The sequence below is a fragment of the Scardinius erythrophthalmus genome (assembly GCF_964197995.2).
Source record: "Scardinius erythrophthalmus genome assembly, chromosome: 7".
Classification (NCBI taxonomy): Eukaryota; Metazoa; Chordata; class Actinopteri; order Cypriniformes; family Leuciscidae; genus Scardinius; species Scardinius erythrophthalmus.
Genome location: NC_138227.1, coordinates 42,281,321 through 42,425,499, shown reverse-complemented (window position 1 = coordinate 42,425,499; position 144,179 = coordinate 42,281,321). Strand labels below are relative to the sequence as shown.

Here is a 144,179-nt window from a genome sequence, read left to right as displayed (position 1 = left end):
CTTGTCAGACTGTATGAACATGATCATCGCTGTAAGCCATGTTACACTGTAAGATCTCAGTTGTCATTGATGTCAGACTGTAAAACAGTCAAGACACGTTAAAAATTGACAAAATTTTTCCGGAGTTTTACATCATCAATTGATGACACCTTCGGTAATGTGAGCTGCATTACACGCGGGATTGAAATGGTGGCTACAAAGAAATCTCTAACATTCATTTTGGTCATGGCTTGTCTTGAAAAACGAAGATAATTTGACGGTCGTCGTAGGAGAAGTCACACTTACTCTCATTAGAGTGTTAGTAGAGTATTAGTAGACTGGTAGAGTTAGAATAAGTTGACATGTAGTTGCAAATGTGACAGGATTAGTTAAGTGATTGACAGTTGTGGTGTCCTATCAGGGGGGAGTATGGTCTATTTAATGCGGGTTGGCTGTATCCTGAGATGCGTCACGTCTTTGCTCCGCCCCCTCGTGCGTCATCCACTAGCGCCTCAGGTATGTGCTGGTAGTGAGTTTTAAATTGTGTGTTTAGAACGCTACTGATGTGTTATCTTTTCAAATTGTAACGTTTCATTTAAGCACATTTCCGACGGTGCATTTCATCAGCTCAGAATAGGTGTCCGCGCACCCTTCAGGTATGTAAACTGTCCCTGTATTGAGTGGTGGTTATGATGGCATGCAGTATACTGAGTCGCTATATCACTGTTAATGCGTTGCTTCCTGTACCCCAGTTAATCGGTGGTTATGATGATCGCGGTAAACAGTAGCCTGTGGGGATTATATGTGGGGTGATGTCGTCTTTTGGTAAGTGTCATGTAAGATGTCTGTAAGATTGTAGTGAAAAGAGAGGCACTAACATCTCGCTGCTTCTCTTTAAGGCGTTCGTGAGGCGCGGGTCCTCCCTTTCGTCCTCGGGACCATTTTGCTGGTTCCCTGCACAATCTCCTACTCGTTCTTCCGTGTTTCTATGAACTTGAGCTCACCCGGATAACCACGGTGCTTGCGCTGCCCTCCGTGTCGCGCTGATCGCGCCGGCGGGAATTCATAAGGGCACAGGATTTGTATCGTCTACTTCCTTTCCCTCTTTTTAGTGTGATAGAAAAGTTGAGATCAATAATAATTGACTGTTATTTGTACGAGAACCTGTGTGTGCATGCGCGAGTGCGTGTATGTGTGTGTGCTGCACCAGCTCTATCTGCTGTTATTCTTTTCCGTTTCCTTAGTTTAGCTGTGTGTATTTTGTTTAGATTTTGTCTGTTATTTACTTGTGTCGTTGCTGACTTTGATTGTTATATTTTCTTTTGGCTATCTATTTTTGGGGTTTTACTAAACTCAATTACTTATTTGTCTATTCATTTTGCTTATTTTGTTTCTTCCAGGAACTGAGGTGGCCAGGCGGAAGGACCTTCTCTTGCAGTGTTGTAGTGGTGGTGTTGCAGTGGGTGACACTTTTGAAGTGCCTGCATGTGTGATCCAAGTGCACGGTGACGTGTGTGAGTAGGATTGCGCTTTTGGAAAAGCAATTAAGTGGTCCTTCCGCTGGTCGACTCAGCCTGGTTGTTTGATATATATATTTTTTTGTTTGAATCTTTTCTTGAGACTCCTCCTACCCTTGTGGGTAGAGGACTATGTTGGTGTGTGCCATTCATATTGCCCCCTGTGAGCACCTGTTTTTGTGCTTTGATATTTGTGCATTGAGCGCTGAGCGCCCTTGTTTTAAGAAAATATACTGCTTTTAATTATTTTTGTATGTCAATAAAAGACCTCTTTGTAATTTTAGTTGTACTCTTGTCTCTAACCTCCCTGACACACACACGAACCTGTGGGACCTAATGCTAATTGCTGGGTTACTTAGATATTCCCTGATTTATTCAGGGTGGCGTAGTCGACAATTATCACCGTAAGCTAGATTATTTATTGAGAGCTCCTACCGCTTCATGCCACATTTGGCGTAGTCGGCAGGGTTGTGTGTCAGTTGTGTAAGGCAGAGACGTGAGTGCTTAAAAAAAAAAAATTATTGGGGGGGATTTTGTGTGTTTTGTGTTTTTCTTTTTCCTTTTTTTGTGCTTGTGCCAGGAAGTAGACGGTGGCGATCCTGTTGCAAAGGGTAGGTGTAACCCTCCGAGATAAGTTTCTTCCGTGGTGGTAAGTGATCGCGTGGTTCGCAGCTATGGAAGATGAATTGTGTGAATTGAGAGAATTGGTAGCACGGTATCGGTCCGAGGACGAGAGGGGGGACCCAAATGAAATTAAGGTGTTACGTCACCTGTATGGGGTACAGGGGCAACAGTATACAGGGGCTAATAGTGTTCTAGCGACATTCAAACTGAACGAATTGCGAGACATGTTGAGAAGTCAACAACAATTGAATCAACTTACTCAATGCATGGTCCAAATTCAAAATTCCCAGTCACGTACTCGATCGCCGCAGGTTAATCAAATTATTTGCAGACGTTGTCCCCGGCCTGGCCATTTTGCTAGGGATTGCGAAGGGGAACGTAGACCTTCTCGGGTTCCGTCGGCTTGTGCAGGTTTAGCTCCATTAAGGGGTGGGCAGTCTCAGTTTGAGCAACCGTCGGAAAAAGTGCTGCCTGCTAAGCTGTAGGGCCGCAGCTGGTTGGGGAACCTATTTGGTAGAGAACTTGTGTATCACTCGTTTCTCGTTGTATAGCCGTCATGGCCGAGAACTTGAAAGTATCTCATTCGTGTTTGTCGTGTGGCCGTCAAGGCAGAGAACTTGTGTATCACTTGTTTCTCGTCGTATAGCCGTCATGGCAGAGAACTTGTAGTAAGTGTCTCATTCGTGTTTGTCGTGTAGCCGTCAAGGCAGAGAACTTGTGTATCACTCGTTTCTCATCGTATGGCCGAGAACTTGAAAGTATCTCATTTGTGTTTGTCGTGTAGCCGTCAAGGCAGAGAACTTGTGTATCACTTGTTTCTCGTCGTATAGCCGTCATGGCCGAGAACTTGTTGTAAGTGTCTCATTCGTGTTTGTCGTGTAGCCGTCAAGGCAGAGAACTTGTGTATCAATTGTTTCTCGTCGTATAGCCGTCATGGCCGAGAACTTGTAGTAAGTGTCTCATTCGTGTTTGTCGTGTAGCCGTCAAGGCAGAGAACTTGTGTATCACTCGTTTCTCGTCGTATAGCCGTCATGGCCGAGAACTTGAAAGTATCTCATTCGTGTTTGTCGTGTAGCCGTCAAGGCAGAGAACTTGTGTATCACTCGTTTCTCGTCGTATAGCCGTCATGGCAGAGAACTTGTAGGAAGTGTCTCATTCGTGTTTGTCGTGTAGCCGTCAAGGCAGAGAACTTGTATATCACTCGTTTCTCATCGTATGGCCGAGAACTTGAAAGTATCTCATTCGTGTTTGTCGTGTAGCCGTCAAGGCAGAGAACTTGTGTATCACTTGTTTCTCGTCGTATAGCCGTCATGGCCGAGAACTTGTTGTAAGTGTCTCATTCGTGTTTGTCGTGTAGCCGTCAAGGCAGAGAACTTGTGTATCAATTGTTTCTCGTCGTATAGCCGTCATGGCCGAGAACTTGTAGTAAGTGTCTCATTCGTGTTTGTCGTGTAGCCGTCAAGGCAGAGAACTTGTGTATCACTCGTTTCTCGTCGTATAGCCGTCATGGCCGAGAACTTGTTGTAAGTGTCTCATTCGTGTTTGTAGTGTAGCTGTCAAGGCAGAGAACTGATGTATCACTCGTTTCTCGTTGTATAGCCGTCATGGCCGAGAACTTGTAGTAAGTGTCTCATTCGTGTTTGTGTAGCCGTCAAGGCAGAGAACTTGTCGTAAGTGTCTCATTCGTGTTTGTGTAGCCGTCAAGGCAGAGAACTTCTGTATCACTCGTTTCTCGTGGTGTAGCCGTCATGGGCTAGTGGTCTATCGTCGGGGCGACGATACAAAAGGCGGGGATGGATTGTGACAGGATTAGTTAAAGCTATGGTCTACGATTTCAAAGATTGTTCATTATTAATAACCTCGTTTAGATGCTGGTTATGGTTCTACAGTACAATCCTAACAATATGAAGAAAAAAAAGAATGAAAAAAATCCATTCACTCTATTGGGTGTACAGCTGCAGAGAAGTTGACCAATGTAAGCTGTCCAGCCGGACAGCTTACATTGGTCAACTGCTCTCATCCAATCCCCCGCTCCACTTGACGCTCGCGTCTCCACCCCAACGCACACCACCCCGTCCCCCTCCTGCGACATGAAATTTCGCGGGCAAGCAGCTGACAGTCTGGTAGCTAGCAAAGTAGCATCAGCTCAGCAATGGAGAAAAAACAAACCGAAAAAAACCGACGCTGACACGGCTGACTTTTTGTTGAGCAGGTAAGCATTTATTTATACTTTTATGGTGTGAGGTGTTACATAAATAGCTTTTTATCAGTCTGACAACATGCTTATGCTGCCGGTCGGCATTGGAATGTTAGCCGTTTAGCATCGCCTATCACGGGTCAATGTAATTATATTTCTTGAAGTGCTTGAATATATTACAACTGTAAATATATTACATTCTGTTCGAGCCGATCGGAATTTGAACAAGATGCGCCGGTGTTTACTACCGGTGATCACAGCTTGACTGAGTGACGTTGTTCAGGTCGTTTCCCGGTGGGAGGGATCAGGTAGCACAGAGGGGAGGGGGGTGTGTGTGGAGGGGCGGGATGAGTTTTTTAAAACGTCTCAGGCTTTCTCGACCGATTTTCAACATCGTAGACTACAGCTTTAAGTGATTGACAGTTGTGGTGTCCTATCAGGGGGGAGTATGGTCTATTTAATGCGGGTTGGCTGTATGCGTCACGTCTTTGCTCCGCCCCCTCGTGCGTCATCCACTAGTGCCTCAGGTATGTGCTGGTAGTGAGTTTTAAATTGTGTGTTTAGAACGCTACTGATGTGTTATCTCTTCAAATTGTAGCGTTTCATTTAAGCACATTTCCGACGGTGCATTTCATCAGCTCAGAATAGGTGTCCGCGCACCCTTCAGGTATGTAAACTGTCCCTGTATTGAGTGGTGGTTATGATGGCGTGCAGTATACTGAGTCGCTATATCACTGTTAATGCGTTGCTTCCTGTACCCCAGTTAATCGGTGGTTATGATGATCGCGGTAAACAGTAGCCTGTGGGGATTATATGTGGGGTGATGTCGTCTTTTGGTACGTGTCATGTAAGATGTCTGTAAGATTGTAGTGGAAAGAGAGGCACTAACATCTCGCTGCTTCTCTTTAAGGCGTTCGTGAGGCGCGGGTCCTCCCTTTCGTCCTCAGGACCATTTTGCTGGTTCCCTGCACAATCTCCTACTCGTTCTTCCTTGTTTCTATGAACTTGAGCTCACCCGGATAACCACGGTGCTTGCGCTGCCCTCCGTGTTGCGCTGATCGCGCCGGCGGGTATTCATAAGGGCACAGGATTTGTATCGTCTACTTCCTTTCCCTCTTTTTAGTGTGATAGAAAAGTTGTGATCAATAATAATTGACTGTTATTTGTACGAGAACCTGTGTGTGCACGCGCGAGTGCGTGTATGTGTGTGTGCTGCACCAGCTCTATCTGCTGTTATTCTTTTCCGTTTCCTTAGTTTAGCTGTGTGTATTTTGTTTAGATTTTGTCTGTTATTTACTTGTGTCGTTGCTGACCTTGATTGTTATATTTTCTTTTGGCTATCTATTTTTGGGGTTTTACTAAACTCAATTACTTATTTGTCTATTCATTTTGCTTATTTTGTTTCTTCCAGGAACTGAGGTGGCCAGGCGGAAGGACCTTCTCTTGCAGTGTTGTAGTGGTGGTGTTGCAGTGGGTGACACTTTTGAAGTGCCTGCATGTGTGATCCAAGTGCACGGTGACGTGTGTGAGTAGGATTGCGCTTTTGGAAAAGCAATTAAGTGGTCCTTCCGCTGGTCGACTCAGCCTGGTTGTTTGATTTTTTTTTTTTTTTTTTGAATCTTTTCTTGAGACTCCTCCTACCCTTGTGGGTAGAGGACTATGTTGGTGTGTGCCATTCATATTGCCCCCTGTGAGCACCTGTTTTTGTGCTTTGATATTTGTGCATTGAGCGCTGAGCGCCCTTGTTTTAAGAAAATATACTGCTTTTAATTATTTTTGTATGTCAATAAAAGACCTCTTTGTAATTTTAGTTGTACTCTTGTCTCTAACCTCCCTGACACACACACGAACCTGTGGGACCTAATGCTAATTGCTGGGTTACTTATGGATATTCCCTGATTTATTCAGGGTGGCGTAGTCGACAATTATCACCGTAAGCTAGATTATTTATTGAGAGCTCCTACCGCTTCATGCCACACAAAGTTACTTATAGTCAGTATAATGTCTGTTGGGGAGCGTCACTATAAAGAGTTAGCAGATATTAAGACAGTCTACTAATACTCTAATGACTGCTAGTTGACATGTAGTTGCAAAGTTACTTATAGCCAGCAGAATGTTCAAAAGGGACCATCAAAATAAAGTGTTACCCATATTTATTAAATGAAAACAATAAAGGGAACATAATTAAAATGTAATCGTAAAAATCTTCTAATATAATTTTACGAACTTCTGGTTAAAGCCCCACCAACTTCTAGTTTTATCTGAATAAAGTTACAGGTACAAATAATTTTGAGATTGTAGCACACTAGGGATGTGCAAGACTAGGCCACTAGTCGACTAAACGGTACAGCTGCTACTAGTCGACACTGAAATCAATAGTCGATTACATACACAAGATTTTAATGTTACTGTGGAGAGCAGGGCCTGAGCCGTGGAAACCGAGTGAGGCCAGTGGCGTGAGAGTTAATGAACGTCACTCTGCGCTGTACCAGTCAGAGTCCCAGGAGCTCCGAATGATAAGAGGAGGAGTGACGACAGTGGAAGACGAGAGGAGACCAGGGGCCTCATTTATAAAACTTTGCGTAGGATTTGCGTCAGAGGTGGCATACGGATGAAACATAGGACGTGCGTACGCACAGAAATATTCAGATTTATAAAACCGTGCGCACGCACATCCTACGCAGTTTTCCCTTAATAAATCACAATCAATTCTAAATGTAGCGCAGCTTTTGCAGCTTCATGTCACGCCCATAGTTGCCCATAAATAGTCCGTGAAACGCCCACAAGTTAATATTCATCAATTGCGAAATCATGGCAAACACAGAGAGGAAAACCAAGAAACATAACTTCACTCAATGTGAAGTAGAAATTATCGTTGGCGAGGTGGAAAAGAGGAGTAAAATGTTGTTCGGAAGATACAGTGTGGGCATTACTAATGCCAAAAAGGCACTTGAGTGGCAAAAGTTTGCAGACACTGTTAATGCTGCAGCCTCACAACCTCAGACCGTGGCCGAAATAAAAAAGAAATGGTCGGACATTTTATTACCATCCATTTGATTGCATCTGACAAGCTACATATGTGTTATGAGGATGAATTGCATAACATGCAATATTATTGCAGAACATATTTCACTTTTCTTTTTGCAAATATGTGTTAATTTGCATTTCTGTTGTAATCTTCGTTTGATTTTGTTTGCACTGCAGATCGATCAAACGGGTGTTCGTGTAGGCTGTTAATTGTAAGACTTGCTTTGTGAAGTCTTCATGTTATTTATGAGAGGCAGTAATGCCATTTCTTTTACACAACGGTCTACAGTTTCACACACTTTCACGTGTTTCTTCCATCTGCCGATGGTGTCGCCATTTCTCATTTCACCCGTTTTTGTGCGTACGTCTGGGTCAGAGTTTGCGTGAAGGACCGCACATTTTCCCATCAAGTTTGCTTTTTATAATACCAATTATTGCGTAGAGAGCGGCGTACGTCTTCTTTTGTGCGTATGCAACGTTTATAAATGAGGCCCCAGGCCTGGGACATTAATTTACATGTTGTCTATGTATGGGCAGCAGTTGGCTGTGAAGCACCTGCCATTTACTTTCGTTTTATTTTATTTAAAACTTATGTTTAACGTTCACCGGTTGCCCCTTCTTCTCTGCGCCTTGAACTTTGTTACATTTATATTTGAAAGCATCTTAAATAGCACATTAAAATAATACCTTAAAGGTGGGGCTTAGTCTTTTTATTTTACCTCAGATGTGTTTTCTTCGTGTCAGTCACGGAGAGCACAGAAATGACTGCTCAAAAGACAAACGAGGTGTGGGAATATTTTGAATTAGAAATAAAACTGAAACGTTTTATGGAAGCTGTGCCATTTCAAACTGCCATAATTCCACTAGAGCCATGTGTAACCATATTCAGGACATGCACGTAGGTGTGATAGCCGACGCAAGCAAATGCCCATTGCATATTCACTTCAACTCTGGAAAAAACACTGAGCTTCAGAATCAGAATGAGCTTTATTCGCCAAGTGTGCGGCGTTCAGCAGAATTAATTATGGGATTTTGACTGTTTGATTAATAGATTATGTGCTCAAATGCATGGATCATATATTCACATAAGTCTTTAAAGGGTTTCTGACTTTTAGACTGGTCGATTACAAAACTTCAGTTTAAACGACTGTCAAATTAATCGATGTGCACATCCCTAACAGATACAGATGTTGGCTCCACTGCGCACCCCTAACTCACAATCTCCTGAATGTCTGAACTCGCACCACCTTAATGACTGGTTCAGACTACACAGTTACACAGTCATGGTAGTCCCTTGAGGAAAAATCATATAAGCAGGAGGATTATTGTTGCCATATCTCCACAAACCTTTCCTCCATTGCATAATTCCACCTAGCAGAACTAATACCAACTACTCTCTCTCTCTTTTTGCCATGTTTGAAAGCTTTGTACCGAAGGCCGTCTGTGCACCTATTGGTCAACGTCACAGATGTGACATTCCGACCCTTACAACAAAATGAACCAACACTGAACTTATTTAAGCTGGACTGTGACGCTATTTTCTTCTAGACCTGCTTTGAAACAATCTGTATTGTAAAAAACGCTATGTAAATAAAGGTGACTTGACTTGACTTGACTTGACTATGTGTGAGCCATGAGAAAATGAAGCTAAGTTAAGATTATGAATAATGGTAATATTCATTTATGGGTATGCAAATAGCACAAGCCTTTTTTGCTCTGAGAAGAGGAAGGGAACATGCATAAGGGATTTATATTTAGTTTACTGAAGAAAGTTAGTGCTGTAAATGTAGATTTCATTTGTTTGTAATAAACAAGTGCAGCTGCATCTGCACCAGTTGTTGTGCAGTATTTTTTTATGTGGTTGGCGGGGTTGGGACCGGCACTGTATCCTGCTGTCAACATTTCACTAAAATGAAATAGCTTATTAATGACATGATTTTTATCACATCGTTTCTTTCATGTTGTAAGAGTTTAATTGGTGTCAGCATACTGCCATGACTTGGCAGAGGAATGCTTTTCCACAGACTGTAGATGCAAGTAGGCCAAGTATGTTTGTTCAGAAATCACAGTACTCCCATTTTTTGCTTTCCATCTGTCCACAGGCTGTCAGTGGCCACAAATTGTTTCCAGAGATACGGTATTTAAAAGCTCAAAGTGTTGTTCCCTGAATTGGGTTAATCCATTGCTTGACCATTCACATGTTTTAGTTTGAACCGTTCCCACCAGTTATAAACCATGTTAATGCAGGTCATAATCATTGTGATTATGATTACGATCTTCCAATTGTTATTAAATAAAACTAAAATGGACTTCAGATCCTTTATTATAAGAGACTGGAGCTTTGCCTGGAGCTTTTGCAAATGCCAAGACCCTTCTAGCAAAAATATATATTTATAAACAAACTGTAAATATGTTATAACCAACATGGTTGACAGAAATATTTTTTCCAAATTGGAAACATATATTGTTTAAATTTTAACATGTTAAAAAAAACAATATTTACATTATAAAAATGCATTTTTGATAACACTACAATAAGGTTTAATTTGTTAATATTAGTTAATGCATTGTGAATTAACATAAACAAACAATGAACGGTTGTATTTTTATGAACTAATGTTAACAAAGATTCATAAATACTGTAACAAATGATTTGCTCATTGTTAGTTAATGTTAGTTAATGCATTAACTAATGTTAACAAATGAGACCTTCTTGTAAAGTGCAATGTTTTAATATAGGGGAGGACCAGGGATGGTTGTAACATGAAAACTTGTTTTAAAATGCATGGAATGAAATGTGGTGGAGTTGGGGGACTTTGGCAGCTATTTTCTATTCTTTGATGAAAATATACTAAAAACACATCGATATAAATATATTGTAATGTAGCATGTGATGTAGCATAGGCTACATGTATATTTTTGGCCGTTCTTTGTCTATTATAAAACACTGTTGCCAGTCTGTATGTTCACTCAGTCTGCATTTTTTTAGTCTTCTTCAGTAACTCCAAAACTTCACGAAAGCAATCTTATGGCCAGACTTCTTAATAAAATGTACGAGTAATTACTGTTTCACCATAACATCTCTCCTGGTTTTTGTAATTGCGAGCATGTAATTTGTGTTTTGAAAACAAAGTCAACACACGATTAGCTTTTCCGACAACCCAGAGTTAAATACAGGATTTAACGCGAGTAAACATTTAATATGTTGTTTATAGATCATTCATATTCATATTAACTTTTCTTCTTTTCCTCTAATCAGCTGTTACTGAAATCCACAGAAAACTTCAACAAACTCTGCAAGAAATTGTGCAAGCATGAACATCATAGATCTCTTTTAAATGTCATGCATAATACACACATATAATTCACACACAACTACGTTAATGACCATAACATTAATCTTAATAAAATCACGAAGCCCCCAAAGTATTTCTAACACACCTAGTTCTCCATCATATAAACTAATGGCTTCTGCTGATATGTTTTGAAGTTAACGTGACGTAGGGAAATGCTAAAATAAATAAATAAATAAATAAAAAGACCCCATACTCAGTTGACGAAGCAGTAAACGGATGTCTGCCGGTATCGTGCATTCGGTCTCGCTGCGGTCCCTATCTGATGAGACCTGCGAAGGTCTCTCCGAGCTCATGAATTTGGAGTATTTTCCCACATTGCTGACACTGTTGCTTTAAGAGCTGATAACAGTCCGCATTAGCCAGTCCTAGCCAAACAAAGCAGAAGGGAAATAGAATATGCAGACTGACAGCCAAATGACTTTTGAGGGGTGTGGGATGTGTCGAAGATCCACCCAAAATGCTTGAGGAGGTAAAAGACGCCTTTTTAAAAATGACCCTCGGCTCACGCTCCTTAATGGATGGCCTTCCTGCTTTTTCCTGGGCTCTTCAGAAGACTTATTAGAGCAGATGTTTGCACAGCTGCTGCTGTCAGAGGTAGAGTCTGGAACACTGCCTCACTTCTACATCGCATGAGGAATGAGACTCACACATCACCCTCAGGTTCTTGTGAAAGGCTCTCGCCTCATTTCTAATGGTTCATGGACTCTTTTTGATGTTGGCCAACATAACAGAATTTCTACTGATAATCTTGTTGACAAAATTTGGGACTCCAATAAGGCAAAACGGAAGATCTTAGTGGATAAAAAATGACAAATGTGCTGCAATTATTTGAATCGCTACATTTCAATTTCCCATATTTGTTTCTAGCAACTTATCAAGTCAAAGAAAATTTACAATGTTTTTTTTTTTAGATGTTTACAATGTTTAGCTTTGAAGGTGTGTGAGAGAAGCATCATAACCAATCCTTCTAATTACAGGTTATACAATACAGTAGTCCACCCTTAGTTTAACTGTACTGATCTAATATCTAGTGGCAATCACAACTACTATTGCTCATACTTATGGGTGTCACGGGTAGTATGTATGAAGGATGTCCACGACAGGAATAATCAAAAGAAACAGTCTTAAAAAAATACAGAAATACACTCAGAAAAATGGACTCCAACAACACCTTAACATTGACGATACAGGACGATGAACTGAACATAACTCAGGGTTTAAATAACAGGGCGAAAATTGGAAGAACAGAAACAGGTGTGGGATTAATGAACTAATTGTTAGGAACACAGGAAAATGGGAACAGTGAGAAAACTAAACCTGAACACGTTGCAGTAGTTCCCCCTCCCAGAAGGTGCGTCCTTGTGCCGTAACTCATAATCCAGCTGTGGAGGGAGGGGGCTTTGGAGGTGGGTATGGAGCTGGTGATGTACAGGGAGCAGGAGAAGTTGGAGGAGACAGACACCATGGTAGAGCCAACGGTGTGAGGAGCCAGGATGGCAGGGACTCGGCTGACCAGGGCGACAATAGAGCAAGCGAGGATGAAGAAAAAACTGGAAGAAGGGTGGAGCCGAAGGGGTGGAGGATCAAGGTTGATCCAGAGGAGTCCCAGGTCAGACAGGCCACGGTGGAGGCGAGGGAACGCAGAGCCCGGGGCGAAGCCGATGGACTGACAGGCCGAGGTGGAGACATGGACCTGGAGGCCTGAGGTGCAGTCCTCTTGCTGAGTTGGTGGACACACGAAGCTGACCGATCCAGGGAACTGGGACCTGGTAGTCAGGCAGAAACACCGGAAGACTTTGGATCGGCATCCAAATATCCAAACAGGACCGGGGACTTGGGTGGGAACTGGATCTGTGGACCACAGAACTATCAGGTTCAAGTCAAGTCAAGTCAAGTCACCTTCATTTATATAGCGCTTTTAACAATATGAATTGTTTCAAAGCAGCTTTACAGTGATAATAGGAAATTACAGTAACAGAGATTGTTTAGGCTTTACAGCAGCTCTAGGAAAAGCTATTGTTCAGCTAAAGTTTTGATTGATTGATTCACTTCCGTTGCGAAGATCATTAGTTATTAACTTAGGGGCCGCTAACACAACACCGTTCTAACAGAAAACCCTCAACGTGATCCGGCCGCCCATCCACACAAAACAGTCCCTGGTGACTCGAGAACGCACTCCCGGAAATAGGTTCCAAGGTGCAAACGATTATTAGTTATCTCTGCGCAAACCTATGCAACCTCTGCGCAAACCTCTGTGCAAACACCGACGTCGCACACATGCGCATCACATGTTCAGTCCATAGGTATGCACGTTTGAATATACAGTATATGTGCGTGGGCGTGTAGTCCTTCTTTATACTACTTGTCTGGCCTTAAAAATGTATAAAACAGAATTATTTATTGCATCCGCATAGCCACGTGGTGACTCTGTACAGATAAAACGACAACATTTATCTGTACAGAGGTAAAGGGAAGGGAAGTAGGCCTTCACAGGGGAGAGCCTAGTTGACACTTCAGGACTGCATTGTTGTTGTGTCCAGGGGCAAGTTCTTCATCAGATCTGGATACAGCCTGGATCCGGCGGATCACGGTAAACCTTGGGATAAACAGAGAGACTAATATTAGCATAGACGCCATCCTTCTTATGATGTAACAAGTACATCAGGATTTATGGGAAGTGTTCCCGGTTCCGGCTGACCTAATCTATGCAGCCTAACATTGAATTATAGAAGTCTATAATGTATTATGTGTATGCTAGGCCAACAAGATGTGTTTTTAGTCAACTAAGTCAAGTCATCTTCATTTATATAGCGCTTTTAACAATGTAGATTGTTTCAAAGCAGCTTTACAGAGATAAACGTATAATTTAAGGTAACAGAGATTGTTTTGGCTTTATAGCGGTTCTTTAATAGTTATTTTCCAGCTAAAGTTAGTTTTGATTGATTCCCTTCCGTCGCAACGATCATTAGTTATTAAATTAGGGGCCGCTAAGGCAACACCGTTCTCTCTACAGACTTTAAACACGGACCTGTGAGAAACGCTGATGGCGGTCACATGCGCATTAAGAACTGGTTCTATAGTTGTGTGTGTTCGAATATATGTGTGCAGGTTTGTAATTCCCTACAAACCAAGCCTAAACAAAGTACTGGTCTTTCCTTATAAATTTTGATACAGAATTTTATTTTATTTTGTTTTATTTTGTCACTTCGGGGTAGGTACGCGAAACGAATTTTCCCGACAATGCTTTATCTGTAGAGTGGTAAAGGGATCCTCCATAGGGAGAGACTAGTTGGCACTTCAGCACTGCGTTGTTATCGGGTCCAGGCGAAGGTCCTTCGTCAGATCTGAATACGGCCTGGATCCGGCAGGCTGCAGGAAAACCTCGGGATAAACAAAGACACTAAAATTAGCGTAGATGTCATTCTTCTTATTATGTAACGAGTACATCAGGATTTATGGGAAGTGTCAGCCCGGTTCCGGCTGACCTAATCTATGCAGCCTAACATTGAATTATAGAAGTCTATAATGTATTATGTGAATGCTAGGTCAAAGAGATGTGTCTTTAATCTAGCTTTGAAATGACAGAGTGTGTCTGCTTCCCGGACAATGTTAGGAAGACTGTTCCAAAGTTTTGGTGCTAAATAGGAAAAGGATCTACCGCCAGCAGTCGATTTTGATATTCTAGGTATTATCAACTGGCCGGAATTTTGAGATCGCAATAGACGTGAAGGACTATAATGCGTTAAGAGCTCGCTCAAGTACTACGGAGCTAAACCATTTAGTGCTTTGTAAGTAATCAGCAATATTTTAAAATTTATGCAATGTTTTATAGGCAGCCAATGCAGTGTTGACAGAACCGGGCTAATATGGTCATACTTCCTGGTTCTGGTAAGAACTCGAGCTGCTGCATTTTGAACTAGTTGTAGTTTGTTTATTAAGCGTGCAGGGCAACCAACCAGTAGAGCATTACAATAATCTAGCCTTGAGGTCATGAACGCTAATTGTAACTAATTGATCTCTGTTTTTTCAGAATTTAGAAGTAGGAAATTACTAGTCATCCAGTTTTTTATATCAGCTATGCATTTCATTAATTTTGTGAAGTTTCGTTAGGTTTTGAAGAAATATACAGCTGAGTATCGTCGGCATAACAGTGAAAGCTAATTCCATGTTTCCTAATATCTCCTAATGGTAGCATGTACAGAGTGAACAGCAGCGGTCCTAGTACTGAGCCTTGTGGTACGCCATACTGAACTTTTAATCGATAAGACATCTCTTCATTTACTGCTACAAACTGATAATGGTCAGATAAGTATGATTTAAACCATGCTAATTTAAAAGAATGTTGTGGTCAATAGTGTCAAATGCAGCATTAAGATCGAGTAACACTAATAGAGAGACACAACCACGATCGGATGATAAGAGCAAATCATTTGTGATTCTAATGAGAGCTGTCTCAGTACTATAGTAGGGTGACTGAAAATACTCGAAGATATAATTTCTTTTTAAAAAGGATCATAGTTGTGAGGATACCGCCTTTTCTAGTATCTTTGACAGAAAAGGTAGATTCGAGATCGGCCTGTAATTGACTAATTCTGTAGGATCAATTTGCGTTTTTTTTAACAAGACGTTTAATCATAGCCAGCTTAAAAGTTTTTGGTACGTATCCTAGAGACAAAGATGAATTAATGATGTTAAGAGGATCTATGACCTCTGGAAGCATCTCTTTCAATAGCTTAGTCGGTATAGGGTCTAACATACATGTTGTCGATTTAGATGATTTAACGAGTTTAGTAAATTCTTCCTTTCCTATAGCAATGAATGAATACAATTTTTCCTCATGGAGACTACAATGCACTGCCTGATGCAATACTGTAGTAGACTTAGTCATAGTTTGGAGGTTACATAGTTATAAATTCCTCCCTGATATTATCAATCTTGTAAGTAAAGAAGATCATAAAGTCATTACTGCTGTGCAGCTTGGAAACGTCTGGGCTTGAAGCTTTATTTTTCGTTAGTTTAGCCACTGTTTCAGATAAATACCTAGGGTCTTGTTTATTTTCTTATAATAGGCAAAAATAAGCAGATCTAGCAGCTTTTAAGGCCAGCGCAAGTGCAGCGATGATCGTGAGCTTTGAGCTCTCAACTGCTGTTTTAACAGCATCAAATTTCTGTGTTTGTTGACGGCTGGTTAGAGGGCGGAAAAGTGAGTGCTTCACTGCTTCAGTTCACTGTTCAGTGTTGCCGCGGTCATTCCCGTGTGCTCCGGCACTGGTGATGGTCCCATTTCCTGAAAGAGCAACATGGGTGCGTTTGTGTCTTTTTCAAGATGCCATTCCACCCGTGCGTTTCTGGATGCGATCGTTCCCTGTCCCCCCAAACAGATGGTCACAATAGTTGTATCACGTGTTTGTAAAAAAAAAAAAAAAAAAAATAAGAATAATATATATATATATATACTGCTGTGTATATATATATATATATATATATATTTTTTTTTTTTAAATGCAGCTTTTGTGGAATGTTCATGTTCTTATTGGGAGAATATGATTATCGCAGTGTTGAGATCAAGACTCGCCTTCATGCGTGAAGTTGGAGTCCCCATTACCACGCCCCATTGGGTGATCAGAGGAACATTGTAACATTGCTCGAGCCAGATCTAGAAACATCAGCTATGCTGAAACAGGCCGCCAAGGCTGTCGGGCTCGAGTGGAATCCTCCACCGTGTCCCGAACTGTCTCGGCTGGATGATTGGTATCTCGGGACGGGCCGCGCTGGTTCTCAGCTCGCCGCCCCAGTGCCTTTCTTTCCCGAAGTGCATGGAGAGCTTATCAGGCAGTGGATAGCACCTTTCTCTGCCAGAAACTGCCCGAATAGCTTTTCCACCTCACTACCATTGACAGAGGAGCGGTGAAGGGTTGCGAGGCTATCCCTCCAATGGAGCAGTCTGTCTCGACACAGGTGCACCTGTGTCCGGCGGCCTCTGCCTTTTGGACCGGGGCCCCTCGTCTGTTCTGATGGGTAGAGCTTACAAAGCCTTTGGGCAAGCCGCCACCTCTTGCATGCCATGGCGCTGCTAGAGGTCTATCAGGCCAGGGCACTCATGGACATGCACGAGGGTAGCCCAGACCGTGCGCTCATAGGCGAGTTCTGCACCGCATCCGACCTCGCCCTCTGGGGCACTAGTGTCGTGGCGTGCGCGATCGGTCTGGCAATGTCTACATTAGTGGTCCAGGAGCGCCATCGTTGGCTCAGCCTGGTTGATATGGAGGATGCGGACAAGGTTCGGTTTCACCCTGCCACCGGTGGCAGTTCCTCCGCCTCCTCGTCGCCAAGGGCGTTCCCCTGCCACCGCTCCCGCTGGGCCTGCGCAGCAGCCTCCAGCCAGGCCTCAGCTTAGAGCAGGCCGCAGTAGGGGTGCCCAGTCCTGAAGGACCTGAAGGACGCGTACTTCAGATATCTACCCTTCCACAACGCAGGCCATGCTTGTGCCCTTGCGTTTAGGGGTCGAAGTCTCAGGACAAGTCCCTCCCTTCGAGTGCTACATAGCCAGTTGGGTCTTCAGGTCAACTGGAGAAGAGTAAACTCGTCCACGGACTGAGGATCTCTTTTCCGTTTGGAGGTGGACTTGGTCTACACGTTCCTCACGACAGCCTGTAGCTGAGAAAGGTGGAGACTCCATCCCCAGGCGGTCCAGCTGTTTTGGGATCACTTCGGGGCCGCACAGTTACATCTGTTGCCTCTCCGAACTCGTCCCCTTGCCAGTAGTTTACTCCCTAAAACACGGAGACACTGGCATACAGCTGACCCCGGGACCTACGCAAAATGCGTTTCCCCAGTGAGCCTTCTTGCACAACATTGTGCTAAGTCAGGAAAGAGAAGGAGCAGGTCTCTTTTGCCCCGTAATGGCCCAACTGGACCTTGTTCCCCCGAACTTATGCTCCTCTTGACAGCCCTTCCTGACCCATTCCTCTGAGACATCTCAGGGATGGGACACCATTGGCATCCGCACCAGACTACGTCAAACATGAGCGACTGATAGGGAACGTCTTGGTTATGTATGTAAACTTCGTTCCCTGAAGGAGGGAATGGACGCATGGCAATGTGCATTGGCTCACTTTAACAATACTCAAAGATGACAGGCTCCCTAAGCGCGATCCCAGTCAATCGACACGTCGACTACGTCTCCATTCCCTCCTTCAGGGAACGAGGGTTACATAAGTAACCGAGACATTATATTTAGTAATATAAACAACAAGGAATGATAGTAAATAAAGATTCAAAACAGAAAGCTACACGGAGCATACGAGCATACAGACGCAAACCACTCAGCAGCAAGGCAGACAGGAGCAATCAGTCTGTGATGGTATCCAGCTCTGGTTCCGGGATGACTTCGGTGGCTGCCTCGGCATCGCAGACTGTAAGAGGGAGGCCGCAAATACCCCAGCAAATTATGGTGTTCAGGGAGGAGGAGAAGGTACAGCACTGTTAAGTCCATTCTGATTTTTTCTTTTTAGGTTCTGTATTCTGTCACGGGTAGTTGTATGAATAAAACGTACAACAGGAATAATCAAAGGAAAAAGTCTTTAAAAAATACACAGGAACACTCAGGGAAACGGACTTCAACAACACCTTAACATTAACGATACAGGACAATGAACTGAACAAAACTCAGGGTTTAAATAACAGGGAGATAATTGGAAGAACATAAACAGGTGTTAATTGTTAACTAACTAATTATCAGGAACACAGGCAAATGGAGTGAACAGAGAGAAAGCTAAACCTAAACAGAAGATACATGTTACAATGGGTTAGTGTTGCACAAACTACTAGTCTTAAATATTGAACCTGGATGTGTGAACCATTTTTGTTACATAAATGATTCCAAATATATTACAGTTTCAAGAGGAAAGTTGTGCTGTTACTTTTCTAAATGATCGGACTAATAACGTTAAGAAACACAAGTCAGATAACAGTGTTATCTGCGTTTGCTCTGCCGCTGACCGAGAGAGAAGTTGTCATGTATAAGTATGAAACAGCTTCATAAACAGTCTTTTCAACGACACAGTATCATTATTTCTATTACAATAATTCTAATTAATACAAAATTACTGGGATAAAATTTTAAGTTCAAAATTTGAATATGAACAGTGATGTCTACTTTTAATCAAATGGATTTGTCATTGAATTATTCATTCAGGAGATTTGTTAAAAAAAATGCTGATTCATCCAGTAATGAACCATTAGTCCTTATGAGGGAAACTGAATCACTGTCAATTTTTCACTCACTCAATTTTAAATAAGTAATTAAAAGTAATAAAATATTTGTTAAAACATAGTGCAGAAATGAATGTTTTGTCAGAACCGCTAGTAAATTACATGTTATTTTGTTTAGTTGTCTATTCAGAATCATGGGAGAGTTGTGATCTCCATTTTTAAACAAAGAAATTGTGATTCTCAGTTTATCCAGAATCATGCAGCTCTAAAACTTTTATATTTTTCCCATCACATTAATTAATCAGAATAAAACACAGTCCTTTCTTTGTCTCTTTCATTTAAGTCATGCATTAAAGAGCAAAATTACATGAATCAGAAGTATCTAGTTAAATAAGTCAACTGTATTAGACAGGGTTGTAACACAGGGTTGTAACACCTGCATGCAAAATCTTGTTAGTAAAAATGCCCTCAGAAAGACCTTACAAAAACCCTCTCAGAAAACACCCATCAATCCCTATATGCAACGATAAGCTGTTCCTTGAGAGGTTGCAAGAATCTTCAACACATTCTCATGGAAATTTGTAACTATTTAGTATTTTGCAGAATTGGTGCGCTAATTGGTATGAATTCTTAGATTTTTCTATAAAATCATACGTTTTTGTAGAATCTCATTGTGCGAACTGATACGAAATCGCCACCTTGTAAACATTTTCTCGTAAGATTGGGTTGTAATCTTTTCATTTTCTGGTGTCTTCTCATGGGTCAAATGATGATTAAATGATCTATGGCCACTGAGAACAGATTCACAAGCTAGGATCTTATTTCCTCAGGACACTTTATAGAAGGTGAAAGCCAATTGCTGCGTCTAAAATAGAATGCTTTAGTGATGTGTTGTCCGCTCTAAGAGCCGATTCTTTGTGGCGAACGAGAAGAGCCGACTCCCGTCAGGGAAAGCTGAATCTTTATTTGGGGCAGGACTTTATATGGATGGGCACACCATGCGGCCAATCACATGGGAGGACAGATTAGGATCATACCATTATGTGAAAGGATGGGGGACACACGCGAGTGATGATAGCCAGTGTATAGTGGTACAGGCCAGGTACACAGAGCTACAAAGAGAGAGGCGGGGGGGCCGGATTTAAATGCTAATGTTAAGACGTTTGTTTATTTATTTGGTTTGTTTGCTGTGGTTCTGTGTTCAATTGTTCAATTCAAGTTTTATTAAAATCTTAAATAATAGTAACTGTGCATTTTTTTGTAATGAAAAAATGCATAGAAAATAAGGATTTTATGAAAACACTGAATAAAAAATTGCTTACCAACACACAAATCATTCACAATTGCTAAATTGAGCTAAAATAGAAAGCTCCGAGTGATACTATAGGAAGAGCCATAGTACAGAGCCATTGGAAGAGAGACTTCCCATCACTAGAATGCTTCCTTACTACATAGTATGTGAAAAACAGAACCCCAAAGATTAGTATGACCCAATTCATAGTATTTAAAAAACAGTGGGTAAAAAAGTATCCAGATGACCTACATGTAACATTTATGTTCTGTTCTGTTTTGGCTCTGTTTCATTTTGTTTTGGTTCTGTTTTCCCTGTTCTAGTTTGCCTGGTTGTTGATTAGTTCTACGCACCTGTTTCTGTTCAGCTGATTGCTCTCCCTTGTATTTAAGCCCTCAGTTTCCTTTGTTTCATTATCGTTTATGTTAAGCCTGGTTGTTTCCTGAGCTTTTTCCCTGTGATTCTCCTACGTGTTCCTAGTGGAGTTTACAGAATTAAAGCGGTGCTATGTAGTCGCTATCGCTTTTTGCTCGCAGGTTTCTCTATAGAGCTCCCCCTACAGCTTCGGAATTGATATTTGACAACACTGTCATAAAAACTCGTTGACGACTCTCCCCCCTCCCATCTTCTCCCTCTGGTCATGTGCATTTGTTTTCAAAGAAGCCGGCGAACGCACAGAGCCATGGCCAATGAGGTATGTATGATACACAGAAGGCTAGCATATAAATGTATGTGTGCAGTGCCGTAAAGCAATTCGTTACATGGCAAGGCCTGATATCACGCGATACTTCCTGACGCTGAGCCCAAAGTTTCAAGGGTGGTTTTTCCGCTCACAGGCGCTAGGGGGAAGCGAGACGGCCACCATTCAACCCGAAAAAAGTCATATAACCATTCCGATGACTCCGAAGCTGTTCAGTTGAGGTTAATTAAGCTAAAAAAAACCCTGCATAGTTCCCCTTTAAAGACTCCGATGGATCCGATGGATACTTTACTATCTCATGAGACCACAGGAGAGGATTTGTGAATGGCAGTGAATTGACGCAACTGACACTGGTAGGTTGTGACAGTAACAACATACATATAAAACATACTTTTTTAATGGTCACGACGTAAGCTAAAATTTAAATGTATTTCGGACGCACTGAAAGTAATGTTTAGATTGAATGTTTGTGTAAAGTTTGTTAAAACTACTGATTCTGTCAATCTAAAGACATACTTTTTGATTATTACATTGCCACACCTCTCCATATAAAACTAACACTGTCTAAATACTGCTTTACATTGAAAGAGGTAATCTTGGATGGACTCTTTGAACCACATAGAACACCTTAAGCCTAGTTCACACTACAGGATTTTAAGCCCGATTTGCAAGTTAACGAGCTCGCCGACAGATTGGGCAGTAATCGCGTGCAAATCTACGGGTGATCCACGCTCGCCAATCTTTATGTGTGAAATACTAAACGACGCATCAAAAACACAAGCTGACACCTCGCCGACGCAGATGTTGTGGCAACCAGCCACAACACCCTAGCAACCATCTAAACAACCACTCAGAACACCTTACCAAATGCTTAGCGATGTCCTAGTACCACCACCGACACTCGAGCAACTGCTAACATTATCCACCGAAACATCTTTGCAGCCCTCAGTCCAGCATAGTAATGGTCAGCTCTCCATGGGGAAAACAACATTTACATTATAAGACTCTTGTTAAATCAGTGTCCAGACATTTCATTTCTATAAAGATTCATGTTTAGAGCATATACCATGTATCTAGAGAAAGTCTTTATTTCTCTAACAGAAGAATCGTTTGAACTGGAGTTTGGGTTACAGTGGACTTTGCAGCATGTTTCACAACAACATCTGTTTTTTTTTTTTAAAGTGAAAGTCTGGCATGGCCAAAACATGACATTATTCTCTCTGTCCCCTCTATTTACAGATGAGCAATTATAAAATTAAGACTTGTGCTAACCAACGATCCCATAACATTATTCCAACCCATGTAAACAGGTAACAGGCAGACAGACAGATGCATAATCTCAATTACAGAATCATTAAACAGGAAAGAGACAAATCATTTCAGCCTGACGGAATTATTTTCAGGTGGAAGTCAGAGTTGTGTTGCTGGACAGAAACACAGTATGGGTTTACAAACATTTCTATCATCCTGGTCTGACACAACAAGATGACGATATGTCTGCAAGAGCAACAGAGAGCCCTTACATGGTGTTCAGGCTGTGTGTGTGTGTGTGTGTGTGTGTGTGTGTGTTAATAGCAAAAGAGGCAGCTTTTGCTTTTGCACGAATATCTTGAGCTCAGAAACTTTGGTCTGTGGAGATCATGCTGCTGGCATAAGCGTAGTCCAGACATTCGGAATTCCATATTTCACTTTTGAGGAATGGTATCAGATGGGATTAGATTCGGTCCAGCTCAACTTTCCCAAGAGAATCGGACTAAGCAAGCTCAACTCAGGCCTGAAGTATCCATGCAATCCAGTATGAGATGCCTCTCCTCTGTGATCCCCCCGGACTCCAGAGCTAATGAGTGATTCAGAGAGAAGCCAATACTCCGAGGAAAAATGCGAGTATGGAAAAAAAAAATGTCTGCAAGAGTTTTGTGCTGCACTTTCCCTCATGATTTAGTATGCCTTATGAGATGCCCATCCAAGTTTGAACAGATTTAATCAATCAATATGATATTCACACCTTAGAGTATGTAATTGTGCAGTGCTTTTCCTCATATGGGCCAAAGTTTCAGGGTGAAACTCCTTTTCTCTCGATAACCGTTACATGCCACTAAAGCTCACAGAACCTGCTAAAACTGTATTTTGGTTATTATGATTTACAACTGTTAGATGTGGGCAGTGAAATGTAGGCATTTATTGCTCAGCTAAAACACACAGTGCACTAAAAAAATTAATAATTCACATACTGTTTGATAGTTCACCTAAAACTGAATATTCATCATTTACTCACTTTCATGTCTTTCCAATCCATGTGATGTTTTAACACAAAAGAAGCAGAATGTCCAGGCCACTCTTCTTCATTCATTAAAAATTCACTGAAAAACAATGAGAGTCAAAAAACAGTCCAAACAACTTAAGCGAAACATTACAAGTAGTATGATACCAAATAATAGATTTGTGTGAGGAACAGACAGTGGTGTAAAGTATTTGAGTAAATGTAATTAGTTACGGTACTTGAGTACCTTTTTGGCTACTCTGTTGTGGTTTACTGAGTATCAAATATATTAGCAACTATCTACTTGACTACAATTTTGAATATGTACACTTTACTCCAATACATTTGTGATACGTAATGCAATTACTCATTACAGCCTGCATGGCACCTAACTTTATCTGCAGCAGTTTTATCTGCCACAAAATGAGTGATATCGCCATCTACAGGGCACTGAAGGCACTATATTCTGTGTGTTTGTCAAAAAGGCTACTTTACGCGGATGAGAGTGCTTTACCAGGTAGTTGCGGAGTCGCGGGTGTTACATATATGAGATGAGGACATGACTGCAGCCGGTGATGAAACCAGTACGTACAGTGCAAGTAGGCTGTGATGGTCTAATTGTACTGAACATTGTTTTATTTATCTGTTATATTGAAGTGACCTAGGATATTGGTTTACTTATGCCCTTTTTGTGCACTTAACTAAGACTTGAGTGTTTGCATATGTTTAAAAGGCTGTTGTGTCGACCTTGATTTATTGCAATATTGAGGTGTTCAGTTTTATTTTGATTTTAGAAAATAAACGTGATTTCTTTCCTCACAAATCAACTGTTTCTTGTTTTTTACTGGCATGTCTCTTGGTTGTTGAGGACTAGTGCATCTTTGAGCCTGTATTCAGTATGAGTAAAATACTGAGGTACTGTTAAAATCAGATACTCTAAGACTTTGCTCAAGTCGTATTTGGAATTGGTTACTTATTTTTGCTGTAAGGTATCTGTTTTTACTCAAGTATGGTTGAGGTACTCTTTACACCTCTGGGAACAGAAGGAAATTTAAGCCATTATTCACTAAAAAACCTCAAGTTTTAATTTGCACATTGACCCCTCACGGTTGGCCACAAGAGTTTGGCATCATAGACAGTAAAACTGTTGCTGGGTTTAAAAGTGCAAATTAAATTTGAGAGCGATGGTGGAGGATTCTCAGTGAATAACGACTTTTGTTTGTTTATCACACAAAGGTATCATTTGACCTCAGAAGACTTGGATGATTAATGCTTTTATGTCGCTTTTCTGTCGTTTTATTCTAGCTTCACTGCCCCTGTCCCTTTTGTTATATGGAAAAGAACAATATGAACATTCTGCTAAACTTGAAAATATGAATTTGAAACAATAACAGAATTATTTCTGGACGATGCATTCCTTTGAGTCGGTTTCTTACGAATGCTAGAAATGTGGCTAAAGCTCTCCTGTGGGTTTTAATATTTCCATATTCTGAAGCATAAAAGAATCTTTTGGCCAAGAATCTCTCTTTGATGTGATTTATATCTCAGGATTAAAGTAAATCCCTCTAAAGGATCTTTTTGAATTCCAGGGGTGGCGAGCATTCTTGTCAAGTCAAAAATACAAGCTCTCCTGCACATGATGAACTCATCTCTAGATCTGGTTCCTGATATAGACCCAGTGTCATGCTAGGCACTCCGGTGACGGCGTCTGTAAAATTAGGAATACCATCAACATCTGGGATTATGAAAAGGACACTTTCAGCAGCTCTGGTCAATTTTCTGACATTTGATCCGTTCACAAATCTTAGCAAAGACAGAGCCGTTAAAAGCGTTGAGATGAAGTGCATTGGCCATTAAGTCATGATGTTGGCTCATCTCTTGTCCAGACTGAAAAAGGCAAATGACAAGTGAATGTGAAGTCTCTTTTATTTTTTAAGTGAAGTTTTAATTTTACAATACATATCAGATTTGCCCCATGTCATACAATTCACATTATATTGGTCTCTAGTGGTCTCTATAATTCACATTATATTGGTCTCTAGTGGTCTCTATAATTCACATTATAGTGGTCTCTCAGTATTTACAGCCCACACTAGCCTCAGAGCCGATACCATTCTGTGGTCTAAAGGTACCAAGCAGGAGGTACTTATTGAGCTTACAGTACCCTGGGAAGAGAGGATGGAGGAGGCACATGAGTCCAAGCTATAGAAATGTCAGGCTCTTATCTTTGAGAGCCAACTTAATGGATGGAAGTTTTGGAATCTGTCGAGTTTTGCAGGATTGAAGTTATATGAGTGTGTGTGTTGTACAGTAGGCTTGGTGCAGTCAACAGTGTTACCAGTGTTACACGGTGTTCGACCATACACCGATTACATTACTTGCCCACCACCCGCACTGTCGGTTTGCTTTTTTTTTTATAAAATCTATTTAGTTGAGTTGGACAACGGATGCTACAGTTGTAAAGAGCCGCAGGAGTCACGTGTGGAGAGTGAGGCGCGATGACTGACAAGCGCAAGATCACTTTTGTTATTAAGAGCATTTCTTTGTTTACTATAAGTGAGTTTGTTTTTGTTTTATAGTTGTTGTGTTTTCATTATAAAATGATAAAGAACCACAAACTTAGCATTCATTTTAAAGTAAGGCGAAAATCCAAAGATCATGTATTTATCCGTCTTATTGATTTTGTCCTAAAAGTTTGATGTTAAATATAAGTGAATTTAAGATTGTGCTATTTAACTGTTGTTGAGTTTTCATTAATAGTAATAATGAACTACAAACTTAAGCAAGGGGAAGAGGGGAAAAGTAAGAGGAAAATCAATATTTTCCAAATATGCGCAGACTAGGGATGCGCGGTATACCGGTACTGCAAAAATACCGGTATATATTATATTTCAAACGGTACAATATCATAATTTTGCTCAATTCGGTATTTAATGCGCTGCTGTTTCGAAGTTCACCGCTAGGCGGCAGTGCGCTACCCAAACTGACGCGGGTCCCGCACAACCGGCAAACGGTGACAACGGAGGAACACGATGGATCAAACAGATGAAGCTCATTCTACACGCCCGAAATTAATAAATAAAGAGAGCAGTAGGAGTGAAATATAGCATTACTTTGCCTACAAAAGTAATGAGAAAGGTGAAGCAACAGACCTCAATGCACCACTCTACAAACACTGCTTTAAATTTGCGACGGGAGGCAACACATCAAATCTGGCTAACGTTGAGCACTTGTTACTTGATCATCCTGACTTGTTCAAAGAGTTCAAAGATCGACAAGTGAGTCCATCATTCAACTGTTTTAATTTAGACTTTTATTCATAGCGCACATACATAAAAGCTTATCAATTAAATATGACACGGTAAACACGAAAGCTCAAATGTGCTTGCATGACACGCTAGAACCAATGAAGTTTAGGTCTCATAATTTTTGCACTTTCAAACAATCATATATTAATTGAATTTGAATGAATAAAGAGATTAGTGATATTAATTTTAGTATTAGTGATAGTAAAATGAATGGCATATCACTGCTGCTGTGGCGAATGCGACCCCTAGAGGAATCTAAGGAATCTAGAGTAATAGTAGTAATATGGATATTACTAATATGAATGTTAGAGTAACACTTTACATTTAAGCTATTTTGTCAACATTCATTAGGTAACCTGACCTAACCGTATTATAGCATTTATTAATCTAGATCAATCAGTAATTATTATTTAAATATACTAATACATGTTTAGCATGTTAACATTACGTTATATGCAATGCATTAAACTAATATGAACCCAAACACAAACCAAACAGTAATCAAACCAAGATGAATAAATGATATAAATGTTGATAATTCTCTGTTAATGCATGACAGCTAAAAATGAGTCATTTCATTATTCTATTATTATTCTATATTAATCAATTATTATAGATATTAACCTATTTTAATTGTATCATTTCAGGTTTCTTTCTTTCTTTTTTTTCAAAATCAAAATTTAATCTACTGTAAGTTCCCTGACTGTTTTTTATTTATTTATTTATTTTAACATTTTGATACTTTTTGTTTGCACATTCAGTACTGCAGAGTTTCAAGCAGTGTTTTTTAATAAAATTGTTTCAATTCACTTAAATTTTGAGGCTGGTTATTTGTCACCTGTGGTATCGATTTAGTATCGATACCGAGGTATTAGGTTCTGGTACCGTACCGAAACCAAAATTATGGTATCGAGCCATCCCTAGCGCAGACTAAGAGCCCTAGCTGACCCTTTTGGGTTTTTAATTTAAATAATGAACAACAAAAGCATTTGTTTTAAAGTAAGGGGAAAATCCAAAGACCTTTAATTTATGTGTGTTACAACGCTGGAGCACTGAAGATAGCAATGTGCCGAAACGTTTGCTTGCTGGTGTCTATTTCTTGCACTTTTTGCACGATGCAATTTATAAAATGTTTTTGTAGACTTTTCCAGTCTTGAGTGGATCAGTGTTTGGTCAGCCACCCTTTTTGTTCATTCTTTTTTAGTACAACGCAGGTATACCATGCCATTAGTCTTATTCGTTTATCTAATAAAAGTTTGATGTTTTTCATTGCACTATTTTATTGTTGTTGTGTTTTTACATTAATTGTAACAGTGAATAAATATTAAGCATTCGTTTTGTTCCAAGAAAAGGAAAGATCTATAGTTAAAGATAATGTTAAAATAAATTATACAGATCCTGAGCGTCATTGACAAATTTCCTCACTTGCTCTTTGTTGTCATTGTCATTGAGGGCCACTGTCCTGCAGAGTTTAGCTCCATCCCTAATCAAAGACTAATCATCCCTGAGCAAGCTAATCAAGGCCTTCAGAGTTACAAGAAAATGACAGGTAAGTGAGTTTGATCATGGTTTGAGCTCAATTCTGCAGGGCATTGACCCACCAGTGCCAGATTTGAGGATCCCTGCACTAGGGCTTAAACACAAGGGCAACTTACTAACGCTAAAGTAATTTAGGACATTGGAAATTAAAACACATGAACATTGATGATCTTTTTTGGTGCACAGACTCTTGTGATAACTTAGTTTGTAAGTACTAGTCTGTTAAATGGCACTAGAAGGTAGAAGGATTACCAGTATCGCAGATGAATGGTCCGGTAGTAAAAGGGGTCCGAGTGGAAACCACAATTTATTTATTTGATAAAGTAATTGGTTTCTCCAAAGCTCTAACGTAGGAGGGGGTGAGCAGAAATGTTTTGTCCAGTAATGTTATATGTTGGGTTGTTTAACTAGTGTTCATTTGGGTTGATTTATATGTTGTTGATGGTTGCATTATTGGCTAATATTTTTTTTTATGTTTATTAGAGTGTTTGATTTTTGTATGGTCATGTAGTTCATTATTTTATTTTCTCTTTTATGTGTAGTCTGTGCTGGGAGACTGGTATAGTTTGGTCAAGGTGGATACCAGTTAACCCAGAGCTAGTGTGGTGTCTAGTGTCACGGATACACCAGACTCAGCCTCATCTCCAGATTTCTTCTCATCATTGCCTGATTCTCATCTGCACACTCATCACCACAGTATACCTCAGTCACACTCAGTGTCTGGCCTACGACGTGGATACAAGACTCAACTCTCAGTGTATGACTAACCTGAGCTTACTTCCAGCATCTTCTACTCCTTCGTGCTTCGTGATCATCTCCATTCTCCATTCCTGCTCTCCACTTCAGCGCTTCATCTCTTCAGTCCTGTCATGATTTCCCTCACCTGGATCTCACTATTCACTGGCCACGGAGGTGTGTGTACTCCATCTCCCCAGGCAATCTCTTGTCACAATCTCCTGGAATCCACTTGAAAGACATAAAGACTCAGTTACCGGTTATATCTTATTCCACTGTGTTTGTATCTGCATCTGATACTCACCTGTTGTCCCCTGCATATTGCAGTCAATCAACGGTTAACTTACTGTCTGCTTCTCTCTCTTGAGTCTGGTTACGTTAAACCTAGTAATATAATCGGTAACACTTTAGAATACTGTTTCTTACTTACTGCATAACTAATAAGGTCAATTTACTAAGGTAATTTTGAAAATGAATAGGCCTAATTATAATTTTACTGGAGTAATATTTTACTGGGGTATCTACTTTTACTCAAGTACTTGATTTGTGTTCTTCATCCACCACTCCACTGCTAAACCGGGTAATTGTAGTGACTACTGTGTATGACTGTTCATTAGTAGTTACTTCATAGTTATTAGTAGATAATTAATAGTGGTTCTTCAGGAGGTATGACAGAATTCATCAGTTATTGATTAACTAACTGATACTTAACACAATCATAAAATTCTATTACATACTGATTAGTTAACACATCTTCCTTAGAAGAATTACCAATGAGTTCTTCAATAATTCCTTATTAATTATGCAGTAAGAAATAGTATTCTAAAGTTTTACCATATAATCCTCTGACTTTTAGAGACAAAGTAGGTATTTTTGAACTTACCATATTTGTTTTTGTCTTATCTTTTTTTTATATAGATTTTATAAGTGGAGTTTACTATAGATAGATAGATGGATAGATATACATATTGCTTATTAATAGCAAGTCTTATTTTTCAAACTTATTTTTGACATTGTTTTATCAAGTCTCCTTAAATTCTACAGTGCTTTATACAATGCAGATTGTTTCAAAGCAGCGTCACAGTAATAAACGGGTAAATAACAGAATCAATGATGCAAACTCCATCAGCTACGATGCATGATGAATACTGCATCAAATTCTGCAGTAAAGCATCTCTAAAAATCAGTGCCATACAAATAGTGTGTTGTAGCCATAACCTATACATATAGAGAGAGAGAGAGAGAGAGAGAGAGAGAGAGAGGAACATTCTTACCTTTTTTGTGACACAAGGTAACAAGGAACACCTGGGGAGACAATCAAGGGGAACCAATCAATAATGAAAGTACAAAGGGACTACAAATCTGGCACAGGAAACCAGAAACAAAAAAATCTGACAGAATTTAAAACGTAATGCATTTGAAGTTTTATTTTAAAGGGGTCCTTGATTATTATTTCACTTTAGTTAAGCCCCTTTCACACAGAGATTCCGGAAAATACACGGATAAAGTGACCCGGGATTTGACCCTGGTTCGTTTGATTTTGGTTCATTCACACTGCCAGTGATTTTCCGGAATCAGAGAGTGCGTTCACACACAACCCGTAAAAATCCCGTGAAGACACGTGACATCGATGTGACTTGTAATGTCTCGGCAGCGTCTTAAGTTTGCTTATGAGCTGCGATTCCTCTCTCTCTCGAGAAACCACGCTTGTGCATTTTTTTTCTCTGATTCGATCATAAACTTGTGCATTACGTACCGTTTCACAGCTGGCGAACGATCCCGCACTTCAGCGTCATCACTACGACACGGCATTATTACGGCTTTTGTTCACACAGCGTGCGTTCCGGGACTGAATACAGCAATGTTACTAGGTCCCCAACCCGGCATCAATCCCGGGTCGTGTTTGCGTTCTCACAGAAAGTGTTCTGGCAATTTGCCAGGATCATCGCGCTGTGTGAAAGGGGCTTTAGTGTGTAATGTTTGAGCATAAACAACATCTGCAAAGTTACGACGCTCAAAGTTCAAAGCAAAGGGAGATATTTTCTTTTACAGAAATCGATTTTAAGGACTACAACAAACGGCTGGTAGGGACTACAACGAGCTTCTTCCCTGGTTGGTGACATCACTTACCCTAAAGTTCAGTAGCCCCGCCCACTGATTCGAGCACGACAAGTAGTAGTAGGAAAACAACCGATGTGACGCTAACACTGGATCGAGCAAGTAAGCGATATATATGCCTTTGAAGAGTGCAAAATGTTGTGCAGTGCCAGGTTGTGGAAAAACACAGTAGCTGCATTGGATTGGCAGAGAGCCTGAAATTAAACAACGATGCTGTGCCTTCGATATTGGATCCATCAGGAACAGCGCAACACACTTATGTAAGTAAAAAAGTTTTTACTGTGTCACAAGTGCGGTGACCACAGGGATTTCTGACATGTAATGAATTATGTAGGCCCACAGTCAGATGTTTTTGTCTTAAAATCGTTTATTGTCAGTAAATCAAACCAGTGACTAAACGGTCAACTTCACATTGTTTCTCTTAGAAGGATGAAAATAATCGGTTATTTCAACTTGTGATTAAATTATACCGTAGAAATCAATCAAAGAACACTCCCTTTACAATCGCTGGAGCTGTCAATCAAACAGCGTGAGTTCATCAGTAAATGAAATTCTGGACTTTCGCCAAAACTCCCGTTATAATCAACGAATCTCTTATTTACATTGTGTTTGCACTGTTAGTTATGATGAAAGCATTCGTTAGTGTGCAGAAATCGAGTTACAATGACGAGATCACTGCATTCACGAGCTGAACATGTCTGTGATCAAATACAATGCTCATCTTTCATGCCACAATCTAAATATAATGCTATAGATCTAAATATAATGCTATAATCAACACTTTTCATGATTAGTTAATCTTGAGAACGTCTCGGGTTACGTATGTAACCCTCGTTCCCTGAGTAGGGAACGAGACGCTGCATCGATACTCGATACTTTGAGGAATGCCTTCGGCATGAAGCGTCTGAAGTCTACTATACAACTATTCCAATCTTGATTGGTGCAACGTCATTACGTCACGCGTGACGTCGCATGTGACGGTGATCCGGAAGCTATAAAACGGTCACAGGAACCAGGAAGTGTTAGCTTCTAATTGGTCAAAGCAAGTCGTTCTCAGGGCGCGAAAAGTATGGCCGAGTGATGCAGCGTCTCGTTCCCTAATCAGGGACAGGGGTTACATACGTAACCCGAGACGTTCCCTTTCGTAAAGGGAACTCCCGCTGCATTGATACTCGATACTTTGGGGAACGAATACCCACGCCGCCATACTGAGAGAAAACGCCCTGGTACAAAGCATCTGGTACATCTCACGGACGATAGAATAAGTAGAGTACAGATCCAAACTAGCTTGTCATAAGATTTGGTTGTAAAAAAGAGGAGGTCAGGAACTAGAGGCTCGACTGACCTCCTGGATGAGAGCCCCATACAAATAGAAAGCATTGGATAAGAGGTGAAGGCAAAAGCGCACCTTATACTTCAGATAAGCCTATTGGTTTATAGAAAGCCAGCTGCTCTCTTAGTAATGAAGGGAAATAGCTCCTAACCCTGACCTAGCTAGATGGACTGACTCCTTTCAGCCTGAGGCCTATATAGAACCCTCCAGGGCTATGACCTTGACCATCCAACACATGCGATGGAGGATAGAATACCTTGAAGAATCATAATTATTACCCACCGGCACCTCAGTACCGGAGCAAAAACGATTCAGAGTGGCTCCTCCAGTAGTAAGTGAGAGGGGCAGCATCACCACTCTTCCAGGGAGTAAGATAAACAGGAAACCGACTCATTAGATTCTTCTATATATATTTATACATACTCATACATATAATATATATCATCCACAGGACATGATGGGTGCCAGGGATACCCCCTCAGCCTGATGCCAATAAGCTGGACGAAAGGATTTATCCTCCAATCTACTGGAACATGGAGTTTGAGTGGGAATGTCCCTACATATACACCCTTAGAGGCTTGCGGAGGGCACTAAGGCCGCTACAGAGGCCCTAAGCATGAACGGGAGGTCCCGTTAGAGAGTAGGATGGAACACCAGAACTGAAGCCAGTGGGCAGTAATAACACTGGGTTCGATGCCCTCCCTAACTTAATTGTTTAGTTCCTAGTAGAATGAGGTTCTAGAATGGCTGTCCTAACCACCTCAGTGGAAAGGCAACCTGATTATGGATGGGACCCCCTCAGGGGCCAGACCCATAGTCTCCATAACTCTGGTCTGGGATGAAATATTGTACCCTCAGCCTGGGACAGAAGATCTCTCCTAACAGGAATTTTCCATGGAGGACTCTCCAGGAGACTATTAAGGTCCGAAAACCAAATTCGGGCCGGCCAGTACGGAGCTACAAGGAGTAGTCTCACTCCGTACCTCCTGACCCTTTCTAGAACCCCAGGGAGCAGAGCGATCGGGGGAAAAGCATACAGAAGTGACCTCGGCCACCTCTGTACCATGGCAGTTCTCATAAGAAGCGAACAGGTCAACCTCCGCCCGGCCAAACTCTCTCCATATAAGCTCAACCACTTCAGGGTGGAGCTGCCATTCCCCGGGCCTCAGCCCCTGCCTCGACAGGATGTCTGCTCCCATATTTTCAACCCCAGGAATATAAATGGATCTCACAGAGAGAAATTTGCCCTGGGACCAAAGAAGGATTTGATGCGCAAGTCTACAAAGAGGGCGAGATCTCAAACCTCCTTGGCGGTTGAAATACGAGACCACCGACAAATTGTCTGTCCTAACAAGAACATGATGGCCTCTGAGGTATACAAGGAAGTGCCTCAAGGCAAAGAATACAGCCAACATCTCCAAACAATTAATATGTAATGAGAGATGATGGTCCTTCCAAGCACTTCGGGTGTAACGGCCCTCCATAACCGCACCCCAGCCTGTGAGGGAAGCATCCGTGGTAAGAGTGCTCCCAAAACCGGACCTTGAGACAGGAACCATGGTTTCTTCCACATGACCAGAGAACGAAGACATCTGTGCGTAACTCTGATCGTGCGAAAAGGGTTTCCCAAAGGAGAAAATCCCTTGTTCCTGAGCCACCACTGCAGGGCTCTCATATGAAGCAGACCAAAGGGAATTACAGTGGAAGCTGCAGCCATAAGCCCTAAAATTCTCTGAAAATGTTTTACAGTGATAGCCTGGCCTAACCTGATACTCTTCATTGTGTTTAAAATGGTTTCAATACGAGCGGGAGACAACTGTGCCCGCATCGTGACTGAGTCCCACTCTACTCCCAGGAACGTAGTCCTCTGAAGAGGAGTCAATGAACTCTTCTTTACATTGAGTCTCAGCCCCAAGCACCTCAAATGGTTCAAAACAACATCTCGATGTTGAATTGCCAGTTCTTCCGACTGAGCTAAAATCAGCCAGTCATCTATATAATTCAGGATACGAATCCCCTGAAGTCTCAAAGGAGCAAGGGAAGCATCCATACATTTAGTGAAGGTGCGAGGGGATAAGGCTAGGCCGAACGGAAGAACTCTGTATTGATAAGCTTTTCCCCCAAAAGCAAATCTAAGAAACTTCCTATGATGTGGGATGATGGAAATATGAAAATACGCATCCTTAAGATCTATCGTAACAAACCAGTCCTCAGATCTGATTTGTTGAACGATCATAGGTATAGTTAACATTTTGAATTTAAATCTCCTCAAAGATTTATTCAATACCCTAAGATCTATAATGGGACACAACCCCCCATCCTTTTTTGGAACTATGAAGTACCGGCTGTAGAACCCGGAATCCCTCTGCTCTAAGGGCACATATTCTATGGCCTCCTTAGCTAGAAGAGTCTGAACTTCATCTTCCATCACCTGAGCCTGATCAGGAGCTACCAGTGTATGAATAACGCCACTAAACTTAGGTGGTCTAAACTGGAACTGGATTCTATATCCCTTCTCAACTGTATTCAGGACCCACTGAGATATATTTTGAAGACCTTTCCAGGTATCTAAATAATCTACTAAGGGAATCAGTCTCTCAGGACTGACCTCAGGTGCTACATTCAAATCTGTATTCCTTTCCTTATTTTTGAATTTATTTTTATTATTATGGGTGACCTGAAGCAGTTTTCTGGCAGGAGCTAACCGAATCATTTTTTCTACAGGCCTCGTGAGAGGTAGCGAACGTTTTAACCCACTAGATGTTATAGAAATATTCTGTGTGATACGTTCGCTGGAACTCGATGCGTCCCGAGGCGCACTCGGCGGCGGGAAGCAACATCGATTTCCTGAGGGCTCCGCGGAGCGAAGTTTTAAAAAGCTCACGCGGAGGGGGATGCCCTCAGAGGCCTGGGTGTCCCGTCATGGCCTCTTAGCCGAAGCCTTCTTCGCCTGAATAACAGTCCTCAGATCTGTTTTCGGCTTAGAAGACTTCGACTGAGGGTGTTGCTTCTGCCTCCAGGCCCCTTGGGGGGGAGCACGAGAAGCAACACTCTCCTTCTGCCTCAGCAGGTGTGAGGAGCTGGCGGCGGCCTCCTGGGACTGCCCCCTGGCAGCAGACCCACAAGACCTGGAACGACGGCGGGGGATAAGTTCCTTAAATGCGGCTGACTGTCGCTTCGCCTCCTGAAACCTATCGACGACTTGGTTGACTCCGTCGCCGAAAAGGCCAGAAGGCGAAAGCGGGGCATCGAGGAGACAAGCCCTGTCCTTGTCCCCGATGCCCGACAGATTCAGCCACAGGTGTCTCTCCGTAGCTACCAATGCTGCCATGGAGCGGCCAATGGCGCGGGCCGTCTCCTTGGTAGCACGGAGAGACAAGTCAACCACACGACGCATCTCCCTGATGTCATCGTAGGCGACCTCCCCGCTGTCGTCCACCTCTTTGAGGAGGTCGGCCTGGTATGCCTGCAACAGCCCCATCGTATGCAGACAACTACCAGCCCGACCTGCCGCCATATATGCCTTTCCCACCAAGGCCGATGTTGTACGGCAGGGCTTGGTGGGAAGCGTCGGAGCCCGCAGGGATGATGCAGCGTCAGGGGAGAGGTGCGATGCAAACGACTCTTCAACCCTGGGCATCATCCCATAGCCCTCCTCCCTAGCACCCAATATATTGGAATATAAATGAACATTGGGGCCAGATATACGTGAGGAGAAGGGCTTATCCCACGATCTCGACACCTCAGTGTGGAGATCGGGGAAAAATGGCAGGCTCCGACGTAGAGGCTGTGACAAAAGCTGCAGGAAGCGCTCATCGAGCTTACTTTTTACTGTCGCTTCCTGCACCTCAGGTGGCCAGTCAATCTTTAATTTATCAACTGCTCTGGTCACAACCTCTAGCAGCTCCTCAAATGCAGGGGAATGGACTGATGTTTGATTTTCACATTCCCCCGCGTCGATGCTCATACTCTCCAATTCCTCAGAACCAGAGAGTTCGAGCATCGGTCCCGCTACCGGGGCGGAAGAAGCCGCAGCGCGGGCTTCCGCACCCTGAGCGGAACCACGGGAACTAGCTTCAGAATGCTGAGAAAGGGCCGAAGCCGTCTCAGCATTATCCACTAGATCCCGCTGCGATCCCCATGAATGCAGACGCCGCGCTGCCTCGACAGACGCGGGACCTAATCCACGAGGATCGCGGGGCTGGCCGGATTCATTAAACATAGCTCGCCGGGAGCGGAGCGTTCTCAGGGGCATGATTTCACAGTTAGCACAGACAGCGCCCTCGAGCGCTGCCTGTGCATGCTCCACTCCCAAACAAACTACACACAGTGAGTGTGTGTCACCCTCGGCGAGAAAACGTGGGCAAGGGGACGCACATTGTCTGAACTGCTTTTTCTCGGCCATACTCATACCATATAATAAACTCTTTCAATATAACAGGACAAACAACACCAAATAAGACAGACAAGTTGTACATAGAGCGCTTGCTGAAGACCAGAAGCTAACACTTCCTGGTTCCTGTGACCGTTTTATAGCTTCCGGATCACCGTCACATGCGACGTCACACGTGACGTAATGACGTTGCACCAATCAAGATTGGAATAGTTGTATAGTAGACTTCAGACGCTTCATGCCGAAGGCATTCCCCAAAGTATCGAGTATCGATGCAGCGGGAGTTCCCTTTACGAAAGGGAACTGTAACAGTAAAAACGTGCTAAAAGTTTTCGTGAGAGTTCCACATGTAATACTTAGCTATTTCATATGCAGAGATGTCAGCCAATCACAGCAGTGGGCGTTTACACTGAAGTCTCACAGCAGCCAATTACAGCACTGGGAATTTACACTAAAGTCTCACAACAGCCAATCACAGCAGAGTGCGTTTACACTGAAGTCTCACAGCAGCGAATCACAGCAGAGGGCGTTTACACTGAAGTCTCACAGCAGCCAATCACAGCACTGGGCGTTTACACTGAAGTCTCACAGCAGCCAATCACAGCAGAGGGCGTTTACACTGAAGTCTCACAGCACTGGGCATTTACACTGAAGTCTCACAGCAGCCAATCACAGCAGAGGGCGTTTACACTGAAGTCTCACAGCAGCCAATCACAGCAGTGGGCATTTACACTGAAGTCTCACAGCAGCCAATCACAGCACTGGGCGTTTACACTGAAGTCTCACAGCAGCCAATCACAGCACTGGGCGTTTACACTGAAGTCTCACAGCAGCCAATCACAGCAGAGGGCGTTTACACTGAAGTCTCACAGCAGCCAATCACAGCACTGGGCGTTTACACTTAAGTCTCACAGCAGCCAATCACAGCACTGAGCGTTTACACTGAAGTCTCACAGCAGCCAATCACAGCAGTGGGCATTTACACTGAAGTCTCACAGCAGCCAATCACAGCACTGGGCGTTTACACTGAAGTCTCACAGCAGCCAATCACAGCAGTGGGCATTTACACTGAAGTCTCACTGCAGCCAATCACAGCAGTGGGCGTTTACACTGAAGTCTCACAGCAGCCAATCACAGCACTGGGCGTTTACACTGAAGTCGCACAGCAGCCAATCACAGCACTGAGCGTTTACACTGAAGTCTCACAGCAGCCAATCACAGCAGTGGGCATTTACACTGAAGTCTCACTGCAGCCAATCACAGCAGTGGGCGTTTACACTGAAGTCTCACAGCAGCCAATCACAGCACTGGGCGTTTACACTGAAGTCGCACAGCAGCCAATCACAGCACTGGGCGTTTACACTGAAGTCTCACAGCAGCCAATCACAGCAGTGGGCATTTACACTTAAGTCTCACAGCAGCCAATCACAGCAGTGGGCGTTTACACTGAAGTCTCACAGCAGCCAATCACAGCACTGGGCATTTACACTGAAATCTCACTGCAGCCAATCACAGCAGTGGGCGTTTACACTGAAGTCTCGCAGCAGCCAATCACAGCACTGGGCGTTTACACTGAAGTCGCACAGCAGAAACGCCCCTTCAAACAGAGCGTTCAAATCAGAAAAATCAGGGTAGGAAAAATGCCTTTTATTTCAAAATTATGCTAATTATGCTTTTATTAAAATCATACTAACATTATAAGTGCACCCCAGGAAACATTATAAAATAATAAAATAATGCAGTTCATGACCCCTTTAATTAGTATGTTTGTGTGTCATACAAGTAGTGACAGTGTGACACAAACCCACAAGGCTGGTTTTCTGTTGAAGAACAACTATCAACTAGGCTAGGTTTTATCTACTGGACCCTAGTAATTTAGGTCTGAGCTAGGAAAATAGTTTAGGACAGGGTTGCAGTGCTCAGGATTAGCCATACGGTGGCAGCAGAGGCAATCTTCACTGAGTTCATCTCATGCCATGAGCGTTTTTGGCTTATTAACTCACATGCAAATCAAAAGTGCCATGGATTGATTCCAGCAGTTCCTGTTTTGCAAAACTCCAGAATCCCCCAGCGGTGAATGAACTCTGGAGATGCAGTAAAATTATTAGCATATGGAAAACAAATGACTCCTGACTGATTATGTGATGAATGGCAGGACCTGTAAGCGATTGCAGTGAGATTAGTTAATTTAAGAGTGTGATAAATTAATGTGTATGTGGCATGGCTCCACCAGGCTCTGCTCGCTCTCCCTGGATGTTTAATCACATGCACAACCGAGAACTGCATATATCCCCCCCACTGCCACACAGTCGGCCTCCCTACAGACACAACAGGAGCATTCCTTACCTGTGCAGACTTCTTCTGTTGACCACCAGTCTTCTCAATAGTTTCCACTGTTATTAACCACCAGTTAAGTTTACTGAACTGTTGACTCGCCTGTATCTCAGCCTTTGATGACTGTTGATCTGTTGACTTTGATACACCATCACAGACTGTATGTTTGATCACTTGACAGACCAAAAAAAAGGCAGAAATATAGAGTACTTGCATAGAATCAAACATGTTGCAAGTATTCAGTCTCTTTCACATCCATAAGGTGCCTTTTTGTTTGTTTTTTTGCGCTGCGTCTGAAATCGAACACTTCTCTACTAGATGGTATGTGAAAAACTGTTTCAGGACGACCTACAACTTCCGCCAAGATTCTGAAGTGTGCATTCGACAGAATGAGGATTTATGTTATGACGTTAGTATTAATGTGTTCTTGCCTTACTGTGGGAATAATGTATTATTATTAGGGATGCACGATTTATCGGCCACCATATCAGTATATGCCGATATATGTTAATTTTTAATGTTATCGGCTGTTAAGAAATTTTGGCCGATATATTAAAGCCGATAAATAATGGATTATTTCCGTCAGCTGAGACACTTCAGATGCGCACTGTTCACTATGATGGTTTTGAATTGCTTGAAATATAATTGGAATAACATGTGCAGCCACAAGTCTGTCATATCGGCAACATAAAATGATAATGAGAACATCATTATAATTGTGTTTGGGACATGGCTTTTAATGATGAGACTTTTGTTTTTGTAATCAGGCTCTCAAAAACCAATATAACGGTTATCGGCTTTCAAATATGAAGAATTATTGGTTGTCGGTATCTGCAAAACTTTTAATATCGGTGAATCCCTAGTTATTATTATTATTAAGGCAGCTAGATATAAAAGATAGAAACCGTTGTACTATCTTTAATCTGGTCAGCTAGTCTTTGTTCTGCCATGACAGGAGAAAACCAAGCGTAGAAGACTAGCAGTCTTGTGGTAATGCTGAGAATGTCACACATCCCTGTGTTGCGTAATGAATTGCGTCAACACATTTCCGAATGCAATCATAGAGGTGTTTGCCTTCCCATACTTGTATGAATTATTATCGGGGCCTGATTATTGCATGGACTGCATGAACTTTGCCGACACTCCACATGAAACAATGTTCAACCCAAATTATAAAAAGTGTGAAATATAACCTTGCTGTTCTCGTGAGTCACTCGGAACAGGCCAAATGACTCGCGGGCCCATGCCAGCATGTTTTGGGAGCCTTCGGTGGACCCGTGTGCCCAGCTGTGAGCTGCTGTCGTCCCGTGCCAGGCTCTCGATTGAAGCCTGTGGCTCCGTGTGCCAAGAATCACAACTGCTGGAATGCCTGCGCTGGAACGGCCTCTCCATTCCTCTCTGAGTGACCATAAAAGGCCGAGAGGATCGTTCAAAAGAAAGAAGGAAAGGGTTCAAAGCCATTTCTTGTAATCTAAGGTAACATGAACAAAGGTTTGACGGAGGCTCACTTCCGAACACGTCATGTGAGAGATTTAACACGGTTGTTGCTGAAGGGTCATAAAATGTGGGAATGCAGCTTTTATGAGGTGTTTTGGTCATGAGAAAGTTGGCTGAGAAGTACGATGGAGATGCATTCAAAATCCCTTTAAAGCAAATTATACATTTCTTTGAGCAGAATTTTAATGTGTCTTATTTTATGTCACTGATCGTAAGTGTATTACTGTGAAGCGATCTGTATTGTGTAAAGCACTATGTAAGCTGAATTGATTTGTTTTCTTTTCAGCTTTTTGTGAGCCTATAAAAATGATCAATTAAATCAATACAGTGCATTATTTTATTTCATCTGCTTTCTCAAACTTTTGTGGCAGCAGGAGTGTTTTTACTGCCTTCTAAATGCATTTAAATTTATGATGTGTTTCATACTGATCTGTGAATTTTCATCAGAATGAATCAAACTGACGCTCTCCATGTTTCGTGTGATTGGCTGTTCGCTGCAGATGTCACACTTTCATTTGCACAAGCTCCAACACAAACTCTGGATCAAACTCTGAGTTGACAGAGGTGATGATCCAATCCTAAACTGAACCTGATCTAAACCGGGTTACATTTATTTGGTTTACTCTGAAACTCAGACTTTGTTATACTAGCTTCATGCAACAGGCCTCTTTGGCTCTTTTTGAGGAGAACTGACTTTGTACATCCACTTAAAATCACCAAAACACCAGTTGATTCAAACACATTTGACTTAATTCAATCATTCAGTTATAAGACTTCGGACGAGAAAAGTGACATTGGTGAAGAAAAAAATATTCATATCAGAATGTACTTTTTTTTTTATCTAATGCAATTGCAATGCATTTCAGGCATTGTTGAGTGTGACTGAAATGTGTGTGACTCTAGGTAAATAATAATTTCCACACCTTTTTCATATTTCTCCAGAGTTATATTTTTATTCTTGCAGTCTTTGCACAATTTTGATATTGATGCGGCCAATGAATTAAGCAAATAAATGTAAGCCGGTTTAGATCAGGTTCAGCGGGTTCACATCGCATGAAACACGGAGAACGTCAGTTTGATTCAATCTGCTGAAGACTAAGAGACCATTATGAAAAACATCATGAATTCATGATGATCATGATGCGGCTGTGATGCAGATGTCAGATGTCTGCAGTTTATTCTGAAGAGACGGACAAAAGCGCCATCTGGAGGACGATATTATGCAATACAATCCAAGTCAACCTATAAAGTTGCATTCAGTGAATTGATGACTTTTTATCATGTGGTATTTGTCTTAAGCAACTGACACTGAATTCAAGGTTCACACTTGGTTCACATCTCACATATTATTAAGACACGAACAGCAAACACACAACCACATGACTGCCAATGGCCTAACTTACATGATGCTTGTTGATGGGGAGAGGAGTGCTATCAATGATTACATTTACACATTTTCCCATGCTAATTGAAAGATACACAGACACTGAAGGAGGAAAACAAGCCAGACTAGGAACCAGACTATCATAGAGACTTGGTTTGACCACCTGATAACCAGCAAGAAGCCCCTAATGCCCTAGAAACACAATCAAGAGGACCGCCGGCGTCAGACGAGTTTGTCTTTCTCACTGATGTTAATTCAAAGCAACGTCTGATAGTCAAGAAACAACATGCTTAATCAGAACTGGGAAATGGCTGAAATTTAATGTAATCATTTATTCACGTGTTATATTAATTGGTTAGAAAATGTTTAATACTCAGGTCTGGCACTAAACCGCTTACAATGACCCGCATGTTTTGAAATCTGAAAGAAACTACCAATAGATGTGATTCCAACTCAAATCAGCTTGAACTCAGATCGTTAGAAATGTTTTCACAATCTACACATGATCCAAATTGTTGAAACGTCATTATTAATGTGAAGCATTGGAGTTTTTCCTCAGGTCTTAGGTGTCAGTAACAGATCCTGAATGGAACGAACAGATCTCCGTCTTCTGAATTCAAGATCTGTTACTGATACCTATGACCTGAAGAACTACAAAATACGAGAGACCAACATCACATGCTATGTTTCCACACTGTTGTTATTCTTACTGTTGCGGTATATAAATAAATAACTCCATAATCTCTTTGGGGGTTGTTAGTTTTCTTATTATTATTCTTTTTCTTCTTTCGTTTCTGAGGTCTATGGCAGCCCATAGAACCGTTTGAGGGAAAGTTATGAAATTTGGCACACAGATAGAGGACAGTCTCAACATTAACCACAAGGATTTTGGAGTCTCTAACTCAAACCCCTTTAGCGCCACTTACTGTCCAAATTTGCACTTATATTTACGGTAATACATTTTAAACTGAAAGGGCTAGAAACAAAGACCTTTTTCCTCTGTTTCCTTGGCTCAAGACAATTTTGAATAAAATAATATAAAAATGTCTTTAGTTACTCATTGTTGCAGTTGCTCTCAAGCTCCTAGCCATGCTGACATAACTCATTTTTGTGCTTGGCCCCTTAATTGTTGCTTGCAGCTATATTTATAGCTAAAATTGCAATGCACAATCACATACTCCACCACATACTTTAGTGCAGGAGCCGCTCGAGTTCTTGGATGCAGTTTTGAGATGAGGAGGCAAAGTCCCTCTCAGTTGTTTTTAATGTTTTTGTTTGTTTAATAAATGAAATGTAAATTCATGTACCAGTTACACTTGATGTTGTCACATTTTCCTGGTTAAATAAACATTACTTTACCTTACATAAAAAAGAGACAAAATGCCATTCTATTAGGGCTGCATGATTAATCTAAATAAAACCTCACACGATTTGGCAAAGGCTGCAATTATGTTATGTGCAGCTTGTCAGTGAAGTACGGCTCTGTGATCGGTAGTAAACTCTTCTCCATCTGAACGCCAGAGGGCGTCTCACACACACACGCCAAATATGTCCTGCCGCAGAAGTAGACAACACACATCATTCCAGGAAATCCCTATCGGCCATTATCGCTGTAAACAGAAGATTGAAACGCTTTGATAGATTTTGTAAATGTTGTCTTTTGTTGGACAAGAGGTTCATAAATTCTTCTCATGTTTGGAAAGATGTTTGGCGTGTGTTGTGGCTTTTTCAAATACACGTTATAAGCGAGTCAAACTCGCAGTGCTTTCAGATGGACCAGCATTTACTACTGCCATACATCACTGACAAGCTCCGCATAACAAATAATCACAGCCTTTGCGATTTCATAATCGCTATAAATCAAATCGCGCAATTTCATGTTATTGCGATTAATCGTGCCGCCCTAAATTATATTTTGTATTTTTACATTAACCCTTAACCCTCAGAGGTCGGAGATCACGCCGGCGTGATCTGCTCGATTTTTTTCCTTATGAGTTGATTGAGACCCTAAATTCTCTTTTGACTTTGATTTTACAAAACAAGTTTCATACATCAATCGATTCTGTTAAATGTGTATTATTTTTGTGTATACTCACAATAAAAACAAAGTGTTGTGCTTTTTGCCAAATGAAGAAAAATAAACACGAAGCGAGTTCTGCCTTCTCTGTGTCCGTGTAGTCCATTCTAAAACGCGTCCGAAAATGAGCTGTAGCTCAGTGAATACTCAGTCAAACAGGCATTCAGACACACAGGAATGAACCTTGAATTCTCTTCTTTTTAATGAAGTAATTTATATAAAAAACAAATATTCTCATCTTGTAAAATCTGTATTAAAAGAGAGCGATTCCAGTCGACCTCATTAGAGCTAATTCAAATGTAATGTGACTCCGCCCACGGAGAGCGCGTGCTATTCAAACGCAAATGGCTGAGGTAATCCGCGCAATCCTGTGAACGCCCCCTGTATCAGCTCGAGACAACCAAAACACAAGTTTATTCAGAACATTACTTGTTTACAACACAGCGCTGTGAGGAATAATGAGGAATACGAGGAATACGAGCTGAGGAATACTAGTAAGTTTTTCCATCTCGGGTTTCTGTTTATGAATGAATGAACGGCATAGATGCGCGCTGTTTACCACAGCTGGCAAAAAACAATATGTGACAGTTCTCCATTATGGACGCGAGCGCTCTAAAACTTTCACAGAGACCTCAAAACAGAAAGTACAAATCCTTTCTTTAAAGGGACTATGTGTAGGAATTTCTCCCATCTAGTGGTGAAATTGTATTTTGCATTCAAACATATAATGCTCTCTAGCGCCTCACTTTTTCAAATGCGCGTTGCATCTACGGTAGCCCTTATGTACCAAAAAGCTATGACAGGATGTCTTCTAATAGCACTTCTGAGTTTTTCTTTGGGTGAACAGGTTTGTTATTTAAAACAAACTGAAACTTGAAACAACGAAAAAAATTACTGACTGTGAAAAACTTTAACTATGAAATCTGATTTTAAAATCTGATTTTAACAGAAAAGAATTGTATTTGAAAATTACAGTGATAATTCATTCTCTCTCTCCAGCACGTGCGCGCCTTTCTCTCTCTCTTGCTCTGCATCTCGCGCACGCACCTCTCTGTGTCTCTCTCTCTCTTGCTCTGCATCTCGCGCACGCACCTCTCTGTGTCTCTCTCTCTCTTGCTCTGCATCTCGCGCACGCACCTCTCTGTGTCTCTCTCTCTCTTGCTCTGCGTCTCGCGCACGCACCTCTCTCTCTCTCTCTCTCTGCGTCTCGCGCGCGCACCTCTCTCTCTCTCTCTCTCTCTCTCTCTCTCTTTGCGTCTCGCGCGCGCACCTCTCTCTCTCTCTCTCTCTCTCTCTCTCTCTCTCTCTCTCTCTCTCTCTCTGTGTCTCGCGCACGCACCTCTCTCTCTTTCTCTCTCTCTCTCTCGCTTGCTCGCTCTGCGTCTCGCATGGCAGATGTTGCTTCTCTAATTTTACATGCAAGTATAGGCGAAATCATTTGTCTTAATGGGTCGCGTTTCAGTCACTATTTCATAATAATTCCGTTGTTCTTTCTCCCTTTCCCCCGTGATTTTGTCTATATCGCGAATATAAGACGACCCCCCATTTTTCAGCCTATTTTTAGGACAAAACCCTCGTCTAATATTCGGGTATATACGGTAATAAAGTACACAACCAAGCAATGAAAAAAAAGCTTGTAATTAAGACCGTAACATTGACTTACCTGTCGAGAAGAAAGCAGGAAACTTCAGCGTCTCATTTGAAAGCTTTCTCCTGCATTAGCTATCCCCACATTAACCCTTGTTTTTGTAATCTCCAGTCACGTTTCCTTTTACGGTCTATTTTGGACTTTTTCGAGACGAGGACTTCTTATCCTGTGACTCAGCATATGTATGAATGAACGATGTATAAATAACCGTGCAGTGCAGCCTTTTAAACTTGCCGCGGCAGTGACAAGCGCCTCTCTCTGCTCTCCACTTCTGCTGGCTTCAGTCACGTGACGCTGGCTCTGAACGAAAACGCGTTGTGGAAACGCGTTGGCCTAGTACTTTTTGTCCCTCTCTGCTATTATAGTTTTTCAAGATGGCGGAACTACATGGAAGCCTCCGTGGACTTACCCATCTCATGTATATAAAGATAATAAATTCTTCGTTTACGAGGATTAGTCTGATCATTGGCATAGGTATTTGTACACCATTGAGGGCATATTTATGAATAAAAATATTGATTTTAGATAATAAAATACCTAAAAAGCTACACATAGTCCCTTTAAAACGAATTTCGTTTTGTATCAATTGTATCTTAATTTTAATAATTTTTTCATTAACAAATTTCCTGGATTTAAAGTAAATAGGCCTATAGCAGGCTAGCAATCACAACATAGGCTAAGGTGCTTGAACTGGAGATCATCATGAATCATGAGCCTACTCGCCTCACATGTCTAAAAAATGTGAAATATATTTACAGAAAGCTGTTTCTAAACAAAACCATCCAAAACAAAAAAACTATAGCCTAATAAATGTGCATTTATCCGGTGCGTTCACTAGCCTACTGCAAAGATCGCGAGTCAAAAGCCTATCGTCAACGAATGATGATTTTTTTAGCAAACCGTATTGCTATACTGAGATAGGTAAAAATCGACTGAAATATGTTGAAATAAAATGTAGGCTATTTATATAAGCAACGTAAACTGCAAATTAACATTTATATGCCCTAATATTTCATGAAAACAATGTTACAGTCAGGCGAAATATGAAAGACAACATTTTGTTTAGTAGATTTGGGTACAGTTTTTACTGTAGAATATACTGCCTCGTCAAATAAGCTTTTGTTTAGCAATTTCTATATATAAAATAGCCTACTATTTTTGTCAAAAATAAAGTCATCAACTAAGATGTTAGCTGTAATGAATACATAGATAAAATGTAGGCCTATAATCTTTTTTTTTTTTTTTACAAAGAAAGAGTACACTTGAAATATTGTTGAAATTGTAATTATTGTTGTAATTGTAACCTTTTTAATAAAATAGCAAAACATATTTACAAGATAGATGTAAGCAAAATCTTAAATGGTCAATATAAGTCTTCTTCTAAATATCCTTTGTCCTTGCATTGTGGCTCAGCCAGTTTCACACCTGTGTGAATGGCTCATTATGCAGAGTGGGTGGTAATTCAGGTGTAAACCACTCCTCGTTCACGCCCCCTCGCATATTGGCTTTCCAAGCAAAACCTGTTTTACATCAATTTAAATCAATGTATGGTTTTATGTGAACAATAAAGCAAGACTATTTTCAAATACTTTTGAAGAAAAAATTCTAGGCAAGGACATCCATTGGTCAAAAGTCTTATTGACACATATTTACTATGTGTTTTGAGGCCTTATTTCAGAAATTTTAGTTTTTAGTTTTTTCAATATCCATGCATAAACATTATTCTCTCAAAAATGAAAACATGTACATTCACGTGGCTCACATATTATTGTAGCCCTGTTTGTGCTTTATAGAGTGAATTTACACCTTTGCCATTAATATGTTTATAAGCAACTGAAAAAAGCACAAATGTCAGGGCATGTCAGAACATCTCAAGGGCCCCAAAAACAGCCCAGACTCCAGAGGGTTAAACGCCTACCTCAGGTCTTTAGTGACCCAGGAACCCATTCACTACCTGTCTCGATTATTCTTAGTTTCACCCTCATGGACTTTTAGTTTGTATCCTTCAGTCACATGTCTAATTTGTTCTCAGTTTCCCACCACTTATTTGTCTCCTAGGTTACTCATTCCCTCATTTGTATCACCTGTGTTAATCCAATCATCTTTGTTTTCATTTAGTGTATTTCTCTGTGTTTTCGTTCTCATTTTTCAGTTTTTGTTGATGCTTATGTTCAGTTTGGTGTAGTTCTCTTTCGGTTTATAAAGGCTGTTCACTTTTATCTTCATCTTTGCGTAATATACACCACACTTAGCCAAAGTGTGACAGAAGAACCGACCACAAAAATGATTATTGAGAACGCTGCTGCATTTTCCACCCTTGCCCAAAAAGAGCTTTTTTTGGACTATTTGTTTAATTTTTTTCGACTTGCACAGCAAATTACTTTTGATGATGAGACTTTAAAGTCTCTTTTTTGGATTGGGGCAAACTACCACCGCCCAGTAGACCTCCCAGACATCATAGGTTACACATGGAGGGAGGCCAATCTGAGGTGTCTGGAGAGCGTCTTCCTCCAGAGAGCTTCACCCCTCAAGCAGCCAAGCCCAGAGCCCAGCCAACCATCACCCCCGCAGACGGAGAGCTTTCGCCCGCCGTGACGAAAGAGCCTGTGTTGACAACAGCGCCAAGGAACGCCCCGGAGCCGAAGCCTGACTGTGAGTCTGACCAGGGGTGTGAGCCGGCAACAGCTCCCTCAATAAGTGAGGGAGTATTGGTGGATTTGGAAACTGAGGACTAGCTGATTAATTGGGACACGGTGGTACTGCTAACCCACCCTATCCCACCCTGAATCATTTGCCTGTTCTTTATCATCTCTGTTTCAAGATAGCATTGAGACCGTTTCTTTATCTGTTGGGAATTGGGAATTACCGTTATTGATCACGTCAAGTTTACCCTTGTCACCTTCACCTCTAAGCTCAGTTAATCCTTCAGCCCAGCCTCTGCTGGATGCCTGCAGCCCTTCGTCTTGCTGTGACATGAAGCCGCAGGTCGTGCAATCACCAGCCTCGCCTGAGCGAGAGGATCCTGTGGCTACGCCTCCGGCCTCTTATCCTTTCGCTCCACCTCGGCCCGTTGACCTGTCGTCTCAGCCTTGACTCCTCCCACCCTCGGCTCCACCTGAGACCCTCGACCTTGCGGCTCCACTGGGTTCGCTCGTCTCACCGGCTCCCCCTTAGTCAGTCGTCACACCACTTCCGCCACAGACTTGCTTCGCTGCGCTCAGTCCCTCCTCCTTCCTCCCGCTGTAACTTCACCAGCTGGTGTCGCTATTGGACAGTGATACTTTAGAAAAAACTGTGATTTGTACTCTTCTTAATGTCACATTTTGTAATGTTGCGTTGTTTTATTTTTGTAATGATTATTTTCTCATCTATTTTAGAGAAGACACTGCCTCCTCTGAGGAAACTCCTAGCTCAGATCTCATGGTCATCTTCAGTCTCAACACTACTACCACCTGACACAGACTGTTCATTTATCTGACTGCTCTAAGTGATCAGTGTTATTTTCTTTCCTCACAGAAACACACAGACCATCAGGAGAATGGATGAACTGTGTCCAAAGCTTGACATCAGTGTTAGACAACATTAAGGTTCATGCTGAATCCTTGACAAAAACCATACCAGGGAAAGTTTCAGGATCATGCAAACAAACTTCACTGCCGTGTTAACACAGATGTTCGCCTTAGGTAGCCACACGCTCTTTTACACTGTAACGCATGAGTCACTGACTAATAAAACTGAAAACTTCCCCTTGAAGTCTGAGGATATCTGAGGTAACAGAAGAAAAGGACATGGTTGTTGAAGAGAGTAGTTAGGTGCCTCCCTGATCTGAAGATAAATCCTTGATCTGTGAATCCTAGATCCATGCAGACAGGCCTGTGGGACATCTGGAAACATATTCAGCATGATTGATTCCCAGCTCTCTTAATCGAGGGCCTATTAGTTGTGGTTATCGCTGTGTTCTTGTGCTGGTAGATTTGTTTTCCCGGTGGGTATAACCATGAATTACTGCTATGGCTGAAAAGGTTGCTGAAACACTTGTGCAGGAAGTCTGAAATATCTTAACCAGACTGATAGTGATCAAGGGACACATTTAGCTGGCAAAGCTTGTTAAACCGTAACACAACAGCTGGGTATGAAGCAAAAATTCACATTTATTCAAGTACTAAGGCAGCTGAGTCTCAAAATAGACCACAGAGAGCAGGATTGATCATGTTTTGCCAGTATTTTGAAACGTAATTCAATAAATCCTCGTAAACTCCCCTTCGGCTGACAACTGTGGCTTTCACATGACGCCCATCTGACATCAGGAGACTTGCTGAATGATTCGACTGTATCATTTTAAAGTCACCGTGAAATCAAAATGGACAACCATTCGATCAATTCCCCAGGACAAAATCAAGCTGCCCCCTACATTTGATCTTGTTTCAGAAGCTGTTTCACGCTCATATACGTCACAATAGGGGAGAAAAGACCAGCGCAACTGCTGTTTCATGCCGACGTAAAGATCCACTGTGGAAAACCTTACGAAAAAGAAGTTTATTCAAGTGTTCTATTAGTATACTTCTTTAAAACTAAACATTAGAAAGTATACTTTCCGTCTACATTTTATATACTTCTCAGAAATATACTTAAAATTACACTTGTGTACTTGTCTTATACTGAGAGTATATTTGGCCAGTACTTGTACTCAGTCTTTTGATCGAGATATACTTAAAAAAGTATACTTGGCTTGTGTTAACTCTTTTGATCGAGTAGCCTATTAAATATACTCTTTTTTTGCATAGTTTTTCATATACAGTCTTATGAAACTTTCATTTTTTGAAAATATTGATTAGAATATTGATATAAAACAGATATTTTTCTAATTCTGCATATCTGAATTTTTGTGTAGGCTAGTCCACTGGTAGTGCACATAGGAATTTACTCTAATTCTACTTTTCCCTAGCCTAGAAATGTATTTTGCAGCCAGGGTAGTCTAGCAACTCTCCGTTGACTTTCGAGCTGTAAAAACCTAAATTGGGTCAGGCCAATCACATCGTGTATAGAGTAGGCGGGGCGGGCTTAACATAATGACGACAGAGTTGCGACGGTTCCCTGCTATTTGAAAACAAAGAATGACGGCTGCTGCTGGCGAACATCTTTCGAATCGGCTTTGGCCACGACTCTGGAGGACTTGGAGTTAAGTTTTTCTTTGAGAAAAGAGCAAAGAACGGCACTTAAGTCATTCTTTAAAAAGGAAGATGTGTTCGTAGTTTTGCCGGCCAGATTCAAAAGTTGAATCTATCAACTAACGTTAGCTCCGCTGTTGGGAAAACGCGCTGTTTGGTTGAAGCGCTGTTCTATTGCGTGCAGAGGGAATTTGAAAGACAGCCGTTTATCCCACCCCTCGGATTGAGCCGTGTCTATGGTGAGCTTGCCAGGCTAACTTTTCCCACCACTGACTGAGTTTTCCAGCTATCCATGTTTTCACTGTTATACGGTAGGGGGCGCTATGACACTTCTTCTAGTACAGAATCTCCAGATCAAAACACAGGAGAAGAAGCTGAAACAAGTGATAGAAGATTGCTCTAAATGTAAAATAACGTGATCCTCAAACATTAAACAGCGTGTAAATCAAAACTGCTTAATGTTTCCAAATGAAATGAAGTGTAACCCATGAAGAGAAAACGACTGTGACGCTTTGGGGGTGTTGGACTCAATCCACTCCATCTGTGTTTTGATCATCGTTCTGAATCTAATCAAGGCGTAGTCTTTGACAAAAATTAGATTTTTTTCAACTTTTTTGTTTAAAATGTTGCCTTTTCTTGAAACTTACCAACAATCAAGTGTTGATAAAAAAGGATGCATGAAGCTAATAAAATGTTTTTAAAATTAAAGTACAGTTAAAGGTATTTTTCAAGTATAAAACATAATATCTACATTTGAACACAGTAGTATACTGCAAGTGCAAAAATAATATATAAATAGTAAACTATAAGTATAATGTTATGTTCACATAAAGAAAACTTACAAGTTGCAGTATAAACTACTCAACTAGTAGTTTACTGAGAGTACACTTCAGTGTGTACTTTCATAAACTAAACAAATTACTACTTGTATTAAAATAGTAAACTACTAGTCTACTTATAAGTTCACTTGTAGTACAGATGCATTACAAATAAGAGTCCTATAGTTGTGTACTTAAAGTTTATTACTCTTACTTTTATAGTACACTTAAACGTATACTTTTATTTACTAAAAGTGGGCCAATTTAGTCCCAAGCATAATTGAAATAGTACACTTACAAGTTTACAACAAGTACACATTGATATTAGTATACTTACTACATAAAGTATACTTAAAAATATACTTTAACATTACTTAAGTATACTTCAATGAACTTGAAGTATACTTCTTTTTCGTAAGGGAATCTAGAAAGCATTCATGGAAATCCTAAATATGTGGTCACAGGATTAAAGTTATCCCTGAAGCAATTTATGCAATTTAACTGTCTCAGTGTGTCTTCAACATATTTTAATGTAAATAATTCTAATAAGCAATGGCATTTCCCTTTCTAAACATGTTTTGTGGAATGTTATGCTGTTGATGATCAGTGAAAATGGCTATTATTGCACTGAAAAAAACTACTTGTAAGATTTACTTAATAAAATCCTCGTAACAATTTGCACAAGTATATTTTAAGTAAATTTTACTGCTATAATATCAAGTACAACTTACGTGTCATTATCAAGTAAAATTTACTTAGTATTGAATGTAACGCTCATGAAGAAATTAAGTAAAAATTACATATTTACATTTCATTTAGAAGTTATATTTATTTAAAGTAATTAAGTAAAGTTTATTTATTGTTTTATAATTAGGAAGCTTGCTTTTATGAAATTATTAAGTAAATCTTACCATTTAATGAAGTAAATAAGTAGATTTTATTTAAGTTTTTTTGTTTTCATTTACTTAGTTTTATGAAATTATAATACTCCCTATAATTATGTAAACATTGCTAATTTCTTTTTTATAATCATGAACATAAATAAATTAACATTTTCTCTATATTTTTCACGAATCACACAATTAAAATACAATTAAACAGTTTATTTTTCAGTCATCAAAAAATGTTCTTCATACAAAAATGAACAATCACAGTCATCTCTTGACACAGGTGAATTCAGTAAAACTTCAGAATTATACTGTAACCCTTGTTTTAAACATAACAAATGTATTTAAAAAAAAAAATGCAAAACATTCAACATTCAAAACAGCACTCTGAAATAGTGAACTTTTAAAGAATACCATTACAACTTTAATGTATTAAAACATGAACAGCTGAATGTTTAAACAGTTACATCATACCATAGCATTTAATACAACTTCATCCTTAATCTTTGAACTTTTGGGTAAAGATTAAAGGAGAACTCCGGTCATTTTTTGGTAAATTTGGAGTGCTGTCAATACAGAGAACAACGACAAAAATCGGTGTTGCCTACACCGTGTTATCCTCTTTTTAAAAATTTGCACCCTGTTGACTTCAATGGGGCAAGTACTAAACCTGCTTTTAGCCTCTTAACATCCTTGATGTGTCATTACAAGTGCACAGGTCATGTGAGTGATTCCTTCAGAGTGAACACGAGTGAATCTGACTGCAGTAGATGTGAAAGATATGGATAAAAGTGATGTTAATTCAGCCAGCGCACATACCTGTATTTTCTTCCTGTTTTCGGTCGAAGTCCACAGTAGTCGATTGTCGAGTTCTCCACTGTTGCTGAGTTACCTATGATCTACTGCAGTCAGATTCACCCGTGTTCACTCTGAAGGAATCACTCACATTAGCTGTGCACTTATAATGACACATCAAGTATGTTAAGAGGCTAAAAGCAGGTTTAAAACTTGCCCCATTTAAGTCAACAGGGTGCAAACAGGGCAGCAAAAAAAAAAAGGATAACACGTGTAGGCAACACCGATTTTTGTCGTTGTTCTCTGTACTGACAGCACTTCAAATTTACAAAAAAATATTAAAATTGACCGGAGTTCTCCTTTAAGAAGGATGGATGCATCAATTGGATCTTCTCCATCAGCACCATGGATGGACGACCAGTATTTGAATGATGTGCTGCTGAGTGATGTCACTGCAGCTGTCCTCCTGCATACAGTTTAGAAGAAAAAATATAAATATTTTGAGAAACAAAAATAGAAAGTGACTTCATTATCACAACAGAATGAACACATACACTTACTAAAAAAAGTATTATCTCTACGATCAACTTAGCGCACGATGCTTTTAGAAACACAGACCTTATTTTGAGACCTCATTTATGCACGATTTATTGCAATTGAAAAATTGTAGCTTTATGTGTAGACCTTCCTGGGCAATATTCATTAAGAAAATTCAAACTTTTCCATAGTCAACAGTATAACGTTAACGTTACTTAACGTTACAGCAGGAAAGCGGTTAATGTTAATTTTAAGGCCTAATGTTAGCAAGCTAACGTTAGCAGTTACAACGGTATCCAATCAGTTTGAAATTTTTACACGAAAAACAGTGCTTTGTGAATCTATAAAACTATTGAAAACTTTTCCGATTAAATATCCGTTAACTAATGTAGGAAGTGAAATGTAAAGGCGGGGTTATAACGTTAATGTAACGTTACTATGGATAACCCAGACCCGTTACACTAATACGAGGCCATGTTATAAGATCCATGTTATAAGACCGCGGGCAGTTATAAGATAATGTCTATTGAGTCAAGTAAACAAGAATCATCAATCAAAATCCTCACAGACCCATCTTTTATTAAATGTAAAACAGAAAGACAAACTTACCTCAAACACGACAAAAAGCAGCCACGCAGCAGCTCGCCAATCCGTCTGACCTAAAGTGGCAGTTAGACTGTCTTGTCCAAAGACGCATGTGCGGATTCAAACGCGCTATACCTACTTTTCGATTAAAATTTACTTAAAATTACTATGTTTATGTGAAGTGACTATAAAATGTTTAAATATTACAAGCAAATATATAATAAGATTTACTCTTTCCAACCAGTTAATTTATTACATGAATTAAATGTGTAGATATTTCTAATTTTACTTAGAAAATTCTAGTTCTCATTGAATTTTAATTTTATAAAGTAAAAATTATGATGGTTAATTTAATATATATTACTATACCAAAAAGTTCGTTTTTACAGTGTGTCCTTCATTTAGTCTCCATGGGCCCAGTTGTTCAAAAAGTTAAATCTGGATCAGAATGATCAAGATTTGGAAATCCCATGTTTTGCCATCCAGGATCAGGTAATAAATCCTAGAAAAGCAAAAAGGATTGGATCACTCTGATCCAGATACACACCTTTTCAGATTACCGAATCCGGATTAGCAGTGCTCTGAATGGGATCACATTTCACAAGGCTAATAGCTAAAGAACAACAGGTAGAAGAGTTGATGCGAGGTCACTTTCAGTGTTTTTATTTGAAGAGAAAGAAAACAACATAAACGCACAAATAAACAATCACTTCCATTTTCAATCTCCTTTAGACCAGTGGTTCTCAAAGTGGGGTCCGCGGACCCCTAGGGCAGTGGCGGCTGGTGCTAAAAAAATTTGGGGGGGCGCAACAAACTGAATTATTAATCCAGGACTGAATGTAGGCTAATTGTTAAATAACAATTTAACAGTGATAATAATGTAGCTATCATTAGCCTAAAGTTTAGCTAAAACTTCAGCTTGTAGGGTTGGGAAATAGCCAATTGCCAAATAAATCTGAATTTTTGGGCTAAATGGTGATGTATGGTATAATCTGAGTATTTAATTATTATTTTTCTATTTGAATAAAAAAAAAAACCTGTATTTAATTTAAAAAAAAAATTTTAATATCCTGATCAATATTGTCCTACAAACAATGTTCATATTGAAGGTTATAAAAACAAACATAGTGTAACCTTGCTGTCTATCTGCAGTCTATCCAAAAAAAGGGGTCAAATCACATTACATTCTAACATTGCAACATTACAATCTAAAAATAAAATAATGCTTTTTAAAGAAGTAGTTACATTTACTAAACTTAAAATAAAAGAAAGTAAAAACAAAGCTAATATCATAAAAATACACATGTAGGTTTGAAATTCTCTAGCACATTTATGTTCACCAACAACAACAAATATTCAACAACAAATATTTTAGCTAAATATATTTATAATTTAGTGCTAATGTATATTTTAGTCAGAATAATTGCGCTCCTATTCTATTGCACTCCGTCTGTTCGGCGCGCATGCACGCGGCGGCGCTCGTTCACGGAAGTAGGCTGCAGAAAGCTCGCCCACTCATGACAACAAACTGGAAATATTGACTTTCTAACATTTACAGATGGAGAATATGTCCGTGAAATGTAAGTTATGCACTGAGGAAATTATTGGATGTCACTTCAGCTTATGGCTAAATATTATTAGAGGTATATTTGTTTCCACCAATCGCTGCACAAGTGAAGTTTACGTATGATGACGAAAGCACGTTAGTGCGAGCCCTCCCGGAACCCATAGAGAATGCATTGCAGTGCCTGCAGTTCGAAAAAAAAAATCTTTGAATGTAAGTCTATGGGAAGACTCTGGGCGATTCTCAGCCAGAGTGAAATCGCCCAAAAAGAGGCGGTACTCCACAGAACGTGACTCGGCGCTGATTGGACTATATCCAGAGGCAGAACAACAGTGAGTGACTGCTAGCGTAACTCTGTGGTTGAATGAGATTGTGATTGAAAAAGTCCCTTTCACACTTTGGTGGTGCGTCGCCCGATCGCCCTAATGAAGAAACCGCCGCTGCCCTAGGGGTCCGTGGCGCACTGCCTGGGGGTCCGTGGAAAGTTCGCTATAAAATATAAACATACCCGGAGAAAGTGCAGGGCCCATCGTCATTCATTACTCCCGCGCGTGTAACGTTAGACCAATGAACATTCGGTTTTTACATTACGTCAATCTACCAAAACATTTCCCTCAGGTTTTAACTTCACGTCTCACAGCTAATGAATGAATAAAAGCCAATTAAACAGGCGCATTGTGTTTATCAGCACTCCCCTTTGCTTTAACTTTGGGCCAATAGAAACTCTGTTGTATTACGTCAATCTGTCAAAGTCGTTATTTCGACATAATATCTCGTAATTTCGCCATAATAAGGGGACATTCTTATCTGCGTGACTGCGTTAAGCAGAGATGGGACCAAGTCACACATGTGCAAGTCTCAAGTAAGTCTCAAGTCTTAACCTTCAAGTCTCAAGTAAGTCCCAAGTATTTTTTTCTTGGGCAAGTCAAGTCAAGTCAAGTCACAGGCTATGTCAAGTCAAGTCAAGTCAAGTCCTGTAGTAGGTCAAGTCAAGTCCAAGTCAAGTCACATTATTATTGTAATTTTACCTGCAGAATCTGATCTTAATAAAGTGTAAAGACCAGATATGGGTAACTGTCAATAAATTACAATAATTTGGAGTTGCATTGTAAATACTCATGTTCAGTAAAATACATCATGGAATCAAACAAAATTGTTACTTCATAAAATTATTTATTTTTCACTTCTGCCAACAGTGTTTAAAATGTAACAAAGTTTAATGTTGTATGTAAACTGTGTTTACAATAAGTGTATTGTGATTGTCAAAACATTTTAGTAACTAAACTGAATTGTATTCGGTTTAGTGACAACATGTTACAATGTTTACATGGTACAATTTCTGGTAAGCTACGCTTTTTTATTATTTCAATTCAATTATTGTAATCTGATTTAATATTGACTCATTTGGATAAATATTAGGTAGGCTACACAAGATAGGCATTAATTTTTCTCAAGAAAAAAACAACTCACCTAATGCTGTAAATATACAGAGAGAGATAATGCGTTTTTTATTATAATAACAACTTTATTTAATGATAAGTAAAAATATAATAAATATGTAATAGTACACATATTTAGCAAAATACTTTTTTCTAGCCAACTAACGTGCTATAGCCATATTATGGTCATCAAATGGCTTTCCTGGGGTAAATGTTATGTGACATAATTGTTCTCCAGCTGTTTTATTAAACCATTTGTTTGATTGATTGGTCGATATTATGTATGAGGAATATACATTTCGGTAAGTTGTAGGCCTACTGTATCTTTCAACATTGTTCATTCGTGTTTATTTTTAGAGATGATCGGTTCACCTGCCGCTAGGGATCTGTCGCGTCACATTTACAAGCGCCAAAACGGTATTTATTGTTTGAATTTCGTAATAAAAGTGACATAATCTGAGAGCTGAGATTTTTTTTATATCATATGTAACCTCCTCTTGCGTCGCGATTTTTCTGTGCGTGAGAAAATGAACGTGTGGCGACGTGAGAGCATGTGAAAAGTGTCGCGTGTGTCTCACGGTGAATGCGTGAGTTGGCAGCTCTGTCTGGCTATCCGCGATGTTAATGTTGCATGTCTTGCAAAGCGCTGTTCATCTTTTGCCATCTTGTGAATAATTCTTGAAGCCGAAAGCGATGACCCTCGGAGTCAGTACCCCTCCGGCTGACATGTTGATGTGATATCTGATCTGAGTGGGCGTGGTGTGCGAGGTACGAGAGGGCGCGACTGATGATAGTGTCGTGATCCAGTCATGACAACGCTATTCTCAGCCTGCGCTCCAGCTGGGTAATCAACTTTATTTTTTAAAATAATTTATATATTTTATATTCAAACTTGAAAACATGATGTGATTAACACTCAAGTCATTCAAGTCATCGTGTCTCAAGTCAAGTCAAGTCCCGAGTCTTTAACTTCCAAGTCCGAGTCAAGTCTCAAGTATTTTATTTTTTGTCAAGTCAAGTCACAAGTCATAAAAATAGCGACTCGAGTCGACTCGAGTCCAAGTCACCAAGTCACAAGTCCCCATGTCTGGCGTTAAGCCACATTAAGCGTTCTTATAATGGTTTTCTATGGGAGGAAAATGCTTAACGTGTATGCATTTGTTGCGTTGAACGTTGCGTTCATATTCTGGGCTCATCTGATTTACATAGCCTACTTTGTTATGATTTTAGTATCATAAGGATTAATAAATGCACGCACAATTATCCGTGAACTTGATTTGATCAAATGCCTTTCAACTTGTTTGTGAAAAATTCAGAATTAAATGAATGTGCAGCAATTTGCAGAGATTCTGTAGGCCTACTATACTGTTGTAGCCATTAAATAAGCGCATTTAGTTTCATATTTGTTCAAATATTATGATGTTATTTTGTTTCGTTTATGTTGATTTATGAAAAGTGCAACAGCACGAGTAAGATAGAATGCGCAATATATCGAGAGACGTGGAGCGGGTTATATGATTTTGACCACTTCATTAAGTTTTGTTTTGTAGAAAGCCTTTCTTTAAAGTGAATTTCGTTTTGTATAAATTGTATCTTAATTTTAATACATTTTCCATCAACCAATTGATTGTTTTTAATGAATAAGATGCAAATATAACAGACAATAATCATGGAGGCGCCCGTGCGGTCACTTGCACTGCACGTTAACTGGAGCGCATCTCATCCTAACTTAACGAAACTCAGTGTATGCCTCACACAGACATGAGAAATACATCAAATACACAAAGCTTGAAATGTCTTTAAACGAAATAATTCAAAACGAAAAGAAAAAGGCTACTCTCTGATTATGTAATCCATGATGTGCATTTCTCTCTAAAGGCGCGTTCACTACGAATATGGCGATCGTCAACTTCATCTTTGCAGCCGAGACTGTAATAAAAATCAATGCACGCGCCACCGGATTTACAAACGCACATCTTGCTTGTTGTACGCACACATATTATAACATTATTATTAATTAATACATCTTTTAGAATATTTGATTGAATGCTGAATGTTGCGCTTGTTCAATTTAATAAAATTAAAACTTTAATTGTGATCATTAAAATAATTGAATATTAAATATTTAGTGGCCAAGTTTAGCTCATTTATTATATATATAATTGCGCAGCCCCCCCCCCCCCCCCTGTCAATGATCTAGCACCCCCTCAGCACATGCGTTAACGATTTTGCCAGGGCTTCAGCCCCGAATGTTTTGAGTGTAGCCCTGAATGTTTTTTGAAAAGTTGACTGACAAAAATGAAACTGGACAATAGCCTATGTAAACCCCCGAAATCATAAGTCGCCTTATTTCATTGTGCTTTGGCTTTGCTGCTGCTTCGCTGCTATATGTCAGTCAAACTTTCCTGTCGTATCAGCCGTGTGCTCGCAGCGCGCACTCTTCAATATCAAGCGCAAATGCAGCGCGCCCTGTACCTGTAGAAACTACGAGCATGTACGTCGTGTTCTGTCGTCAATTAAGTATTGAAATAACCAAAAGGGAGATTAAAACTGCGTACTTTTTCATTATTAATATTCTAACATTTTATCAATATTGCAAAGTCATCAAAACTGACTCGTGTCATAAAAAAATTATTTTGTGACCAAAAATGTGAAAAATACATCTAGCCTAAATGATCGTTCTTGACATTCTTTTAACTATAAGCAACCCAATTTGTCTAGATCTGTAATATTATTTCCTTTGTATAATGAGCTTGTCTTTGTTTTCAATTATATTGTATTTTTTTTTTGAGTGTGAACTGCTGCACAGTCGTGATTTAGTCAGCTTGATTAACATTATTACAATGTATTCCTATTTAACACAGATGTTCTTTGCTAATTACAGAAACTATAAGCAAAATATAAGTATAGATATATATTTATAAAATAAACAAACAAAAGATTGCACTGGTGTTTGATTGAAATGTAACATCTATATGCAAAATAATCCTTGAAAGATTTCTCATTTAAGGCCATTCCTGTTTGGAATATGTGATTGTGTATTGTCAACAATAAGAAGAAACATTCTCAATTTCCATTTTGCAGTGTGGATCATTCATTTCAACATTTATCCTCATTCTCATGTTTAAGAATCTGTTATCTGCTTGATAATTTATGCTACTGCCCACTGACATGCTTTTAAAGCTATTGTTATCCAGTTTTTGGGGGCCTTCAAACACCTTAAAATGCACATATGTAGCTCCGAGAAATCCAAATTTTCTCGGGGGAGCATGCCCCCGAACCCCCCTAACTACCTCACATTTCAATGCGCGTGTCTGTGGGCTAATGTGGGCTGGTGTGGCTGTCCCCTGTATATAGACCTACAATATACATTATTATCTGTATCGAATCATGTTATTTTGTAACCCACCCCCAGCCCCTAATGTTTCAGGCTCAGCCCCTGATGTTTTTAAAACCTAGAAACGCCCCTGCCCCATCCCATCTTTCGCTTTATCTATTTAGCTATTACATTTAGCTATTACATTTGTGTTGCGGTTATGAGGGGGTCCTTGGAATTTTTATTGCCCTTTGAGGGGTCCCTATCTCCAGATAGTTTGAGAACCCCTGCTTTAGACAATCAGACCCCTGTGGAGGCTCTAAAGGGACATGGGGAGATTTAATATACATGCAATAAAGGCTGCAGTTGTCTTAAACTACTTTTGCCCTGGTTCATCTCTGATTGTGTCAATGTAGTTTATATAAAGTGATTAAAGAACACTTCAAATTAAATATATTATTTTCAGCTGTTTGCTGGATTACTTTATGGCGCCAAAATCACTTTTTGTACTTTACTGAAAGGCTTGTAGCCTAATGTCTACTTCTAATTTATTACTTTAGAAGTAAAGCTAATCAAGAGCAAAATCAAAATATATATAAAAGTGTGTATACTTTATCTTACATGATACAAATGTTGTATTTTTAGACCAGTTTAAAAGTTTTATTACATTTTTGTTCCTGAAATCCACCTTTCTGCTGGGATCAGTAAATCCTGATTTTGTTTATCAAAGTTATCACAATCTTACTAACAAGATTTGAACACAATCTGACAATTTGATCTAAATCGATTTGTGATTTATACTAACTAATGTTAATTATAGGCTATCAGTACATTATGACAACTCAAAGTGCACTCTAAAAAATGCTGATTGTTTAAACCCATGTTTGGGTTAAATATAGACAAACCCAATCATTAGGTTACAAATGTTATATATATATAAAATTTAAACCATTGGTGGGGTTTGTTCATATTTGACCCGAACATGGGTTGAAACAATAATTTTCAATAATATTCAAAGCTTATACTGGGGTTCAAATGTTCAGGTCAAATATTGTAATTGTGGGAAGCGTGAGTCATAATCTGCAGCAGATCGTGGATTTATGTATGTATTATTATTATTTTTTGCACATTGGTTTTGATATGCAAGCCTGTTACTCTAGAATCAATTCCCTCTATTAATGTCTTTAAAAACCTATTACACTCTGCACTGAAATAATTATGTTGCTATTTTTATTTATCTTTTATATTTATTTTATTTGTTGTTCAAATGGTGTATCTGTGTTTTTATGTGAAACTTTACAGAGCCATCTTGACCAGGACTACCTGGAAGAAGAGATTTCATCTCAATGGGACATGGGAAAGGAAGAAAGGAAAATATAAAATATAATAAACTATAGCGCCCCCTGCCGCTCGTGAATCGCACGCGTCTCTATGGCGCCCCCTCGCGGCGGCGTGTGGCACTGCAGGAGTTTAACTCTTTCCTCTCCTGCTGTTTGTGTCCTCTCAGTGGAAGATGGCGACCAGAGTCCTTCAGAGCTCCTGCTCGGGCCTGTATCAGGCTAGAAACACGGGCCGGGCGAAGGGACACGTTACTGCTGTTATCAGGTCAGACAGTTTATCTCAATTACATGTTATAAATCTGCTGATTAGTGCTTTAGTGCGCAGATACCGCGGGTTTACGGGAGTTTAGAAACGCAGGGCGCATTAGTAAAGACGTGATTACTCTAGAAGGCATTCAAACATCGAAAACCTGACTATTTGCTTGATTTAAAAGTGTGTGTTTAAGCAGCTCAGCTGTTATAGTTTGCTATGTAAATGACAGGCGTCCGGACGCGCGCTGAATCCACTGCTCAAGGTCATAGTAATATAGCAGACCGTCACGTGTGTGTTATGATAAACACAACATGAAGATTTGGCGTTTCAGTTTTCATGCACTGGTTAATGAAAGGTTGTAATCGTTTAACTGATGAATGATACATGCATAATATTGGAAACACATCATTATGACGTCCTGTAATACAACCACAATTACTGACTACTTAGATTATGTTGCAATGACATGGGAAAATAAAAATGTGTAACGTTAGGCCTATATGGTTTCATAATGCAAAGTAACACACATGTCTATTGTATCAGTTAAATTCACCCAAAAATGAAAATGATCCCATAATTTACTCACCCTCAAGCCATCTTACGTGAATGACTTTCTGCTTTCAGACGAACACAAAGTTATATTAAAAAATATCTTGGCTCGTCCAAGCTTTATAATGGGAGCGAATAGTAACTCAGATTTTAAAGGCCAAAAAAGCAAATCCATCCATCATAAAAGTAATCCACACGACTCCCAGAGGGTTAACAAAGGCCTTCTTGAGGATGAGTAGATTATGGGGTAGTTTTTACCGTGGGGTGAGCTAACCCTTTAACGAATGCACATATATTGTCCTGTTTCAGAGGTCTGTCGGCATCTACTAACCGGCAGCGAGAGGACAGCTGGTTCAAATCACTGTTTGTGCGGAAGGTGGATCCGAGGAAAGACGCTCACTCCCATCTGTTAGCCAAGAAAGAGGACAACAACTTGTACAAAATACAGTGTAAGCTCTGCTGATTGTTTGCCCTCCGCTGTTAAACGCCTCAATGCCAGTGTGACGTGTTCATTGATTGACTCACACATATGTGTTGTTGTGTTGTAGTTCACAACGTGAAGCCCGAGTGTCTCGAGGCGTACAACAAACTCTGGTGAGTCAGGATTCCTCACATCCACGAACCAGGTCAGACGAGGCTGTTTGGTGTTAATTACGTAAATCAAGCTGTTTTTAACTTCTTCAGAGTCCCTTGAGACCGAACTGGTTTGACTACTGAAGTTCAAACTAGCAAATGTCTTGCTTTCTATTCCTGTCCGTGGTTGGCAGCGGCACTGGCAGGAGTCCGCTAAAGCCCATTCCTCATCCCTCATTCCTCAAGGGTTTCCGCTCTACGCAAGACTTGAGATGCACTGATCAATCCCACGCTGAAGTCAAACTCAAACGTGTCTGAATGCCTCAAAGCGTTTGAATCTGACAGTGATTTGCTGATTTCTCTAGTTTCCAAGGGTCTATGCCGGTCCGTAAAAAGCCTTAAACTCAGTTTTAAAAATGTAAAGCCATTAAAAGTCATGTTTCCAGTCCAAATATCAAAAAATTCTTAAATCAAGATGCATTTACTAAAGTAGTAAAATGCCGTAAGATATTATGTCTTGTTTTCTGGGGGAATTAATCAAATAATCTTGTTTCTGTTTGAATTAAGATTATTTTTCTTACCCCATGGACAGAAAATTTAGCTTGTTTTAAGCAAAAACTCACTTAATTTTGATGAATTCCCCCATAAAACAAGACATAATATCTTATCTAATTTTACTTATCTAGTAAATGCATCTTGATTTAAGAACTTTTAGATATTTGGACTGGAAACAAGACAAAAATACTGAGTAAGAAATGCATTTTTTGCAGTGTATAAGAAAAGGTCTTGGTTGTCATTTCATGATGAGGTTTTAAATTTGGGGGAAATGTGATTATTAAACATCAAAAGGTTATGATTTAATGAAAATAAATGCGTGTTTGAGAGTAAAACCGCGTCGCTGTTGCTCATTCTACAGGTTGGCAGGTTCATTAAGCTAAAGTGTTAGTCTTTGCCACAAGCGAGTCTCTTTTGAACTTCATTAAAGGGATTTCAACAAACTCCAGATGAATGAGCAAACGATCATCTGGATCAGACTGTACTTTTCTGCTTGTTGATCGTGGAACATCAGACCACATTTACAGTATCAAACTGATGTGCATATCTGCAGGTTATGAAGCGTTTTAGGGTTCTTCTCATCATTTTAGCACGTTGTCATTTATGTCTAAAAAATCTACATATAGGGTACAACAGGGCTAAAGGCACACCTTAAGAAAACAATTGCTTTTCATTATTTCTATAGTCTATGATTGCTGGGAAAAAAAAGTTTGCATTGAACATTGATGAAGCAACAGATTATTTTAAATTATGTTTTTATTTTTATTTTAATCGTATAAATGTACGAGGTGACACACGGGGTTAAAACATTATTTGTAATAATGCCTAAGTTAATACTTGTTCAAAACAATCACTTAAGCTCTATTTTGCTCAATTCACTTTTGTTCAATAAATATACTGTCATTAAAATTTTCATTTTAAGAATACAGAAACAAAATTATTTTAAAAAGTAAAGATTCTGAAAGCATTGATTGAGATCCAATAATAATTTAACATAGCTTTACAGTAGTAACAATAAATTATATTTTATTATATGATATGATTAATATAATATTAATTATAAATATGGTGATTAACTCTAAGGTGGACACCAAACTTAATATATGATATTTACCATCTGAATCTGACCATGTCATGTCAACAAATGGAAAAGTCCGCCAGATATTTGTTATCATGTTTGTTATTATGCCTTTTACCTCAAATGCCATACTTTTACATATTCTTCCGTTATTGAAAAAATGTTGCTTTAATTAGCTTGAACAGAACTGAAAATCATTAAGTCCTTTGTTTCAAAATATATTCAATAATTTTAGCGATTCTTGTTTGCTACTTAAATCTTCAACACTTTAAAAAACATCAAATATTAGATCAGAGTAGCGCAGACTCAACTTTGCTACTATGCCACGTTCAAAGATCCCCTTTCTTCTCTATTCTGCACTCAGTTTGACCTTCACCAGATCCTCTTGATCATGTCCACATGATCCTGCTTTGAGTTGCTGGCTCATTAGATATTGTGAACTAATAAAGTGGCCGGTGAGCCGTGTTGGGGAAAGTTACTTTGAAAAGTAATGTATTACAATATTGCGTTACTCCCTTAAAAAGTAACCAATTGCGTTACTTAGTTACTTAAAAAAAAAAAAAGTTGTGTTACTTTTTTTCACCTGGGATGGGCAGAGAGAGTTTTTTAATAACAAAAAAGTTATATTTTTGCGCAAATGTAAAGACCCTTTCACACCAGAAGTGAAATAATAAGCCTGAGGCTGAAGGAAACACAGATTCACACACAGTAGAGGGCGCCGCTCAAGCAAACCTCTCAGCTGTGATGTTATTCTGGAGAACGGAAGAATAGATGCAGGAGAAGAACGTTTAACACTAACTTTACCAATAAAAACTAAACGTTCTGTAGTATTCTGGTTCTGCATTCACTGATTTTATTCATTTTGAGGAATATTGAATCTTTTTTTTTTGTTAAAGTGAGAGAAATGCTCACATTTAGTCTAGAACTACATAACATCATGTTTAAACAGACACACACACACACACACACAACGCCTCTGCACTTCGGTTTGTCTCAACATGGGGACAGGGGAGCTGTCAGTCAATACATGGGGAAACGAAGTAACTTGCGTTACTAATTTGAAAAAGTAACTCAGATATTTTGCTGTAAATTTTAAAAGTAATGCGTTCCTTTACTAGTTACTTGAAAAAGTAATCTGATTACTAGTTACTTGTAATGAGTTCCCGCCAACACTGCCGGTGAGTGTGTATATGAAATGATTATTCATTTAGTCAATATAACTCGTCAAAAAATAGCTTAAAGACTGAAATGTGATATTTATCAATTTGTAAAACTCTTTTTGGCCATAACTGTAATATATGAACTGTAAAGTTGGTTTTATGGTTTGTATGCTACCGTAGAGAGTCGTTGAGACGCGCTTCAGCCGGTTTGACTTGTTCCCACAGTAACGAGGTGCTGCCGGCCATCCACGATGACAAGCATTACCCGTGTGAGCTGGTGGGCACGTGGAACACCTGGTACGGGGAGCAAGACCAAGCCGGTAAATACTTCACCACCATCTATAGAGTGTGTTTGGGACGAGAGTTCGGGGTCAGAAGGTCACGAAAGGGTTAAATATATAAATGAGATGTGTTTCTCATCATGTTTACGTGAGCACTGACACACTGTGACATTTGCGTCTGGTTCACTATGTAGTGCACTTGTGGCGGTACAGAGGAGGATATCCAGCTCTTACTGAAGTCATGAATAAACTGAAGAACAACAAGGTAATCTAGTACCAGGAATGTTTTGCCTTTGTGTTGTGAATTTACACCAAGAGTTGCAGTTTGTTCGAATTTACTGCTGCTTCATTGCAAGTTGAGTTTTATAGTGTTATTATGCATGGCAAAAATGGCATGTGTTTTGTCGAATACTTGTGTTGGTTGAATAAGTAAGAGATAATGTACATCCAGTCATTGTTATCGCAGAATAACCTGACATGGTGATCAGGATCAGGACTTGCATCAGCCTGAAGGGGTTTATTCTGAGATCACACACACACACACACACACACACACACACACACACACACACACACACACACACACACACACCTGAAGGGGTTTATTCTGAGATACACACACACACACACACACACACACACACACACACACACACACACACACACACACCTGAAGGGGTTTATTCTGAGATAACACACACACACCTGAAGGGGTTTATTCTGAGATAACACACACACACACACACACACACACACACACCTGAAGGGGTTTATTCTGAGATAACACACACACACACACACACACACACACACACACACACCTGAAGGGGTTTATTCTGAGATAACACACACACACACACACACACACACACACACACACACACCTGAAGGGGTTTATTCTGAGATAACACACACACACACACACACACACACACACACACACACACACACACACACACACACACACACACACACCTGAAGGGGTTTATTCTGAGATAACACACACACACACACACACACACACACACACACACACACACACCTGAAGGGGTTTATTCTGAGATAACACACACACACACACACACACACACACACACACACACACACACACACACACACACACACCTGAAGGGGTTTATTCTGAGATAACACACACACACACACACACACACACACACACACCTGAAGGGGTTTATTCTGAGATAACACACACACACACACCTGAAGGGGTTTATTCTGAGATAACACACACACACACACACACACACACACACACACACACACACACACACACCTGAAGGGGTTTATTCTGAGATAACACACACACACACACACACACACACACACACACACACACACACACACCTGAAGGGGTTTATTCTGAGATAACACACACACACACACACACACACACACACACACCTGAAGGGGTTTATTCTGAGATAACACACACACACCTGAAGGGGTTTATTCTGAGATAACACACACACACTTGAAGGGGTTTATTCTGAGATAACACACACACACCTGAAGGGGTTTATTCTGAGATAACACACACACACACACACACACACACACACACCTGAAGGGGTTTATTCTGAGATAACACACACACACACACACCTGAAGGGGTTTATTCTGAGATAACACACACACACACACACACACACACACCTGAAGGGGTTTATTCTGAGATAACACACACACACACACACACACACACACACACACACCTGAAGGGGTTTATTCTGAGATAACACACACACACACACACACACACACACACACACACCTGAAGGGGTTTATTCTGAGATAACACACACACACACACACACACACACACACACCTGAAGGGGTTTATTCTGAGATAACACACACACACACACACACACACACACACACCTGAAGGGGTTTATTCTGAGATAACACACACACACACACACACACACACACACACACACACCTGAAGGGGTTTATTCTGAGATAACACACACACACCTGAAGGGGTTTATTCTGAGATAACACACACACACACACACACACACACACACCTGAAGGGGTTTATTCTGAGATAACACACACACACACACACACACACACACACACCTGAAGGGGTTTATTCTGAGATAACACACACACACACACACCTGAAGGGGTTTATTCTGAGATAACACACACACACACACACACACACACACACACACCTGAAGGGGTTTATTCTGAGATAACACACACACACTTGAAGGGGTTTATTCTGAGATAACACACACACACCTGAAGGGGTTTATTCTGAGATAACACACACACACACACACACACACACACACACACACACACACACACACACACACACACACCTGAAGGGGTTTATTCTGAGATAACACACACACACACACACACACACACACACACACACACACACACACACACACACACACACACCTGAAGGGGTTTATTCTGAGATAACACACACACACACACACACACACACACACACCTGAAGGGGTTTATTCTGAGATAACACACACACACACACCTGAAGGGGTTTATTCTGAGATAACACACACACACACACACACACACACACACCTGAAGGGGTTTATTCTGAGATAACACACACACACACACACACACACACACACACACACACACACACACACACACACACACACACACACACACACCTGAAGGGGTTTATTCTGAGATAACACACACACACACACACACACACACACACACCTGAAGGGGTTTATTCTGAGATAACACACACACACCTGAAGGGGTTTATTCTGAGATAACACACACACACTTGAAGGGGTTTATTCTGAGATAACACACACACACCTGAAGGGGTTTATTCTGAGATAACACACACACACACACACACACACACACACACACACACACACACACACACCTGAAGGGGTTTATTCTGAGATAACACACACACACACACACACCTGAAGGGGTTTATTCTGAGATAACACACACACACACACACACACACACACACACCTGAAGGGGTTTATTCTGAGATAACACACACACACACACACACACACACACACACCTGAAGGGGTTTATTCTGAGATAACACACACACACACACACACACCTGAAGGGGTTTATTCTGAGATAACACACACACACACACACACACACACACACACACACACCTGAAGGGGTTTATTCTGAGATAACACACACACACACACACACACACACACACACACACACACACCTGAAGGGGTTTATTCTGAGATAACACACACACACACACACACACACACACACACACACACCTGAAGGGGTTTATTCTGAGATAACACACACACACCTGAAGGGGTTTATTCTGAGATAACACACACACACACACACACACACACACACCTGAAGGGGTTTATTCTGAGATAACACACACACACACACACACACACACACACACACACACCTGAAGGGGTTTATTCTGAGATAACACACACACACACACACACCTGAAGGGGTTTATTCTGAGATAACACACACACACACACACACACACACACACACACACACACTTGAAGGGGTTTATTCTGAGATAACACACACACACCTGAAGGGGTTTATTCTGAGATAACACACACACACACACACACACACACACACACACACACACACACACACACACACCTGAAGGGGTTTATTCTGAGATAACACACACACACACACACACACACACACACACCTGAAGGGGTTTATTCTGAAATAACACACACACACACACACACACACACACACACACCTGAAGGGGTTTATTCTGAGATAACACACACACACACACACACACACACACACACACCTGAAGGGGTTTATTCTGAGATAACACACACACACACACACACACACACACACACACACACACACACACACACACACACCTGAAGGGGTTTATTCTGAGATAACACACACACACACACACACACACACACACACACACACACACACCTGAAGGGGTTTATTCTGAGATAACACACACACACACACACACACACACACACACACACACACACACACACACACACACACACACCTGAAGGGGTTTATTCTGAGATAACACACACACACACACACACACACACACACCTGAAGGGGTTTATTCTGAGATAACACACACACACACACCTGAAGGGGTTTATTCTGAGATAACACACACACACACACACACACACACACACACACACACACACACACCTGAAGGGGTTTATTCTGAGATAACACACACACACACACACACACACACACACACACACACACACACACACACACACACACACCTGAAGGGGTTTATTCTGAGATAACACACACACACACACACACACACACACACCTGAAGGGGTTTATTCTGAGATAACACACACACACCTGAAGGGGTTTATTCTGAGATAACACACACACACTTGAAGGGGTTTATTCTGAGATAACACACACACACCTGAAGGGGTTTATTCTGAGATAACACACACACACACACACACACACACACACACACACACACACACACACACACACACACACACACACACACACACACACACCTGAAGGGGTTTATTCTGAGATAACACACACACACACACACCTGAAGGGGTTTATTCTGAGATAACACACACACACACACACACACACACACCTGAAGGGGTTTATTCTGAGATAACACACACACACACACACACACACACACCTGAAGGGGTTTATTCTGAGATAACACACACACACACACACACACACACCTGAAGGGGTTTATTCTGAGATAACACACACACATACACACACACACACACACACACCTGAAGGGGTTTATTCTGAGATAACACACACACACACACACACACACACACACACACACACCTGAAGGGGTTTATTCTGAGATAACACACACACACACACACACACACACACACACACACACACACCTGAAGGGGTTTATTCTGAGATAACACACACACACCTGAAGGGGTTTATTCTGAGATAACACACACACACACACACACACACACACACCTGAAGGGGTTTATTCTGAGATAACACACACACACACACACACACACACACACACACACCTGAAGGGGTTTATTCTGAGATAACACACACACACACACACACACACACACACACACACACACACACCTGAAGGGGTTTATTCTGAGATAACACACACACACACACACACCTGAAGGGGTTTATTCTGAGATAAAACACACACACACACACACACACACACACACACACACACACACCTGAAGGGGTTTATTCTGAGATAACACACACACACTTGAAGGGGTTTATTCTGAGATAACACACACACACCTGAAGGGGTTTATTCTGAGATAACACACACACACACACACACACACACACACACACACACACACACACACACACACACACACACCTGAAGGGGTTTATTCTGAGATAACACACACACACACACACACACACACACACACACACACACACACACACACACACACACCTGAAGGGGTTTATTCTGAGATAACACACACACACACACACACACACACACACACACCTGAAGGGGTTTATTCTGAGATAACACACACACACACACCTGAAGGGGTTTATTCTGAGATAACACACACACACACACACACACACACACACACACCTGAAGGGGTTTATTCTGAGATAACACACACACACACACACACACACACACACACACACACACACACACACACACACACACACACACACACACACACACACACACACACACCTGAAGGGGTTTATTCTGAGATAACACACACACACACACACACACACACACACCTGAAGGGGTTTATTCTGAGATAACACACACACACCTGAAGGGGTTTATTCTGAGATAACACACACACACTTGAAGGGGTTTATTCTGAGATAACACACACACACCTGAAGGGGTTTATTCTGAGATAACACACACACACACACACACACACACACACACACACACACACACACACCTGAAGGGGTTTATTCTGAGATAACACACACACACACACACCTGAAGGGGTTTATTCTGAGATAACACACACACACACACACACACACCTGAAGGGGTTTATTCTGAGATAACACACACACACACACACACACACACACACACACCTGAAGGGGTTTATTCTGAGATAACACACACACACACACACACACACCTGAAGGGGTTTATTCTGAGATAACACACACACACACACACACACACACACACACACCACACACCTGAAGGGGTTTATTCTGAGATAACACACACACACACACACACACACACACACACACACACACCTGAAGGGGTTTATTCTGAGATAACACACACACACACACACACACACACACACACACCTGAAGGGGTTTATTCTGAGATAACACACACACACCTGAAGGGGTTTATTCTGAGATAACACACACACACACACACACACACACACACACCTGAAGGGGTTTATTCTGAGATAACACACACACACACACACACACACACACACCTGAAGGGGTTTATTCTGAGATAACACACACACACACACACACCTGAAGGGGTTTATTCTGAGATAACACACACACACACACACACACACACACACACACACACTTGAAGGGGTTTATTCTGAGATAACACACACACACCTGAAGGGGTTTATTCTGAGATAACACACACACACACACACACACACACACACACACACACACACACACACACACCTGAAGGGGTTTATTCTGAGATAACACACACACACACACACACACACACACCTGAAGGGGTTTATTCTGAAATAACACACACACACACACACACACACACACACACACACCTGAAGGGGTTTATTCTGCGATAACAACCGGCTGGATGTACATTATCCCGCTTATTACACGGATACTTGCCACATAAGTAAACAATTAGACATGAAATATTGACTTGAGTTTAAAAAATGTATTATCTCACTGAACTTCCGTGAAGAAAACAGTTGCTAGCAAGCGGCTTTCAGGCTAGACGACTGAACAAGTTTTCAGGAGGATCTGTTGACAGGAATGCAGTATCATATACATAACTATGTTTTCAGTGGCGTATAAAGACCTTACAGAATGAACCGTTATGTGTTTATTACCCTAGAATGAGCCGTTTCTCTCTACACACACCGCGGGTCTCCTTACAGTGACATGTTTCTACAGGAGCCCTGAACGGACAAACGCGTTTCGTCACTGTGTTGTTCTTGTGCAAAGAAGTGAATAAAACACTGACACAATGATGAACAAGTAACAATAATATTCGCAATAGCATATCATTTTACTGAATAATTAAGTAAACCTAATTTCTTACTTTATCTTTGTAAAGAAACCTCATTGATTAACTGGCTCGTCTCAGACGACGACATCACTTCCTGTCGGCCACCGTAACTTCTGTTGGGTGCAATTCACAACCTCACCACTAGGGCTGCTAAACATTACACACTGCACCTTTAAGGGATAAAGTACATTCAAATGAAATCCTATAGGGATTTCAAAAAAGTCTTTGTTAGAGCGTTATAAGCCATGAACCAAACCAACCAGCTACTAATCATAACGGCTTTAGTGAAAGAGTTTATACTGCATATAAACAATGTATTAAGCAATATATTTTAAGTTTATTGCAAAATATATGCAGTATAATAAAATACTGAAGTAGAGTGGATTGAGACCGACTCGATTGTCATTGGCTGTGCTTCATGGGAGTGGGCGGAGCTAATGAGATTCTCTGCACAGCATCATGGGTAACGTAGTTTTTCACCTAGAATGCCACTTTTAAACAAGGTGCAATAATGTGCGCTGACGGATTCTCCTGAAACAAATACAATCGATTAACAACCTTCTAGCTCACAGTACGGCTGCCTTTAAACGTTTAAAAGTCAAAGAAAAAGCATAGAGTTTTTACTCTTTTACTTTCACTGCATTAGCCCTCAGTCAGGCCGTGTCACTCATCTGCTGTATGTCGTGTGCTGAGCGCAGGAGTTCCTGGAGTACCGGAAGGAGAGGGGTCAGATGCTCCTGTCCCGCAGGAATCAGCTTCTGCTGGAGTTCAGCTTCTGGAACGAGCCCGTGCCCAGAGACGGACCCAACATCTACGAGCTGCGCTCCTACCAGCTGAGAGTGAGTGTGTGCCTCCCAGAGCGCAGGGAGGAGTGTGTTTGAGTGTGTGACGTGTGTGTTTGCTCTAGTTATCGTCTGGGTCACAGTTGAGCAGTATAGCTCAACATCTAAATATCGTTATCTCTGTAAACCGCAATAGATGCCCCTTTCACACATACAGTCTTTACCCGTAAGAGATCATGTGTGAACAGGACCTTTCCAAAAATACCAGCAAATTGGTTCCAGCGATTTACCAGTAAGGGAAGTTGTAACATTACCAGTAAAGTGCTCTGTGTGAACGCAGAATGAAGATTACCGGTAGCTGCACATACACAGTCAGAACGCGTGACGTAAGAAGTCTGCTTTGGGCCAATCATAAAGCCTTGTGGAGATGATGTGGTTACTCTGCTCTGTTTACATTAAGCTTTTAATAGTTGTTCTATTTAAATATGTGCTAAATGATCATCTTTGAACGTCGAGCCTCGTCTCCCAGCTTTTTCAACGTGTCCCACTCGAGACTCGGCCTTCTTTTCCACTCATCAGCGTTGCCGCTCTGGTTTTTAAGAGCAAAAAAACGCCGTTACGCCTTTCACTCAGACGTCAAAGTGAACAGATAGTGAAACTAAAGCACTTCTCCTCACGCGGATGAATGAAGACAACGTTTAAAGATCATTTCCGATGACTGACATCACAGAATTGACTGGTATTTTGCTGCTGATGTGTGAATGTTCTCTTATCGGTAAAGAGCCAGAACGACGTTGCTTGTTTGAACGGCATATTTGTGTATTTGCTGGTAAAGACATTCTGGTAATTTTACGGTAATCACCGAGATTGCTGTGTGAAAGGGGCTATTGTTGAATCAGTCTTAATTAAGACACGCTCTTCAGCTTGTGGGGTTCGTAATCTTGCTTTATTTTATTTTACAAGTCATTGTGAGTTGACACTGGATGTTATACACCGTCACCAGTCCTAGTTTAAGATCTCAGCGTGTCCTGGTCCGTGTGTGTGTGTGTGTGATTGCTGTGGTGGAGTGAGATGAGCTTGCCGCTCAGATTTACAGTTGTCTCTCTTTGTTGTTCCCCTGCAGCCCGGGACCATGATTGAATGGGGCAACTACTGGTAAGAATACAAGCAATCTGTTCCTCCACATAACAGACCTGTGCCGCCTGTTATCCGTCTTTTATTGCCTTTTTCCCGATCACATATTCCAGTACTCATCATTAATGAGGTATCATTAAACACTCACAATTAATCCTGTGAAAACCGTTTTGAAATTGGACATTGAGTTAAAATGGATAAAGTACTTTACATTTTTTGTGATATCAAATTCAAATTTGGAACACAACTTTTGATTTACACCTTTTTTTCAAAGTGCTTTCACTTCCGTAATATACAGCATTTGCTGGATTATTGAATGCTATTGAACATGTGATGTGCTAAAGTCAAACGTAGGACTGTCTTCAAGAATCCCTGGGAGCGCTTATGATTTCAGAAGTCATAATTACGATGTAATGTGCATTATATGATGCTTTGTCATGCTGCTGCTGCATAGGATTATGGGAAATGTAGTTTTGTCACTTGGTAAATCAGCTGAAAGAGTTGCATTTTCTGGCAAGCTTTTGTCTTTATTCTTTATCACTTTATCATAATAAGTTGTAGTTGTGCTGTAACAATAACAACATATTATGATCAATACTAATAATCAGGAATAGTGTGTCCACAAGAGGACTGTTCATCAAGAGCCAGTAATCGGCTTGACTGACAGTGCGTTTGTGATTCTCAAGACCTGTTCACATCAAGAAGAAAGAATCATCACATGCAATCAGTATTCCAGCCGTGTGAACCGACTGCTTTCTCATCTCGGTTTTTGGTGCGAATACACCTTTCGTCAACAATTAATATCCTTCCCTCGGGTCATTCTGACCTGAAACTAAATTGTGTTCATCAGAGGGGTCCAAGGCCCTAGGTCTTTTGTCGCACTTGAACCTCGAACACACACACAGTTGAATGGATTCGAGGAGTTTTGTGGTTGAAATTTAAAAAAGTAACAATTCCTTCCTTTGCGGATCAATTTGACCCCTTTAGGAATGAATGTGATGCGAGGAATGCTTCAGGACACATAGAAATGCTCAAAATTCTAACTAAAAATGCTAAAACTTTGCCAAAAAAATATGTTTTATATTGTGTACATGTGTATCTGATTGCATACTGAAGAAAAACTGACTTTAGGACCCAGCAGAACAGCTCATTTGCTCCATATAGAGCGATAAGGCCATCTAGAGTCATGAAATATCATGTTATATTATTATTTTCCACAAGAGGTCTTCAAAGACTCCCAATGTAAGATATTTTGAGCTGAATTAAAAGGGTTATGCATGAAATTGTTATTTTGAATTTGTCAATGTGAGGAATGTGCTTAAATTACTATTCATTTATTGATCAAATCTAGTCATAAAGGTAAATAAAATAAAAAATAACAAAAAATAACAAAAATTTTTTTTATAAAAAAATAAAAATAAAAAGCTTTCTAGAGAAGAAAAAAAATGTAATTATAATATTAGGGCGTCAGGTCATTTTGACCCGCGAGTGTTACAAACTCTTAGACGTGTTACAAAGTGCGAGGGAAGCTCAACCGGTCTATTGTGGCACCAGCAATATCAAGAACATGGGTTCGATTCCCAGTCGATGCATTCACACGAAAGATCAAATCTTCAAATCAAGTCACTTTTTATTGAAGCGTCTGCCAATTTTTGGTCATTTCATTCTTGGTTTGAAAGACTCTTGGTGTGAACAGGCCTTTATGAAGAGATGTGTAGTTGTGAAACAAGTGGTCTGATGATGTGGCTGTCCCTCAGGGCGCGAGCGATCGGCTACCGGCAGCACAACCGCGAGGCCGTCGGCGGCTTCTTCTCTCAGATCGGGAGCCTCTACATGGTCCATCATCTGTGGGGTATGAATGTGCACATACGGCTCCCAGAAGCACGAGTGCTGATGGACTGTTGTGGTCTTGACTCACTCCATAGCCAGTGTCAGTGTTGGGAAGTCATCCGATGGTCATCTGTGGTGTGTGTGTGTGTGTGTTCCAGCGTACAAGGACCTGCAGTCGCGAGAGGACACGAGGAACGCCGCCTGGCAGCACGAGGGCTGGGATGAAGTCGTCTATTACACCGGTAAACGCCTTCTTCTGTGGTCTGCTGAGTAGCGTACTCGCCCTTTAAAGTGCCCCTGTTATGCTGTTTTAAAGGTTTCTAGTTTTTTTTTTTTTTTTTACATGCATCCAAGGTCAAAAAACACTTTCATTTTCTTGTAATATACTTTGCAGCGTCAGCTCTTTTCTCAGAGGCTAAAAACGGTTCGTTCAAAGATTCAGTCTCCCTAAACCCCTCCTTTCCGAGAGTCTCCTCTGATTGGTCAGATGTTGCAGTCTGTTGTGATTGGTCTACTCTAGGGATGGGACGGTATGAAAATTTAATATCACGATAATAGTGACCAAAATTATCACGATTATCAGTATCATCACGGTTTTGTTAAGCGAGATGAAAGTGTTCAAAAAGAGTTGATGCTCACACTGAAGACATTTCAACAAGTTTTATATTTGAAAATCAACAAACAACAAATAAAACAAGCAGCTCTATGCACTTTTTAAAGCATTTCCTTCCTTGTAATGACGGTCGTCAATAGCAACGCATTGTAACACCGCGTACATCCATTGTAACGGCCACCTAGTGTTAAGTAGTGTTCATGACATGAATGTGGATGTGCCTTTAAGACAGATAACTTCTTCTATGGCGTACGTTATTGTATGCGTGCTGTTTTTATGTGAGCGCGCACACACAGGGAGAGTGAGATTGATCACGCAAAGAGGAAGATGACCATTGTTTTATTATAATGTGTTTACTTCCACTTTGATTTGTAGCGAGTTTTAGAGTGTTTTCTTTTCCCTTTTAACATTCGCTCTTCGACATGTATGTGAAGAGTGTGCTTAACTGAGAGAAAACATCTATAAAAGTCTCGTGGAACTAACGTTACCAGTTGATTTGCACTGTCTTGTATTCTTCATCTGGGCAGACTTCAAACTCTCTGACAGACGTTACACCATGTATCACAAAGGACGCGCTCTCTCGCTTCATTCAAATACAACTTGCCGTCTTGCGTCTCCGTTTTTAATTGTATGGAAAATTAAATCAGAGTTGATTTATTGTTTACAGAGTTTGATAATATTGTTGTGATCATCTTGTCTGAACGATTGTTTTGTACGCTGTACATAATGGATTTATAAACAGGTACGATTTAAAACATTAATCTCAATTCAATATGTCCCCATAAATTATGTTGTAAAAAAATTAATGAATAATGAATATAAATTATTATCCCTTAAATGTAACTCTTAATACAGGCATGAAAACTCCTCACTTTTCGGTGAAATTCGACGGTTTAAAACCAAAATGGGTTTGTAGTAATGTAGACAGACACTGTAAAAGAGTTTTTAATTTTTCTTTGTTTAATTTGCACCAGATTAATGAATTTAACATTAAAAAGCACAATATTTTCTTACGGGGGAGCATGCCCCTAATCCTAATCACTCATTACATTTATTTTTTAGTTGTTGTTTTTTCTTTTGGGGGGGTATATATATATATATGCCGCATCCTTCTCACCTTTTTTACCCCTGACCTGTTTTCATGCCTGTTAATAGTCTTGTTTGAACTTGTTCGTTCGTGTTTGGCTAAGCCACTTGCTGCGAACTTTTCTTTGCGGAAGCTTCACGTTTATTTCAAGTGATTGATATAAAATAGTTCAAATTAAAACAACATTTAATGCCCAATTATTTCCCAGACGTAGTTTTGGTATTGAGGTCAAAGTTAACTTGCCTTGCGTTCGCTATACAACAGTGGGTGATGGTCACACAAGACGACTCTGCAGATCTGAAGTGTTTCTATTGCAGCGACTTTTTCTTGTGCATGTTCTGCTGACAGGGTGACCATCCTCGATTAAGTTTCCCTCAGGACTTTTGATAAAGCCAAAATATGACCACACCTCAGAATTGGTTCTTTTAAAAGGCTGAAAAATCTCCTGAGCACGGTCACTGCCTTCCGCAATTCCTTCTTGAATAAAAACAACAACATTGCGCGCTGTGCTTGCGTCAGACTGTTGCTGGCTGAACAGGATCTAAAATCGCGATAATCAAACACGGTTTTAATGACAATTAAACGATATTACTAATCGTCCGTCAGTACATTTTATCGTGGTTTATAGTGAAACCGGTAATCGTCCCATCCCTAGACTACTCTGCTCTGATTGGTCAGATGGCCCAGTCTGTTGTGATTGGTCTGCTCTGCTCTGATTGGTCAGATGGCCCCAGTCTGTTGTGATTGGTCTGCTCTGCTCTGATTGGTCAGATGACCCAGTCTGTTGTGATTGGTCTGATCTGCTCTGTCAGATGACCCAGTCTGTTGTGATTGGTCTGCTCTGCTCTGATTGGTCAGATGACCCAGTCTGTTGTGATTGGTCTGATCTGCTCTGATTGGTCAGATGGCCCAGTCTGTTGTGATTGGTCTGCTCTGCTCTGATTGGTCAGATGACCCAGTCTGTTGTGATTGGTCTGCTCTGCTCTGATTGGTCAGATGACCCAGTCTGTTGTGATTGGTCTGATCTGCTCTGATTGGTCAGATGACCCAGTCTGTTGTGATTGGTCTGCTCTGCTCTGATTGGTCAGATGACCCAGTCTGTTGTGATTGGTCTGATCTGCTCTGTCAGATGACCCAGTCTGTTGTGATTGGTCTGCTCTGCTCTGATTGGTCAGATGACCCAGTCTGTTGTGATTGGTCTGCTCTGCTCTGATTGGTCAGATGACCCAGTCTGTTGTGATTGGTCTGATCTGCTCTGATTGGTCAGATGGCCCAGTCTGTTGTGATTGGTCTGCTCTGCTCTGATTGGTCAGATGACCCAGTCTGTTGTGATTGGTCTGCTCTGCTCTGATTGGTCAGATGACCCAGTCTGTTGTGATTGGTCTGATCTGCTCTGATTGGTCAGATGACCCAGTCTGTTGTGATTGGTCTGCTCTGCTCTGATTGGTCAGATGACCCAGTCTGTTGTGATTGGTCTGATCTGCTCTGATTGGTCAGATGACCCAGTCTGTTGTGATTGGTCTGCTCTGCTCTGATTGGTCAGATGACCCAGTCTGTTGTGATTGGTCTACTCTGCTCTGATTGGTCAGATGACCCAGTCTGTTGTGATTGGTCTGCTCTGCTCTGATTGGTCAGATGACCCAGTCTGTTGTGATTTTTCTGCTCTGCTCTGATTGGTCAGATGACCCAGTCTGTTGTGATTTTTCTGCTCTGCTCTGATTGGTCAGATGGCCCAGTCTGTTGTGATTGGTCTGATCTGCTCTGATTGGTCAGATGACCCAGTCTGTTGTGATTTTTCTGCTCTGCTCTGATTGGTCAGATGGCTCAGTCTGTTGGGATTTGGTCTATAAGTGCATCAAAGTTGATTCGCAGCACAGAAAACAGGGTCTTCTCTACAACTACAGTGTTTGAGCGCAGCATTATGCTAGTTTGTAACAGGAAGTGAGACTGCAATTTCTGATGACTCGTTTCGGCAGTTCAGAATTGATTTTCTTTTAGGAGAAAATAAAATCTTTTGACATTCACAAACAGCTCTATTACACACTGCATGAAAGGACATATCTGAAACAGCATAATAGGGGCACTTTAATTTGGACTTGGCATGTATTTTAATTGAATAGAAAAGAGCAGCTTTTACGTTTGTATATCACCTTTTGTGTTCTGGAGGCAACCTTTGCTATTCTAAGACACCATGAAAGTAAAATTAAGTGTCAATATCTTATTTTCAACTAATGTTGTTTTCATTTTATTGTTGCTGAAGTCTAGCGTCAAGCTTACAGCCGACTGGTCCATTGTAATGTTGTACTATATTGTGTACTACACATCATCAGTCGCATCTTCTGTTGTGTGTTAAAACCCTCCTCTGAATCTGTTTTCAGTGCCCCTCATTCAGCACATGGAGTCCAGGATAATGATCCCACTGAAAGGGTCTCCGCTGCAGTAACGAATCCATCAGACCCTCGCCGTTACGTCCCCGTGAGCTGAAGGCCAGACCGAGACGTCGGATACATTCTCTGTCGTCATGATGCCAACCAACTTCACACACAACGCACTCGATCTGATCTGAAAAACTGTCCATAAGTTGCACCAGCAAACCAAATTGAATCAGTGGAAATGATGGCTGTTACTGAACTGAGTTTTGAGAATACTTCATAAGCCATATCTAAAATCTGGTTGTTACATGGCTTGGAAAAACACAACCATAGATCTGTTAAATAAAGTTTGTTGCTATACTATATGAAAGAAGTGCTGTAAAGTGCATTGAATCACCATAAACATTAGCAGGTTAGCGCGTTAACCCTTTCCAGTGTGGTGCCCGATAAACCTTTATCTCTGCAATATCTCAAAACAAAAAGCGTGTTTGAATGCATTAGTTCAACACAGACTTGGATGAATTAAATATAGTCAGAGAACACTTTAAACTCGTTCAAGCGCTGCAATCTATCAATGTATTTATTGCATATTTATTTGCTGTTAATATAAACCCCCACATGAAGAGGATTTCAGGTTTTAATAGTGCATTATGACAAGTACAGCAGAATCTATCCTACATATTCTGATAAAACCCCTGGTCAAGAATCGACATATCAAATGCTCCGCTAAAACAGTCCAAACAGGATTGAACTGGGACTGGGAAAGCCTCATTGGGGACAGGCTGTGTGCAAAATTGAAAATTTTTTAGAACCCATTTTATTTAGTTGCTGTATTTTATTTGTGTTCGGTTTCTACATAGACGTGCTTTTTATATGCCTTTCTGTGTTGTGAAATGTCTCCAGTTCTGCTCTGATCAGCAGCTCACCGACAGAGCGGTTTCTAGATTGATTTTGTTTTCTGTGCGACCACGGCATGCGCAATCTACTGTACGCTGACTCTTCTGGGATTTAACAGCACAAAATATTTCAAATCAACTAAATACTGTATTCAATAAATCATAAATGATCATTCTACTCCATGTTGTGTCATGTTCACACTGATGAAAGACGCCCAGCGGCTGTTACTTTTGTTTTATTAGCTGGTGACCATTTTTATAAGTGTTCTCTTTCAAGTATGGATACAGACACGGACAGTTGTTAGTGTTAACATAATCAAGTTTCATCATAGCTAACCGTACAGTACAAACATCGTGCAAACTGATCTCTTGCACTGTGCTCTATATAAACAACCATTTCAGTAAAAAACTCTAAAACACATCGACATTAAACATTAGTTAAAAACTAGGAAAGGCACAAAGATGGTCTGATCTGTGTGCTCCATCAACTCTAGATCTTCTCCAGCTCTTTAAGCAGCTCTCCGAAACTCGTGACGTACCACGAGGACTTCTCCTTCACCTGCTGCCGCACCACGTTCCCCCCGAACCCGATGAAAGCGCTCTGAAACGACATGACCGCAGTGCAACTTCACCTACGACTCCAAGACACACACTTTTCAAAGTCAAATTTAAGGCTTTTTAGGACCTGAAAAAAAAAAAAAAAAAATTCTATATATATATATATACACTGCTCAAAAAAATAAAGGCAACACTTAAACAACACAATGCAACTCCAAGTCAATCACACTTCTGTGAAATCAAACTGTCCACTTAGGAAGCAACACTGATTGACAATCAATTTCAAATGCTGTTGTGCAAATGGAATAGACAACAGGTGGAAATTATAGGCAATTAGCAAGACACCCCCAATAAAGGAGTGGTTCTGCAGGTGGTGACCACAGACCACTTCTCAGTTCCTATGCTTCCTGGCTGATGTTTTGGTCACTTTTGAATGCTGGCGGTGCTTTCACTCTAGTGGTAGCATGAGACGGAGTCTACAACCCACACAAGTGGCTCAGGTAGTGCAGCTCATCCAGGATGGCACATCAATGCGAGCTGTGGCAAGAAGGTTTGCTGTGTCTGTCAGCGTAGTGTCCAGAGCATGGAGGCGCTACCAGGAGACAGGCCAGTACATCAGGAGACGTGGAGGAGGCCGTAGGAGGGCAACAACCCAGCAGCAGGACCGCTACCTCCGCCTTTGTGCAAGGAGGAGCAGGAGGAGCACTGCCAGAGCCCTGCAAAATGACCTCCAGCAGGCCACAAATGTGCATGTGTCTGCTCAAACGGTCAGAAACAGACTCCATGAGGGTGGTATGAGGGCCCGACGTCCACAGCAGACACATGCACATTTGTGGCCTGCTGGAGGTCATTTTGCAGGGCTCTGGCAGTGCTCTTTCTGCTCCTCCTTGCACAAAGGCGGAGGTAGCGGTCCTGCTGCTGGGTTGTTGCCCTCCTACGGCCTCCTCCACGTCTCCTGATGTACTGGCCTGTCTCCTGGTAGCGCCTCCATGCTCTGGACACTACGCTGACAGACACAGCAAACCTTCTTGCCACAGCTCGCATTGATGTGCCATCCTGGATGAGCTGCACTACCTGAGCCACTTGTGTGGGTTGTAGACTCCGTCTCATGCTACCACTAGAGTGAAAGCACCGCCAGCATTCAAAAGTGACCAAAACATCAGCCAGGAAGCATAGGAACTGAGAAGTGGTCTGTGGTCACCACCTGCAGAACCACTCCTTTATTGGGGGTGTCTTGCTAATTGCCTATAATTTCAACCTGTTGTCTATTCCATTTGCACAACAGCATTTGAAATTGATTGTCAATCAGTGTTGCTTCCTAAGTGGACAGTTTGATTTCACAGAAGTGTGATTGACTTGGAGTTGCATTGTGTTGTTTAAGTGTTGCCTTTATTTTTTTGAGCAGTGTATATATATATATATATATATATATATATATATATATATATATATATATATATATATATATATATATATATATATATATATATATATATATATATATATATATATATATATATATATATATATATATATATATATATATATATTGTGTTTTTGTACTGGTACCATGGCTGGTTTAGGCCATTTGACTCACAAAGACATTCATATTATTCATAATCTATGTGCTGTTCAGTTCACAGCAGTGACGGAAATTAACTTTTTATGAAGGGGCGATATTTGCCACCTTAAATTGATTTCCAGGGGCATTTTTACCTGTATGAGGGCATTTTTTCTAAACTTATTAGATGTATGCATCACATTTTATGTCAAATTCTAACATTCCAATTAAATTCTATTAGAATAATACCAGTTTAGGGCTGTTACCAGTCAAATGAAATCATTATCAACAAAATCCATCTTTGCAGTGCAGAGGAGACACAGAAGCGGCATTAATATATTTACACTATTTACAATTGCATTATTAATACTAGGAGACTGTTTTTGTTTTTTAATTCAATATCTTAAGTATGAAATGATTTCTAATTTTAAATGTTTTAATTAAAGGGTTCTTTAAATATGAAACTAAAACAGCCAGTAGGTGGCTGTCTTAAAGGATTAGTTCACCTCAAAATGAACATTTCCTGATAGTTTACTCACCCCAGTGCCATCCAAGATATCCATGTCTTTCTTTCTTCAGTGGAAAAGAAATCAAGTTTTTTTGAGGAAAACATTTCAGGATTTTTCTCCACACAATGGAGTTCAATGGCAACCAGAATGTTGAAGTTCAAGTCAATGCCGCTTCAAAGGGCTCTGCACGATCCCAGCTGAGGAATGGGGTCTTATCTAGTGAAACGACCCGTCATTTTCTAAAAAATAAATAAAAATGTATATACTTTTTAACCACAATTGTTTGTCTTGTGTTTGTCTTGTGTCATCACGTTGGAAAGGTCACGAAAAAAAAGAAGAAAATAATAATAATCAAGTAAAACTAAGATGTCGGACAATTTTGAAGCTGGAAGAGAAAATGAGATGGAATTTTTCGCCCTTCCCTACATTTCTGAACCGGAGTACACAGACAAATAACTTGGATAGATGACGTGACGCGTGACCTTTCCAACATGATGACGCAATACATGGTGCATCGCGGACCAGCACAAGATGAACAATTGTGGTTAAAAAGTATATACATTTGTATTTTTTTTTAGAAAATGACGGGTCGTTTCACTAGATAAGACCCCATTCCTCAGCTGGGATCGTGCAGAGCCCTTTGAAACGGCATTGACTTGAACTTCAACATTCTGGTTGCCATTGAACTCCATTGTGTGGAGAAAAATCCTGAAATGTTTTCCTCAAAAAACTTAATTTTTTAAGTTAAAAAGTAAATAATCAGGAAATTTTCATTTTGAGGTGAACTAATTTAAGTGAAATGAAATGAGGGAGTCATTCATTCAAACGGCTGATTCATTCAGGAAAGAAGCAAGTGATTGTTCATTGAATCATTAATTCACTATTAGTTTCTATTAGATTCGGCCTCGGAATCGATTCCCAGCCCTACTTACAACTGAACTGACATTAGCTATTGTCATGTGAACAAGCAAATCCACAAAGATAGAATAATAAAAAATAATATGTACGCTAATTAGATCAATTTAATTTGGTAAAGCATTTAGATACGTCTAAGTCAAAGTGTCATCTAAAATGTAAGACCTCTCATAAGTAAAAATAAGACTTTATATGGCCTTAAATTTGAAGATCCGCAGAACCGTCCTAACGGAGAGTAGTAGAAGTGTGAGTGGTAATGCACAGAAGTCATCACCCTCACTAGTACAGGTGACCGACTGTAAATAGTGTAGCTTGTCCATTGGTCAGGCCCACAGATCATGCAGGTCAAGGTTCACTGGGGTGTATATGGTGAAGTACTCACCGCAGGAGGACAGGCCTCGAGATCAGTGGCTCCGTCTCCGATCATCACCACGTTCTCGAAGCCGTACTGCTCCTTCAGCATGCGGATCACCGTGCCCTTCCCCCCCGACTGCGCCGTGGGCTGAGACTCGTCGAACCCTGCGTACTCGCCTGACGGAGCACAACACACACACCTCATCACTCACGGGCTGCGTCTACATGCACAGCTTTAGTTTCAATCGGACCAGATTCATTCCGATTGATGAATCCGACTAATCGATTGATGAATCCGACTAATCGATTGATGAATCCGACTAATCGATTGATTAATCCGACTAATCGATTGATGAATCCAACTAATCGATTGATTAATCCGACTAATCGATTGATGAATCCAACTAATCGATTGATGAATCCGACTAATCGATTGATGAATCCGACTAATCGATTGATGAATCCGACTAATCGATTGATGAATCCAACTAATCGATTGATGAATCCGACAAATCGATTGATGAATCCAACTAATCGATTGATTAATCCGACTAATCGATTGATGAATCCAACTAATCGATTGATGAATCCGACTAATCGATTGATTAATCCACTGCACAAATATACAGAGTTTCCCGTTGTGTTCAATTAACTATTCTCCTACATTGGTTCTTTATTTGTTTTAAACAGCAGGCTTAATATTTATCCATTTCTGGTCGTAATTTGGAGACTATGAACATATGTTTGTATTTATCACGCTGTAAAAATGACCAGTCGTCTGTGGATGAGAGTCTGAAACAAGGGCTGGTGGGACGGTGTCCTGCTCCACTTCACAGATGTTGAGTGAAAGGGGAATTACAGAATGACAGGACACTCGTTTATATGACTTTAGCCAAAGGTGTTGTTCCAGCTAGTTTTAAACATGCAATTGTTGAAAAAACATCAACTTGATCCAGAAATGTGCAGTAACTATCGACCAATCTCTAAACTGCCTTTTATCTCTAAGCTTTTAGAGAAAGTAGTTTTCTCACAGCTCCAGTTGAATTCTTTTAATGTTGTGGACATGTTCCAGTCTGGCTTTAGATCATTGCATAGCACTGAGTCAGCTCTGTTGAGGGTTACAAATGATATCTGGCTTGCTCTGGATTCAGGCTCTTGTGTTGTGCTGGTTTTGTTGGACCTGAGCGCTGCATTTGATACCATTGACCACAGCATTCTTCTTGAACGGCTAGAATGTATGGTAGGTGTCAAGGGCACTGTATTAAAGTGGTTTGCTTCCTACCTCGGAAAGAGGACTTTTTCTGTAAATTTAGGGAATTGTTCCTCGTCGTCTGCGCCTGTTTTGTTTGGTGTGCCTCAGGGATCTATTTTGGGACCTTTATTGTTTTCCCTTTATATGCTCCCCTTGGCCCTCATTTTTCAGAAGTACAACATTTCATATCACTGTTATGCAGATGATTCTCAGCTTTACCTTCCAGTAAGGCTTGACACCACTGCTTCATCTGATGTGTTATTGGAATGTGTAGATGATATCAATTTTCTGCAGCTAAATGAGGATAAAACAGAGGTTTTAATTGTGTGATCTTTGAGTGATCTTTGACTCTTCACTATTCTTTGATAAACAAATTAGTGCGGTTATTAGAGGAAGCTTTTTCCATTTAAGATCTATTGCAAAGTTGAAGAACCTTCTTTCAAGCAAAGATTTAGAAGTTGCAATTCATGCATTTGTAACATCACGATTAGACTATTGCAACTCTCTTTATTGTGATCTTCCTCAATCTTCACTATCTCGATTACAAATTGTTCAAAATGCAGCTGCAAGACTGTTGACTGGGTCTAGAAAGAGGGATCATGTTTCTCCTGTTCTGGCATCCCTTCACTGGCTTCCCATTAAGTTTCGAGTTGATTTTAAGATCCTTATGTTTGTTTATAAGGCGTTGTCTGGCTGTGCACCAAAGTATATTAGTGATCTTATTGTGCCATACTGTCCTGCTAGGGCACTTATATCTTCAAATCACTTGCTTTTAAATGTGTCATGAAGTCGCTACAAATTAAAGGGTGATCGGGCCTTTTCTGTGGCCCGGCCCAAGCTTTGGACATGTGAGGTCTGCTCCGTCACTGGACATTTTTAAATCTACTCTGAAAACACTTTTATTCTTTAGCTTGGAAATTTGTAATTGTTGTTTTTTATAGTGTAGTCCTGCTATGCACTATGTACAGCACTTTGGATCAATTTCTTGGATCAAGATACTCCACTTTTTTTGGAAATAGGCTCATTTTACAACTCCCCCAGAGTTAAACAGTTGAGTTTTACCGTTTTCGAACCCATTCAGCCGATCTCCGGGTCTGGCGGTACTAGGGCTGTCAATCTTCCTCTATAATACTATTCGAATTCCATTCCTTATTTTATTTAATATTCGAATAATATTCGAATATTAAATGCTCAAATTCATCCTATTATTAATATTTACGACATTACACAGTCTTATGGATCGCCAATGCGTGATGTCGATCGGTCTCATATCTTCACAGATAAACCGTCAGTTTGTCTGTTATTGCCTTTTGGCGGACAGCTGGTAGCAGTTGAGCCCCGTGATGAGGAGAGAGAGAGAGGCAGAACATAAGTAATTCTTGCCTGTTTTAGCGGCAGTTCCTCGGACAGATCGCCTAGCTTGTCAGGTTGTAAGTTGTCATAAAAAAATAACGTATATTTTCCTCTCCGTTTTGGCCTTCCGTCCACAATGAGACGGCGTTTTTATTAATGAAAACGCACTCCAAAGTGTATATATTTGAAGACGCCGTTTTCACGTTGTAGTGTGGACTGAGAATCAAATTGTTGATCTCCGTTACCGTGGAGACATTCCTCTCCGCGACTTTTGACAGTTGTGATGATACAGCGTGGATAACGTGCACAATTGTGTTACGATTCAAAAACGTTGTTTATCAGACGAAACAAAAGCGTTTAATTTTCACATGTGTGTGCCAAGGCGGCGAGAAAGGCAAGATTGCATTTTTTTTTTTAATATACATAAAAAAGCAATATTCGAATAGGAACTTCAGCATTCGAATAGTATTGCTTTTTTTAATATTCGAATTATATCCGAATTTCGGAATTCGTTCCAACAGCCCTAGGCGGTACCACCTTTAGCATAGCTTAGCATAGATCATTGAAGTGGACAAGACCATTAGCATTTCTCTCAAAAAATGACCAAAGAGTTTCGATATTTTTCCTATTTAAGACTGGCTAGGAAAATATGGCTAGGAACTATACTCTCATTCCTGTGTAATAATCAAGAAACTGCCGTACCATGGGTGAAGCAGGGGTAATGATATGACGCAGCGCCTGAAAATAGGTCTACTAGGTTAGACAAACTTAGTCCCGGTCACGTTGGAAGTTACCGAGCTGGGGACTATTTTCAGGCGCTGCGTCATATCATTACGCCTGCTGGACACATGGTACGGCAGCAAAGTTTCTTGATTATTACACAGGAATGAGAGCATAGTTCCTAGCCATATCAGCCTAGAAAATCGCAACTTTACATTTTCCGTCGGTCTTAGTACACGATGTAACTACAGAAGAGTTAAGTTTTAAATAGGAAAAATATCGAAACTCTTTGGTCATTTTTTGAGAGAAATGCTAATGGTCCTGTCCGATTCAATGATCTATGCTAAGCTATGCTAAAGGTGGTACCGCCAGACCCAGAGATCGGCTGAATGGATTCGAAAACGGTAAAACTCAACTGTTTAACTCTGGGGGAGTTGTAAAATGAGCCTATTTCCAAAAAAAGTGGAGTATCCCTTTAAATGTGCTTTATAAATAAAGGTTGTTGTTGTTGTTGACTCTTTATTCATCAGAAGAACAGCTCGTTCAGCATGTCATACGTCATTGCACATGCAATCCGATCAAGTGTTTACATGTTCTCTCGATCGGATTAGAAAAGGAATAAACCACTCCTGTCAATCGGATTGAAATGTCATTGGGATCGAGCTCAGTCGGATAGATTAAGGTGTTTACATGAAGGCTTTTCAGTCCGATTGAGCCGCCAATCCGATTACTAACGGATTATTTGGTTGCATGTTCGTGCGCGGCCCCGTGAGCCAGTGCCACAGCGACGCCTCTTACCGTTGAAGTAAAACTTCAGGCGGTTTGCGTAGACGTGGTGCAGGGGGATGTGGAGCTGCGACGCCACGTGTTCAACGATGCAGCGGAAGCCGCCGGAGATGAGGAAGACCTTCACACTGCGCTGATGAAGACTCTCCACCAGCTCCCTGAGGACACACACACACACCGCATCAGCACATCTGCACACACAGCCTGTGACCTGCAGCGCACAATGCTCACGTGTGCTTCTTTATAGTGTACACATTATATGCTATTCAAAGTAAAATGAAGTAGTGTATTTTATGTAGTATATAGAGTGTAGTCTATATAGTGTATTCTATATACTGTGTATAGTGCATCTAGTGTAGTGTATATACACAGCAAAATCCCCAGAGTTAAATTAACTCTGCTCAGAGAACATTTGGTCCCTCTCTACAGAGTTAAAATAACTCTGAATCAGAGTTAAAGTTAATGAGATACTTAAGTGATTAATTAAGTGATGATGAACACCTGCTGTCAACAAGTTCTCAGCAGAGGAGGATTAAACAACTCCACAAACAGTATTACCAACTTCACTTATTACTAACCAGACTGACTTTATTTCTGTCAGACGTCTACAGAAGTTCTTATTGAGAATTAACAGAGGTTTAGATGTTGACGATTTATTGAAAATGGTTGGTCACCATTATGGTGATGAGTGTTTCCTTCAGTTTGGCAGTTTGACTCTTTTAGTGAGTTTGTGGTTTTTGTCACAGTTTTTACCAAAACACGTAATTTGTTACAAAGAAAGCCAAAAACAAAGATGATCAGGTGATCTAGTTTTTAACAACATTTAGTAGAAACATGCACTTATCTCATGACTGTCTAAAAGTGATTATTTGATGTTAATAGATTATATTCACTAACAATACTCTCTTGCCACAGATCGGACATTCTGAATTTAGATTTTTAAAATACATAATGGGGAATTTTTTTTTTTTTTTTTAGACACAGACGTCAATAATCAGCATATGAATCTCAACAATGGTGACATGCTTCATGCCGCAATGCATGCTGGGAGCCACAATAGTATAAAACTCATGGCTCCCAGGATGCATAGCGGCATGAAACATGTCACCATTGTTGAGATTCATATGCTGATTATTGATGTCTGTGTCTTAGAAAAATAAATAAAAAAAATCCCCATTATATATTTAAAAAAATCAAAATGTCCAATCTGTGGCAAGAGAGTATTGTTAGTGAATATAATCTATTAACATCAAATGACCACTTTTGGACAGTGATGAGATAAGTGCATCATTCTACTTTTTGTTGTTGAAACTAGATCACCTGAACATCTTTGCTTCTGGCTTTCTTTGCATCATATTACACGTTTTGGTAAAAACTGTGACAAAAACCACAAACTCACAAAATAAGCTATAGAGTCAAACTGCCAAACTGAAGGAAACACTCATCACCATAATGGTGACCAAACATTTTCAATAAATCGTCAACATCTAAACCTCTGTTAATTCTCGATAAGAACTGCTGTAGACGTCTGACAGAAATAAAGTCAGTCTGGTTAGTAATAAGTGAAGCTGGTAATGCTGTTTGTGGAGTTGTTTAATCCTCCTCTGCTGAGATCTTCACAGATTTAATGTCTTCTTTTATCTTTAGTTGATTTCATCTAAGGCTGTGTCTGAAGTCAGTTAGTTCTTGTGTTTCTCTTTCCTTCAGTGATTCTGCTTGTTGACAGCAGGTGTTCATCATTAATGCCCAACCATCACTTAATTAATCACTTAAGTATCTCATTAACTTTAACTCTGATTCAGAGTTATTTTAACTCTCTGTAGAGAGGGACCAAATGTTCTCTGAGCAGAGTTAATTTAACTCTGGGGATTTTGCTGTGTAGGGTGTAAAGTGTAATGTAAATGTATAAAAAGTGTGTGTAGTGTATAGTGTATACACTGTGTATGGTGCATCTAGTGTATAGGTTGTAAAGTCTGTTGTGTATAGTGTAAATGTATAAAAGTGTGTGTGCAGTGTATATACTGTGTATAGTGTAGTTTGTATAAATATTGTGTATAGCGTGTTTGTAGTGTATATAGCAAATAAAGTGTACAACTTCATTAATAGTGTGTATAGCGTGTATATAGTGTAGTGTGAGCAGTGTGTATTATATAGTTTTTATAGTGTATATAAAGTGTATAGTTAGAGTATATCTTATTAGTTTTGTTGGAAACCTTAGTTACTTGTGACATATACTATATTTTAATTTAAAAAAAAAGTATCAATAATAGTCACCTTTTTTGTGTGAGTATTGTTTTGCTACTTTGACAAGTCCTTGTAAAACAATCAAGTGAATAAAGTTAACACCTGAAAACCTTTCCAAGAGCGAGGGATGATTACCAACTTACTTAATACCTGGCGTGAGCTGCGGCGGGTGGTCCGTCAGCAGTTTGTTGACCTGCTCCCTCGAGCACTTGATGATGGACAGGCGCTCACTCAGAGCTGTGTGGAAGGAGACAGAGCCGCCCATGGCACTCCGGGTCCTGCGGACACACACAACCACAGGGGTGCGCTCTCAAACTCAATGCTGTGCGTGTTTGCGCACTGGCTAGGGTGCATGTGTGTGTGTGTGTGTGTGTGTACTGTTGCCTTGTCCAAATACACACACTTGTTGCGGTCTTATTCCCTGTCGCGTGCATGCGCTCTCAAGACTGTCCCATGTCTTAAAGATGCCAAAGTGCAGTGCCCTTAATGCACACTAAACCCACACTATCTCTAGGCTAAGCGTATCCCATCATGCATTATGTTTGGGAACTCATGTGCCCCGAAATGTCAAGGAAAACATTCCACTGTCATTTAAATTAATTAGATACATATAATTTGGTAGTAAAAACATAAAGTGTTGCACATTTTATAGGTGCAAAGAGTATGGTCTGTGTACAGGCCTATTCTGTACAACATTTGCAACTGCTTTTTTTTTTTTATTCACTTAATTAGCACCACAATTTTAAATGTGTGTCTTCTGTTTCATAGCGACTACTGAACAGAAATGTAGGAGTTTATTTTAAAATGCAAAGTATTGAAAATATAATAAATAAAAGTTCTGTAAACACTTTGCAAGACTATAAGTGTGTCCCATCGAGTAATCAAACAGTTCTACACACACTTGCAGTCTTTACGCCTACTTGAACACTTGGGCCAAACAGAGAGACAAGTGGTCAAGTGAAAAGACCGCAAGTGTGGGTATTTGGACAGTGTGTGTGTGTGTGAGTGTGTGTGTGTGTGTGTGTGTGCTGACATCTCCGTGACCGCGTCCCCGACGCCGCAGAACTTCGCGAGCTCGTCGATGCCCTCCTCGCGGATCACGGTGCTGTCCACGTCGAAGCACACAGCCTGCGCGCGCCGGAAGAGCTCCTGCGCGTGAGCCGCGGTTGTCATGGTGAAGCCTGAGCGACAGGAAACACACGCATTAGTGGTGACGCCACTACAAGAGCTAGTAAACATCAGCAAGAGCAGTGAATCTCGACACATCACGAGCCTGAGTGCCAAGAGCGCGTTTAGTATGCAGCAGCACTCGCGCGCGTTCACACAACAGGGGCAGTGAAGCATTAGTGCACGCATTCATTCATCTCTGGACAAACACACAGTTGTTGCATCAGCTGGTTTGATGCGCGAGCCGCCACCGGGAAACACGAGAACACATGCGTCACGTGTATAAACTACTCAAAACAAGAATTTGAAGAACTCATTCAGAATTAAGATAATATTCGTACACTTTACACACACACACACACACACAGACAAAAAACAAAAAAAAAAAAAACAATACACGTACGTTACGAGCATTGCTGCTTTCGCACTACTGTAGCTCCCGCTTACCTTAATGCGCGCGGGTGAGACTCCTCTACTGACTGTCACGAGCTCCAGCTCGAGCTCGTTCAAATCTCCGGCAACCCGTCTCTGTGCGGCAGCGCGTGCGCGCAGTCATCTGCCATTCATTACTCCTGAGATCACGGACGGCGTCGGCCAATCAGATCACGCTCATGTCATTCACACACTACTCTGATTGGCCAGTTGTTTTCATAGCGATGATGAAACACGTCAAGCGAATCTACTCATTCAGTAAAACACCGAAAAAATAATATTACACTACTGTAGTAATCATGTCATAAAAACAACATTTATATCAATATCATTCCTAAATGTCTTTTTAAAACGTTTGATCTGTTAACTGAGTAAAACTAAATGAATGTAAAATAAATATAAACAATAAATGAAAGAGTAATTAATATTTTATTATTATAAAAAAAAACAATTGCACTTTAACTTTAAAAAACAAATAAATAAAAACTACTACTCGACCTTGTCTGTATGTTTTTTCTTACGTAATTTCTAATTTGGTGAAAGGCACTTCACACACACTCAGATACAGTATATGTGAGAGGAGATGTATGTCCAGACTTGCACTGAGCTCCACCCCATGCGTGGGACCCACATGACAGGCCAGCTGGAATGAGGATCATCCTGTCATTTGTTTGCACTGTCACAATATACAATTGAAATACCTTTAATGAATACAGACCTCACCTGACCTGGGGTGCGTTTCCCGAAAGCATCGTTGGCCAACTATGGTCGCAAGTTCCGTCGTTACCAATAGAGTTCAATGGACATTGCGATGAACTTGCGACCATAGTTGGCCAACGATGCTTTCGGGAAACGCACCCCTGATCTTGTTGTTACAACTCTCCCTCGTTACCCTCCTCATTTGCTATTGATTCTCCTTGTTCCCTGTCTCTGTCCATTCAAAGGTAATTTAATCACTGTTCAACAAATAAAAGCAGATATAAATCACTCTTTGTAAATGATATGATTACAGATTATAACCTATAGATGTGCTGTTCAACAAAAACCTGGCTAAAACCAGACGATAACATTACTTTAAATGAGTCCACCAGGGCCGTAGTTTGTGTGTGTGTGTGTGTGTGTGTGTGTGTGTGATAACCCCTTCAATAACCAAAACAAGCAAGTACAAAAACCAAAAAGACTGATGAAGAGGAAAAAACATCATCCTGCACCAAAATAAATTGAAAAACTTTTTAAAAACTACGCATGACCACTCTTACTAGAATTTATCAAATTCTATTGCATTTATTGGGGTACATTTTGACTAACTTGTAGAATTTATAATAGATTATCTGTTAATGGAATATATTTTCCAACTATGGCATGTTGTATACATAGTTTCTCATTGCAAATGCTATAGATAAAAATATATATATTTTAACATTGGCCTTATGAGAGGCCATCAATGATCTTACCCGTTACATAACGCTGCTGCTAGTTGAACCCTTAAAGTCCCCCTGTGGTGAAACTCAAGCTTTTAATGTTGTTTATGTGTCTATGTGGTGTTTTTAATGTGCTTTAAGACAAACCATGTGTAAATTCATAAGTCGACAGCATTGCTGAGTATTTCCTCCTTAAAACTGCAGTGAACCAAAGACAGTCTCAAAAACACGCTCTGAAATCGCTGGTGTTTCTGACGTCACAAACTACCTTGTAACCAATCAGATCAACGTGTGATCGTCAACCAGTGGATCTCTGAGCTGAGTGAGTGAGTGGAGGCGGGGCTCATATTCGATATCATATTCGGGGCTCAATATTTACATATTCATAGAACCACGCATACTAAATGAGGCAAGGGTGTCGAGTTACATTCAAGACATTATGAATTGAAGGAAAAAACGTTTAAATATGTAATTTTGGTGATCAGAGATGAGATTTAAGGGATAAACTGATTGATTACAGGGGGACTTTAAGGGTTGTTTGAGTTCATGTAACACACCGTTGTCATTTAGCCAACATTTCTGTGCAAAGCTAACAATTCAAAGTGTAATTTCCCAGTTTTTGTCACACTGAGGTCGCAATGCTTCCATATCCAGCTAATTTAATGCTTCTGTAAAGAAGCAAACGTCCCTTCAGATGTGGTTTCAGGAGAATCGACTTCCATTAAAATCTAGTGTAGTGACGAGACTGGTCTAAAAACATAGACTGGTCTAATTTGAAACTATAGAGTAAGACTGACTGCTCCTTGACTAACCGCTAGTTAAGTTACAGTCATGACAGAATGGCTGTTTATGCCCCAGTTTTTACTGCATATGGCCCCTACTGATCTGTCAGGCCACATGATCAAGGCCACCTCGAAATCATGCAGAATCTGGAATGTGTCTATTGCATTGCAGTACAGGTCTGTATTCCCTTCGCATTAGCATGATGGGATATTTTCCCTCGCTGATGATTAGACGAAGAGCTCCTCATTAATGTCACAATGATCTGTAAATAAAACACTCTTATTTGGGATTGGGACGGTGTGTGCGCTCATGACATCAGCCATACTTGAATGTATGCAGGATCATCTACAGATGTCCCATCACGGCAGGTTATCGTTCCTCCAACTGCACCACCAAACGCTTTCAGCGATATTCACAATGACACGGAGAACTATTAGATCAAAGAACATTTTACTTAAAATACACAACATACAGACATACAAATAAAAGTGCTTGAGATTTTAAAATCTGATTGAGACCTCCGCAGACGTCATGGCTTGAGTTTGGCCCTCAGTTTCTCCAGAGTCTTCTGTAAGAGAGAGAGAGAGGAGCGTCACAAGTCTCATCGTGTCCATATCTGCACAACACAGAACTATCGTGTCGAATTATTCGAGTGAATCATCAGGTCATAATTCACTCCAAAAGCAAAGAAATAAAAAGGGAGGCAAATGTGAAGTGTTTAGCGTTCATGTGTTTCCTTTTGATTTCAATGTGAACCGTGTTTTCAGCATTCGTGAGACTCATCCAGTCACGTGACCGAGATCATCCTCATGTGTGATGAGTGCGTGTGCTGCTCATGCGTCTCACCCTCTGGAAGTCTCTGGCTCTCTCCCGGTTCTTGGCGTACGAGTCCTGGCGGCTCCGGGACTCCTTCTGCCGTTTAACTTCCTCTAACTGACTGTACAATCTGAAACCCAACAGGAAGTTCAGACACAAACCACACTCATGTTGACCGATTTCACAGCAAAGCATATTCAGGGCTCCAAATCTAAAGATTTTACTTCAGCGTTTAATACTACGTAGGTTCATCATCATCACACGTGACCATAAACTCTGGCTGAATACATTAGATCAGAGACTCTCTTTGAGATGGACTGCAGAAAGTGTTTATGAATGGCATATCTTCAAGAGAACTGGGTTTAAACGCGAGCTCCACAGGGTTGTGTTTGGTTCCCACTGTTATTTTCAATATGAGCTACACATTAAGAGTAATACAGCTGGTCTATTAAAATATGCAGATGACATGGTCTGGGTGCAACTTTGTTCAGTGTATCTATGGAGTGAGCAAACATGATTTAGAAACATGAAGGCCTTTGACGATTGGTGTAAAGCGATCACAGATTACTGGAAGTTTAATTGTCCGATACCAATCACAGATACAGTCACCGAAATAAATAATACTTTTCTTAAAGGTATTTTAAGTATAAAAAATTAAGCAGCATTATATCCAGAAGCAGGGATATTAGGCTGCTGTCACTTTAAGAGTGAATGCACAGATCCAATACTGATACACATGCAACTTATTTCTCAACTCTTCATGTTCACTTAAAAGTTTAAGTTAAGTTAAGTTTAAGTTTAGTTACCTATGATCACGCGCGTGAACTCGGCAATCGACTACTTTGGACTTCAACCGACAAACAGGATGTAAACAGGTATTTGCGCTGGCTTAAATAACATCATTTTTATACATATCTTTCACATCTACTGCAGTCAGATTCACTTAATGTTCACTCAGAAGGAATCACTCACATTTTCTGTGCACTTGTAATGACACTTCAAGGATGTTAAGAGGCTAAAAGCAGGTTTAGTACTTGCCCTATTGAAGTCAGCAGGGTGCACATTTTAAAAATAGAATAACTCGGTGTAGGCAACACCGATTTTTGTCGTTGTTCTCTGTATTGACAGCACTCCAAATGTACAAAAAAATGAGCTCAATGTTAAAATTGACCGGAGTTCTCCTTTAAGACATAACTGATGGAACTGAAAAGCCAGCATTTTGACACGTTTCTGTGTGTGTTTGACTGTGAAACTCGAAGCGTTAATCTTTGGCTTTTAGATTTGGAGAGAAATGCACTAAAATATCACAGCTCTAGTTTCTTGAAAATGAAAGCGTTGATTCTAGTGAATATCACGTTAGGGAAATTAAAGTTAAATTGATCAGTCTGTTGTGACTGTGCCAAGTTTGACATCTCTGGGAACATGCATGGATACAAGGTTGAGATTTTAAGGAAAGCAACTCAAATGTTGTTTCTTATACAGAATTCAATGATAGTCAATCAGTTTTGGAAATGGTATATAAAAGCCAAGTTGAGAGCATGTTAATGTTTAACCCTCTGGGCCCTAAGGGTATTTTGGGGCCCTGAAGAAGTTGACATGCCCTGACGTGTGCTTTTTTCAGTCGCTTAAAACAATGGCTAAAGTCTGATTACATTGTATTCAGCACAAACAGGGCTACAGTAATGTGTGAGCAACATGTACATAAAAGTTTGTAGTTTTGAGAAAATAACGTTTATGTGTGGTTTTAAAACACCACACATTTTAAGTCACTGAAATAAGGCCATATAACACATAGCAAACATTTGTTCACAAGGCTTTTCAAAACTGGACCTTGTTGCCTAGAGTTTTTTCTTCAAAACGATGTGAAAACCATCCTAATCACTCCTTCATACAAAACAATATAGACATTTAACTTTTGTAAGACACTAATTGTCAGAATGGCTGATACGGGGCGGCGCGAGACATCATGAATGATGCTGAGATTCACACCTGAGGAGACAAAAGCCGCTTTCCGACCAAGTAGATCTAGGAACTTAGTTATAGGAACTGTCTACTTCTAAACAGTTCTAAGAACTACTCTCCCCCAAACTCGGTTTTGCTGTTTGCGTTCGCACTGGCCAAGTGTCCATAGGAACTGGTAGGAGGGGTAAGGGAGTGATGCAAGCACGCTGACTTCTATTTTGACGGCGCGACGGACCTTTATTTTGGCGGCGCTGAGAACGCCAGAGCAAACAATGCTCGCATTCTCTGTGTTTATTAGTTAGCGATCTGTCAAACAGTACTGTTTAATATCTTATTAGATAGAACTGTTATAGAAAGTAGACAGTATATGAAAAAAGGTTATTAGCCTATGCCGTGTGGTTGATGTCCAGTGTTGCTAGCTGAGCAGAAATACATAATCATGTTTGGCTTGGTCCCTTCAAAGTTGCGTTGGATTTTCTCTTCAGCATTTAAGGTTTAGAGACCCATCTATCACTGTTTTCCATGTTTGTATAGTTAGTTTATGGAGTAAATATATAGGCTATAATCTGTGTGTTTACATTCTAGCTGTTTTAAAAATGGCGGGTGCTGGTGTTCCGCGTGTGTTCGGTCAATCAGCGAACACTAACATCACGGGTAGTTCCTATAGTGCTGGTTTAGACCCTACTCTGAAGTAGGACCTAAATTAGTTCCTACAAATGGAGTTCCTAGAACTAAAATCGTTCCTAGTTCCTGCGGTGCGAACTAGCCGACATCCGGGTACTGTAGCCAATAGTTCTAGGAACTGTGAAAAGGTTCCTCCGGTCGGAAAGCGGCTTAAGACACTCCCCTGGGATCATCATGAGGAGCGTGACAGAGGGACCTATAGAGAATGAATGTGAGGAGACTTAATGATAGAATGGATTGTTTTGGCTTATTCACATAATCAAGCTTTAGTTAAAATAAGTAATCTTACTATACATTTTCTTTACACAAAGACTTTACAGATCTAAAACTTTTGAACGGTAGTGTAGGTCTAAAAGTTGAGTACTTTAAGAAGTCTCTTCAGCTCACCAAGGATGCATTTATTTGATCCAAAATAAAGCAAAAATTGTTTTTTTACAATTTAAAATAAAGGTTTTCTATTTAAATATATTTTAAAATGCAATTTATTCCTGTGATCAATTTTCAGCATCATTACTCCAGTCTTCAGTGTCACATGATCCTTCAGAAATCACTCTAATATGATGATTTGATGCTCAAGGAACATTTATGATTATTATCAATGTTGAAAACAGTTGTGTAAAAAATATTCAGGATTCTTTGATGAACTGAAAGTTCAAAAGAACATTTATCTGAAATATGAAGATTTTTTAACATTATAAAATGTCTTCTTTACTGTTACTTCTGATCAATATAAGGCATCCTCGTTGAATAAAAGTATTGTTTCTTTTAAAAAAACAACAGCAACAAAACACTAAACTCTTTGAGCCCAAACTTTTGAAAGGTAGTGAATAATGTTACAATAGATATCTATTTCAGATAAATGTGAAATGCTGTTCTTTTCAACATTCATAGTAATAAAAAAAAAAAAAAAGTTTCTTGAGCATTAAATGAGCATATTAAAATGATTTCTGAAGGATCATGTGAAACTGAAGACTGGAGTAATAATTTACATCACAGCAATAAATTGCATTTTAAAAATATATCCAAATAGAAGTCTGGAAATAGTCCAACGAATAAAAAAAAAAAAACATACTCATCCGAAATTGCATCCACGGCTGGATCAAGTCGCTATTCAAAATAAGTCCCTCTGCTCTTCTGAGGAAAATGCGATCTCTTGGTCACCATCCACTACACATTATCATGAATAGCATGCATGAGTGTGGGTGTGATCACATTAACGATAATTAGCTGAGCCGGGAGAAACTGTACTTCTCTTTAGTTTCATACGGATTACACTGCAGGACAATATTTGTTTTAAATATGAATTGTTTTATTTAAAAGTAGACATTTCAAGCTTTCTTTAGACGTATGTTTCATGTTTGTGTGATGAGTATTGGCTGAGTTTCAGTTCATCATTCAGACGTCTTTCAGAAAGTTTCTTGTGGAGACAGCGACAGCTGAAAGCGCACCCTGTTTATTTTCTTTATTTTACAAAAACACAAGGATTTGTTATTGTGTGTGTACACAAAAGGAAAGATGCCAGCAAACAAAGCTTGATAAACTATTCGCTGGCAATTCATAGAAGTGCAATAAGGGTTATATCCGAGTCCACATCTGGAAGGTATAAGGTCCCCAGAGTTTTTAAAAATGTTTATAAACACTCTCATATCAGTGGTAGTTTGAATACTGAATGGATTTAAGTCTAAGTCTAAGAATCTTTTGTGAGAATAAGTACTTTATTTTTTATTGTTGAATGAATATGATTATTGTTAATAATGTCTTAATTGTGTATAACTAAAGGATGTCATGAGAACTGATACTCCCTTTGCATGCGCGGTGTTGAGTAGACGGCGAGGACGCTGAGCTCTGACAATTAGTCTAAATATCGTGCAGTGTGGTGTTTAACTTACGGCAGGAGTGACCAAAATATAAGTTTGCCACCAATAAAACCTCTATGCTGTGTTATGCCTCCTAAGAAGTCTAAAGGACAGCCGAAACAAGGTGAAGAAGCGTCTCAGCAAGTGGGAGCAAGTAACATGGCTGGTGAGGAGTGTAACGTGCTGGAGCTTCCAGCTCTTATACGTAATATAATGCGAGAGGCGTTGAACGTGGTGGTGGATAAACTAAATAACCTTGCGAAAGACATATCTTTCTGCACACAAAGGCTTGGTGAAGTTGATGTGACAATGTCGAACCTGGATTCACGTGTGACAAAGCTGGAGACTGTGTGTGATGGACTTATTAAGGCCAACGAGGATTTGAAAAGTAAAGCCGAGCGACTTGAAATGCATAGTCGCAAATACAACGTGCGTGTATTTGGCCTGACGAATGACATCGAAAAAGGGAATCCGACCAGCTACATGTCGGCTTTGTTTGAGGATTTATTCCAAGATAAACTACGGGGGGAGCCACAGGTGGAAATGGCCCGCAGGGTTGGACCGGTTGGAAAAGGTACAGCTCGAGTCATGATTGTACGTCTTCACAAACTCACAACGAGAGATGAGATCATAAAAATCACCAAGAAAGAGGGAGTGCTACAAGTACGAGGGATGAAGTTAAGGATTTTTCCAGATCTCACTACAGAAATGGCAAAAAAACGTGCAGGATTTCATGAAATAAGGAGTAAATTGAAGGACGCAGGGGTGAGACATGGCATAATTCATCCAGCGACGTTGATAACATTTAAAGGAGAGACTAAGAAGTTCACAGAACGCAGTGCAGCAGAAGTGTATGTAAAGTCTATAATCGATACTGGATTGAATGTTAGGGATTAGATCGGATAAACAATAAGGTCATGTGATAACAGATAAAATGGACTATAAGTTACAACACTGAATTTAAGAGTGATTTTTCTGTTAAGCTAATTATGATGTGGGCAAGGTAAATAGAAAATGAATTTTGGATAAGCTTGATATGTTCTTGTTCTTGAATTTAAGACCACATTGCTAACATTTAGTTTAGGAAAATTAATAATTTGTCATGAGCAAGCGTTGCTCTACTGATGTATTTTGTTTATTTCATTACAATGCTGAAGATATTTGTGTGTGTGTGTAAGTATGTGATGTGTGAGTGCTTGGATGTCATATTTGCATTAATGAGAGCTCAATGTAATACTAAAGGTATGAGTATTGATGGACAAACATGTGTTAGATGGTTGAAAAATATTTTTTGGTACAAAAAGGGATGTTTGAAATAGCTCATTTGAATATCTGTAGTTTAAGGAATAAAATAAATGATATATCAGAAATATTACAGAATTATAATTTCCATATATTAGCCATTTCAGAAACACACTTAGATTCAACTATTAATAGTTCTGTATTGAATATAGATGGCTATAATTTATTTAGGCAGGACAGAAATTTGTATGGAGGAGGAGTAGCTTGTTATATTAAAAATAATATTCCAGCCAAAGTTAGAGGAGATCTTAATATACCAGGAGTTGAAGTAATATGGGTACAGTTACAATTACCTTATGTAAAGCCTGTTCTTATTGGATGCTGTTATAGACCACCAAATGCTACTGTAATGTATTTAGATCAAATATGTGAATTGTTGGATAAAGCATGTGAAATGGGAGATGAAATCTACTTCTTAGGAGATTTTAATATAGATTGGAAGTCTACGAATTGTACATCAAAGGGTAAATTACTTTCTTTAGCTAATACTTGTAATCTGTCTCAAATAGTTAAGGATTATACACGAGTAAATTTGAAAGCTGATGGCACATATTCAGCAACTCTCATTGATTTAATTTTTACAAATGCAAAAGATTTATGTTCGGAGGCAGTTTCTATTCCAGTCGGTTGCAGTGACCATAATTTAATAGCTGTGAAAAGAATTACAAAAGTATCAAAATCCGGTCAAAATTTTATTCATAAAAGGACATATAAAAAGTTTAAAGAGAATGATTTCGTAGAAGAAATGAGGAGTGTAGATTGGTTGGAGTTTACACAGCAGCAGAATCCTGATAGAGCTGTGGCCATTATTTGATAACTTGATAACCAGAGTAATAGATAAACATGCTCCTTTAAGGAAACAAACTGTAAGAAATGTCTCAACTCCATGGCTGGATCAAGAGCTCAAAGAATATATGAGGCACAGGAATCAAGCTAAAGCAGAAGCGATTAAACAGAATGACGTGGTTCAGTGGAATAAGTATCGTAAATTTAGAAATCATGTGACTAAAATGAACAAACGTAAAAAACAAATATATTATCAAAATAAATTAAGAGATGCTGGAATGGACAGTGCAAAGGTATGGAAAACACTTAATGAATTACTGGGAAGGAAAACAAAACGTAATACAACATCATTAGAGGCTGATGGGATTTGTCTTACTAGACCAAAAGAGATTGCTAATTATTTGAGCCATTTTTTTAAGCATAAAATACAAAAAATTAGACAAGCCATGGATTTGGGACAAGATGAAAATATCTCATACGATCTAATATCAAATAGGATAATGAAAACAAAAGATTGCACATTCAAATTTTACACTGTAACAGAGGACAATGTGAAGAAAATATTACAAGCAAGTAAAGATAAACCCTGTGGAATAGATCACTTAGATGTTAAACTGTTGAAGATGGTGGTAGATGTTATTGCTTTGCCCATTTCTCATATTATTAATCTGAGTTTAACAGCAGGTGTTTTTCCCTCACAATGGAAAAAAGCAAAAATTTTACCTTTAATAAAAAATAACAAAGAACAGTTTTCAGGTCAGAATAGCAGACCAATAAGTTTATTACCGGCAGTAAGCAAATTGATGGAAAAAGTTGTGTATGATCAAATACAAGAGTATTTGGAAGTAAATGGGTTAAACACAATGTATCAGCATGCTTATAAAATGGGCCATTCCACAACAACAGCACTTACTCAGTTAACTGACTATTGGCTACAGGAAATTGATAAGAAATTAGTGGGCACAGTATTTTTAGATCTAAGTGCAGCCTTTGATGTTCTAGACCATAATATTTTATTAAAAAAGTTAGTTTGTTATGGATTTGAACCAACTGCTGTTAGATGGATTGAAAGCTATCTTAGAAAACGTGAGTACACAGTTTACTTTAATGGTAGCTACTCTGAGGTGGAAGAAATGAGTTGTGGGGTGCCCCAGGGTAGTTGTTTAGGACCCCTTTTATTTTCAGTTTTCACAAATGATTTTCCACTTGTAATTAAACATGCAACCATGGCAATGTATGCAGATGACACAACATTGTGTCAATCAGCAAGAGATATAGATCAACTGAATATTATGTTAAATATGGAGTTAGACTTGGTCATACAATGGATTACTGACAATAAATTACTTATTAATGCAGGTAAAACAAAATGTATGATACTTGGGTCAAAATATTTTCTTAAGCCATCATTAACATTGCACTTAAATATAGGAGGAAATGCGATTCAGCAAGTAGAAGAAATTCATCTATTGGGTGTAATTGTGGATAGTTCATTGTCTTGGAATAGCCAGATAAATAAAATATTGCAAAGAATGGGTCGTAGTATGGGAATAATCAGATACTGTAAGAAATTTATTCCCGAATGGCTGACCGAACGATTAGCCCAATCTTTAGTATTAGCTCATTTAGACTATGCGTCAGTTGTTTGGTCAAATACCAATGAAAATAATTTATACAAATTGCAAGTCGCACAGAACAAAGTGGCACGTATTGTTTTGGGTTGTCCATATACAACTAATATAATCACAATGCATAATAATTTGGCATGGTTAACTGTAAAATATAGATTGAAATATTGTCTTTTATCATTTATTCATAATATCATTGAAACAAAAACTCCTGAAATAATTTACAGAAAATTGACATTTTTTGCTGATCAACATAATTACTGCACAAGACAAACCACTGGAATGCGATGTGTTCTGCCTCAAGTCAGAACTAATCAGTTTCAGAGAACAGTTTTTTATAGGGCCATGGTTGCATGGAATGGATTACCAGGATTTTTGATATTGGAAAATAACAGAAATTGTTTTAAAAAGAAATTAAAATTGTTTCTGTTCACACAAGAGTCATGATGCTGGAACAGTATGGTAATATGGAAAGATGTTTTTGTTTGTGTTGGAGAGCTATTTATGGATTATATGTTCAAATGTATAGCATTTTTTGTTTGTTTGTATACTTATTTAATTGCATTGGGCTATTGTAGATGATGTCCAGTTTGTGATGGGTGTGAGTGGGTGAGTGTGCGTGTGAATTATGTATAAAATGATGAATTATGTAAATTTGTGATGTAATGAAGAGGAGACCCCAGGAAGAATAGCAACTGAGATTTCAGGCGCTAATGGGGATCTTAATAAATGAAAAAAAATGAAAAATGAAAGATACATCGGTATCAACATTTTAAAATCCCGCCGGTACTTGTTTTTCTACAGAACCGTAAGTGTACCGATGGCACTGAGCATTTATGCACTATAGCATGTAGGTTGAACAAACAGATTCTCACAGAAAATCAGTCATTTTAAAACTTTCTGAGATGTAATTTCACACAGTGTTAGTGATTCAGCAATACCGCGTCTTCTCTCTCTCTCTCAAAATGCACAAACGGCTTCATAGTATCCACACTGATTATGCTCTGCAAGCGAGCTGCACGGTGCAATACTTTAGCGCACATCGTTTATATCATGCCAGTTTATGAATTCAAGCGATTTTAAACTATGAAGTACTCATGCTCAACCAAACACACACATAACCGCCTCTCGCGAGAGTCAAGATTTACTCGGCCGATTACACAAACGTTCAAACACACACAGTTATGTAAAAATGCCAGTCTTGGCGAACACTTGCGATGGTTATGTGAATAGCATGTTGTCTCCGTCCACTAGGTTTTAGTGACAGCAGCCTTTAAAACCTGCCACTGTCTACTATTGGCTGCCTGTATTATTAATCACAATCAAACAACAAAAGAAAAGCCCATCTATATTAAACTTACAGTTATGACTATGCAGAGTTTATTTATATTTGATCATTCCATTTCTGTGGTATTTTTCTTGAATGCTTATGATAGACCTACCAGAAAAATAATATACAGCATTGTTTAATTTGTATCTTTATTCTATTGTAATTATTTATGCTACTAATGTGTTTGTTGCAATAGTCAGTAATAAAACAAGAATGAATATTGTACCCTATGAAAACAAATACATTGAGTGAGCAAACATTCTGGTGAGATGATTGTAATTTCAGAACGCTTTACAATAAGGTTCATTAGTTAACATTAATGTATTAACTAACATGAACTAACAATGAGCAATACATTTGTTACAGTATTTATTAATCTTTGTTAATAAAAATCCAGCTGTTCATTGTTTGTTCATCTTAGTTCACAGTGCATTAACTAATGTTAACCAATACAACACCTTTGATTTTAATAACGTATCAGCAAATGTTGAAATTAACAGTAACTAATATTAACAAATACTGTAGAAGTATTGCTCATTCTTAGTTAATGCTAACTAAGGTAGTTAACTAATGAACCTTATTGTAAAGTGTGACCGTAATTTCTTTTTAAAAATATGTACAAAAAGCTTTTTCTTTTCACTGTGGTATCGACTTTGGTATCGAGTATCATGTACTTTTGGTATCGGTACCAACTACTAGATTTTTGGTATTGTGACATCCCTATGTACACCTTCGTTTTTGTTTATGAGAAGTAAAATTAAAACTCCACATTAGTGGACAATCAATCGCCACAACTTGCTACAAATTACAGTGTTCATGAGATGTCTATCGGCCCATCTGCTCTGTACTGACACAGGCTGCAGAGCAGGAACATGTGTGTTTCCTTCAGTGTGCCGTACCTCTCCGTGCGCCGGTGCATCTCCGCCTCCTCCACGCGTCTCTGAGCGGCGGTGCAGATCCTGACCTCAGCAACACTCTTCAGTGCGTGTTCAGGCGTGCTCGCTTCATCAGCGTGTGCTGCGGTGGGAGGCCTGTTGGACGCGTGCTGCTCGAGGCGAGTCTTCACCGGGCGTCTGGCTCTGATCTGAGCGGCCCGGAGCGCTGACCTGTGAGCCAGACCGTCCCGCCGCTGCCGCTGAGCAGGAGAGCTCTGGAACTCCAGCAGCATCACTGCAACACACACACACACACGCGCTGCAAACACAGGCACACTAGGGCAATTCATCGAATCTCTAATCGCGATTACGATTATGGATGTCACGATTACGTAATCACTCAAAGCCGCAAAAAAAAAAAAAGTCCACTAGCATTATTCTATTATTCATTATTCTCATTATTGTGTGCTTAAGGTGTGTTTAGAGCATGTTACAAAGTGAGAGGCGAATCACGTCTACTTCAGAGAACCAAATGTATTATATTAGGCCTTTATAATTCCTAAAAAAGTGGTTCGCAGGACTCGTGGCTTGATGAACATGGCGAAATCTGGGTCCCATGGCCAAACGGGTTGAGAACCACTGGTATAAAGCTATTCAAAACAAAGTAAATTGTGATAATCGTAATAAAAAAAAAATAATAATAAAAACGCAATTCAATAATCGACCATTTTGATTTTTGTCATAATCGTGCAGCCCTAAGTCACGCCTTTGTGAAGAGTTCACAGCCTGAAAGTTCACCAACCAGCATGAGGGAACGATGGCTCTGGCTCCTCTGGCACCGGACGGCTCGGCGCTTTGCCCTACGAGAGACAGGATTTGTTAGGTTTGAATGTTGAAGGAGTAGTTCACTTTAAAATGAAAATTAGCCCATGATTTACTCACCCTCAAGCCATCCTAGGTGGATATGACTAAGAAAAATATCCATATTTAAAACTGAATCGACTAAAATAACTAGCTTCCAGCCATACGGAGTCTGCTTAGGCCTAAAGCACAACTTACGCAACTTGTGACGTCGGAAGTAGTGTAGTGTCACGGCGTAGCGTAGCGTAAACATCAGCAGTACGTCACATTACTCGCGTTTTACACTTAAGTGGAATCCGTGTGTTCATTGGCCGGAAGCTGGTTATTTTACTTTAAAGTTTTAAATGTGTTTATTTTCCCTCACACAAACTCCTCTTTTTGCTTCGGGAGGCCTATATTGACCCTCCAGAGCCGTGCGGAGCACTTTATGATGAATGGCTGCACGTTTATGGACTTGCACCAAGCACTACCATTATAAAGCTCAGAAGAGCCAGTACATTTATTAAAGGGGTGGTTTACTGCCTTTTTTCTTTGCTTGATTATGTTTATGGGCTGCAATATAACATGTCTTCGTGTTTCGTTTGTTAAAAAACGCCTTATTTTTCATAAATTTCACCTTTATTGTAAGCCGCTTCCTCCTCTGTCATTTGAACGACCGGTTGACTTCCTGATTCTATGAAACCACTCCCTCAGAAAGAGGCAATGAGCTCAGATTGGTTAGTTCGGCCGGTGTGTTGTAATTGGCTAAACTGCGTCCGGAATCTTCACGCCCATTACCTTTACGGGCGACAGTTGCATGTGCTCCGGTCAAATGTAATGGTGTCAATATTGCCTCATCAGTTTGAGCCAGAATCAGACCCAGAGAGCGGTGATGAAGAGAGTCAAGCAGAACCTCCGCAAACACGGCTCTTACTAAACGTTTCTGAATGGTAATTTTTTTTAATTATTATTATTTTCTCAAAGAATTCCCATACGCTGTTACTTGAAAATGCTACTGCTGTTTGTTAGCTTTTGAGATACGCTTTCCCCCTGATTAAACATTTAATATAACTGAATACATGACTGAGTAATAGCGTTTTTTAAAGAAATTGTTTTATTGATAGAATGAACAACCGTTTAACTATTCACAAAGCTTAGTTTACTCAGTTTGTCGTTTTCTTTAGGTGTACATGTGATAACAGCAGCTGAAGTTTGCTGTTGCGATAATTTTTTGAAGTTTGTACACGTTTCTTATACACACAAAATAACATCGAACTAACTAGCTACTATAACCAAACAGCTTTGGCATTGGTTTGCGTTCTTGATCAAATCAAAAAATTACGTCATAAAGTATACATGGAAAATACGTTTACAAAATTTGTACATATACAAATTCGGGTCCAAAATGTTTATACGCATCTGTCATATACTAAAGCCAGCGCTGGCATTTTTTTACATCCTTGATAAAACTAAAACGTACGTCTTAAATTATACAGGCAAATACATTTAAAATGATTAAATCTTACTTGCAGGTTGTGGCCTCTGGTTTTAAAGCTGTAACTGCTTCATGTTGGAGTAATAGTTTCTTGTTGAATCCGGCATTGAACTCGTGTAGATTCTGGAAGCTGTCTTCCATAAATGTGCAGCACAGAGCGCTAAACTACGATTGTAATTGTCAGGAACATAATCAAACTTAAATTTTAACCATTGTTGACGAACTACAGCGTCTGTAGGAAGCCTGAACACAGAAGACCTGACAGCTACAGCTCTCCACTATAACTCCTCCTCTTCGACAGCAGAACATGTTCCGGAGGGAGGGTTGATGTAAATGTATGGGTTAGTTACGTATAAAACCCGGGAAGTATCTCGTTGTAGTCCCATTCGAGACGTTTTTGTAGGCATTAAACTTCCTGATTTTTAAAAGACAATATCTCTGCTTACGTTGAACTTTCAGCGCAGCAACTTTGCAGATACTGTTCATGCACCAACAGCAACATTACACAGTATTTAAAATGAAAAAAGTGAAATAGCAATCAACCACCCCTTTAATATAACTGATTGTGTTCGTCTGAAAGCAGAATGTCATATACACCTAAGGATGGCTTGAGGGTGAGTAAATCATGGGCTAATTTTCATTTTTAAGTGAACTACTCTAAGAAGTGACACATGATGCGCACTCATCTGAGCCCTCACCTCACTGCGGTCAGATGTGCCCTCCTGTGGCTCACTCCCCGAGTCTTCAGTGAGGTCCTGTAGGGTGGACTCTGGCAGGCTGATGAACGAGATGGTGGACTCCTCCAGAATGCCCTTCATGTCACCCGCCGCCTGGCAGGAGCAAGACGAGTTTACAGACACGTTATCTGAGTGTCCTACATGATGGCTGACACAGCCAAACTCTAGTGAATGTGCTCAAGTAAACCAGCATGAGCCGACTCATGTTCAGTATTGTTGTGCTGCAGTTGGACACTCTTAAAGGGACAGTTCACCCAAAAATGCCAACAGTCATTCCAAACCTGTATGCAATTCCATCTTTATTCAAGATGATATTCTGGACAAACAACACTGGTCCCCATTGTACAGACTGACACAAAAATATTAGTTCAGTTATTTTAAGCCAAAATGGGGGTCAACCTTGAACAAATTGCAACAGAAGCAAGCTCAACTGATTTTGTATCCTCAATATGTCCTGAGTAAGGAAAGAAGTCCCGAAGAATCCCATTAGGGGAAAGTTTAGAAAAGACCCAAATATAGCCTATTCATTCTTTTACTTGTGTGAATAGGGTAAAAACTTTAACCTTTAGAAATCACCATGAAAATCACTGAGTTGATTACTTACATCAAGACAAGCAAAAATTGTATTACAAGTTTTTTAAATTGTTTGTTAACATGGACAAACGGTGCATAATCTAATTACGTATGTGCCAATTTACATAAATACCACAACAGATCTAAACATTGGGTCTAGCCAGGTGAACATGTCTTGTTGAATCTTGTTGACACATAACAGTAAAATACTTAATGTTAAGGTCTGAATGAACCCATTATGGCTACCCATGAGCATTAATACATGGAGTCAGGAAGAAGTACTTTAGAAACCAGCCTTTATTAATAATTATTGCAGAGATGGGGTTTGGGACTGGGTCCGTGGGACTGTTTCTGGGGATTCACTTTTTATTTTGCCTACCTTTTGTCTTCTGCATTCTCCTTACCATAGTCTCCTGTTCTTCCCTCAGACTCGTCCCCCAGAAACAGTCCCACAGACCCAAACCCCATCTCTGCAATAATTATTAATAAAGGCTGGTTTCTAAAGCACTTCTTCCTGCCTCTATGTATTAATGCTCATGGGTAGCCTAAATGGGTTCATTCAGACCTTAACATTAAGTATTTTACTGTTATGTGTCAACAAGATTCAACAAGACATTTTCACCTGGCTAGACCCAATGTTTAGATCTGTTGTGGTATTTATGCAAATTAGCACATACGTAATTAGATTATGCACCGTTTGTCCATGTTAACAAACAATTTAAAAAACTTGTAATACAATTTTTGTTTGTCTTGATGCACGTAATCAACTCAGTGATTTTCATGGTGATTTCTAAAGGTTAAAGTTTTTACCCTATTCACACAAGTAAAAGAATGATAGGTGAATGAATAGGTGTATGAATAGGCTATATTTGGGTCTTTTCGAAACTTTCCCCTAATGGGATTCTTCAGGGGTTTTTTCCCCTTACTCGGGACATATTGAGGATACAAAATCAGTTGAGCTTGCTTCTGTTGCAATTTGTTCAACCTGTTTTCATAAAATGAATGGAGTATATATGTAATATCTAAACTGTACCTTTTAAAAAAAAAAATTCAGGAAGTAGCACAACTGAAATGGTTTCTTACACCACCAGTTAAGGGATTAGAAAAAGCGGTCAGTTGCATAAACATAGCCATTATGTTAATATGATCTAGTATGACCCACTAGCAGTTAGTCAAGAGGCAGTCGATATATTAGGCCAATCTACATTATGTAACTGATTTCTAACAGTTATGAACAGTATTAAAGAAACAAAGTTGTTGTCTAACCTGCAAGACTAGTCTTTCTTCTGCGCTCATGTAAACCCATTCTGACAGGTTTTTATAGTGTGTGCAAGTGTGTGAGAGAACTAATGTTGTCTAATTTATGGGGCTGATCCAGCAATTTCTCTGGGGACAAATCTTGAGGGATTGTTCATCCCAATTTTTGGGTCAACTATACCTTTAAGTCATTCCAAAAACCTTTGTTCATATTCACAAATGAAGATTTTTTTAAATGAAACCAGAGAGATTTCTTTCCCTTCATTGAAAATCTATTCACACAAAACTCTGATGCTTCGAAACTTTATGAAGAGTTTGTAAAACTTAACAGTCATGTGTCGCCACCTACTGGTGTAACGATGTCATTGATACAATCTTTATTTGAAGCGGCAAGTTACATGATCTGCTCTATTTTGATCGCTGCCGTAGACATCAAGGTTTGTTTCCAAACAAACTTTTATCCCAGTACTTAAGTGATATGAATATTTGTAACCCAGAAAAACGATGCAGTGTGGTTAAAAAGACTGTTTGTGAAACTATTTCATACCTTTACTGTACAATAAGTGCTCTCTCTGGATCAGCAGCAGCGCAAAGATTGAAATGTTCCTGTGTGATTTTGGCAAAGGTTTACAGCCACAGAATGATTGTCATTTTAGGAATGGGATTATGTGGGTGTTTGAATCGAGGTCACCATCTCTAAAGCATGTGTTGTCAAACTTCACTGCTCTCACACATTCAGCTTATGACATTGCTGAGATTTGTGCTTTAAACCTTGTTGCAGGCAGCTGATCTGCCATTAATTTAACTGGCATATTAAAAGTAATTTAAAAAGTTTAAAATCAACAGCAATCTATTTAAGTCCCCCCTGTCTCAAAAACACGCTTTGAAATCGCTGGTGTTTCTGACGTCACAAACTACCTTGTAACCAATCAGAGCAATGTGTGATCGTGAGTGAGTGAGTGAGTGAGTGAGTGGAGGCGGGGCTCATTTGCATATTCATAGAACCGCACATACTAAATGAGGCAAGGGTGTCGAGTTACAATCAAGCTATTTTAAGGCATGAAGAAATTTTTTTCCAAGTCAAAAACACATATATATATATATATATATATAATTTTGCTGATTAAAGATTGATTTTAAGGGATACAATTATTGACTAAAGGGGGGCTTTAAACGTTTATGTACAGCAGGTGTGAGTTTTTCTTTCTCTGAACTCAAAGAATCAAGCACAAAGCTGTATGGTGAGATGTTTCGTAGACTCTACCTGTGCTCTTTCCAGAAGCTCGCTCAGCGTTTTTTCCTCCACAGCTGACATCACTTCCTGTGAGGGTAAGTGGGCTGCGGGTGCAAGGCTTGCTTCCTGTAGACGGGTCTGGAGAGGGGAGCGTGGCATGAGGCTAGCGTCCATGTCATCGTTCTCACAGAGGGACTCGTGGGTAAGAGAGAGCTGCTCCACAGACATCTGCAGGTCCGCTTGAGACTGAATCAGTGCGTCTGCGCGCAGGAGCTGCAGGGATTGGTCTGTCGAGTCCAGCCAATCAGAGGCCTCGTCCACGCTTGCATCCGTGCCACACTTCTCTGCTTCCAGCGGGACACAGAGAGCCGTCGAACAGTCCACGCTCTCGTTGTTTGTGACGTCAGAGGGCAGAGGAAGAAACAGATCCGAGGCGTCGTCTACGGCACAGAAAACACCGAACATCAGCAACTCCACTGAGCACTAGAACAAGAACTGACTGTGAAAGAACACAAACCGCTCCAGCAAGACAGCAGTACAAGAGTGCTCATGTTTCAGTCTTTGCTTTTTGCACAAGTGATATGCCGAAAAAAAATCTAATCTTTTGCAGATTAGATGACAGTTATTACAGATATTACAATACTGTCATCACTAGTGATGCACCCAAATGAAATTAAAGATCTCGTTTAGCAAAAACTGTAACGTTTATTTAATAACTAAATGAATAAAATCAACACCCAAATAAAACCTGAGTTTCATAAAAACACTTCAATTGCACAGAAGGCAGTTTTTATATCAACAATGAATTTTGAGTAGAAAAATTATATCATTGCTGAACTATAAACATTTAAAATGGTGAAATTTGTATGTTTGAATAAATCCTGAAAACAATACATTTTGAAGAGGTTAAGTAAAACTAATGAATATGTAATTATTTTAGGGTTGTAATGATACACCAAACCCACAATTCGGTTCGTATCATGATTTTTGACCCACGATTCGATACAAACCTCGATTCTTTTGGCTGGAGGAGAGAGAATAAAAAAAAAAAAAAAAAAAAAAAAGAGATTGAGGAAAAAAAATTATATTTTTATTAAATAACATTTGAAAAACCTGTATACCTGAACACCAAAGAATAATATTAACTATTGTGCGGTGGTGCCACGTTCATGTAACATGTAAGTGGCGCTGCAAATAACGCACCTAAAAGCTGTCACAAAGAACCGGCAAACGTAATGATTATGAGTATGTCAAATATAGCAAGGAGACATTTTAATTGTTTACTAATAAACAAGTGTTTTCTGTGTCAGTGTCGGCTGCAAAGATGAAGTTGACGATGCTGACTCGCGATCTTCAGAGTAGTGAACGCGCCAGAGAGAAATGCACATCTCAGATTTTTTGTATCACGTCCGTAACGCATGTGTAATTCACTCATATTAAATATAAAACGCATGTGTAGACTGATATTTTTCTAATGTCGGGGCTCCTTTATTAAGGGAGTATGGATATATAAACAGACGTTTCAATATATTGGTATTAAATGCATTTTCTGAGAATTTATATTTAAAGTTTTGACTGCAAATGCCACATCCATAACGCTGGAATTGGCCAATAGTAGTTTAAAGATGTGGTATACAGCATTGGATCTGGACGGGAAGGATAACTCTGGGAGTTGGAAGGGGTGTGTTGCGATTCTGCCTTCTCACGCAGATCCACAGGTTCGTGGATCTGAGTGTCACGATTTCGGTTTCATATCGCATTTCGTTGTATTTGTGAACATTAGTTAATGCACTGTGAACTAACATCAACAATGAACAGCTGGATTTATATTAACAAAGATTAATAAGTACTGTAACAGATGTACTGCTCATTGTTAGTTCATGTTAGTTAATACATTAATGTTAACTAATGAACCTTATTGTAAAGTGTTGCCAACAAAACTCATACATTCGCACGACAACGGTTATCAATGCTGTAACCAGCTGATAACAGCAGCTGTCAACAAATGTCACTCCCTTCTGCCAGAACCTGGCGGGCGTAGGCTACAGGATCTAAACGCTGCCAGCTTTTATTTTACTAAATGAAAGCCGTTGGCGTCATTTTTGAGAAGAAAAATTTGACAAGTGTGAACATGCCCTTGTAAGTGTTTTTGCTCTTTCAGTTACCGTGTGGGGCGTCAGTAGAAGCACTCCTGTCCTCGTCTGAGTGCTGCAAGGCAGGTGACATCAGTGACCCGGCCTCAGCGGGCCGGTCCGGACCGGAGCTGCTCACGACTGCAACTGAAGCAACACAACGACAGTCAGAGCAATGAAACACACCGGCAGAGACGCCACCAAAGCCTCACATCATTACCTGTGCGGGCGCTGCTCTGATCAAACACCTGAGATGAACCCATATCTGACGCTCTGCCAATCAACTGGCTCACGACAGACTCATGGAGCTCGACGCTCGAGTGCGAGTCTGAGCCGGTTGAGATGTGACCGGCAGAGGAGTGGCTGGAGTCTGAAGCCCTGTCCCGGTCAGAGGACGACGGAAGGGACGCTTCAGACGGGGGTTCACCGGGTCTGATGGATAACTGATCAGACAGGCGCTCGAGGATCCGGGTCACGGTCTCGCTCCAGCCCTGAAATGACCACGCTGAGACATTAGCATGGCAACAGAGTCAGGAGAATGTAAATGAGAAACATGCATATGCGTGGCACCTGACGGCTCTGATCGGCTCTCACTACATTTCTAGATGAAGAAGAGGAAGATGAAGAGGAGTCAATGTCTGGATGGGGCTGAAGCGGCAGGAAAGCACCTAAACAAACAAACACAAACCAAACAACCATATCAGAATAAGACTGCAGTATAAAAAACAAAAAAAAATTCCACATTGAAATGGTTTTATTGTGATGCATTTCAGAATATGGCTGCTTGATTAGGATGATTATTTCCATTGATATTGTAAATGCCCGTATGCAGCAGTTAGTGAACCATGACAATGGCTTTTCAACGGCGGGTTCAGTCTAGGTCTGTCGAACAAAAGAGCACGAGTCGCTCACTCTCTGATTTACCGGAGGACTTCGCTTGATAAACTATATTTTTAGTATAAATTACAACAAAACAGGCATTTTGCCATTGTGCAAGTATCCCCATAAGAGCAGTCTGAAATGACTGTTTTAATTGAAAAAATGTAATTTGGATTTATTGGATTACTAGGAATTTCACTGTTTTAATTTGAGAGAAGTTTCTTGTTTTACCAGTATATGATAAATATCCTGTAATAAATCAGGAAACTAGATGGTCAAATAAACCCTGCGCATGAGTTGACATTCTCCTGATTTGTGCTTACAGGTGAAAGTGCAATAACTCTAGGCTAAATGTAAAAATATTAAAACATTTCATTTTATTTGATTATAATTGAGCAAAATAACCAGGATGATCAATTTAACCATTATGCAGCATGATGAAAAGTTTTCAATGTCTAAAACAGGCATTTAGTCAACTAAACCTTGACAAAAACAGAACAAGGTTGACTAAATATGATAAAAACTACAAAGATTTTAAGATTCAAACTAAAAATAAATAAATAAATAAATAAAAAAGACAAAATGAACACTTGCAGTATCTTGGATGAAGCCCTGAAGACAAACTTACGAAAATTCATTAACCAGCCACTCTTGTTTTGAATTAGATGTGCCAACACCTTTTTACCATAGTTGAAAGAATTTGGCAAAGAAAGAAAGAAAAGAAGAGGTTTGCATATGTAAAGCTTGACTCACTGCCAAATCAGCAGATAACAAGGCTCCTCAGGGCAGCGCTCGGATTGGCTATTTGAGTTGACTGCCATTTAAATCGTAAAGTCAATTGCAATTATTAATGTCAAACAGATTTTACATTAAAATACTATTTGTGCGGTGCAACTGTGTGTCACTCTTAGAATTAAATGTACATTGCCCATCCAAACCGGCCCACTTTAGTAAGTGATTCAAACTATAATTCAGCTGACTGTCCCTCCTCAAACTTTGTGTGTGTGTGTGTGTGTGTTGGTCCTCTTAACAGCATGAAAAACACGATTACATACAGAAAGCGAGCAGAGAGCACTCTTTATATTCAGTGGAGCGGTCAAGCATGAGCTCACAAAGACTCGGCACAATGAGCCTCGTTCACATCGGCTCACTCAGCTGGTTAATGAGGATTAGTGAATGTCTGCCATTTCCAGTGGATTTACTCTCTGCAGTGACTGTTCATGTGATCTCTGATGCCGCGGGAGCAAATATAGATGTAGTGCCACTTTTCCCCCAGCTGGTAAAGTAATTACAGCAGCTGTAATTCTGCTCATTTGTAACTGCGAGTAAAATGAAGTGATGCGTCTGTAAGGCACCTGGAGCTGAGATGTGAGCGTCTCCATCATGTGATCGCAGCTCCTCGTGAAGCGCACTGGACCAGGACTGACCCGCTGGACTAGTGATCGGCGCTCCTGCACAGAGAACACGTGAGCGTGTGTGTTCTGCACGTGCACACCCACACACCTCACGCTACAGGAGCCAGTGTTTACCTGCGTGTGTCAGTGACGCGTGGAGCTCTTGGCTGTATCTGTGGATGATGCGCTGCACAGAACCGCTCGTGTCCTGCGGCGGGTCAGCGTGGGACGGGCCGCACACGTCAGGATCCACACTGAGACGAGAATCCTCTGAGGAACACACGAGCTTCAGAGGCAGATCTCTTCCTCTGGCGGATAACAGCCCGCGTACAGGACGCATTTCAAACGCGTGTTCACTAGGGATGGGCACGAGTACTTGCGTAGCTTTAGAAAGAAATATTTTGTTTGATTCAACAGAATTTATTACACAAATGTTTAGGCTACAATGGCCATGTTTTTTTTTCCAGAAGCTGCATCCAAATTGGCATTTAGATATATATTTATTGCTGTTTATAAATATAGTGTTTATTGCAGCTCAGAGGTGGCAATTACAATTGCATGTATAAAGCCATGAGGTTAAAGGGTGTATATTAAATGTAGTTTTAATTAAAATATTTTTATTATCGGCATGACGCACACGCCCCGCCCTCGAGTACTAATTTTTCAGACCTATCGAGAAGTCGAAATGAAACACTGAAAAAAATGCCCATCCCTAATGTTCACACTCTGTGAATGTAACTGATCACACACACCTGGCTCTTGGTCACTAGTGAAGTAGCTTCCCGTTGAGATCGTAGTGGATGAGAGATAGTCTGGGTCAACAGATGATGGACAGCCAGCGCTAAACCGCTAGCAAACAAACAGAGAACAGTTTTACACAGTGTGATTCTACAAACACACACACACACACACACACACACACACACACACACACTGATCATCAGCTAATCGTCTGAGCTCAGTTCAAGTGTAGAGACCTTCATTAGCAAACATGCATAATTCACATGTACTTCAGGTACAAAACGCTTTCATCATTGCTCAAATACACACACACACACACACACACACACTCTCACTCACACACTCTCACATACACGCACACACACATCAGCTTCTCTTAGCATAATCACTGGTGTGACGGCACGCTCAGATTTGGCTAGTTTTCATCACTGATCCATAAACTGTGGATCTCAGAATGAGTTAGCGGTCATCAGTGACGTCAGGTGTGTCACAGGAGCTGTGTGTCTGCAGTGAGAGAGACGGTCTTACCTCCTGCTGGAGCTCCATGAGGCACGGACCTGGGGAGGAGGAGAAGTCAACAGGAAGTGTTAAAGCACAAACAACCATCTATGGCTGCATGATATTGAAAACAAAACAAACAAACATTATTCTGTGATACAAAAATGATTTCACCAGATGATTTTTATAGCTCTATTTTAATCATTCTAGAATAATCGGGTGATTTTGTGGGGGAGTGAATCTGCATAAAAAATGATAAACAAATTACAAGCATGGATAAATACAATAGAAGAAAGACGATTAAAATAAGCAGTGCTTTATGTTTTTCAGGTCAATCAAACAGTATCCAGGTACAGAAATTGAATAATCACATGTAAAATAAGTCACTGTAAATGACAGCGAGTCCCGCACGGAGTTGTTGCCCTGCATCATCTTCCTCACCACTCAACTGTGTGAAATGTCACATGACCTACACAGGTCTGGGCCGGGTGCGTTAATAAACAATGCATTATTTTTTTCATAACTAAATTAACCAGTAAAAATGCATGATTTATATACACTGATTATGATTTGGCAGCCCTGATTTATATGCACAGTCTATCCAGATGTTATTTAATTATTTTTGAAATAAATGAGAACTTTCTGACCGCAAAAGAATTAGTAACCAGTAGTAACGTCCAACTACGGGAAGGGGCTTAGAAACGGTCAAATCCACACAACAGATACACACATCTCTAACACACGACCCCTGTGTACATGTACCTGGCGAGGCCGTGGAGTCCTGCAGGAGCGTGTCTCTCCAGGACATGCGGCTGGTCCTGCCCGTGACCTGTGACCTGTCGCTCGGGCTGTGGCTGCCGGCAGAGGCGAGCGCGGGCAGAGACGCACTGCTGGACTCGCTCACATCAGCTGAAGACGACTGCAGCTCTGCAGGAGCCAATCACAGCACACACACACACGTAAGGTCAGACAGGATATGATGCGTGACACCTGCTGGAGAGTCAGCTGCTGGCGTACCTGTGTCCAGGCTGATGTTGAGGGGCGAGTCCACTTCCTGTATGGCGCTGAGCTCGTGCTGCTGCATCTGCCGGAGGAACACCAGACGAGCGGGAGCACGAGACACCGGGGGCTTCACTCTCACACGGGCCACTGGGGCCGGCTCACACACACCGTCTACAACACACACACACAGAACTATTAGTGAGAGAGAGAGAGAGAGAGAGTGAGTGAGTGAGAGAGAGAAAGAGAGAGTCTGTGTATGTGTGAGAGTGTCTATGTGTACGTGTGTGATAGTGTGTGTGTGTATGTGTGAGAGAGTGTGTATGTTTGTGAAAGAGTGTGTATGTGTGTGTGAGAGAGAGTGTCTATTTGTATGTGTGTTAGAGAGAGAGTGTGTGTGTGTGTGTGTGTGTGTGAGAGAGAGAGTGAGAGAGTGTGTGAGAGCGAGAGTGTGTGAGAGAGTGAGAGCGAGAGTGTGTGAGTGTGTGAGATATTGATTTCTCAATTTTTAATCGATCTTCATCTTAAATTAAACCATATTGATTACCTTCCAAGAATCAATCTTTTAGTCTGTGCTGCTTTCTGTTGATGCATGAACAAAACTCCACAACACATTATTTGCAGCGCCACCTATCCAATAATCACAACTAGCTTTGACAGAATTTGCAAGCTGAGGCTTTGCTTCATATCAAAATCATCAGTTTTATCATTCCAACAATAAATGTGGGTGTGTCTCTAATGTGAGGTGACGGATGCTGTAGCGCATGAACCGATCGCCTCTTCCTCTACACTACTAGTTACAGCACCAGATAAACATGAATGAACGAGTTGAAAGAATCAGTACTTCCTGAAATAAATCATGCCTCATGTAATCGATTGTATTTGAACCGCAGAAAGTCGTCAGTAAAACTGCTTGAGAACAATGTCTCATAACGACACATTTAAAAGCCATTCAATGACCATAAACTCCAGTTAGAAAATAACTCTAGAGAGGAGCATTTTAATACAAGCACTTTATTACATATTCATTGTATTTTTACTTAACCTCTTAGTTTTCTTGATGGATTTATTAAATAATTAGCATAACACTAAGTTTAAATGACTAAAATAAATAGCAGTTGAAATTAAAGGTTTGGACAATGTTGTTAATTTGCCTGATATATAACCAAACCAAACGATTGATCAAATCAAGACCGGAATCCAATCAAGAGCTTGTGAATCTGAATCAAATGGCAAGAAAGCTCTTTCTGATTCTGAAACTGATAGGTGAAAAAAGTCAGTGCCCATTGAGGCCAGTGTTTACCGTTAGCAAGGGCCGGTGTGTCTCCGTCCCGCTGGACGGGTGCTGTCGGGGGTCTGGAGGGGCCGTTAGCCTCTTCAATGGCCTTCAGCAACGTGTTCAAAGTCACGTGATCCGCCTGAGCGCCACTAGAGCTGGACACTGAAGCCTACCAGAGGGAGCAGAGGGTCACTGTAAGGGTTAATTACACATGCTCACTTTTGTGTGTCTGGATCGATTACATTACAGTGCAAAGTAACAGTCCATAAATTTAAATGAACTTTCACTCACCGGACAATTTTGCTACTAAATTAAGTTACGGGCCATTCAGAACTTCTACTAGCCAATAAGATGATTTCATACATTCATTTCTTATTCGAACACACCTGTCATCCAGCATCTCCTCTTTCATCCTCATCAGCAGAAATGTGTTTTAGGTGGACAGATCAACACAGTACAAAGAATATCAGAAAAAAAGGACGTTGGAAAATAATGTCTTTTCTGTTCACCAAATGCTTTTTAATATTCGCTATTGGTTCAATGCAAGTGAACAAGCGCACCGCTATTTGTAGTAGTGACGAGTGTTTTCGAGTAAGCCAGATATGCGCTGTATTTAATACATCATGATGACTCATGACTTGAGTATTTGCACTAACTCTGTGCAGATTTGACTTACACACGAACTTCCCCAGCTAAGGGAGTAAACATAATAAGTAACACGCCAGATTGGCTCGTGATTTGACAGCGTTATCCGCCACAGCTGATGTTTACCCGCATGTGGGGTTAGAGGGTGTTACTTTCAAACCCTGATCGTAACTTAAAAAAATCTATCAAGTTTTACAACATGTGTAAATCACAAAGTTTTATTTCAAACTTATTTACTTGTGAACTCTCTCTGTGCTTGGTAAAAACACACAAGTAAATGCAGAAGTCGTCTCTCCTGCTGTAGTCTCTCTCAGACAGCATCATCAGCGCACGGAGAGACAGCGAGCTCCTCCTGTGAGGCTCACCTGTGTGTCTGCTGTGATCAGCGCCTGCAGGGCGTCTCGCTGTCTCCTCACGTGCCGTCTCCTCGCCTCCTCCGCCTCGCTCTGGGCCGGGCCGACGGGACCGGAGGAAGGATGCAGCCGGCTGCGCAGGAGCTCCAGGACCACAGCGGGAGCAGGGAGAGGAGCAGGGGCTTCCAGCGAGGGGTCGGGTGGGCTGAGGAGAGCCTGCTGTGGGAACAGATGCAGTGAAGCGGCCGTTCGATGAGGATGGGGAGACATCAAGCCTTTTCATGCTTCAAGCAAATCTGTCATGCACTTGTCCGAGTAAAAAAGTAGCTTATCAAGGGGAAAAAATAAATAAATAGTGTTGTAAATATAATTTATTCTGAAGCAATATTACCAGTGTTCAGTATTTAAATCTGCATATTGTCATATCTGCACCTTTAAAGGGCATTTTCCTCAATCTTATTAAATGTATGCTTTTATCTTACATCTTAAATTCCTAAATTTGATCAATAAATTCAATTAGATTAATAAGGCACTATAGGGCTGTTGCCGTAGGTAGGGCTGATCAAATTAAATCATTTACACTGAAAATTTACAACTGCATTAAATGTTATGAGATTGTTTTGAATATTTTTGAATATACAAATAGGAAACGTTGGAAAGAATGATACTATTAATAGGGATGCACCGATACCACTTTTTTCAGACCAAGTACTTACATTTGGGATACCGATACCAAGTACCGATATGAGTACTTAATACCACACAGTTCTTCTAACAATGTTTTATTTTCATCAGATGTTTTTAACTTTCTGACTGTAACAAAGTAAATATACAACTTGTATAATCAAAGGAGTTAAAGGAGCCATTTCTCACCCCTCCTCTTGACAATTTAGCAGAGCATAGTTTGCAGTCTGCTCTACTTGTATCATCATCATCGCTTATCTTAAAATATCTCCTAATGACTGACATTACCCCTCCTCTACCTGCTCAACTGACGAGAGGTTAGGCTAATGTCTCGCTGCCATAAGGGGCCGTTCATATATTTGTTATTTCAAATGTAGGTGCACTGCAAGCACGCTCATAATAGAAGCGACGCGGGCGCGCCATTGTTCACTTTCCACGCACTTTTAGACGCGATATGTGAACGGCCCCTTAAAGCGGTATGGGGTGCGGTTGTATCGGGGTAGTTTTACGAGTATGAGTACATGAGCACAGTATCGGACCAACAACCGAGTAATCGGTACATCCCTACTTTTAAACATAACACTAAATCGCCAGTAGGAGGCGTCAGGCGACCGTCTTAATGAGCGAGTCATTCATTCAAACGATTCGTTCAAACGACTGATTCATTCAAGAATGAGAGTTGTTTATGAATGAGTCGTTGAATCTTTGACTCAACCGATTTGTGAACTATTTTCGCTGTTGAAACAAAAACAGTCAGTATTGCGTCAAATGTAAGCGACTTAATTTGAACTGTTTATTAAACTGTTGTACGCAATCAATGTCACATTTTCAATGGTGATGGTGTTCAAGAGGCGTGACTGTAGTCGAGCACTGACCCGTGTCTGCCCAGGGCGAGCTGGAGGTGGACTAGCCGGTTCTCCTCCTGGAAGAGGCGAGTGTGTGCCGTCCCTGACGGTCTCTGAGCTCACCGACGGCTGCTGGAGTGACGCTCGTAGCTTCAGAGTGTGTTGATACTCCTGCAGTCGTCGCCGCGCTTCCTCCACGCTCTTCTTGTGAAGCCTGTGGGAAGAGCAGAGCGCAGCGTCAAACATCTGCCGCATCACGAGCATCACTGCTGATGTTGAGCCGGTCTGACCTGTTCTGCTCCAGGAGTCTCTGCTGGTACTGATGGAGTCTCTGCGTGTGCAGGTCATCCGCATCAACCTGCACACACACGTATACGGTTAGAAGATGGCTGTGTCTCATGTGACCTTGTTATTCATACACGCTGTGACTATACAAATCACAACATGTAAATAGGTAAATGTTGGCGTTATTTTATCACTTATTGGGAGCAGTATGCTAGCTGGAGCCATTTACCTCCAGTCTTTGTGCTAAGCTAGGCTAGCGTTGGGTGCGTCAGACAGAGTTACGGCACGCACGGAGATGAGAAGGGTGTGTGTGGACTTATCTAACTCTGGGGGATACGGTGAATAAGCTAAAGTCCCAAAAAGTCGGCGTGTTCCTTTAAAGCCATTTTAAAAACCTACTACAGCATAGATAATGCTATGCATATCATCAGATTTGAAACGCAAATAATTTATAAACCTACGCCAAAACATCAACATGTTTCTAAATATGCAAACTGTTCATCTGCATTTCAAAATAAGTCTAAACCCTCGCAGTGAGTTTGCATGTTTTGATGTGCACATGTTCTTGTTCAAGAAATTACAATGGCTGTAGCATTTCTATCATAAAGAAGTGGCCAAATATTAAAGATTAGGTGAACATTAAATATCGTTTGGCCAATATTAAACCAGGATTTGATCTGCTGTAAAGTTTAACATCAGGCTGTTGGTGCCTCTGCAGGTTTTTGCTATAATACAGCCTAATGTACATAAGTTGATTGTCTATATTATATTATGCATTTTAACAGTGTTTTTCTATAATGAAAGAATGGCTTCAAATAGTGTCAAAATCAAGTAATACGATAACTTCATTTTGACACTTTATTTGAAACCATTATTATTGCCTCATTGTTATCATGTATATATGTATTTTAAGTCATTTTAAAGGCTATTGTTTGCTTGGATATTTTTTTTGGTTATAAAAACATCTGATTATTCAATTAATCGGTAAAATAATCGACAGATTACTCGATTACCAAAGTAATCGTTAGAGACATGCCTAGTTCCTGCTCGATCCAAATGATTCAGTGCGAGGAAAAACTGTATGAATGATTCAGACTGGATCACAAATTGAAAACACGTCCAAAGGAAACACGTCAATTTCGCAAAAACTCCCTTATAGCACAAAAATGCTTTTATGCTCGAATGAGGAGGTTTTTCAGGCATATGTTTCCTCATATGCGCCGCTCAAAAATGTAAGTGTCTTTCCTTGCCATTAAAGCTTGGATACACGCCTGCGTCTCCTGGAATGACTGATCGCGAGAGGAAATGTTTTTGTTTTGTTTTTTTAAATGACGTTTTATTCGCATAACATAGGTTAAAAGGAAACGGTCATTTTGCAATAGTTATAAAAGTTGTGCGCAAATCTGTAATGGACACGCAGCTAATATATACATTTTTATGGAAAGTTACAACTGAATTTTCCCATTTCTGGAGAATTTCTTTTAAGTTTTTTTGTTCAAGTGTCGAGTTATGGTGTCAGGAGGTGTGTGAACAGACGCACCACTAGAGGCGCTGCGCTCTCCTGGAGCCCAGGACGGCTCCGAGCTTCATCGTCCTGCAGCGTGTGGCTCCTCTGAGTCTCTCTCAGGCGCTGCTCGAGCTCACGCCGCCTCTGCTCCAGCTCCTCCAGCACAGCCAGCTGCTCCTGCTGCCGGCTCAACAGCGCCGCCTCCTGGACACACGCAACAGCTTACAGGTCTACTTACGGACCACTACCAATCTTAGTGAAAAAAGGCCTCTGAGGACCTCAGTATTACGTTTGCTGAAGATAGAACTTTTAATAGTTGGCTAGAGTTGGCTCTGGAGTCTTCATTTAATGCCCATATTATGCCATTTGAAAGATTCTTAACTTTTTTGGACTCATCCTTCTGAAGTTAGAACTATAACGGCGGTGGTATGGCAAAACTTTTTTTTTTTGTATGTGAATGAATGCCGTTTTTCACGTGGATATTATGACACGAGTGAAACAAAGCTTTGTATACAAAATAAATAATAGGTTGGCAATTAAATGTTACAGTGCAACCATTGGGAAACATGAGCCTGTTCATTTAAGTCATTTGTTGACTTTGTATTCTGATTTTCCACAAACTTAACAATATTCCATTAGTTATTCCACTGGACATGGAATCTTTTCTCTTTCCCAAATCTTCACTCACATATCAGCCATTTTCAAAAGGGGATTATAAACCTTTCTTCCTTTCATTCACTTTTAACAGCAAAAAAAAAAAAAAAAAAATAAAAAAAAAATCTGTGTTAGATTAAACTGAGAAGGGTCATAGCACTTGCATATTGTTGTCCTACTGTTAGTTTAAATGCTTCTATTGTTCTCATTTGTAAGTCGCTTTGGATAAACGCGTCTGCTAAATGAATAAATGTAATGTAAATGTAATATTCACATCCTTTATTGCGGTAAAATTTTTTAAATCCTAATAATCTCACATCCCTCTCAAATCGCAGAGAGGACTCATTTATATTTGTGGGAAAATATATTTAACTTTACCTTGATTTACTGATGTTTATTTCAATGTTTAACAGGCTGTAGTTTGCAGGGCAGATGTTGTTCGCAGGCAGCCAATGAAGGCCATAGGCTGGCATTATGCAAATGTGCTACACTGTTTCATAGGCAAGTAACAGGGAGTAAGTGACTTACTGATGACTCATTTAAGCAGTTCAGAATCTATTTTCTCTTTTACTACAACTGTAACTATTTGTCATGCACTTTTATTTGTCATCTTTGAAACTTTGCATACCTTTTACATTCACAAACAGCTCTATTACACACTACAAGAAAGGGAATATTTGAAAAACCATAACAGTGGCACTTTAACAGAATGACGACTGAGCTCAGTTCAAGTGTAGAGACCCTCATGAAGCGTGTGTTCACAAGCATTCAGGTAACGGTAGTTTCACATCACAGCTCAGCCGCTTGAACGACACCTGAAGGATCTATAGCAGTGGTCTTCACTATTTTTTTTCATGAGAGCCGCACTGATAGAACAAAGTCATCAATACCATGTCTGCTTATCAATCTGTCACCCCTGAGCAGTCAATGCAATGCAATAAACACAAAAGGGTGGAAAAAAAAACATTGATTTACCAATCAAATTTGTAACTGAGACAAGATGATTTGCCTTCTAGAATACATTCATCCCAGAATTTTTTTTTCTACATTAGCCCATCATGTATCGAACCATCCAAGAGCACGTCATGCAGCGTTCAGAGCTGGAAAGACCACCATACCTGGCATCTCCGCAGAGACTGGATGTTTACATAAACAACTTTTGTTTCAATTGGACTGAATTCATTCCGATTGATGAATCTGAATGTATTGTAGTTCACATGAACACTAAACATCGTGATGTGATACATGATCGGGCTGATGTGCGCGTTTATAATTCAAAAGATTCAAATCAGAATAGATTTGACATGCGCACACTGCACAAATATACAGTTTCACGCTGTCGTCGCTTAACTATTCTCCTACATTGGTTCTTCATTTGTTTTAAACAGCAGACTTAATATTTATCCAATTCTGGTCATAATTTGGAGACTATGAGCATATGAACCGTTGAGTTTGTAATGGGTTATGTTATAGCCCTACTTGTTTTTATGAAATATCTGTAGTGACTGCATGATCATATCATCGTATTTTTACCGCCATGCGAGCCACAAATTAAAGCTTGGCGAGCCACGCAATGAGTAACACTGATCTATAGTGTACGGGAGCCGCATCATGTGCACCAAACGCCTCATGTAAAGCACACAGAGACTGTGATGAGTGGACTCACGTGGGCTGCTCTCCTCTGGCTCTCGGCGGACGCCGGCTCTGGCTGGTCTCGCTCCTCGGGCGGCAGCAGCGTTCCTGCCACCACAGCTTCATCGCTCACGTCAGGCCCTGAGCAGCGACACCACAGGACTAATCAGCAGCAGACACAAGCCAGTGTGACACTGAAGACTATTAATCAGGGGTGTAGCGATACACGTATTCGTATTGAACCGTCTGGTATGAGGCTTTCGCTTCGGTACGCATTACAAACCGAACGATTCGTTAGGCCATTTTTCCTGCCGGTGCAATCACAACGTTGCCCAACATCAAATGGCAAACGTAATGAAAGCGGAAGAAACTGCGCTACTCATTTTGTGCTTCACGGACCGTTTATCAGTGGACCATCAATGTCAGTCCACAGATCTGCAACATTCACCATGGATTTAATGTAGTAACACTCACTGTAACCATGGAAGTGTGGCAGGAATAGTAAAATGCTTTCAACATCTTTTTCCAGGACTTCAAAACTCAAATATCATATTTAAATGATATTTTGAATGTGATGACCAAAACATTATTTGTTCATCCTTCAAAGATCACCCCCATTTATAAAACTAAAAGTTTTAAGATGTAGGAAAACTCAAATTTTATTTAAAAATAACTTAATACTTATTAAAAAAAAAAAAAAAAAAAAAATATTGAATTTTGTGAACCGTTACAACTCTACTATTAATATACTGAAAAATAAATGAAATGCTTAAATTTACACACGTAAATGATCAGTTTAAGCACAAATGAAGGAAATGTGTCTGGTGTGTGGACTGGAGAAATCCATGTGTCAATGAGTCAGCTAACAAGCAGGACAATATAATACGCACCGTTTCTGTTTTTTAGTCTATTATTATCCTATTAGTCGATGAGAAGAGAATTAGTCGACCAAATTTTAATTAGTCGATCGGTTGCAAAAAAAAAAAAAAAAGTCCTGCAGTCTGAGACGGACAGATCGTTAACACGGCTAGGCCTGTCACGATAACAAATTTTGCTGGACGATAAATTGTCCAAGAAATTATCGCGATAAACGATAATATTGTCGTACTGAGACCATTTTCATTTAATATAATTATAATGGCATAATAATGCAGGTACACCTTTTCAACGATCTATAAACTTTTATTTCTAAAGAATATTAAACATTGAAAACGGAAAACATTTTAAATATCCAAAAAAATGAACAAAACAACCAAAAACAATGAAAGCAATGGACTCTTAGTGTCTGTTAACAAAATAAATGTCTGTTAATAAAAAAAAAATGAAACAAAATTGCACTTCAAAAAATATTAAATATTAGGCTTTAGACATTATTAAATAGTGATACATTCCATAACAGGCAAAACTGACAGTTAGGACCTTTGTAAACAAATAAAAAAAGCCTCAACAAGCCATATCACCCAAATTTTGCACTGTTACTCCTGTTACTTTGTCAAGTGATTGTGTACTGTCGGGAAGACAGAGACGCACTTTATTGCGTGCATGCTACGCACTGAAAATACTTGGTTAGGATTAGGGGTGAGGAGTGCGTGCGTATTACACGCCATAAAGAGTGTATCATATGCACGCAAAAACTATTTTTGGCATATAAATGGCACGAGAAATAACATTTGTGGTATAGATATGCATTTTCATGTGATTGGGCTCGCTGTCGCAACTCACAACTAGCGTCTTCTCTCTCTCCCGGCAGTAGCCGCAAACAGTCCCGCGGCCGCCGGCGCTTTCCCATACAAAGACCATGTGACTGACAAGCGCCGCCTTCCCACACAAAGACCATGCAACTGACAACAAGAGGGTTCACTCCTCCTATACGCTAAAGAACCGAGCGAGAGTGGTCATCCAGTCTCTTTGGTAGAGAGAGAGAGACGAGGAAAACAAACAAGCATGCAAATGGAATTATCGCGGCCGGAAAAATTATCGAGCTCATTTTTTTTATCGTGCGATTAATCGACTTATCGACTATCGCGACAGGCCTAAACACGGCTTGTCCATGTGGTGATCACTTCAGGCAGGAAAAACAAATGTTTGCCTATCATTTGGCGCTTTTCCACTGCATGGTACGGTACGGCTCGCGTCGGCTCGCTTTAAATGGTACCACCTCTGTTGAGGTTCCAAGCGTACCGTACCGATACTAAAATGTGATGTGAAAACACTGCAGTATAAACTTCAAAAAAAGAAATGGCTGAATCGTGGTCAGTGGACGAGGTGCAGACGTTCCTCTCGTTGGTTGCCGAGGAGTGGATGGGGCAACACGGAATGAAAAATTCGCATTTAATATGATGTCATGGTAGTAGAGAAGGCAACTATATAACGATCAGTCCCACCCACTTTGAAGCGGTACTAACTGCAGTGGAAAAGCAAACGAGCTAAAGCGAGCCGAACCGTTCCACGCCGAGTCGAACCGTACCGATCCTTAAAAACATTGAGCAAGAGACGAACAATGCTAAGCTTTACCGTCGTCAGTGTGCGCTGGGCTGGGCGTCTGCTCTTCTAAACTGCCCTCGGCTGCTTTTTCCTGGCTGCTCAAAGATCCCGTTTCAACACTCACGACTTCCACATCAGCGTCTCCCTCGTGTGACGTCAGTGTTGTAGCAGCGGCCCGCTGGCGGTCTCTTTGGCTCCTGATGCGGTCCAGCAGTCTCCTCAGAGCCGGTCTACCAGGATCTGCCAAACACAAGAGAGAATATCATCATCATCATCGCCGTCCCGTCACTGCAGATCTGACATGCTGCTCTCTGATTGGCTGCCCACCGGGTGTTTCAGTCACCGGGGTATCAGGCTCCTCCCCTTCAGGTGCACATTCAGGGTCAAGGGTCACATCCAGCTCCTCGTCATGACTAGCAGCAGACAGAGGAGGAAGAGGTTCGGGAATCAGCTGCAGCACCACGTCACCTTTGACCTCTGGAGAAGATCAAATGATGGAAAGCAGTCAATATGCAGAAGAGATCTTAATATGCATTAGGGCTGTCGAATCAGTACATATCAGTACAATCCTTTAACTAGAGCTCATCTGCCGCTGAAACAGATCTGTAATTTGGCAGTGAAGTGCAAGCACATACTGCGCTCCTGCGTGTACACGTCCTGAAAGGCGATCTCCAGCTCCCGCTGCTGCTCGTCCCGGAGCTCCTCCTGTCTGTAGAGAGGCTGGAAGATCTGCGGCGGCACACTGTGGACCGCCTGTCTGCGGCGCAGCAGATCCGCCGTCTGCAGTCGCTCCAGCTCGGAGAGCAGCCGCGCACGATCCTGCACACACACACAGAGAGAGGTGTAGCACATTTCATACACTATGGCCATTCAAAGTGCTTTAGACACATCTAAGTTCATCTAAGACACATAGATGAACTTCTCATCTAGCAAAACACTCCCATTTTATTCTGCAATTTCCAGCTTGGCTGACGGCAGCCATTTTGCATATAGAAGGCTCACTAAATTTCCCCACATTTTCCCGGCACCCCGGCAAATTTTTTTCTTTAACCTTTATAGATGACAAATCTAAAAGATCTAAGCCTTTATAGATGACAAATCCAGTGAGAAACAAACCTTCGCTCTCCACGGTCATGGAACTGCTATAGATGACCCAACTAATTACACTGTGTCTGTGGTGTCCTTTCAAGCGCACACACACACTCAGCGGTGAGGTGTAGCGGCTCTACCTGTGTGTGCTGCTCTCTCCGGAGCGCGTGTGTCCCCCTGAGACGAGCCTTCTCCAGCTGCTCCTGCCGCTCACGAGCGCCCTCTCGCCGCAGATCCTCCACCCGCTGGAGCTCCAGCGCCGCCGCCTGTCGAGCGCTCGGCTGAGCAGAACACACCACAACATCCACCAGTCACGCAAGAGTGCACGATATAGCCACCACATATCCATATCGGCCGATAAATGCTCATTTTTAATGTTATCGATCCAATAAGAAAATTAGGCCGATATATATATCAAAGCCGATAGATAATAGATTAATTACTTCAGTTGGGAGAAATTATATACGACCCCGTCAAATCACAGAGATGCCGATTCACACGGGATTAATATTATCACAGGACCTCAGTGTACGGCGAAATATGGTAGGTCATTTGCAGGGGAATTTTTACTTTACAAATTACAGACATGGCCGATTCACACGGGATTAAGATCACAGATGACCTCTGCAATTATTACACATGACTAGAGGTTAGGGCTGGGCGGTATATCGAGTTTGTACGATATATCGATATATTTTTTTGAAACGATATGGAATGAGGCAATACCGTTTATATCGATACAGTAGTTTGATATGAGCACATCTGAAAAACGCGGAAGACGCAATGTGAGCTGCCGCAGTGAAAGTACATAGGCCTAGTACAATTTGTCCTAAACATGACACAAGCTTATATTAAGGGCTTCAAAATAACTGGTAAGATATAGTTAACAAGTTTAAAGCAGCTTGCCCTGTCAGATGCTTACTGACAGATACTGTTGCTGACTGACAGATAAATACTTGCGCTGTTTAATGCGTTTGAGATGTGTTGCTTTCCTCAGTGCTTAACTTACATTTCACAGGTATATTCTCCATCTGTAAATGTTAGAAAGTCAAACAAATGTGTCCATTTCACTGTCAGGAGAGGACGAGCTTCTGCAATTGAATCTCCGCTAATATTCAAGCTTCCGTGAATGAGCAACGCCGCGCGCATGCGCGCCAAACAGACGGAGCACAATAGAATAGTAGCGCAATAATTCTGACTAAAATATACATATTGCTAAAATATTTGTTGTTGGAAACAATAAATATGCCATATGGGGAATTTTAAACCTACAAGTATATTTTTATGAAAGTGACCATTATAACGGGGTAATCAAACACAGGCTAATAGTTTAAGTTCTTTTGTTTTTATTTTCATTTTTAGTTTAGCCTTTAGTCAATTTAAAAACAAAAGCATTATTTTTGTTAGAATGTAATGTGATTTTAACCACCTTTTTGCACATAATATATTGCATAGCCTACATTACATTCACTATATTTGTTTCCAAATCCTCCAATATCAACATTATTTGTAGGATATCATTGGGCAGGATGAAAATGGCATGTTTTTAAAATAAATACAGATTTTCTTTATCCAAATGGAAAAATGTAGAAAGTACCGAGATATATATCGTATATCGCCATTTAACCCAAAAATACCGAGATATGATTTTTTGGCCATATCGCCCAGCCCTACTAGAGGTCACCAGGTAATACTTATCCCGTGCGAATAGGGCTTATGAACTGACAGAGCAATAGCCCCTGTTAATGTTAGTCAATAAAATATTTGCGTTCATGTTAGTTCACAGTGCATCAACTAATGTTAACAGACACAACTTTGGATCTTAAAAATGTCTTTTAAAATGTTGAGCTTAACATTAACTAAGATTAATAAATGTGGTAGAAGTATTGTTAATTAATTTTTGATTCATGTTAACTAATTCTAACAAAATGAAACCTTATTATAAAGTGTTACCATTTTTTAATAAGGAAAGTTGGCCACAGGAGTGTCAAATTCATTTTAAAATTTAAGGAATCTTACACTGGTTCAAACTCGGCTACTGTATTGTATATGTTTGATTTATGTTGAAGTGTTTGGGATACGGCTTTTAATGGTGAGCCTTTTATTAATTTATACAGGCTCTCAAAGAATTTAGATTTATCGGCCAATATATCGGTTATCGGCTTTCAAATGTAAAGAATTATCGGACAAAATTGTCATATCGGTGCATCCCTACACTAGAGCCATACGAGAAAAGCCCTACTCGTATGTGTTTTGGCTTGAAGGAATATAGAGAGCATTATGGGCCGCACACTACTTCAGCAGTGTTGGTCCCGTGAGTATGTTTTTCCATTAATTTCCCCCATAGGAATTTAAAATAGTCTTTAAAGGGTCTTTAAAGTCGTTAGGGTGTGTTCACACTTGTAGTTCGGTTTGCTTGGTTCATTTGGTTGAAAAAAACAAAAAAAAACATTTGAAATACATTTTTCACTACATTCTACTGTAGTTTAATTCTTGCATTAAAACATTTAGAATCTATTTGGCTAGAAAACTGCAGCAGTTTGATTGAAAAGATGATTTCTCTGACAGAGAGGGAGAAGTTTAATTTCAGAGCAAATACATAACCACATTATATTCTGATCAAAGATGATGTATGTTTGCTTCTGTGCATGTACCTGCTGCTCGGTGTGCGTCTCTCTGTCCACAGCGGTGTAAGGCATGTGACTGTGTGTGCCCGAGAAGAGCTCTGCTGCTGCTGACCTGAGCGGCCGTGGCGTGGCCTTCCCGATGCTCTGGGACAGGAAACACATCACAGTAATGACATCATGTGTGCTAACAGCTCTCTAACACCCGAGAGTGACTGGCTCTGTACCTCCACTGGGTTTGGCGGAGGCGGCGGCAGACTGGCCACTCTCACGGCTCGCTTCTTCTCCTCCACCAGAGCTTTGCTCCGAGCCTCAATGAGCCTGTCGTCACCATCACATCACATTAATGGGACATAATGCTTTGGCAAGGAAACAACCGTTTTCAAACATCACGTTTTTAGGGTGTTTCTTTGCGCACGGACCTGCAGCGCTGCTGCTCCTCCTCGTGTCTGCGGGCGCTGAGCTCTCGAAGCGCTTCCCGGTGTCTCTCGTCCGCTCGCTCCTGCCTCTCCACACTCTTCTCAGCCAACGCCTCCAGATCAGGCTCCTGCACACAACACATTAAAGGGATCCTTCACCCGCAACTGAAGACTCGCGTTCATGCTGCAGATTTATGGGGGAAATAACAAGCGGAGTGGATGGATATTTACCACCATAGGGGGGTTGTTCACACACTGAGGACACATAATTATTAGGGCTGGGTCAATACACCTATCTCCCGATTCGATACTATCACGATACTTTGGTGCCCAAGTAATGCGATTCAATATTGCAATAACAATATTGCATCCAGCCTCTCATGGAGACTTCAGATGCCCCAACACCCGTGAAGAGATGACTCAACGCCAGCGATGTTATGCCCTATTATGCCCTAAATTAATACATGATTAACTAACTTTATTTTTCTATGTACATTTCTGAAATGCACTTTCTGTAAAGTTGCTTTGAAACAATGTGTATTGTGAAAAGCGCTATACAAATAAATGTGAATTGAATCTTTTTTTTTTTTAACACTAGACCATCGGGAAAAGCTAAATCATACTCTTATACAGATTGTACATGTATAAGATTAGTCATATTTACAAAAACAATTCGTCACATCTCTGAGTTATTTCAGAAGCATACAGCACTACATTCTCTTGAATAAATGATTCAATAAATACAATTAACAGTCACTTGTCACCACCTAGTGGTGAAAATGTAATCGATAAATGCGTAATTTTAAACGCCAAGTTTCTATCAAAAGCTGATTTACTCTATTTTTGATCGCTACTAGACATCAGTGTTTATATCTGAACTTTAAAGGTCCCGTTCTTCGTGATCCCATGTTTCAAACTTTAGTTAGAGTGTAATGTTGTTGTTAGAGTATAAATAATATCTGTAAAATTATAAAGCTCAAAGTTCAATGCCAAGCGAGATATTTTATTTAACAGAAGTTGACTACATCGAACGGCCCGTTTGGACTACTTCCTTCTTTAATGACGTCATTAAAACCGTTTTTTGACTAACCTCCGCCCACAGGAATGCTCCCTCAACTCTACCGAAATTCGTTTATGTACTTGCGCACTTCTAATAACTTACTGTGTTTACTCAGCTCTTACGGTGATTTTCTGAAGTAAAACTGACGCTTCATCTTTTGTGTGATGTACAATAAACTTTATTAAACTCATCAGTATATGTGTGATCATCATTCAGACAGCAGACTTGTAGGCTATTAATAAATAATGGATACATACAAGTAGATGACAAATACGTTATAATAACCGTAATTAAACTACTAAACTATACCTGTTCCATCTCTATACAGCACTCTGACTCTGTAGGCATTATTGTCCGACTCTGGGTCGAACTGAACATCGTTACTGAGAGTTTCTGATATTATCATCATTCCGGGAGATGAATTTGTCCTGAGAGACTGTGTGCGAGCTCATGAAGCTCCGCCCCCTGTGTCGTCCAGCAGCAGCTCATTTGCATTTAAAGGGCACACACTAAAACAGCGCGTTTTTCTGAGCCCCAAAAAATGTCAATTTTAACATGCTGTAAAAAATGATCTGTTGGGTGTTTTGAGCTGAAACTTCACATAAACACTCTGGGGACATCAGAGACTTATTTTACATCTTGTGAAAAGGGGCGTAATACGGGACCTTTAAACTTATCTCAGTACTTCCATGATAATTTAAGCTATTGTATCACAGAAATAATGATACTATGAGGTTGAAAAGACTGTTTGTGAAGCTGTTTCATGACGACTCTCTGGGTCGGCGCCAATGCAGATTTAAATGTTGCGATATGATTTTGTCAAAGTTTAAATAAAGCTATTTAATTGGAATTAATATTGATTCTGTAAGAAAAGAAAAACACCATCGCGATAGCTAGTTGAATCGATTTTTCCCACCAGCCCTAATAATTATGTTCAAAAACAATATAAAAGTGAATTTTGCATTATAGGTCCCCTTTAAATACAAGTGTAGGCAGCCTGAAAAAAGACAGACTGTGCAGTCCCCGCTGAAGTGCTCCAGCCGCTCGCTCACTCACATTCTCCTGCGCGCTGCGGTGAGCGTGTCCGACGGTCCTCAGGCTGTGCTGGTAGAGCGTGGATAAGGCCTGCAGTTTGAGCGTGTGCTGCTGCTGCCACTCGAGCTGCAGTGAGTCCGAGAGCATCTGGAGCTGCTGCTGCCTGCGCTCCTGCACCTGCCGGCGCACCTGCCGCGCGATATAGCGCTCCTGCTCGCGCACCTGCCCAACACAAACACCACGTCAGTCAGAGGCCAACATGCACACATAACCATACTGCCCATAGTCTGCAACTCTACACACCGTTTCAGAGCAGCGTTACAAGGATCATGATGTCTGTGTTTAGAAGATCCGCATGCACTATAGTCACGTTTAGAGCTAGGACATAATACAGTTTACATTAGGGATGGGCATTTTTCAAAAATATTGTATTCGAATATTCGGGTTAAAAAAATATATAATATAATATTCGAATGTTCACGTTTAAATGTCGTTTAACGAGAAATACGGGGTTTTTTTTGACGTTTTTGTCACTATTTCTGAACAAGCTTACGATTAGGCAATATAAATAAGCTTATTATACAGTACCAGTCAAAAGTTTGGAAACGTTACTATTTTTAATGCTTTTGAAAAAAGTCTCTTATGCTCATCAAGCCTGCAGTTTAAAAAAAACAACAACAAAAAAAAAACAGTAATATTAGGAAATATTATTACAATTTAAAATAATGGTTCTCTTTTTTAATATACTTTAAAATGTAATTTATTTTTGTGATGCAAAGCTGAATTTTCATCAGCAAGTACTCCAGTCTTTGGTGTCTTATGATCCTTCAGAAATCATTCTAATATGCTGATTTATGATCAATGTTGGAAACAGTTGTGCTGCTTAATATTTTTTTATAACCTGAGATACTTTTTTCAGGATTATTTGATGAATAAAAAGTTAAAAAGAACTGTATTTATTTAGAATAGAAATCTTTTGTAACAATATACACTACCGTTCAAAAGTTTGGGAACAATAACTTTTTTTTTTAAAGAAATTAGTACTTCAATTCAACAAGGATGCGTTAAATTGATAAAAGGTGATAGTAACGATTTATATTGTTAGAAATGTTTTTATTTTGAATAAATGCTGTTTTTATGAATAAATGCTGTTAACGTTTTACTAAATGAATCCTGAAAAAGTATTCCAAAAAAATATATTAAACAGCACAACTGTTTCCATCATTGATAATAACTGAGTATCAAATCATCATATTAGAATGATTTCTGAAGGATCATAAGACACCAAAGACTGGAGTACTTGCTGATGAAAATTCAGCTTTGCATCACAAAAATAAATTACATTTTAAAATATATTAAAAAAAGAGAACCATTATTTTAAATTGTAATAATATTTCATAATATTACTGTTTTTTTTTTGTTTTTGTTTTTTTTACGGCAGGCTTGATGAGCATAAGAGACTTCTTTCAAAAACATTAAAAATAGTAATGTTTCCAAACTTTTGACTGGTACTGTACATCGTAAGGTTTTCTTTTAGTTGAAAACATTTAACAATATGTGCAAACAAAAAAAACAAAGAACAAAAGCATTTAATCTCAAGCAGCGGGAACAGAAAAACGCTCGAGTCAGCATTATCGTGTTTATATTGTAATATCATTTTCATATTAGTAATTCCAAACTTCGTGAGGCAGACGACGACATTATGTGATTAAATACAATCAACACGCTCCACAGCGCCACCCAGTGCATTTAATTATAACTGAGAAAAAAATTAAAGGAAAAAAGAAAAATTAAGAGTAAAATTCGAATAGCATTTTACTTTTCGAATAATAATTACAGATTGAATATCAGAACATTTGAATATCCGTGAACATCCCTAGTTTACATTATGCAACGATAGAGCTGGGTGATAAAACGATAACTATCGTGATAAATTTTCCTCGTTAAAACGATAACAAGAGTTTGATAAATGTTCAATATAATGTTTATGCGCCAAAAGCAGAATGAAACAACTAGTTTATAGGCGGATGAAACGGCGCTGAGAAACACTGAGCGCAATGATACAGTCTGGAGGCTTTGCAATCTACAAATCACCATCATTTACCACGGATTCACTGTAGTAACACTATACGCCATGGTATTGTGGCAGAAATGTCGGATATTCATTTAGAATTTTATTATATTATTAATGTAGACATGTATTAAAGGAGTAATAGAATATAACAGTATTTTTTTGTGATTAAGTTATAGAGTTTGTGCATTTATACTAAGTGTATTTAGGCTACCGTTTTTCATACCAATACCACATAAACCATAGACATTACAGGTATTGAGGTGCTAAGTGTGGTTTACACTGTGGTTATCATGATCTAAATCTATGCTACTATGGAAGACCAATGGTTCATTTTGATTAAACTCAAATCAGAATATTTACATTTTACCATAAAAAAATAGATTGTTACAATTTGAGTGTTTGTCATGTTCTGACAATACAGAGTCTGTGTGGTTTCTACAAACTTCTCTTAGGAGCAAAACTGTGCCTTGAAAGAAATAAAGATTTGACATTTATCATGATAATTATCGATATCGACTGATATGATCATGTTTGGCCACATCTCTTCGCTACGCAACGAAACAATCACGCAGCCAAGATTAGCTATTTAGCTTGACGCGAGTGCGCTTTATGCATGCGGATACAATTGGACATACTTTTAGGAGTTGTAGTAGGTTGTGTTATTTATTCATTATCTGGTGATAGTGAGGATTATGAAACCTGACAGGGGTTGTTCATTTATGACAATGTGGTCACTCATCTCTGACTGATAGATGAAGACTCCCTAAACTAACACTGAAAGGAGGATTGTATGTAAACCTGCCCTGGAACTATAGCCTATGTATGTATTGTGAAAAAGCAATAAAAAAATGTTTACTTGAACTGAACTTCAGAAATCACTCTAATATGATGATCTGATGCTCAAGAAACATTTATGATTATTATCAGTGTTGAAAACAGTTATTTACATTTTTATTTCATGATGCTATGATGAATAGAGCGTTCAAAAGAACAGCATTTATCTGAAATCTAAAGCTTTTGTAACATTAAACACTACCGTTCAATAGTTTGCGGTCAGTAAGAATTTTAATTTTATTTTTGGGGGGGAAATAAAATAAATCAATACTTTTATTCATCAAGGATGAGTTAAACTGATCAAAAACTGACCAAAAGTTACAGTAAAGACATTTCTAATGTTAGAAAATATTCTATTTTAAATAAATGCTGTTCTTTTGAACTTTCTATTCATCAAAGAATTTTGAAAAAATGTGTACACAACGGTTTTCAACATTGATAATAATAATAAATGTTTTTTGAGCATCAAATCATCATATTAGAGTGATTTCTGAAGGATCATGTGACACTGAAGACTGGAGTAATGATGCTGGAAATCAGCTTTGATCACAGGAATAAATTACAGTTCAAAATATATTAAAATAGAAAACAGTCATTTTAAATTGTCATAATATTTCACAATATTACTGTTGTTTTTTTTTTATATTGTTTTTTATCAAATAAATGCAGCCTTGGTGAGCAGAAGAGACTTCTTTTAAAAACATTTTAAAAAATCTTACTGACCCCAAACTTTTGAACGGTTCACTTCAAAATTAAAATTGTCATAATTTACTCACCTTCAAACATGTATGAATTTCTTTCTTCTGCTGAACAAACACAAAATAAGATATTTTGAAGAATGTCAGTAACCACCAAACAGTTGAGGATTTTTTTTCCTACTATGGAGGTCAATGGGGTCCATGAACTGTCCATTACTACTGACATTCTTCAAAATATCTTCTTTTGTGTTGAGCAGAAGAAAGAAATCACAACTTGAGGGTGAGTGAGTTAAACGATGACAGAATTTCCATTTTTAAGTGAACTATTACTTTAAAATAAGTGCAAAATAAGTGATACACAGTAGGCCTACATTAAGTAGGGGGGAACATTATTGGACTAAAATACATTTCTAAATTACATTTTACACATATTTATAGTATTTATTCCACAGTGTGTTCAAGCCAAAGCCAACTGATGCCAACACTCGCTATAAAGCGATAGGACTGGTTGTGTTTATAGTGGGCTTTAAATGACTCTAGAGTTGTGTTTATAGTTTACATGTATATGTAAATGCCTCTGACCTGTTGCGCTAGGACTGGTTGTGTGTGTCAGAGTTGTGTTTATAGTTCATATGTGTATGTAAAAGCCTCTGACCTGTTGCAGGCGCAGTTTCCTCCGGCTCTCCAGCTCCTCGCGCACCAGCTGCGCCTCCTCATTCGGACTGAGTCTCAAAACACTCGCTTTCCTCCTCATTTCTTTCAGATCATCAGCTCCTGTCACACACACACACAGGCTTTCTGACAAATATTATCATAGTTCACTGAAGGACGGCTTTCACTCGCCGCGGACAACAGGAGCTCATGCTAACGAGAGACTTTTGTTTGATCGCCTCCATGTCAACACAACTAACGGCTGCTTCTAACCTGCTGCGTCACTTCCGCTATTTAAACCTCCCGCGGGACGGCTTGGAGATGCAGTGTTTTTTTGTTTGTTTTTTTATAAACATAAAATAACAGAACGATTTTGTGTGTGTCTGCGTAAGCTCTGATACATATCCAAACAGATAAATAATAATAAAAAAAAAACACTTGACAACTTAAACTTGACCATAAACCATTAACCAAAACTCAACAAACAGCAGTTACGACCATAGAAATAAACACTAGATATACACTGTATATATCTATGAGTTACGACAAGCTACACAGGAGACAATGGAAACATTACGGCTACTTAAACACAGAGAGAGGAACAATGACTGTGAGAAATTACAAAATAAAAGACATGAAACTCAAAAAGTGCAAAACGTCCAATAGTCTCATTGGCTGAAATTAATCACGTGCAGTCACTCAAATAAATACTGCAGGAATTATTAATAAAAATGTACATCAATTAATAATACAAACTAATGAACTTTATTATATTGTTTGAGATAAGATAACTTTAGTAAATCAATTTCTTATGTAATTATATTACAATAGGCATATAAGCACTAGCCTGCATCAGCCAAACACTCGCCAAGCATCAATCGCGTGCCAAAAAAGGCGATCAAATTTCAAATGAGAATCATTTATAAATCTGTTGTCAACAGAGAAGCCTTAAAGTCCCCTGTAGTCAATCATTTTATGCCTTAAAGCTCATCTTTGATCAAACAAATCTATGAATATGCAAATTAGCCCTCTCCCTCACACCAGCTCAGGGGCCTCATTCATAACTGCATACGCACAAAATAGGCCCTCAAAGAGGCGTACGCCACTTCCGACGCATTATTTGTGATTTATAAAAACAAACTTGACAGGAAAACGCACTCGGGTTACTAACGTAACCTCGGTTCCCTGAGAGATAAGGGAGCAAGTATTTCGTAACTATACAATATGGGAAAACTCCTTTCCTCGAGAATGAAGCCTTTATTTTAAAACGCAGTGCAGCTGCACAGCGAGCACAGTGCAAGCTGTCTAATGCTGTGTTCATACCGAACACGAATTGAGCATCAAATTTACTTCTATCGCGTTTAGCTGGACGCTTGAACATTTTAAAGTGAGCGTTTATAGCGAAATAGACGCACATTCGAGCCGAAATTCGCTTCTTGTGGGAGGGCCAAGTGCTAGGCGGTTGTCTGTTTGCAAGATGGCTGATGATGATCGAGCATTCATCGAGAGAGTTACCGCTCTGTATTTGCTCTGGAGAGCAGAACAGCGGCGTAGGGGTCATCGTCGCCATACTTGGGTCCACCAGAAACTCTCCGGAGGCGTACCCAGTTTGGCAAGTTTCACTACTTGCTCCAGGAGCTGCGCCTGGATGACAGCCGCTTTCCAAGGGGGTAATCCAGCATCCGGAAAGCGTACCTTCTGGGGGCATCCATTGGCTAACAAGCCATCACCTGCTGTTAGCATTCATTGACTCCCATTCATTTTGGCGTCACTTTGACAGTAGCTATGTTTCCATCAACTTGTCAATCGAATTATCTGAAGTTCGGTAAAAAAAATCATGCGAATTAAGCTGCTGAAAGTGTGTTTCCATAAAACGGCTTTAAAGCGAATAAAAACCTGTGCGTAATGACGTCACATGCTGTTTTGCGATCAAATTGGTATATCGAATTGATTTGAGACATTTTAAGGTGTTTCCATTCATTTTCGCACTGAATCGCACAACATTCAAGCAAACATTTGCGAACAAAGTTTTGCAAGACAAAATCAATAGGCCTATTGCACAAGTTGTAATGGTAAATATTGCACATATTTTTCATCCGCTACCCGCCCGCAAGGAGTTCATTATCCACCCACATCCCCGCCTGTGAATTTTAGGAATGTCACAATCCATCCGTTTTAGCCACTTTTATGCGGGAACCCAACCCATTGCAGGACTCTAGGTGCTTATGTGACAGCTGATAGCGACATTATTTGACTGTTATGGCATTTCTTAGATTTTTGCTATAATAGCCGTTTTATTTTTCTGTTAAATTCAATTCAAAAAGTAGCCTATCTCGTCTCCTCGTTTGTCCACGTTGTTGACACCGCCACACCGGCCATGTGTGCAAACCAGACAGTATATAATGGGTGCAAACTGGGCGGAAATTAACTAAAACTTTTTCTTTTGTGGTGGGTTGTACCCATAAAATGACCTAAAACTTAATCGCAATCCATTATTTATTCGGCAAATAACGTTTCCATCAGCGTTTATCGCATAAACCGTATATTGATCAAGATGAAATCCGATCAGACCGACTGTATTTCATTTTAGTCGATATTCAAGAAATTCAACCGAATTTTGCTGTTTCCATAAGGCATTTTTCATTCGATATCACATAATTCGGATAAAAACGTGGTGATGGAAACATAGCTAGTGAATAACTTTACATCTGAGGCGTTTAAAGACTCCATTTGTCCATTGTTTATTTCTAAAGAAACACGACAATGTATAAAAGCCTCCTCTACCTTGTATCT

General features: G+C 40.1%; 3 protein-coding genes across 6 annotated transcripts; 1 reads left to right on the top strand and 2 right to left on the bottom strand.

Moving 5' to 3' along the window:
• Positions 1–61,942: 61,942 nt before the first annotated feature.
• On the top strand, positions 61,943–82,639 carry nipsnap2 (nipsnap homolog 2). Its single transcript, XM_081371352.1, has 10 exons — positions 61,943–62,245; positions 63,092–63,231; positions 63,331–63,376; positions 66,374–66,468; positions 66,624–66,694; positions 74,446–74,586; positions 75,653–75,684; positions 77,421–77,515; positions 77,652–77,735; positions 81,572–82,639. Exons 1-10 carry the CDS (start codon positions 62,154–62,156, stop codon positions 81,634–81,636), a joined length of 861 nt encoding a protein of 286 aa, XP_081227478.1. The 5' UTR covers positions 61,943–62,153; the 3' UTR covers positions 81,637–82,639.
• psph (phosphoserine phosphatase) lies at positions 82,524–94,559 on the bottom strand. Its single transcript, XM_081371353.1, has 6 exons — positions 94,328–94,559; positions 93,747–93,894; positions 92,857–92,991; positions 90,482–90,627; positions 86,387–86,535; positions 82,524–83,062 (listed from the first exon to the last, which is right to left on the bottom strand). Exons 2-6 carry the CDS (start codon positions 93,884–93,886, stop codon positions 82,952–82,954), a joined length of 681 nt encoding a protein of 226 aa, XP_081227479.1. The 5' UTR covers positions 93,887–93,894; positions 94,328–94,559; the 3' UTR covers positions 82,524–82,951.
• Positions 94,560–96,862: 2,303 nt separating this feature from the next.
• On the bottom strand, positions 96,863–141,669 carry cep295 (centrosomal protein 295). Of its 4 annotated transcripts, XM_081370718.1 has the most exons (31): positions 141,391–141,669; positions 137,151–137,351; positions 135,038–135,162; positions 134,843–134,936; positions 134,646–134,762; positions 132,132–132,272; positions 131,538–131,721; positions 131,230–131,379; positions 130,933–131,142; positions 128,453–128,559; positions 126,166–126,336; positions 124,631–124,698; positions 124,371–124,554; positions 122,824–123,030; positions 121,838–121,982; positions 120,553–120,708; positions 120,298–120,462; positions 119,566–119,594; positions 119,049–119,145; positions 118,432–118,566; positions 118,258–118,353; positions 116,594–116,691; positions 116,244–116,514; positions 116,057–116,170; positions 113,922–114,331; positions 110,789–110,920; positions 108,558–108,615; positions 107,780–108,050; positions 97,363–97,462; positions 97,035–97,084; positions 96,863–96,946 (listed from the first exon to the last, which is right to left on the bottom strand). In XM_081370718.1, the coding sequence occupies exons 1-30, from the start codon at positions 141,487–141,489 to the stop codon at positions 97,046–97,048; spliced, it is 4,374 nt and encodes a 1,457-aa protein (XP_081226844.1). In that variant the 5' UTR covers positions 141,490–141,669; the 3' UTR covers positions 96,863–96,946; positions 97,035–97,045. The 4 variants fall into 4 exon arrangements, with proteins under 4 accessions (XP_081226844.1, XP_081226843.1, XP_081226845.1 ...); XM_081370717.1 differs by lacking the exon at positions 96,863–96,946 and having other exon boundaries at positions 96,950–97,084; XM_081370719.1 differs by lacking the exon at positions 96,863–96,946 and having other exon boundaries at positions 96,950–97,084; positions 122,824–123,027.
• Between the last annotated feature and the right edge of the window lie 2,510 nt (positions 141,670–144,179).

What these genes read in the sequence shown, in the direction of transcription:
- nipsnap2 (XM_081371352.1), top strand. Translation starts at nt 62,154, where the DNA reads ATGGCGACCAGAGTCCTTCAGAGCTCCTGCTCGGGCCTGTATCAGGCT. An exon ending in CACGTTACTGCTGTTATCAG is followed by an intron (nt 62,246 to 63,091) that starts GTCAGACAGTTT and finishes GTCCTGTTTCAG; the next exon opens with AGGTCTGTCGGCATCTACTA. An exon ending in TGAAGTCGTCTATTACACCG is followed by an intron (nt 77,736 to 81,571) that starts GTAAACGCCTTC and finishes ATCTGTTTTCAG; the next exon opens with TGCCCCTCATTCAGCACATG.
- psph (XM_081371353.1), bottom strand. Translation starts at nt 93,886, where the DNA reads ATGACAACCGCGGCTCACGCGCAGGAGCTCTTCCGGCGCGCGCAGGCT. An exon ending in CAGCTCACGCCAGGTATTAA is followed by an intron (nt 90,628 to 92,856) that starts GTAAGTTGGTAA and finishes GTGTGTCCTCAG; the next exon opens with GGAGCTGGTGGAGAGTCTTC. An exon ending in CCTGAAGTTTTACTTCAACG is followed by an intron (nt 86,536 to 90,481) that starts GTAAGAGGCGTC and finishes GTGCTCCGTCAG; the next exon opens with GCGAGTACGCAGGGTTCGAC.
- cep295 (XM_081370718.1), bottom strand. Translation starts at nt 141,489, where the DNA reads ATGAGGAGGAAAGCGAGTGTTTTGAGACTCAGTCCGAATGAGGAGGCG. An exon ending in AGACGCACACCGAGCAGCAG is followed by an intron (nt 132,273 to 134,645) that starts GTACATGCACAG and finishes TGTTCTGCTCAG; the next exon opens with CCGAGCGCTCGACAGGCGGC. An exon ending in GCACATCTGACCGCAGTGAG is followed by an intron (nt 108,616 to 110,788) that starts GTGAGGGCTCAG and finishes TGTCTCTCGTAG; the next exon opens with GGCAAAGCGCCGAGCCGTCC.